This window comes from Mustela erminea, chromosome 6 (genome assembly GCF_009829155.1).
Source record: "Mustela erminea isolate mMusErm1 chromosome 6, mMusErm1.Pri, whole genome shotgun sequence".
Lineage (NCBI taxonomy): Eukaryota > Metazoa > Chordata > Mammalia > Carnivora > Mustelidae > Mustela > Mustela erminea.
Genome location: NC_045619.1, coordinates 3,338,729 through 3,472,006, shown reverse-complemented (window position 1 = coordinate 3,472,006; position 133,278 = coordinate 3,338,729). Strand labels below are relative to the sequence as shown.

At 52.6% G+C, this 133,278-nt stretch overlaps 4 protein-coding genes, 2 long non-coding RNA genes and 1 pseudogene across 11 annotated transcripts; 3 read left to right on the top strand and 4 right to left on the bottom strand.

Moving 5' to 3' along the window:
- Positions 1–30,244: 30,244 nt before the first annotated feature.
- On the top strand, positions 30,245–33,973 carry LOC116592631. Its single transcript, XR_004286545.1, has 3 exons — positions 30,245–30,557; positions 33,025–33,094; positions 33,510–33,973. It is a non-coding gene; the product is annotated as an uncharacterized LOC116592631 (long non-coding RNA).
- Positions 33,974–35,133: 1,160 nt separating this feature from the next.
- On the top strand, positions 35,134–96,487 carry PPARA (peroxisome proliferator activated receptor alpha). 6 transcript variants are annotated; one of them, XM_032345919.1, is made up of 8 exons: positions 35,134–35,283; positions 36,299–36,376; positions 72,441–72,686; positions 81,700–81,860; positions 83,011–83,149; positions 83,934–84,136; positions 89,765–90,212; positions 92,397–96,487. In XM_032345919.1, the coding sequence occupies exons 3-8, from the start codon at positions 72,479–72,481 to the stop codon at positions 92,642–92,644; spliced, it is 1,407 nt and encodes a 468-aa protein (XP_032201810.1). In that variant the 5' UTR covers positions 35,134–35,283; positions 36,299–36,376; positions 72,441–72,478; the 3' UTR covers positions 92,645–96,487. The 6 variants fall into 6 exon arrangements, with proteins under 6 accessions (XP_032201810.1, XP_032201805.1, XP_032201809.1 ...); XM_032345914.1 differs by having other exon boundaries at positions 35,197–35,283; positions 36,228–36,376; XM_032345918.1 differs by lacking the exon at positions 35,134–35,283 and adding an exon at positions 35,307–35,510.
- LOC116592630 lies at positions 81,308–89,767 on the bottom strand. The gene is made up of 3 exons (XR_004286544.1): positions 89,559–89,767; positions 83,995–84,333; positions 81,308–83,066 (listed from the first exon to the last, which is right to left on the bottom strand). It is a non-coding gene; the product is annotated as an uncharacterized LOC116592630 (long non-coding RNA).
- Positions 87,615–87,765, top strand: LOC116594543 (annotated as a pseudogene).
- A 3,107-nt stretch (positions 96,488–99,594) lies between the features above and the next one.
- CDPF1 (cysteine rich DPF motif domain containing 1) lies at positions 99,595–104,174 on the bottom strand. The gene is made up of 4 exons (XM_032345921.1): positions 104,090–104,174; positions 103,927–104,055; positions 102,857–102,968; positions 99,595–101,059 (listed from the first exon to the last, which is right to left on the bottom strand). The coding sequence occupies exons 2-4, from the start codon at positions 104,037–104,039 to the stop codon at positions 100,913–100,915; spliced, it is 372 nt and encodes a 123-aa protein (XP_032201812.1). The 5' UTR covers positions 104,040–104,055; positions 104,090–104,174; the 3' UTR covers positions 99,595–100,912.
- Positions 104,175–107,570: 3,396 nt separating this feature from the next.
- LOC116592545 (polycystic kidney disease and receptor for egg jelly-related protein-like) lies at positions 107,571–114,678 on the bottom strand. Its single transcript, XM_032345710.1, has one exon. The coding sequence runs from the start codon at positions 114,676–114,678 to the stop codon at positions 107,602–107,604; it is 7,077 nt and encodes a 2,358-aa protein (XP_032201601.1). The 3' UTR covers positions 107,571–107,601.
- A 10,695-nt stretch (positions 114,679–125,373) lies between these two features.
- Positions 125,374–132,277, bottom strand: LOC116592544 (polycystic kidney disease and receptor for egg jelly-related protein-like). Its single transcript, XM_032345709.1, has 2 exons — positions 131,947–132,277; positions 125,374–131,894 (listed from the first exon to the last, which is right to left on the bottom strand). The coding sequence occupies exons 1-2, from the start codon at positions 132,275–132,277 to the stop codon at positions 125,422–125,424; spliced, it is 6,804 nt and encodes a 2,267-aa protein (XP_032201600.1). The 3' UTR covers positions 125,374–125,421.
- Between the last annotated feature and the right edge of the window lie 1,001 nt (positions 132,278–133,278).

Genomic DNA, 133,278 nt, shown 5'->3' with positions numbered 1-133,278 from the left:
GCCAAGAACATTGTAGATAAACGCGTACCTTTGAGGTTAACGCTGTTGGCTCCTAAAGAGCACCGCACAGACACACCCGCAGGAGCAGAGAGCCCTGCATCTGGCTTCTCCCTTTGGAGTCCAAGCAGACGCTGCAGGGGTGAAGCACCGCTCTCCCCACTGACATCCTCTCCCTGGGCACAGAGCCCGCTGACCTTGCTCCTGACCACCCAGCATCCTTGCCGCGAGGCCAGGGGTGCTCACTTGCCCGAGGCTCATCTCTGCTTGGAGCCAGAGCAGGGTCAGAACCGGGACCAGGGGGACTTCAGAGCCAGCTGTCTCCCCTTCCCCATGCCCGTGCCCCCATGGCTGCAGCCCGCTAGTCACCGCAGCCAGCCTCTGCCCCCTGGCTTCCCAAGGGCGGCCAGGGGTCACTTTCGTGGGCCTCGCAGCTCCCCATCTGTGGCATTACCATTCCAGCCTCTGCTGTGGCCGTGCCGCCCACACCGTGCCGGCATGGAGGTCTCTGGGCACAGGAGGGCAGGGAGCTGGAGCAGGACACAGGCCCTCAAGTGCCCATCATGGGTGCGGGGGCAGCAGCTGGTCAGGGAGGGGGCGGACAAGGGGATCACTGGAGCCCGGAGACAGGGGGAGGGCTGGGGTCTGTCCAGACCCACGGGCTGGAGCGGGGGCCCCTGGCTGGGAGTGGCTTGTACCGCCCAGAGGGACGTGGGGCTGTGGGAAGAGCCGAGCATCACGGAACTTGGGATTCCAGATCCAGTTTTGCTGTTCTGTCCCCAGGGCATGCTGTTGGGGGTGGTGAGGCCCCTGGTCCATGTCCTCCCTGGGCCGCTGGAGCCCGAGGCAGAAGAAGTCAGTAACCCTGTCCGTTCTGTCTGTAGGAGGAATATTTTTATGTCATGGACATTTTTACATTCGTTTTTAAGAATTTTACTTTAAAATATTTGTCTGGATTGCTGAGTGTTGGTGCTCCAGAAATGGTCTGGCTGGCCTCCCTGCTTCCCGGCCATGCCAGGCCCCTGGTGGGCACACGGCCCCCTGCCCCTGGCCCAGGTCAATCAGACTGCCATGTCCTTAACTCGATGGGCCGTGTTTGTAAGGAGACCCACCCCCCGCCAGGGCCCCCGGATGCCACCCCCACGTCTTTTTCCCAGACTCCATTGTTGGCACGGCTTGCCGAGCAGAAACACTGGTCGCTTTATGGGGAGAAACCTAATCGGGGCAGCAGTGCGGGGGTGGGGGCGGCCGTGGGGGGGGCTCCTGGCTCTCTGTGGCCCCGAGCCAAGCCTGAGGTGACTGCGGGGTGACACCGTCTGTCTGCCTCACTCGCTCCAGACATCCGCCCAGCCCTGAAAGGGCCACCTGCCCACGAAGGCCGCCCACACACCTGTCCCTGGCTGGCCTGGCCCCTCCCACCCGGCACTGCCCAGCACCCTGCCCACAGGCAGACACCGTGGGACCGGGTGGGCCAGTGCCGGCAGCTGGTGGCTGGTGGGGTGACCCCTGATTGCTCAGTGCCCCTGGCAGCCCAGCTCAGGGAGCCCCTTTCAGGTGCATCACCTGTGCCCTGCTGCCAGGCCTCACCTGGGCTGAGTGGGAAGGGTCCCTCTGGTCTGTCTCAGGAATCCTGCCGTACCCCCGCGCCGAGGCCCATGGTGACCCCCAGAACTGTGGGGCAGGGAGGCCCGGCAAGTCTTCCCTTCCACCTCAGACACACCAACCTGGGGCCTCTGCCCCATCAGCTCAGAAGTGTCTCCACAAATGGGTCACAGACCCAGAAATGTACATCCCGACCCCCACCCAAAAACCTGGGTTCTTGGCTTAAAGAAAAAAAGGCGTTTTGTTTGAGCCCCCTGTTGGTATGGGCAAAGCCAGAGTGGGGACCTCACTGGGGGTCACGATCCTTGCTTCCCGGTCACCTAGAAACACTGGAAGCAGCCTTCATGTCTGCAGTGAACCCGCCCGGGCCCTCGGGAGGGAGGAATGCTGCCAGGGCCGCTGGGCACCACTCCCCACCGCCACGCCGCCTGCCGCGGGGCAGGCTCTTCCCTACAGGAGGCCTTGGGGCCCCTGAGAGGACGGCGGGCCCCAGAGCTGGGGCAGAGCTGGGATTCCCCGGGGGGGGCCCCCAGAGAGGCTCACACAGACAGCAGAGGGCCCTCGTGGGCACGCAGCTAGAACAACCGGGGCAGGCGCCCTGGCAGAGGACAAAGACAGATGGGCCAGGGACAGTCCGCGGCCTGCCCTGGCTATTTTTCTGCTCCAGGAGGCCGGCGTAGGGGAGCCGGGGCTGGGCAGGGACTCGGTGGGAAGAAGCAGGGGTGCGGGCTGGGGGCGGGTCTGGCTCCCGGCGCAACACCTCGGGCTCAGCTTCTGGCCCTCCGGGAGGTCAGCGGTCCGGCCGTGGGCTTGCCTCCTATCTGTGTCCCTTCCTTGGTGGACAGGTGCGGCTGGCTGTCCTTCTGCCAGTCCTAGGTGCTCATCCAGCCACAATGGGCCACAGCCAGGTGGGGTGGCCGGCCTCCAGCAAGCCCTGGCAAAGGCCTCGGCGCGGGTCTTGGGAGCCCTTTCCTCCGGATTTCTGCTCTCCGGAGAACCCCAGGCCTCGCCATGGGACAGGAGCCTCAGCCTGGCTGGAGCCTCCTCTGTAAAGCGGGGACCTCAGCTCCTCTCTCTTGGGTCCCACCAACTCCAGGCCCCAGGGTGTCCTCGTGACCTTGGCGTAGTGCTCCCTGCCCAGCCTGGAGACATCAGTAACCATGACCATTCAGAGACGAGGCCCGGGCCTCTGTCGTCTTTGACGCAGAACTGTCCAGCTCCGGGCCGTCACAGAGGTCCCTCTCCTGGCCCTGGGAGGGAGTGCCTCCCTGGCCAGAGGCTGTTCAGGAATGGGGGAGGTGTGGGCTGGCAGGTGCGTCCCTGAGGGGCGGAGGCCCACAGCAGCTGGCCGAAGTCTGGCTTGGCTGCGTCTCCCCCAAACCTGACGCTTATTACTTTCTCCCTAAATCCCTCACAGGTCAAGAAACGGTGCTGATCTGGGGGCTTCTGACTGTGGCCGGCCTTTCTCGCAGTGAGTGCATGTTAGGACAGGCCTCTGGGTCTGGGCGGGCTGTACCTTGCAGGGCCCCCCTCTGGCTGGCCCTGCGCTGGCCGGCCCAGCCCCCATGTGGCTGCCTCACAGGTGACCTCTGGCACCCCCACACCACTCTCCTGCTGTCCCCACTCCAGGAGGGACATGGTCAGAGCTGGGTCCCTCCTGTTCACCTCCAGGTCCTGTCATCAGGCACAGGGGTCCTTAGAGGGGGATCTGGTGGTCCTACCGCCAAACCTTTGCCCAAGGAGCACCCTCCACCCACAGCCACGCCTCTCCGCCCCTGCCTCTCTCCTGGGACCTTGTCACCTTTGATGGTTCTCTGTGGCCTCCCCCCACCATGACTGGACACGGCCTGAAGGAGCCGTGGTCTATTACAGAGAGTTTGGACGGAAGAGGACTATTCAGCCCCGTCCCCGCTCGGCACCGTGAGGACTCGTCTGTCTCTGGGGTGCACCACCCGGTGCATCTGCTCCCCTCGGCCTCACCTTGTCTTGAGGGCCCTGATCCTGGAGGTAGCCCCTTCTCTCTGCTGACCGTGAACCAGCCCTCGTGTGCAGTCCTAACGCACCCAGGCCACCTGTCACCCCCCCAAGATGCTGTGCCGTGAGTCTAGCAGGAACAGGAACAAAGGGCAAAAGAAGGAAACCCCGTCTCGTGCGCAGGCCGGGCTGGAGGCGGTGGGCAGGGGTGCTTGTGGCGACGGCCAGGGTCGATCAGGATGTGTGTCTCTTCTTGTCTCCCTCGCTCGCCCCAGCCCGGGGGGCCCAGCGCATGGGCTGGCCCGGCGTGCAGTCCGTGTCTTCCGGCCGGGGCTCTCCTGGTTCTCGCTGCGAGCCCTGGACCTTAAGCCCGGGCCTGGGGGAGGGCAGGCGGGTGCGGACCGCGGGACAGGAGGTGTCGGAGTCTGTGTCGTGGCACACTTGGATTCCGGCTCTGGCTAAGGGTGGCCCGGTGCTACCCAGACACCCCGAGGGGCAGCTCCTGTACCGGCCCCGCATCCCAGCGGGGAAATCGAAGCCCACGAGGTTGTAAGATGTGCCCAGAGATGCACGGGGAGGAGGCCAGCCTGGTCTTGCCGCTGGCTCCACCCGCCGGGCTCCCCCACCTCGTGCCGCCCTCAGCCTGCGGGGGCAGCGGTCAGAACTGGGGGGTCTCTGCTGCCTGCAGGCATCAGGGTCTCAGCGGCTGAGTCTGAAGCCCAGAGTCCTCTGGGACACCCAGCAGGGAGCCCTGGGCTGGGGGCCAGGTCCTCGGCCTCTTTTGTCCCCAGGAATGTGAGGCTCATGGCAGCCAGTCACCCCACAGGGCACTTGGCGGGGGGCTTTAGGACGCCCAGAGTTCGTTCAGGACTGGCAGCTGCCCCTGCTTTGGGGGCTGGGCCTGAGACCTCCCTCTGCGGGACCAGGCGAGGCCAAACCCAGCAGAGCCCAAGAGAAACCCTCTGCCCTGACAAGGGGCCAGGGACCCCACAGCCCACCCATCTCCGCCTCTCCTCGCTGCAAAGTGGGATTGCCAGCTTCAGCGGGCCTGTGAGGACTGCATGGCGCAGCCCAGCCTGGGGCCTGCCGAGAGGAGGCAGCCTGCTTGGGGGTGGGTACAAGGCGGTCTGGCGGCCAGAGAGCTCAGGGCGCTCGGACCATTTCACCAGGCAGAACGCAGAATGTTCTAACCTTCCTGCCACCTGCCCGCTGTGCGACCCTGCGAGAGCAAGGTCACCTCTCTGGGCCGCTGTGCTCACCCCTAAGGCGGGTTGACAGTAGCACTCGCCTCACCAGCTTTCCCTCAGGGGCCCCTAGGAAGGTGGTGGCCCTGCTGGCCATGGTGACGCTAACCCAGGCTGACTGTGCTCTTGGGCACCGAGTGCAGAGCCCTGCGGGGTCTCCAGCCCTGCCCCAGCCGCCTTCCCCAGGGAGCCAGCTTCCTGGTCTGAAGGAAAGAACAGCATCCTGGGGGGGGTCTCCCGACGTGGGGACAGCTCCGGCCGCCCTGTATGGCAGGATGGCCTTCCTCCCAGTGTCACCAGTGCAGGAGATGGTCCTCGGGAACATTATAGCCACTCCTGTCCAGATGGGGGTGATCCGTCACCGTAACAGCCCCGAAAGCACACCGCGACACCTGTCCCTGTCCCCTCGTCCCTCCGTCTCTCTCCTCACACTCTCTTTCCCGTGGGTTGGTGGCTTCTTGTGTGTGGCCCCCCCTGCATAGCTGGTGTGGGGAGTCCACCGGCTGGGACCCCCGAGCCCTGAGCACCCAGCCGGCCTGACCCCCAGCCCCGGTCCCCCCAGTGCTCCAGCCCCACTCCAAGAGGTGCCTCTGGAAACCAGGGAGTCTGTCCCTGCGCCACGACTGACGGCCCTTTGGGGTGAGGTAGTAGGTTGTATAGTTTGGGGCCCTGCCCTACTATGCGTAACTATACGATCTACTGTCTTTCCTGAAGTGGTTGTAATATCGCCGATGGACAGCGCCCAGGACCCTGGCCACGGAGGGGACAGGTGCAGGCGGGGCGTGGGCAGCGGGACCCTGTCCAGGGAGGGGACAGGAGAAGGTGGAGTATGGGCAGCGGGACCCTGGCCGGGGAGGGGACAGGTGCAGGCGGGGCGTGGGCAGCAGCCTTGAGGGGGAGGGGACAGGCTGCCGTGCAGTAGGTCTGACAGATCCATCCTCCACTTGCTCTGTGACCATGGGCGGGTCTTTTGATCTCTCTGGGCTTCATTTTTCTTATCTGTGAAATGGGGACAAGTGAGGATTGAAGACGAAACCGTGAAGTGTCCAGAGCAGGGGGAGCAGGGGAGGGCTCAAAGTTGACCCTTCCGTCGCTCTCCTGAGAGCGGGGGGCCCGTGGGGTAGTTTTTGCCGCCTGCCTCTCTTCCCCGCCCTCCCACCCCCCCACATCTGGACTCTGTCCGCGGCTCCTTCCCTGTGGCCGGCAGTGGGCACCTGGGGGAGCAGCTGTGGACCCAGAGGACGAGACTGGGGTTGCAGGGCAGGCCCTCAGGGAGCCCCCCAGGGAACCCCAGCACACCCCCCGGCGCCCTCAGCAGCCTGCCCAGCTCAGCGTCCAGCCTCTGGTCAGTGACGGCCCCTCCACTGGCGAGGGGCGCTGAGGCCACCCCATCGCTCACCACTCACCATTCCAGGCAGGAAGTGGGGGGTTTCTGTGAGCTCCATGTGGCCCCTCGGGGACACCAGCTCCCTCTACCCCACCCGCGACGACCTGCAGGTGGACGGTGTGGGCTGCACCGTCTGTGCCTTCTGGATTGTCCCTCCTGCCCCGCGCCTGCCCAGCCCTCCAGCTCGGCTCTGGTGGCCACCGACCACCAGGCAGGGGCCAGGGCTGGGGGTGGGGCAGTGGTGGGCCCGCGGGCCCTCCCGCTCTCCCAGGGCGCCGGCGGGGTGAGGTAGTAGGTTGTGTGGTTTCAGGGCAGTGATGTTGCCCCCTCAGAAGATAACTATACAACCTACTGCCTTCCCTGAGGAGCCCAGCAGCACGTATGCGCGGGAGGGCCTGCCGCCAGCCCCAGCAGGTGACTCGGGGACCGTGAGCCCGGGGCCAAGGGGTGGGAGCCTGTGGCATGCAGTCCTTGACATCAATAAAAGCCGTTCTGACATGTGTCTAGAGTCCTGCCCGTTCCTTCCGAAAGCCCTGGGACGGGGGGGGGGGGGGGGGGGAGGTGCGCACGTGGGTGGGGGCAGGGAGCATCTGTTGGGGGGGACCGTGGGGGGCTGTGTCTGGGCGCAGAGGCCCGTGGGTCCTTCCAGCAGGTTCGGTCCTGGACCCCAGGCCCCAGACGTGCCCCTCCACCCCCATCCTGTGGAGAGACCCCCCCCCAAACTCCTTGCAGGTGGCGTGGACCCCCGTCAGCAGCTCCAGGCCCAGGCCGGGGCCCGGTCTCCACAGCCACGTCCGCCCGGGGCGCTCATCTCCTGTGCCTGCCTCCTCCCCTCCAAGGGTGCCCTCGTCTTTCTCCCAGAGGTCTTGAGCTTCACTTGACAGCCGCTGCCTCCCCGTCCCCACGATTCCAGAGTCTGGGAAGGAGAAGGGGCCCGTCCGTGCCTGAGGGAGCTCCGAGCACCCCGCTTGGGGAGGCACTGGCCCAGCTGAGCCCACGCCCGGCCCCTGTGCCACGGTGCCTAGCGCAAACCCAAGATTGCACCCCCTTCCTTGCTGGGGCCAGTCCCCCCAGTCTGCCCACGGCCTCCTGTGAGAGGCAGCTGCAGGCTGGCTCCTGCCGACAGCACAGGGCACACCGAGCTGGACACCAACACAGACCCCAGTCGCCAGCCTGACCAGGGAACAGACGAGGTATGGACGGTCCTCAGTGACCCAGAATGAGGACTCTGGGTCAAGGATGAGAGGGAGCTCCTGACCAAGCCAGGGGCCCAGAAGGGCCGGCTAAGACGGACACTTCTTGGGCACCTGCACAGCAGCCTGAGGCCCTGGCAAGCCCCTCCTCCTGGTGCCCCAGCTCCTCCCACCATGACTGTGCTCAAGCCCCCATCTTGGCCCCAGCCGCCCTCCTGAGCATCCTGGCCTCCGCCTGCTGCCTTCTCCAGCTCAACTCCGGCCCACAGCCTGCTGGCTCCGAGCCGGTTCTGCGGCACCCTGGGTCGGGGCCGGTGGGAGCTCAGAACAGAAGTCTTCCAACCCCAGGGGCCATCTGAGCTGGATCTTGACGGCTGTGTAGGAGTTGTCAATTAGAGACAAAGAGGCGGCTGTCCCAGTGGCGTGCCCCATCATCCCTTCTCCCGTCGTCCTCCAGCAGCAGGGTGAGGGACGAACTTGGGCACTGACCTTCTCCTCACCCACGGCCAGTTAGTGGCCGAGCCTGGCCACTTGTGTCCCCCGAACATCTTTTCTATCCTTGCCTTCTCGGCACCCCAGCTCCCTCTGCCATCGAATTTTCTTGGGAGTTCTAATCCCTTTCTCCAGACCCTTGGCCTCCTGTGCCCAGCCCCCTCCTCATGCCTGCACAGGCTCCCACCTGGACCCCTCCTGCTCTGTCTTGCTCCGTGGGGCTCCGAACACAGCCCCCTCCTCCTCAGGTCCGCAACTCAGGCTCCGCCTCTGACCACGAAGCCCATGTCCTGAGTTCAGCCTTTCCACCAGGCACCTCGCTCTGCCCAGCCCTGCAGTGGGAGCTCTCAGCCCGGTGGGGAGAAGACAGGGGCACACAGCAGCCGCTTCTTGTGGTCAGCCCTATGGCTGGAGAGGCTCGGGGGCTGGGAGAGCCCCCAAGGAGCCCTGGACCCAGCCCCGTAGTCAGGGACAGCTTCTTGGAGGACGTGGCTTACCTGGATCACCTCGTGTGCCTCCTCACATTCCAGCCAACCAACTTCCGGCCTCCTCTGCCACCAGGCTGTCCCTAGAGATGAGGGTATCAGAACCCACCAGAATGGGAACCTGAGTGCCGCGGGGAGAGACGGGGGCAGGGGACAGGGGCAGGGTACCCCATCGTGTGGCCCTCAGTGGTATATGGAAGCAGTTCAGTCCTGAACACACCAGATGGTGTTGTCAGCCTGGTCAAATCAGCTTTTATTCTTGTCCCCTCGTCCAGCGCTAGAAGGCCCTGCGGGGTGGCGGAAAGGGCCCCACCCTCGGGACCACGGGCCCAAGATGGCAGCTCTACTCATCCAGCCTCGGTTTCCCCATCCCACCTAGCATGGTGGCGTGATGATGTCAGAGACAGCCGTTCAGAGAGCTCAGCAGGGGCAGGAGGGCTCGCAGGGCCGGCGCAGGAGAAGGGCTGGGCCAGCAGGAGGACCCGAGTTCCCGGCTGTGGCTGGACATCTGGCGCCACCTGCTGCCTGATCCGGGCTATGGCTCTGGGCGTCGCTCTGGCCTGGGGCAGACCAGCCCGTGGGCTCTGCAGGCCAGGATAGTGCTAAGGGCAGGGCCAGGGCCACACAGCACCCAAGGCCAAGGCGACGGGTCGGGGCAGAGGCCCAGCATCACATGGGGCCTCACTTTCGGGGTGATGTGGTGGGGCTGGCCTGTCCTTTAGCCCGGCGGGCACAGAGCTGCAGCCCACATGCTGCTAGGAGCCACAGAGAGGTTTCATTTCAGTTTCCTTTAAAATCCGACAGAAAGGGGCGCCTGGGTGGCTCAGTCTGGTTAAGCATCTGCCTTCAGCTCCAGTCATGGTCCCGGGGTCCTAGGACTGAGCCCCGCATCGGGTTCTCTGCTCGGCGGGAAGCCTGCTTCTCCCTCTCTTACTCCCCCGCTTGTGCTCTCTCTCTCTCTCTGTGTCAAATAAATAAATAAAATCTTTTTTTAAAAAAATTAAAAGATAAAATCTGAAGGAAAAAATGAACACAGGTTTCCGCTGCTATCTGAAAGCACAACATACCCTAAGAAAACATCCCTAAACCAAAATGGCATAAAGCAAAGAAACGGTTACCATTACTTTATATGAAAAGAAAAGGAGTGCTCCCAGACCTAACAAACCACCTCTCTGGGACTTTTCAGCCGCTCTTAGGACACATCCCGCTAACGGATGCACAACATAACTCAAGATCGAGCACAGATGCTCGCAGACACGGTCAGAGTCGCGGTGGCGGGGCACTGAGGGGTCCCGGGGAAGGGGCTGGGGGCTGCTCGCTGCCCCGTGTCTCGGGGCGCGCCCTGCCTCTACATCAGCTCGTGGTGAAATCAATGGTGAATGAGATTTTCCCTCCCCTCTTCTTTTTATTTTCATAAAAACAGAAGTCTTCTGTGGATTTTTTGCAGTTAGCAAAAACAGGTACTAATATAGGTCTTTTGTAAAACCACACGGCTGGCCACGAACTTCTGAGAACGTTGTATGTGCACAATATGTGTAGTGAATCCTTCCATCACACACAGAATACAACACGTGACCTCCACCATTACGAGCCTGTCCTGGCTTACACTCGCTTGGCGCCCCAGTCATACGGTGCATCTGTAAACTGAGGAAGGAAGGACCCAGGAAGGGCCCGGCCCGGCCCACGGCGCAGGCCCAGCCCGCCCAGACCCAGACGGTGAGCGCCTCCTTCTGTCCCACCCACAGTGGCCGGGGCAGCTCCCAAGTCCCCTCGGGGCAGCAGGACTGTGCCTTTCCTGACAGCGACACCGTGTGGCAGTGCGAGGCAGTGGTGGCCCTGGGTGGGAGCCCAGGCTCCCCAAAGGAAAGGAGAGGTCCCCCAAGCCTGAAAGAATGGGGGCACTGGCTTGTTTGGAGACATGGAGGTGTGGGTGGCCCCCAGCAAGAGGAGCCTGATGGGGAAGCTGGGGCTTCGGTGGCCCAGGTGAGGAGGACGGGTTCTTGGGCATGAGCGCCAGGTCTGGATCTCTGCCTCTAGCAGAGAATTCATGCCCCCCCCCCTCCGCCGGGTCCCTTAGCAAAGATGGGTCTCCCCGATGTTGTTGCTCCCTGGAACAGTCAGGGTCTGAAAGGCCAGAGTGGGGGTCGGGGGGTGCCGTCTGGGGAGTATCCATGGCCACGGCCTGAAGGGGCCGCATTCAGTCCCTCTCTCTAGGACAGGAGGGGACGGGAACAGTCAGGTTGTCCGTGTCAGATCCTGGACAGCTGGCGGGACCGAGACGGGCCAGGAGGGGATAGGGCCATTCTGCGGCCCGATGGATATTCACGCTGTCACCTGTGTTCAGTGATTTCCAGGGGTCTCGCTTTTGTCCTGACCCAGCAGGGTCCCAGAGCGGCCTTGTCCAGTGTTGGTGTCCTGGGAAGCTGTCTGGGTTCCTGGGAGGACAGCCAGGCTCAGATGATGTTCCAGGCAGCTCCCAGCCGCCAGGCTCTTCCTGCTTTCTCAGCACCGTCACCCCACCCCCACGAGGCTGGGGTTCCCGTGTATCTTACTCCTGCAATATCCCTAGCACCTAGCTCCGCCTGGCACACTCCTGGTGCTCAGTAAACACCCAGTGACTGAGGAAACGAGTTAGAGCGAGCACGCTCTCTGCTGGGGTGGAACCTGGCGCTGGGAGGGAAGCTAGTGGGAGAGGAAGTCAGGCAGGTGGGTGGCAGGAAGCAGCACCTGGGGACCTTGGGGACCTAAGCTGAGGCAGGAACTGACTGTCCCTTAAAATGGCCTTGAGATGCTCTTGGACTCAGAGGGTCCCTGGATAAATACATCCAGAGCAGCTGCCTACAGTGTCTCCTCTTGGAACTGGGGAGCCTATTGAAGGCTCTGACAAGGCCTGCACAGAGGACGCAGGCCTCTTAGACGTGGTTTAACCCATAGTTTCTCAGACAGGCCTGACCACACACACCACGCTGGTCAAGTCACAGCAGTGGCTGCCCCCCAGAACAGGAGTCGCCTCAGTGAGTTGTAGCCCAGCCTGGCCTGACAACTCTGCATTTCTTCTGGCCACCAAGAGGAAAGGGGGCCCCAAGAGGCGGCGACCACCAGGCTCAGGCCAACGCAGATATGCCTGGACCATTGTGGTGACCAAGGGGCCCCTTGAAGTGTGTGGGTTTGAGACTCACCAGGAGGTGACACCATGGGACTGGGGGCTGACTGGGTGGCCCAGGCCTACCCAGGGGGCAGGTGGGCAGTTACTGAGGCAGAGGAGCTGGACTGCGGACAGCTCCCAAGTGGCTGAGGTTTAGGACACATGTGAGGATCTCTGGGGACTGACCTTGGGGACCCCACATGGGCTGGAGGCCAGCCTTTGTCCCAGAGGAGCCACGTGGGCCCACCCCGCAGGAAGCCAGACACCAGCCCTGTGAGGCTTGCTCCCTCTCCGTCCTGCCTGAAGGGCATCCAAGAGACACCCTCAGGCTTCCTCGAACCTTCATCCTGGGCCGGAAGGGTCAGAAAGATCTCCTCACACTCTGCTGTCGGGACTCAGGCCTGTGAACAGCACCAGGGTCCCCAGAATGCGGGCTTAGCTAGGGCCTAGGGTGGGGCTTAGAGCTGCACAGTGAACCACAGTGTCCTGAGGAGCCCTGAAGCAGGCTCAGGGCCAGGACCCCCAAGGACGGGAACAGAGACACAGTTCCTGGTGCTTCCGATCTCAGGCAAGGCCTTGGTCCCGGTGGACGCAAAGCCGTCACTTTTCTCTTGCAGAGATGGACTGTTAGGTCTGAGGCCGGCAGATGTGCAAGGTGGGCCTGGGTGCTGGGCAGAGACTCTCTCCGGTGGGCCGCGCGGACCCATGTCCGCTTATCCGGGGTCGCTCAGCGTGGTCACTCGGAGAGGCACCCGGGGACAACCGGGAGGGCTCGGACTTGGCCAGAGCACACAGACCAGAGCCACCGGCAGGTGCCTGCACGAGCCCAGCTGTGTCTTGAATCCCTGCAGGGCGGGGCCGGGGTCCCCATGCGCGTTACACCACCACGACCCTTATGCCCCCCAGCCAGGGGTCCCTGAGCAATACCCAGAAAGAACGCGGACTCTGGCCTGACCTCAGCAGTCCCGGCCACTCTCTCTCCCTGTGGCACCAGAAGAGCTCCTGACCACTTCCTTGAGCCCTCCAGTTTCCCCATTTACAACAACGAGGGGGACCTGAGCTTAAGGGTCAGGGACCGCGGTGAGCTTGCGTGGGTCCACACGGCGGGGACTGCGGTCCGCGCTCAGCCGTGTGGTCTGGGGTGGCCACCAGGGGGGCGCCCGGCGCTCGGTGGAAAAGGCGGTGTGGGCCGGGGAGGGCGAGGTTTGGCCCCCTGCGGCTCCGGCCTGGAGCGCCACGTTCCCCACCGCAATCCCAAGGTCCGCTAGGCGGTGGCATCACCAGCACCAGGCAGGGGAATGACGGGGGCAGGATGCAGCATCGGCCAGCACCCCCACCCCCGTGGGGGCAGGGCCCCTTCTCCCCTCACCACACCCCTGGGTGGGTCCAGTGCTCTAGTGGTTGGCAGGGGAGGGGAGGGGGAGACATGAGACAGCCCAAGGTCCAGCCACCAGAAGGACCGCCACCTGTTGTGGGTCCGCACTGGGGGGGCCGAGGTCTGACTCCCGGGCTGAGGACCAACCCCGCTGGCTGTCTGGACACTTCCCCACCCCCACCGCATGGCTTTGGGCCACATGACCTGTATCTCTCTGAGCTCCAGTTTCCCCCTCTGGAGACCAGAAGCTAAGCCCAGGAGGGTGAGGCTGGCCGTCCCTTCCACGCAGACGGCTGTGCGGCCTGAGGTCACAATCAGCAGCCTTGAGATGGCAGGAGAAGGTCCAGGACAAAAGTGCCCGTTATCCACCACGTGCCAGGTGGCCAGAGGCCTGGGTCTCATCATGGAGGGTCTGGTCGGATCCCACAACAGTGGCTGAATCAGATTTCCCATCTGCATGCCTGGGTTCGGGAACACTGACACCCAGAGAGGTCAGAGTCATGCCCAGGGTCACACAGCAGTGTCTCCTGGGGACAGGGGTCTCCCTCTCCCCTCTGCACACCTTGCGCCCAGCACGGACATGGTAAGCAGTAAACACTGCTTGTCGTCACCAGCACGGTCACTGCTCAGTGCCCCTGGGCGGTCAGCACCCTCCTAGAGCCTTGGGGAAGCCAGTTCCAAGGAAATCCTGGAGGTATCCCTCAGCACCCCCGAGACCCGCCCCCCAAAGTTCTAGACTCCCAAAGACAGGCTGGTGGCAGAGGGGGCAGGGAACGTGGGAAGGGCCGCGGGCGGTCAGCAAGTGCCACCCGTGGTCACTGATGGGAGCTGGGTACCCGTGGGAAGGAGAGATGGAGGCCCTTCCAGCCCGGCTAACCCATGTCCCAGTGAGGAAGAGGCGGCTTGACAGGTGAGATTGCCTCATTGGCAGGGGCGGGGGTGGCGGCTGCGCTGGCCTTGAGGCAGCCTGGTGGGTGTGGGGGTTAGCAGAATCGGAGTCGGGCGGAGCCTCATGGACTCTGCTGTTCTAGGAGACCCTGGCAGCCAAGGTGGTGCTTAGACAGGCGGCCCGTCTGGGAGGCCACCAGCTGTGCGGCCTCACAGGGCCTGGGCAAGGAGGTCCTGGGGTGGCCAAGGCCAAGGCCAGACCGCTCTCCTGCCCAGCACAGGGCCCACCTCCCAGAGGGAGCTGCTGTAGGGCCTGGAGGGGCCAGACGTCTCCTAGTAATCCCCTACCTGGTTCGCAGCCTTGGTTGGATCCCTGGCTCCGGGAGCTCAGCAGGGCTGACTGTCCCTCCAGCCACAGGAGGCCTCTGCTTCTTGGCCGGCGTGGCACCCAGCCTCTGTTGGCGCCTCCGCTGAGGATGCCTCTCCAGCCGCCTCCTTTCCCCATCAACTTCGCGGGAGCCCTTCCATTGCCTCCACCACCCCCACCCCAGCTGCTGTTCATACATGCCCGACACTGCCCACGTGATCTGACCCTCTTGTGGGTGTTCCTCCCCTGCCCCCCGATCTTAACAATAAGAAACCTGCCCGAGGTCCCACAGCCTGGCAGACGCACATCTTGCCAGGGCCCCAGACGTGCTTGCACAAACATGGGCAGGCCTGGCTTTGCCTCCACCAGCTGCCCCGGAGACCAGGGTCCAGCCTCTCCACCTCTGGGGAGCCTTCCTGGAAGTAATCTTTCCTTTCGGCCCCGCGCTTGTACCCAGACATTTCTAACTGCTGGCACGGGGCTCCATGGACGGCTGGGAGTAGAGGCCATCCATTCATGGCCCAGGGCAGCCTTGACTGCAGACTTGCCAGAACAGGATGTTCATCACCGTGAGGTATCACCTTGGGGGTCCTGCCTTGCAAAAGATCCTTCAGCCGGGAGATGGACCAGGAATGGGCAATGGCTACACAGTAGGGTTAGGGGAGGGGCTGCCTGAGGCTTTGGAGGCACAAGCAAAACAGCAGGGGTGGGGTGGAGGAGAGTTCACAGATTGCTTCCTGGGATGGGTAAGCCCTGAGTTGGGTTTTGTAGCATGAGTAGGAGTCTGTTAGCTACAGATCAAGAAAAGGAATGAGAAGCCCCGCCCTCACAGAGTGTGATTATATGTGCCGTTTGTGGGGGCTGCTGGGGGGTCACTATGTGGTACGCCGATGTGGTGGAAGAGTGAGGGACTCTCTTTGGGCACTGGGGACCACTCATGCTCCAAAGTGCTGGTCATTCCTAGAGTCAGTCTCAGAATTCATCAGGAAGATATTGTTGCAGGTGACAGAAACCCAAGCCAAACCAGCTCAGGCCCGGGGGTTTTATAGCCTTAGACCACCAAAACTCCAGGAGCTATAGAGCATCAGGCATGGCTGGATCAAGGGGACCCTGCCTCCACCATTTCTGCCGCCCATTTTCTCCCCTGTGCCTGCCCTTACAGGCAGACTCCCATTGACAAGGTGGAGAAGTCCGCACCTCCATCCCACTCCCAACCCTACCCTGTGCAAAACTCTCTCTTTTCTCTTTGATGGGCTGGCTGGAGGCAAATTCTCAGCCAGCTCCACTGGCTGGGTGTGCTCAGCTGTGCGTGCTCCCTGAGGGGACTGTGGGAGGGAGGGGAGCCCCAGAAGACTCGGTCTCCTGGTAGGCAGCTTCAGCTGCGGCTCCTGGGACCAGAAATGGGCTCCCTGTGGGGAGGCCCCCTGTGGCCACCTTGCGTTGCTGGTCAGTTCTCTGGGGTACCTGAAGGCTGGGCCTGGCTGGATGTTTGGAAGGCGAGCTGCACCCCTCAGGGCTGGGCTAGTGTGGGACGGGCAGTGTCCTCCGGAAGGGCAGAGAGAAGGCATGAGCGCTGGCCATCCTCCTGCCCTCCTGCCACCCGCAGGTCCACGGGGACCCTGGGAGAGCCCCCAGCAGCCACGGGGGAGGCTTCTCCCCTGTCCTTAACATCGGTCTCATTTTGCGGACCAGAAGTAAATGCACGGGCAGTCCTAGGACTCGGCCAAAGGGGACTGAGCTGGGACTGCAGGCGGCCGGCCCAGGCCTCCTGCATATGACTGGGGTCCCTGCCCCACCGCCCAGATCCCTCCTGCACCGGGCAAGAAGCCTATCATGGATGGACACGTTTCCTAAGTTCCCACTCCCAGGCACCCAGGGGCATCATGGCACAGCCACTTAACATTCCATATGGAGTGCCCCTGGAGTGAGGGGAGGCCAGGGTGGGCCGCAAGCGGGCCGAGCCCCAGAGGAGCCAGCAAACGTTCACCACTGGCTCTCAGATGGGGTCAAGGCAGAGGCACAGGGGCAGCAGCCCGCATTCCTCCCAGCCAAGGGGCTAACGGCTGCCCTGGCCTTCATCTGCCGCAGGGCCCCGTTCTCTGTGTGAGCTCGGAACGTGATGTCCTCCAAGCTGTCTACTCTGAGCCCCTGACCCTGGCAAGGATCACATGGCAGGGGCCCAAGTCAAGTGTGACTAGCCAGCCCCCCGGGGAAGGAGCAGGAGGCCTGTGTCTCATAGATTCGGAATGCCTGGGGCTGCTGCCTCGGGGGATGAGGCCACAGGCTGCCCAGAGCCTGGCCCAGGGCTCCTCTCCCTGCTCTGAAGCTTCCTCCATGCCCCCTGGCTCCCCACCTTCAAACCCAACATCTCAGTGTCACCATACTAAGAGCCACACCAGTGAGACACAGAAAAGCCCTTTCCAGCTCATGAGACCCACAAGTATGGACGATAATCACCATGGCAACAATGTGAGACCCAGGCAGGAAAGGGGGAGCTCCTGGGCTGGGCCCCGGGTCCAGCACCAAGCTGGTACTCAGAGCATCTATCAGATGGGCAGACACATGAGGTGCCATTTTTGTTGGGCTTTGAAGGATGAATAGGAGTTCATCGTGGGGAGGAAGAGAGGCCCAGCCTGGAGGAGGCCACAGTGTGCACAGAGGCCCAGATGTGGGCAGGAGCTCTGGGTTCTGCTGCTGCTAAAGAGGTTGGGGCCCCCCCATCGTGAGCAAGAAGTGAGGTGCTCCAGACGCCAGTCCTCCCTGCCCCTGGCCTTGCTGGCTCCCCTAGTCCTCTGGCCTGCTTCCCCTTCATTCCCCAGCCCCAGCTGCCTCTGCCAGGAGGCCTCCCTGGCACTGGCTGGTGGGACTTTCTGCCCCTCCTCCCCCTCCTGCCCCTTATACTGGGCCCTGGGCACCCTGCGTGACCCCTGCCCCACAGGCTGGACGGCACCCACTGGGCAAATGAGGACACGGAGGCCAAGGACGGTGCCAGGGTGACCAAAAGTGACATCCCCAGCCAGGGTGGACCATGTGGGGTCCCAGGCCCCAGACTTGAGGCCCACTCTAGGAGTACGACACAGCTCCTTCAGGCTGGACGCCTGCTCGGGGAACAGCGCTGCTCTGACCCTGGAAGACCCCAGGGAGTGACACAGCCGGTGGCCCCCAGTGCTGCCCCTGCCTCCCCCACTCTGGCCCCCAGGCCCCTTGAAGAGCACCCCCACGTGAGTGGCCCAGCAGCCCTCCCCCTTCTCCTGGGCCCCGGCCCCTCCCCTGGCTGGGGCTGCAGGAGACTTTCCAAGGAGAAAGCTGGGTCATTCTCCCCCATGGCCCCCATGGCCCTCAGCTTGGCTAGCCAGTCACTGCTTCCCTGGGACAGGTCCCCTGCCTGTGTCCCCATTCCATTGTGTGCCCTCTGGTGACACCAGACCCCTTCAGGCTTCCTGCCTTTGGCCCACATTCCCTGCCAGGAGAGCCGTGGCCAGCTGGCCCACCAGTCCCTCGTGTCCCCATGTAGCCCTCCCCCTCAGGCCGGGCTAGTGGTCACTGTGCCCTGCCCCCACCCGCCCAAGCCTTTACTTCCAGCTGTGGCACAGCTGTCTCTGGGCAGTTCCCCAAGCCCAGGCCTGGGGCAGGCCCAAAGCAGGGCTTGGGAAGCTGGGCACTTGGAAGAGGACCCGCCTGTGCCCACCCACGGCTCTCCATGCTGCCACGGGCCCAGAGGGCTGTGAGCTGGCGGCAGTGACCCTCCCAGTGCCTTCCAGTTTCCTCAGTGGCAGCCCCAGGGTGAGCGAGAGCTGCTCCTCCACCTCATGGGCAAGGGAGAGACCGGGATCCCGGCCAGGCCCCCGTCCCCTGGGCTCGCAGGGAGGCCTGCTGGGGGTGACGGGAGCCGGCAGGATGCCTCGGCCAGAGCGGGCTCCATCACCTCGCCTGACTCTCCCCAGAGGCTGGCTGTCCTCAGGCAAGTTGCTCGCCCTTTCTGGGCCTCGGTGGTACTGAGAAGCCACAGCTAACAACGTAAGAGCGGGGCTGTTAGGCTCAGACCCAGACCTGGGAACAGATGTGAGACCTAGCCCCACAGTAGGGCCTCCAAGGGGCGGTCAACTCAGGGGACCGGCTTCCCGGGGCAGCCAGTCAGGCAAGGGCCAGAGGCCTGTCCGCTGGCTCCTGACCCGTCCCGACTCGCCCCTCCCCACCAAGTCCCAGGCTCTGGGTGTCTTCAGGCCCAGGAGACAGAGGCCAGCCAGCAAGGTCAACCCAAGGCCACACTCCGGTTAACAGGAGGGCTGTGGGTGAAGCATCTGTTGGCCCCAGCCGGGGAGACGGCGCCCCATTTCACGGCCAAGGAGCCCAAAGCACAGGGAGATGCCGTCTCCAAGCCCATGCTGACCAGGAGACCCTGGGTCAGGGACTGGAAGCCAGCACTTCCTGCCCACGTGCCCCACCTTCGGATGCGGGTCCCCACATGGCACCCCAACCCCCAGAGCTCCCGGGTTTGCCTGTCTGGCCTGAACCGGGAGACACGACATCCTGGGGTGATGGCAGCTGCACAGAGCACGCAAAGGCTGTGGGGGATGGGCCCTCACCAGGTTGGGGGGGCGAGCGGGAAGGCTTCCTGGAGGAAGTGATGTGACCGCTCACCCAGCTGGAGACAGGAGCTGAGACATGACGGGGGGCAGGGATGGCAGTGCGTGGTGTCCACGGTGAGGGAGGCCCCGGCAGGCACAGGGTCTGGAGGTGGGAGGTGAGTGGGTGGCCCTGAAGGCCCCTGGGTCCTGGAGGGCCGGGGGAGCGATCAGGTTTTAGCAGCTTCGTGACAAGGTCAGGTGTGCGTGTTGGAAGTTCGTGCTGGCGGCCTTGTGGGTTCTGCATTGGATGGGAGGGTGGGCCAGCTGTGGCCAGCAGGGGTGGGGGTCCGGGTGAGGGCTTCACCAGGCAGGTCCTGGCCCCTAGAGGGAGCTACACCTCGAGGCCCTGGCCAGAATGCAACAGCCGCCCCCACACTCCCCAATCCCGGCCCCAGGGCTGGTGCTGTGGGGCCCTCTGGCCTTGTTCTCTTTCCCACTGCTCTCGGGGGTCCAGTTTCCTAGGGCATGAATGCTGGGGGTAGACTTGGCTCTGACGGAGCTGCTCTCCCAACCCACACCCTGAGCAAGCAGCCTGGAGAGCAGCCGCCTGCAGCATCCTGTCCCTGGCGGGGCTGGTGGGCTACGGGGACGAAAGCTTTACCAGGAGGGTGCAGGGCAGGGGTCCAGAGAAGCATCTTGGAGGATGAGAGCCTCTGGTATTGCGTTCCCCAGGCAGAGGGATCAGTAGGGGGAAAGATGCAAAGGTCCTGGGGCAGTCACATTGGAAGCTTAGGTGGAGGAGGCGGCTGGCTGAGGCGGGGAGCCCGGGGGAGTTTGGCTTCAGTGAGAGCTTTGCGACCAGTGTAGATCATGGAGGCAGGGAAAGGACTCCAGGCAAGGAGGGAGGAGGCAGTTCGAGGCTCCCTCATGGAGGGATACCTCATGAAGCCCGGATAGACACCTGCCAGGCACAGAAGTTGTGCTGGGTCAAATGCGGAAACCTATTCCAGAACCATACCTGTCATCACAGGACATCTCCTGAGCTCTGCCTGCAGCCCCCAGGCCTGTTTTGGGGACTGTGGTGCTGAGTGACCCCAGTGAGCCTTGCAAAGAAGTCCCTACATTCAGGGAAAAGCCAATGAAGAGGGCATACATGGTTTGGGGGCATTGAGGTTTCTAGATGGGGATGTCCAGCATGAGTGTGGTTTTGGGGGTCAGGGCTGGGGCCGGGTCCCAAATTCAGGAGGTAGTGTGAGTGGCCCCAGTGGCCAGAGTAGCCAGGTTAGGGCTCCTGCGAGAAGCATCTTCGTCCGGCTTCTGGATCCTGCTTTCACAGCCACACTCAGCCTGATGCAGGCCGGAACGTAAGTCCAGGTGCCTGAGTCGGGAGGCACGGGGTGTTGGCATCTGGGCTGTGTGTGTCCAGCGTCTGAGCCCTCAGGTCCAGCAGCAGGGCCCAGAAACCCCTGGGCTGCCTCGGGGTCCGGAGACCCCACCACCACAGGACAGTGAGATTTGCATACCCTCAGCTCTGGCATCCGGGTTCAGATCACCTGTGAGGCTGCGTGCCAACAGGGACCCAGTGTTCCCCACCCCTTAGTCTGTTGACGTCCAACCAGACCCAACTTGGGATGTCCTCTCATAGTTGTCTCTGTCCGTGTGCCTGGTCCGTGCCGGCTGGGGCTGTGAGCGGCAGACGCCTCTCTGACCACAGCTGGTGGGGTCCTGGGCACCTGGGGAGGTGGGAGGTCCAGGAGGTTGTCCGATAGAGCTGAGCCTCACACAGCCCTAGGGGCACACCGCACTGACCGGGCCTCATGGTGGAGCCGTTTTCCCTGGGAGCTGGCTACCGGCCAGGGCCCGGCTGGCAGGGGGGGGACTGGAGACACTCAGGGTCAGGGAAGCAGCTGGGAAGGGAGGTGATTTGGACAGACTGTTACAGGAACAGCCCTCCTTGGAACCACTGGGCCGAGAGCCCCACTCAGTGTCCGTGTGACATGGCCACAGGAGTCCAAAGGCCAGGTCAAGGTCAGGGCCGGCCAGGGCTGGAAGCCAGGGCTCTTCTCCCTTGCTGAGCCCTCTCCCCGGCAGGAGGCCACAGCATTCAGGTCTGGGCCAGCGAGAGGTTGTGGTATTTGACTGTTCTGGGGAAGCCAGCCCCAGGCCGTGTTAGCTAGGGGCCTGGGGGCCGGGCTGCGGAACCGCTAGGAGGTGACGTGAGCCTAAGGACACCCTAGGCTCTCCAGGGTGGGCGGGAGGTGGAGGGGCGGGTGGCCAGCATGCCGAGGTCCCCTGGACCACCATGTAGCAGAGAGGAAGCGGCGGGTCCAGCTCGGCCTCCTCTGGCGGGCAGTTGCACGGCAGGACCGCCGGAGCACCCCCGGGGGTCTGAGAGCCTGGCCTCTGGGTCCCAGGTCTCACGGGGCTTTGAGGGCCGGGGGGCGGGCTCCAGCCCATCCCTGGGGTCCCACCGCTCAACTGCCTGCTTGGTTTGTATGCTTGTTTTTGTTTTTGTTGTTTTGTTTTGTAGGTGACAGGTCTTAAAAAGCAAAGGAACTTAATTGCAAGCCTTGTCTGGGGCAGCCGTGAGGTAGGTCCATCTGGGTACCTGCTTGCCAAAGCCGGTGTCGTTTATGTGGAAGCTTTAGCTCGGCGCAGTCGTGTACACAGCCCAGAAGTTCTCAACAACAACTTATTCTCTCAAGGTTATGTCTCTTTTTTCTTCAAGATTTTATTTATTTGCCAGGGAGAGTGAGCCCAGGCAGGGGAGGGAAGGAGCAGAGGCAGAGGGAGAAGCAGACTCTCTGCCGAGCAATGAGCCCCAGGCAGGACTTGATCCCAGGATCCCGGGACCGTGACCCGAGCAGAAGGCAGACACTTAACCGACTGAGCCACCCAGGCGTCCCTCAAGGCTGTGTTTACAAACAGCTCCGACGGTGGGAGCAGCAGGCAGAGTGTACATTCTAAGGGCACGGGAGGGGTAGGCTCCCACCGCCCACATCCTCCCGGAGAGTCAAACGGTAGACACGTCGTTTGGGAGAATTCCCAAATTCTTGCAATCTGGGAACGAGCCTGCATCTCCTCCAAGGTGGAGAAGACGGCCACATTCATCTGGACGCAATGGGGCCAGTGTCGCAGGCCAGAACGGAGGCCCCAGGACCCAGCGAGGAGCCTGGAAAAGGGAGTCTGAAGAGGCCGGGGTGTGGAGTGAGGAAAGAGAAGCCAAGGGTGTCCCAGACGCGCATGTGTCGGCATCACAGGACAGAGGCACAGTGGGGACAGCAGAGAGCTGTGACCAGGCTGGCCAGCAGGCCACCCACACCACCTGCCCCAGTCTTCTCCCAGAAGGAGCTTCCAAATTCCCAGCAGCCATGGCCCTGGTGATAGGGCTCAGATCAGGGAAGGAAAAAATAAATTCTTTGTGCTACGCAAACTGCTGCCCTTTCCCACAAGCACAGACAATTCTGGCTTTGTTTCCAGCGAAGCAAACGATCAAGAAACTCATGGTTGTTCTGGTTGCATTACAGGGGAGCCTTAAAAAGGAGCCCCCCCACCCTGGAGCCAGGGGGTAGGGGAAGGATGCTGCGCTGAGCTCCTTGGCCGTGGGGGTGCAGAGGCGGGTCACCAGGGGAGGGCGTCCCCCAGAGGCTGGCCCGGAGCAGGCACCCTCGCTGGGTTGGGGACACTTGCCTGTGCAGCGGGAAGACGGAGCTCCCCCAAGGACAGCGTGGCAGCAGGCTCTCAGAATGGGCTAGAAACCAAGAAACACAGGCAAGATGCCCTCAAGTGGGAAAAGTTGGGAAATAAGCAACAGAGAGATGGCCAAAGGTGCCGGAAGCCCTGTCCTGGGAAGCATTCTGCCTCACTGACCTTGGCCTGGCACCCAAGGTCTTCTGATCCGAGCCGACTGCGGCTGAGCTGAGGGCAGGACCAGGCCAAGCCGGCAGCTCTCCCCAGGCCTGAACTTGCCTCCCCCTCCCCCACTACCTCAGCTTTGCACACCGTTGCCCAAGGGAGGGCATGAAAAACTCATATGTGTCACACACAGAGTTACGTGAGCAAGCACGGTCACACCCACGCAGACATGAATGCACACCAGGCACGAGCATGGGCAGAGGCACACACACATGCGTACACATGTGTTTATGCTCACACGCACGGGCTTGCGTGCACACTGATGCACAGGTACACTCCCATACATGCACGTGTGACGCAGACCTGCCCCATACATGGTCACCTGGCTGGCCCACACATGCACACGTATGTGCACGGTCACAAGCACACACACGCACGTGTACACACAGGCCCCCATGGCAGGCAGAGCCCCGAGCCTCTGCTCCCTGCTCCCCCAGCGGCCTGGCCCTGCCGAGCCCCATAGCTCTCCCAGAGAGCCAGAGTGCTGGGGAGCTCCCAGCAGGCCAAGATCATTCAGGTGCAGGGCCTGGCTTCCTGCAGCGGGGGGGGGGGGGGGCCTCACGGTGCCCAGCCCAGCAGCCAGGGAGGGAAATACATACCTCGGGGGCGCATGGGGGGCTCAGTCACCTGGGTGTCTGCCTTTGGCTCAGGTCATGATCCTGGGGTCCTGGGATCGAGTCCCATGTTGGGCTCCCTGCTCTGCAGGAAGTTGGCTTTTCCTCTCATTCTCCTTCTGTGCACACTCCCTCTCAAATAAACAAAGAAAATCTTTTAAAAAAATTAAAAAGAAAGAAATACCCCTTCCATTCTATGTTAGCAGAGACAAATGGAGGCTTTGAGGCAGCGGTGGGGGGAAGTTGCGACTCTGTCTCTAGTCCTCCGGCCGACCAGTGGAGGACTCAGGATCCAGCAAGGGCACCTTCAGTGCCTCTGACTTCCCGGGATGTAGGAGGACATGCCACTGAAGGAAACTCAAGTCTCTTTCCTGTAAACCGGTGAAATCTAAGGCAAAGGCCTGGGATAGCATGGTGGGTGTGCGCCACCTGCCCGCCCTCCCATCCCCCACCGCCAGGGCACCCCCGGGCACCCTCTGCGTGTGCAACAGAGGGAAGGGGCTGATGGACGGGTGGAGGGTGTCCTGCCTGCTGGCACCCTCCTCGGCCACACGGGAGGCTCCAGAGACACTGTCATGGCCCACATCACCTGGCACTGGCCAGAAGGTATCATGGAAACAGCCGTGAGCCAGAAGACAGGGGCCTGGCAGCAGCGAGGCCTCCCAGCTGGCAGGTCCCCCTCTGGGCCTCCGTGTCCTCACCTACATAATGGGGTGGTGGACCCTGGGGCCTGGGACTGTGGTGTCTTCCACAGGAGCCTGGGTAGGTCCCGGGAGGTCCCTCTGGGAGGTGGGGCGCATGGGCTCTGGGGTACAGACTGGCCCCCTCCCCCCACCAGGGCGGCATAGTGACCGTAAGGCATCACAGCAGAGCAGCCCCAGGCAGGGTGGTGTGTGGCCACCTGGTGACTTGCAGGATGGGGTTGCTGCACCTGTGAAGGGCCTGTCCCCAGCCCCGTGGCCAGGACTGCCTGACCTCTGGGAATCGTGTGGACCTCACAGAGGCAGACCTCCCCCAGCCCTTCTCAAATGCCCGGCCCCACCCCGAGGAACTGATAGAAATCACCTTCCTGATCCTTCCAACAGCCTGATGAGGCAGCCCTGTCATTATGCCCTCTTTACAGATGGGGAGACTGAGGCATGGAGAGGCGTCATGATTGGCCCATGGCCCCACAAATAGCAGAGGCCATCTGCTCGCATGGCCATGACCTTGACCACTGTGATGACACGAAACAAGCCCTCCACCCAAGAAGTCCATGTCCTGATACCCAGAACGTGAAGAAGTCGCCTTGTGTGGCAAAAGGAACGCAGCGGATGAGATTTAAGTTAAAAATCTTGAGACGGGGAGAGGATGCGGATTTCCTCACGGCATCCAAGGTTGTCGCAAGGGTCGTCGTGGGGCGGGGGCAGAGTCAGAGACCAGGTCGTGCCACGCTGCTGGCTTGGAAGGTGGCAGAAGGAGTCCCAAGCCCAGGAATGCAGGCGGCTTCTAGAAGCTGGAGAAGACCAGGACGCAGATTCTCCCCTGGAGCCTCCAGAGGGGGCTCAGCCCTGCCAACCCACATCAGACCTGACCTCAGATCCGAGACAGAAGGTCTGGGCTGTGTTTAGCCACTAAGGGTGGTCATTTGTTCCAGCGGCCACGGGACACTCCTACAATTACTGTGTTCTTGACCTCCAACATCTCCTGTGTTTCTCCAGGGGCTTTGTCCCCCCATCTCTGTGGATGCAAAATGAGCACAGCCGTGCTGGGCAGTCAAGGGGAGTGAGCTTTTTCTCCCAAGGCCATCACTGATGCCGCCGGAGGTCCTCCTCCCCGTGCTCTCAGGGGAGGGGGAGGGGCCTCGCAGCATCCACCTGTCTGCAGGGCTGGAGGAGTCTCCTAACGGGACCTCCACCTGTCTGGCACCTTCCCTTCAGTGGGGTCTTCCTATCAGGACCTGGTTTTACCCCCATCTGAGTGCACTCCCTTCAAACGCTCCCACCTCTGTCCCCAGGGATGAATAGAGGTGATGGAGGCTGAACTCTGTGTACACTCTCGAAGGCTAGAATTTAAGAGCATGAATTTTATGGCATGGGAATATACTGCCCTAAAACAGTTATATGAAAGAAAGAAAGAGAGAGAGAGAGAGAGAGAGAGAAAGGGAAAGAAAAGAAAAGTAACACTCATTGGCTGAATTCTGGTGCCATGTCAAAGATCACCCGTGCTTACCTGAACCCACCAGGAAACGCGCTCTCTCCCCGCCACCCTGCGGGAGCCAGCCACCTGCTGTTAAACCAGACGTTAGAGAGCCTGGCAAGAATGTTTTAAGACACTGGAAGGGGCTTTGAAAAATATAATCAAAATGTTGTATACATTCCCATAGGCAGGGCTTCTTATTTTTATATGAATTCATAAATATTTAAAGTTTTTTTTTTTCAATTTTAATTCTAATACTGGTAATACCGACAAGTATAGCCACAGGAGCAAAAGGCGTTGGGGTTGTCAGTAGCTTTTAAGAGTAGAAAGGAGGGGGTGCCTGGGGGGCTCAGTGGGTTCAGCCTCTGCCTTCAGCTCAGGTCATGATCTCAGGGTCCTGGGATCGAGCCCCGCATCGGGATCTCTGCTCAGCAGGGAGCCTGCTTCCCTTCCTCTCTCTCTGCCTGCCTCTCCGTCTACTTGTGATCTCTGCCTGTCAAATAAATAAATAAAATCTTAAAAAAAAAAAAAAGAGTAGAAAGGAGTCCCAAAGCCAACATCTTTGAGAATGGCCATTCCACACAATCCCTCTCAAGGATCCACACCAGGAAGCTAACGCCGATTGGACCCTAAGCTACAGAGCTCATTCTGATTCAACAAAAAGTTCCCAAATCTCTTTTATAGCAACTGAAAATCCTGAAGCGGAGGTGGGGGTGAGTGTCAGGGGGGTGCAGAGTTTCAGCTGGGAGAAGACGAGGAAGACAGATCATGGTAATGGTCTCACAGCGAACCGAACCTTAGAAACGGGATATGTTACGTGTATTTTACCGCAACAAAAAAATTACAATGTAAAAACTAAGTTAAAAGTGTATTCAAACACAGTAAGTAACATAGGCGTCTTAATAAAAACAAGCAAAATTGTAAAGCACTTGGGTGATTATTGCATTATAATACGGCAGGATGAATAATGCAATCACTAGAGAGCTTTACGCACAGAATAGCCCAGCGTCGTTAAATCCCAACACAGAGGAGGTAATGTACCAATAAAAGGGTGATTTTTTTTATACTATCGTTTCTGTTGTTATTTGTGTTAATAACGTCAGATAAGATCCTAATTCCCAGGAAGCTTCCAGTCTGGCGGAGATGGACTAGTGTGAACAGACCTGTATGACCCGGGAAGATCAGCAGAGGCTCTGGGGCTGATAAGGGTCCAGAAGACAGGAACAGTGCCCGGATGGAGGCGATCAGGGAGGACTTCCCGGAAGAGGTGGTACCCCATGCAAGGGAAAGCTAGTGTGACACATCAGATTGCAAGTGGAGAGGCCAGAGAGAGAGGTGGGGGTGTGACCGTGGCCGACCCCAGGGGGCTGGCGAGAGGGCGGGACAGGCCTGGCGCTGGTGGATGTGGGAAGTAAGACTGGAGGGCCCGTGTGAAAGGACTGTGCCGGCGGGTGGGGGAGCAGTCAGCGGGCCGTGGAGATCTTCATGACCTCTTGCAGTGACCCTCTGGGGCAGCTTCAGTGCCTCCCACAAGGATACCAAGGAGCTGGAGGCTGAGGGGGCCAGCTGGATTCCACCCCCGCCCCCAGAGCTGGGGCCGGAGCTCTGACTTTCAGCACAACTTTGCTGCCCTGAACAAAAAGGAGATGGCGACAAGGAGCCTCTCACGGTGAGCACTGTGTCACCCACATGGCTGTCTGAGTCTTCCTTTCGGGCCTGTGCCTGTGGCCTAGTGAAGATCCCATGGGGTCCTGCCTTTTCCCCCAATCCAGAAAGTTCCAGCTGGACCTCAGGTCCTGCCAAGAGCCATCCCTCCCTGCCCTGCCACCAGCTGACCTCTCAGGTTCCCTTCCAAAGGGGTCAGAAGCAACTAGGCAAGGAGGCCCAGGTCTGGTTCCCTAACAGCAAGGGGCCTGGTTCCCTAACATTGCAGTGCGTGAGCAGGGACACGTGAGGCAGGCAGCCCCCGGGGGCCTGCTGTTCTGTCTGTCTGCCAAAGCACGCCCCTTCCAGTCACCTCTTAACTGAAGCAGGGTCTGTCACCTCTGCTGATCCCAGCAAGAAGTCAGAGCCCACTTTTAGACCAAAGCAGCAAGAAACTGTGAGAGCCACTGGAAGCAAGCTGGGGGGTGGGAGGCCACGCTGAGGGTCCCCTCCACAGATGTAGTGCGGACAGGACGGGGAGCCGCCCTTCTACTCCCTGTCTGCAGAAGGCAGAGGTGGGTGGCTTTCTGCCTTGGCCCGGGACATTCCAGCAGAGAAAGGGAGCTGGATCTCCCCCCCCGACCCCCCCACCCCCCCAGGCCGTGAGCTCCACTGATAACAGGCCTGGAGATCAGTCCTAAACACATTTGCAAAGCACAGAGCGCAAGCCCCGCTGATCATAATTCACCACGGGTGCTCAGCCCAGAGAGTCATGTGTCTGCTTTCCCCCAGCGAGGCAGGAAAAAATGCCTCCCTCGTGGGCACTGGCAGCTGGCTCCTGGGGCATGGCCCAGTCACACCCCCCAAGCACAACTCTGAGTCCCCGGCTGGCAGGGAACATTTGAGTTCAGCCAGCCCAGCCTCTCAGTTTACAGTCTGGAGCGGATGCAGGGCGGTCGTGGCTGTCCAAGGTCACAGCGCCCGGGAGGGGAGTGGGGGGCACGGTGGAAAAGCAAGGACACATGAGCGGGGCCTCTGGATGCCACGGCAGGGCCAGAGCTCCCCGGCTTGCGTCTCAGGGCCAAGGGTCAGCCCCTCAAACCCCAGTTTCCACAGCCGGAAGCAGGGCGAGGAGCCGCTGCCGGCAGGCCTCCTTGCGGCTGAGTGGTGCGGAGGGCAGAGTGTCCTGCGCACAGTGGGCGTGTCATCCTCTCCCGGCGGCCAAGCAGGGAGGCAGCTCAGATGCCTGACCCTCTGCCCGGGGAGAGAGGCAGCGAGCCGCTTTGCTCTGGACTCACACCGCTCTTAAGGGACGTGCTCAAAAACCCCTGATTAGCAAGGGGCCACTGCCCCCATGCCAGGCAAGGTGGGGACACACAGCATCAGGGACAGCCAAGTCCCCGTGCTTAACATCTGAACCAGAAAACAGATCCGTATGACCGCTGGCGAAGTAACGGTGTAAGCTTCTGTGTCCGCGGAAGGTGGGCTAGCTCCTTAGGGTCAGCTCTCCCTAGAGATAAGTAAAACTTTTTGTATTTAAAAAATCCCTGGCATCTAGGTGGCTCAGTGGGTTAAAACTCTGCCTTCAGCTCAGGTCATGATCCCAGGGTCCTGGGATCGAGCCCCGCATCAGGCTCTCCGCTCAGCAGACATCCTGCTTCCTTCTCTCTCTGCCTGCCTCTCTGCCTACTTGGGATCTCTGTCTGTCAAATAAATAAAATCTTTAAAAAAAAAAATCCCTTACCAAAATAAATAAATAAATAAAGTAAATAAAAAATCACTTACAAAATAATACATTATATGTTCATAAAAATTTTTAAAAATGAAGTGCTAGAAGACAAAAAAGAGAGAGAGAGAAATCCCTTACAAATGCTGATAAAAACCTCTACAAGTAGCTGAGAGTCCAGAACGTTCAGGCCAAGCTTGGGGCGGGAGGGGCAGCAGGAACAGGGTGTGGGGGGGGGTAGCAGCCGCTTCTGAGCTGAGGCCCTTTGCCACTTCGGAGACTTTGGGCCTTGACCTTGACGGGAGGGGCGTGTGAGGACAGAAGTCAAGGTACCAGCTTTCTAATGGGAGATTGTCCCTCATGTGAGGCTGGAGGCCCGAAGGCCACGTGCCAGGGACCCAGGAGCAAGGAGGCGTGGGGAAACTTGCTGGCGGCTTTGCAGGAGCGCGGAGCCTGCCTCGCTGTCCCGAGGGCATCAGCGCCAGGGTTGCTAGCTGGTGAGACAGGAGTCCTGTTTCGAAGGTGCCTGCTCAGTCTTTGGCACTTACCTACCCAGCCATCCCTAGAGAATTTTTTCCGGGTTTTAAAATTACACTCAGCACTAACCCTTGCTTCCACACGGAGACATGAGGTGGTGGGTTTCTAGTCCCCAGCCCCGGCTTCTGTCTTTCTCACCAGCCATCTGAGAAGGTCTCCCGCCGGCTGCCGGTCTGGGGTCCCGTCCCCGGCCACCGTCCCCTTCTAGAGATGGTTCCAGCCACCACCCTCGCACATGCGTGATATTCAGCTTCCTCTCGGCCTCCAGCCCATTCCTTCCTCTGCGCGCCCGGGCTCCCAGGCAGAGGGAACCTCTCCCCTACCAGGCTGGGCTCCCCCACCCCTGGGATGCCTGATGGCATGTGAGCTGGGCCCCCACGTGGGTGTGACTTGGGCAGGCTCCCCAGGCGGCCGCCCACACCCCGCTCTGCCGATTTGTCCAAGATCAAAATCGGGCGCTCGTGGAGGACTGTGTATTTCACGCTGCAAGTCTCAACAGAAACCAGAATGTTGACTTGCAAATAAATACCACAAGTAAATCTGGAGGAGAAGCTAGCCGGGTACAACAAACCCGGAAACATGTCGGGAGGCCTTTGCAACGTGCTGTGTGTTTATCAGTAAACAGAGCTCGTGGGGGCCAGGAGGTCCTGGACTTTGGGCTTTCCAAACCAACAACACGTTGAACAGCTTTGGGGACGGACCTGGGGGCCGGTGAGCCAAAACACACCAATCCCTAACAACCATTATCAGCACTTCATCTAAGACGTTTTTATTAAGAAAAGGCATTTTCAGTAATAACCCAAGAATGTCAAGGACATCCTCTCGGGGAGAAAAGGGGTGTTTCTTCAAACTGACTAGTTGAAGCTTGACAGGAAACACTAGGTCCCTGCTTCTCTTCCCCATCTTGCTACAGCCCAGGGACACTTGGCACACATGGCCTGTCCCTGCAGGGGACTGGGGACCACAGTCCTTGACCTCATTTCGGTGAAAGCCAGGGCCAAGAGGTGCCAATAGAATGTCCCGGCCATTCCCTGGCTCATTTATGGAGCCTTGTGGGTTCCAGGCCCTGGGCTGGGCACCTGGGAATGAAGGGCTGGGGGAGGCCAGCCCTGCTCCAAGGAGCTCTCGCTAGGGCTGGGCTCAAATTCGTGCTGCCTCGATGCGCTGGAAGGAATCATCTGTAGAAGGCAGAAGCCCGGGCAGACCCGAGCATGAGTGAGCAACAAGTAAGCACTCTGCCTGGGGTCGGGGTGGTGTGAGGCCTCCGTCGAGGCCAGCTCGCCTGAGTGGTGAGGCAGGTGGGGCAGAGGCACCTATTAAGACGGTGCTCAACTACGTGGGAGATGGTGGCAACCCAGGGAGGAGGGCGGCTCTGCCGGTGGGATGGACGCCAAGCAGGCTTCCTGGAGGAGGTGACCCTTGGCAGAGCCTTCAGGAAGTTGGTCACCAAATCGCAACCACGACCCACCTATGAGGTCCTGTCTGTGCACGTCCTACAGGGGCCCTGCTCATTCTTTCCCCAGGGCCTGCGCAGATAAGCACCGCTGCCCCATTCGTTAGATGAGGAAGTTCAGTCAAGAGGTCAAGTCATTTGTCCAAGGTTATATAGATCAAGTCGAAGGTAGAGCCAGGTTTTGACTCTAGGTCAGTTTGATTCCTAATCCCTGGTTCTGTCTATTTGTTTCATGAGGGAAATTGGGGGTGTCCCAGGCACAGGCAGTGATGTGCCCATATACCCATCTTTACTACACATTTGTGGGTGAACAACAGTGTCTTCTCTGCATTACCCCCGACCTTGCCCCCCAACAACAGTACAGCTCACAGCCGGGACCCCTACCTGGGTCAGAGCATCGCGAACCCCGTCTGAGCAGAGCGGAACGTCCGTTATTGACCAAATGCTTCTCCGCACCACGATTCACCGCCAGGCTCTCCCCTACTGGGTCACATGAGTCCTGAAGCTTCAAGCCAGCGCCCTAAACGGGACAAAAGACCATCCACAAGGCAGCCCCCATCCGGAGAACCTTAAGCCCCGCCCCCTCCCAGGGGGTTGGAATGGCACAGACCCGGAGGGGAGGACCGCTCACTGTCAGGAAGGGAGGGAGGGGGCAGCCTTGCTGCAAGTGGCTGTCATGGACTTCTCAAGCACGGTGGCCCGTCTGTCCACCTAGGCTGGGGACAGGTTAATTATCGAAGAGGTGAAATGCCTGAGGCAGCAGCCGTTGCGGGCCTGCAGAAGATTCCAGAGCCCGCAGGCCTCATGTGAGTGCCTGCCTTCACCCACCACCGTGGCCTCTGCTTCGGTAATAACAATCGGTTAGCATGCGTCGTTTCTTATTTTTTACTGATTTGATGGAATCCAGCCAACACCCCACTAGGCCGCCGCTGCCCGCCCTGCACCATTTCTACTCTCTCTCCCTTGGCCCCTCGCTCCTGCCGTAGGCTTCTGCACGTGCTACCGCCCCTCCGCAGTGCTGGGGCCGAGACTGATCCTCGACACGGTGTTCCTGTGCCTGCCAGAGACCACTGGGGTAGCAGGCCAGGAGAGCACCGGCTTCTGGACCAGACCTCTGGGGGGCCCCCTGGGGCCGGGGCGGGTGGTGGAACGGATCTGGACTCCGACAGCCTGGTTCTTGCTCCCTCTTGGAGATCTCAGCCGAACGATGGCATTTCTGGCCCTCGGTTTCTTCATCTGTACAATGGGGATGAACCCCGCTACCCTGCGGGACTGCTGTGAGCTCGTTGCCCTAATGTGACAAGACTTTGTTATCTGGACCCACGAGGCTCTGCAGTCATTACTGGGATGGCGGCCACACACAGGCCCTTCGTCGGTCCCAAGGGCCAGCCGTAGGCCACGGGGCAGCTCTGTCCTTGCCAATAGCCAACGCTCTGTTTCTCAGCCTGTGCTCCCTGTCCCCATTGATTTCTACCACCTGACCCAAGGGCAGGCTTCCACGAGCCCAGAGGTCACTGCCCTGGCTGATGACCCCCGGGAGCACAAAATCCATCTCATCAGAGGCTTTGCAGATCAGCAAAGGGCAAATAAGTGACCTGTAGAGGTGTTGGTTCCTGGAAAAGGGCTTACCTAAGCTGTAGGACAAACAGACTCTGGCCTGGCCCCCCAGACCCGTGGGACCTGCTGCTCCCCCCACCAGGACTCAGGAAGGCGGTCAGGTCTCACCTTCTCTCTGGACACAGAGGGCTGACATCACCTTCTTACAAGTTCACTGTGTACCCCGCAGTCTGGTATTTAGCGGCAGGAGCCGCCTTCGGCTCCCTGCCTCCTCTCTGAAAGTCCCAATTCTCTCCCAGAGGCCAAGGGCACAGCATCAGCAGCCCCAGGGAGATTGGGTGGGTGGGTGCATCCAGGACCTGCTCAGAGTGTGGGCGCCACAGACCCGCCTCCTAGCCCGGGTTCTGCAACTGGCCTCCGTGATCTGGTCTGGGAAGCAACCTCTCTGTGCCTCGGTCTCCCGATCGTAATGGGAGCACCATAATAATGATGTCTCCAAACATCTTTTCTAACAGATTAGAAAATGTGATTAGAAATGCCAAAACACCATCAGCCCCAACAGGTGGAAGCTATGAACCGAGACACACGTACCCCCAAAGTCTCCCAGCATTTATTAAGGCTCCAGGGGGACCCAGGGTGTCAGACACAGTGTCAAGAGCATGAATTTGTCCCCGATCTTACAGATCCCTTTCAGCCGTGCACAGGAGGCTGTCTCTGCTCTTTGGCACTGCCCATGTTCCATCCACGCTGCAGGTAAGGAGAGACGGAGGGAGAGACTTCCAGGACATGGGGGAGGGGGTGGAATGTTCTTTGTGTGACAGTTTCTCCTGTGCTGGGTGTGTGTCAGGTTCTTCACAGCAAATAGGGACCCATACCCCCCACCCCGAGGGCAGCATGCTTGGAGCTGTCTCATGGATGCTTCCAGGAGATCTGATCATTCTTCCCTCTCTACCTGGATGGGGGAGGGAGGGTATGGGTGGCCGAAAGCATTTGCTCAAAAGGGACAACTTTGGACACCTGCATGAAAAACAAATTTTCTCTCCCTAAAAAACCTTGAGAGCCCCAAGAATCCAAGAATATAATTGCTCTAATGTCTGCTAGGTGACTACACCACTCTGTTGAACCCTAACAGCTTCCTTTGTCCTCATTCGAAACAATTTTTTACCAGGTCTTTCCAACCGCCTGGCTGACCTGAGTTTATGGCAGACCGTCACAGCGCAACTGGGAAAAGAAGCCAACATCCCTTGCATTTGGACTCTGGGTCCTTCACAGCCCGGGATCTGGAGTACATCAGATGACATCTTTGAACCTGAATGTCCTCATGAGGACGTCAGCTCTGTAGTTCCTTCTTTGCTATATCCACGACACCCAGCACGGTCCGTGGCTCCTAGCAGCATGAGTAAGACACACGTTCAGCCTGCCCAGCCTGTGCCATAGTCAGGATTTAGTGTACGGGGATAACCTTGAACACTGGAACATAATACAAACACTGGTTATTGCTAGGACGTGTAATAAAAGTTGGGCTTGCCGGTGTGCGAGCAGAAAGGTGATGTGGGTGTCTCTGCAGGGAAGGGCGAAGTTCACCACAGGAAGGAGCTAACCCCAAGGGTGAGATCCAGGCGCCTGCGACTTAAGGGCCAGGTACGACCTGGGCTCCAGTCTCGGCATAATACAGGGATTCGCTCGCAGCTGGGTATCCGCCCCCAGCAGGTTCCCCGGGCCGCTCCGCTCGCCGCTACAAATAGAACGGTGGCGGGAGCAGCGGGAGGGCAGGGAGGAAGGCTGGCATAGCACACATTTCGTTCCCAAGGGAGGGGTGTCCCGATGCGCTGGCACCGGGGGCTTTGTGCATTCCGCGCGCCGCCGCGCAAACAGAGCAGCTCCGCAGCTCTCTCCCCTGCTTCTTGTCATTGGCTGCCGGGCCGCGACCTCCCCCTGCGCTGGCAAAGGACCAGCGCCTTGGCGGGGCACAAAGTCAGCCCCTAGTCCGTGACGCCGGACGGGAGGGGTCACGGCTGTCTGGCAGCCGGGGTGGGGGTGTGGGTGTGGCTGTGGAGCTGGTGGTCGGAGTTGGTGGCCCGCGCCCACGCTGTCCCCGCTGCCCTTCACCCTGGGTCCCTGCCCGCGGCGCCCGCCCGGGCGCCTCCACCACCTGTTGACGCGCCCCTCAGCTCGCGTTCTCTTTCGCCTTCTTTCGTGTGCTGCGGTCCTTGCGACCGGTTCTGCCCCGACCGCCCCCCACCCTGCGCACCCCGCGACTCTACGGCGCTCGCACCTCGGCCGGGGTCCAGACCCGCTCGCCAGAGGCCAGCGGAGCAGGGCTCCCGAGAGAGGAGGGGCCTCGCCAGCTGGGCCTGGGCGCCAGGCGGGAACCTCCAGGGTCCGGCGGCCTCGCGCCCACCCCCGCCGCGACAGCAGCCCCTCCCGGGGCGCGGGCCTGGACCCCCGCCGACGCCCAGCTGCACGCGCTGTCCCACCGTGGCTCTCTGCCCGCTCGCCCGGAGACCTCTGCAGCCCCTCCGCCTCTCCGGCCTCAGTTTCCCCACGGGCGCAGCCGCAGCGGGCACGAGGTGGGAGCCCCAGAGGCCGCGGCCCCGCCTCCGACCCCGCGGGCAGCCAATCGGCTGCCGCCGCCAGGGGGGTGTGTCCCGCCCGGGGCCCGGCCTGGGGACCCGGGGCGGGGCGGGGCTTCCGGCGGCCACCCGCGCGAGCAGCCCGCGCAGCCCGGCCGGGGCGGGGGGCAGAGGGGCGGCGCGTGCCGCGGGGGGCGCGGCTGGCACGGGCGCGGGGAGGCGGCGCCGGGCATGGGCAGGGGACGCGGCAGCCCCACGGCTGGGGCAGCGGGCGGCGGGGGCGGAGGCGGCGGCAGCTAGCGCCCTGCCCCGCGCCGCCTCCCTCGGCGCGCTCGCCCGGCGGACTCGCAGGCGGCGGACTGGCCCCAGGTGCCCAGGGGCGGGCGGGCGCTCGCGGGGGTCGGAGAACCGGGTCTCCCCTTCTCGGGACGCCGGGAGGCGGCCGCCAGAGGAGGGGCCGGGCGGCGCATGCGCGGGACCCGGGGGCGCGGGCCGAGAGCGCCGGGTCTGGTGCTGGGGATCCCCGGGCCCAGGGGGCCGCCCCCTGCTCGGCCTCGCTCCGAGCGACCGGGGCCTCGGAGACGCTGGGTCGGCAGGTTGTCCCGCGGGTGGGAGGGCGCAGCGGGCGGGGGCCTCGGCGCGCCCTTCGCTCCGCCCGGTCGTTTGGGGGGGTGTCACCGGCCGGGGGCGTTCCCGGGACCCCGGGATCCCCGAGGCTGGGTAGCGGGCGGCGGGGACAGACGGACCGCTGGCTGCTGCGCTCGGTCGGACGGGAGAAACTCGCCCGCGGAGCCGCTTTAGGGACGGCCGCACTTTGCGCCCGAGCGCGGTCTGCCCCCCGGCCGAGCCCAGGGCAGCGGCGCCCGCTCCTCCCCGGCCCGGCCCTGCGGGTCCCGCGCGCGGCGTCCGCGCCCAGGTCTGTCCGGGTCCCGGCCGCGCGGGCCCGGGGGGGCGCAGGGCGGTGTCCGCCGCGCTCCGGAAGCCGGCCCTGCCCGCACGCGCGCCCCGAACCCACGGCGGCCGACCCGCTGCGTGCCCGCGCGCTCCTCAGCTAGTTTTCAAGTTTAAAGGAGGGCGGCGTGCCCCAGTGTCAGTGTCAAACGTCCTCCTAAGAAGAGACTGTGGGACGTGCCGGCGTTTGCAGGGCGCTCTGGGCCCTTAGGGGCTGCGCGGCCACCCCCACCCCAGCTAAGCAGGGAGCGCCCTGCTCTCCAGGGCCGCTCGGGAGGGGGGCCGGGGGTGCCGGCAGGGCGGGGGGCCCCGGGTTTTCCATTCCTGCTGAAGTAGGGTCACGGTGACTTTCCCCTTCCAAGGTGGTGGAGAGTTGGGGAGGATCCAGAGGACGTACCGTAATCATTTCCTCCCTCACCTACTCGCTGCCAAGGCTGCAGGGAAGGGCCCGGCCTCCGCGAGGAACCCCTGGTGCCGAGACCAGCTCGGAAGTCAGACGTTGCCGGCACAGGTAAACACCAGGTTTATTCGCTCCTGTTTGCAGACCGAAATATTTAAGTGTTTCCTTCTCTTGCTCAACAAACTAGCCGTCTGGGGTGAGTTACATTACTTTGTGGTGCAAAGTTAGCTCTGTGTTCAGTGCCTGGAAAGGCAGACGAATGTGGACTGGAAGTCGGTGCTGCTAAGTGGCAGATTCTTGTCTCAGTTTCCGGGAGAGGTTCATTCCTTGATAGCAATGCGGTTCCATGTAGCCGACAGCTGAGCTGCCAGAAGAGGTACTCTTTGACAGACGCTGAAGTCACAGGTGCCGGCTCTTCTCGCTGTTTCCATGCTGATTTGAGTATCCCGCGGGTAGCTTGCCGGGGTAGTGGGTCAGGTCTGGAGCTGTCCTCATACAGCACAGGGGCAGCCCTGTCTCACTTCGGGACAACTCTGAGGCAAAAGCAAGTTTCGCGACTGTAGAGAAAATGTGGGTTTTTTCCCTCTTTTCTCAGATCTTAGATATATAATGAGAGACATCCCATAATCACGAAATGGTGTGTCCTCGCTCGTGTCTGTTGGACTCGCAAACAGAGTTTTAAGCATTGTGTGCGAGAGAGAGAGAATGAGAGAGAGTGGAGAAAAGGCATGTTTCTTGCACAGAAGCCACTTGGTAATCTGCTTCTGCTTTGTGGACTCTTGGGTAATGAAAAATCGTGCCGTGTGAAACAAATGTGTTTCTGCTTCATCATTTTAAATGTCTGTGTAATAGTCCATCGTGTTTAGGTAAAGTCATTATTTAGCCAATCCCTTAATATGTGTGTGTGTATAATTGTGTATTTTATATATAAACATGTATGCCCCCCATATATATGGGGGCACCTGGGTGGCTCAGTGGGTTAAGCCTCTGCCTTCAGCCAGCTCAGGTCACGATCTCAGGGTCCTGGGATCGAGTCCCACATCACGCTCTCTGCTGGGCGGGGAACCTGGTTCCTCCTCTCTCTCTCTACCCGCTCTCTGCCTGCTTGTGATCTCTGTCAAATATATATATATATATATTTATATATATATTTATAATCCATCATTCTACAGCCGTCCGCCGAGCACCTCCTAGGGTGCTCAGTGGGGAGCAAGAGAACCCACGGTCTGCTCTTGAAGCTCCTGAAGCTGCTTGTTGTACCAGGATACAAAAAAGAGAGTTGGAGATTGTCCTCATCCCAAAAAGCGAAACTGGACTGTAGAGAGGGGAACTGTTTTTGCCAAAACATCTTGCCATTTCCTGATTGATAGCCAACGCTCTTTCTCTTGCGTGCTGTGAGCATCTGTGTTTGTACGACAAATATTCTTTAAGTAATCGTAAAAAAAAGTCAATTGTTTCTCAGCTTAGTGTGCACAGATTTTAAACACCCCACTTCTCTTTTCTCCTTTTCCTCTCCCGCATCTCTGTGCGTATCCCCAAAGGAAAAGAGCGCGAGGGCCCCGCCTTCCAAGTGGCCCGTGTCCCTTTTGAGCATCTGTGCTGGTTTTGTTGCGTTTCTCCGAGAGAGGATGGGACCAGTATCATTTCTGCTGTTTTTGAATTTGAGGACCTTTGTTTTTTATTTTTGGTTTTCATGGCTTGATATTGAGTCAGTTTTCCCTACGTTCCACAGACATTCCGAAGGAAGGCGTAGTTTCTGGGTGCGGGGTAGACGTGTGCTGTATCTGTTACTTCAGCCTTACCAGGGACATGGAACACAAGAGCTCAACGCTGAGGCCAGGTCATGTGGTTAGGGAGAGTGAGGCAGTGAACTTGAATTTCCAACTTGGTGTGAAGATAGTTTTTTTTTTTTTTTTTTTTTTTGTTGTTGTTTTTTAAGATTTTACTTATTTATTTGAGAGACAGAGAGAGAGAGAGAGAAGTTAGGGGAGCAGAAGCAGGAGAAGCAGACTCCCTGCTGAACAGGGAGCCTAACCCGTGACTCGATCCCAGGACCCTAAGATCATGACCTGAGCCAAAGGCAGACACTTTACCGACCGAGCCACCCAGACGCCCAAAGATAGTTTTAAAGTAAGAACGGGGCTCCTGGTGGCTCAGTGGGTTAAAGCCTCTGCCTTCAGCTCAGGTCATGATCCCAGGGTCCTGGGATCGAGCCCTGCATCGGGCTCCCTGCTCTGTGGGGGGCCTGCTTCTCCCTCTGCCTTTCGTTCCCCATGCTTCTCTCTCTCTCTTTTTCTCAGTCTGACAAATAAATAAATAAAATCTTTAAAATTAAAAAAAAAACAATAAATAAACATAAAGTAAGAACCAAGCATCCCCCGGCGGCTGATGTGAACGCCTTTGTTTCTTCGTCCGAGCATTCGCCACGCTGACAAGCCGTGAGCTTCTTGTGGAAAGGAGCACACGCATGTGAGCTTCTAGCTGGTTCTGCGGATGGTGAGACGCGGCCTAGCCCGATGCGCGGCTCGGGCGGGAGGTGTGTTTGTTCCTTCTTCTGGAGTTTTGAATCGCATAGCATCTCACCGTCGTGACAGCGCGGTGTCTGGAAGAGTTTTTGCACTCTGAAAAGTGAAGAATTTGGTCCCCCCGGGCCAGCCTTGTTAGAATTATTTTTGTGGTTGAGCCACCTTTGTTTTCAGGTCAGCTCGTGCTGGGAGAGAAAGCTCGGACGTGTTGGTTTGCATCGCAGGCGGCTCCCTACGGTGGAAATGCACTGGGTTCTGAAGCTTGGGACTTGGTTTCTTGCTCCTTAGCAGCTGCCTGCCGGGCCCGGGGCCTTTGCCCGCCTCTCTAGACCGCTCTACTGCTCTCTCCTCATCAGAAAATCCCACTTCCCTTCTCTGAGGGGTTGGGAAGCTCAGCAGTAGAGGCTTACCTGCAGTCCCCTGTATGGCATGAAAACCCACGTGTAGCCCAGAAGGTGTCCTGGGAGGAAGCTGACCCTTCCTGCCCTAGGCTTCTCGGTGAGCCACAGCCGGTCCCTGCGCTATTTTTGCTCTGGCCAGGATTTTCACAGGCTCTCAGAAAGCGGCACGGACGTTCCTCGCGGGGCTGGGACTCGCTGAGCGCAGTGTGTGTCCTGTTCGTGTCTGCCCCGCTGGTCTTACGTCCCGAGTAGGTCCTTGCGAATGGTCACTGAGCCAAGCCACCAGCAGAACCCAGTTGGACAAGGATTGGTTGCCAGACCTCCGTTTCCTACCGGCCGCCAACGTGGGTGGGAGCTGGCTTCGAAGGGCGGACAGCAGGCCTGCCCACCAGGCCCCCGTGGCACGTGGCAGCTTCCCTCCCACCGGGACGGGGAGACCGCAGTCTCGGTCACACCGCAGCAGGGGAGCGGCTGCAGTCCTGTGGCCCCAGGGTGCAGGGTGCGGGGCATCCGCATCATGAAGGCGGTGGTGGCCAAGATGACTCCGACCCGTGATCATGACTCTGATTCGGGCACGTCGTGTATCGGAGGGACTTTTCATGAGCGGGCCCGAGCAGCTAGTTAAGTAGAATGCGATAGCTTTCTGCGAGATCGTGGGTTCAGATTCCAAACTACGGGCTCATCAGGGAAGGGGTGTCTTTACCCCGCTGGGAGTTCGGGGGCGCTTCTGTCTGGGAGGGCAGGGGTCCCTCGGCCACTCCGGGTGTGGGGACCAGATTGGCACGGGGGCAGCTCGAGACAGTGCTGGCTCCATGTTGCGGGGAACCACGCTCGCCTGGCTGCTTCAGTTTTGCGCTCTTTTAAGACATTTGTGAGTAAAGACGAGTGACAGTTCCCAGTCTGAAGTACTCGCTTCACGCCGTTAGCTCAGAGGCCGCAAGCAGACCTTGAGGAAGGCATCACTTCAACTAGTCAGAGCTAGCAAGGCAGATACAGAATGAGGCACCGCTTCCAAGACCATGAAGCTTTGTATGCGTGGGTCGAAATTATAATACAGTTAAATGAACAGTATATTGTAGTTCCTTTTCCACCCCGTTTTTACGAGTGAGTGAGGCCCCACGCTTTCCTGCAGCCCTTCATAACCGAACAAGCCTGTGGTTCGTGATCACCGCACGAAGGTGACAAGTTGCTAAGCTCCAGTAAAAGGGACCTAGTCATGCGGAGTTGACCCGTGGCCGCGTCCTTTCTGAAACATTCTAAGAAGTGAGTCTCGTCAGCCCGACGAGACTGCCCGATGAGACTGCGTCAGTGTGGATTTCTAGTGAAGCAACACGGCTTGTAGGGGACAGGCTCGCTCTGCTGTCAGATCGTGTCTGCTGACTGTCCGCAGGCCGGGTTTCTCCTATCTCCTGTGTTCAGTGGGATAATTTTTGACCAGAAGAACTTTTAAAAGCCTCTCCAGCAGGTTTATTATCAGACAGGTGGACTAGGCTGCCAACACGCAGAGCCCGTTCCCCCTTTCTAGGGATCATGAGGAAATTTGATAAATTCTACAGTCTCCTTTTGGTTCATTTTATGGGAGGGCTTGATAACTAGGCCAGAATCTTATCTGTTCACTGTGCACTCGCATCGGGGGTGGGATTAAGGGGAATGATGTTTAAAAGGAAAATTGTTCAGAGAAATGTGAAATCTGGTTGAAACCAGAGCATCTGAATGACTTGTGCCGTCCTCTGATGTCCTGACCTTCGGGGGAGGGCTCTGCTGGCCCGCGGTGATTGCCCCCTTTCTCCACTTGGAACATGTCCCCGTCTCTGACACTGTCTCAAGTCAGGGCAGGGGCCTCCCTCCTGCGTCTCCTGGGCTCCCCTGAAGCTGCATGGCGTCCAGTCCCAAGCACACACAGGCTCAGAAAAGCACCTCCTCCCCTTCTCTCCTTAGAAGCAGCCACATGTGGAGAGAGTTTTCCGGAAAGGAAGACATTCTGTTGTTGCAGTTGTCAAATCAGAAAGGGAAACCTTCTCTGTTCTGCTCAGCCAGGACTCCTGAGAGCTGAGGAACAAGTCCAGCCGAGCAGGGATGCTGCCAGCCCAGGCTTTCTGGGGGGCAACAGCCCGAGAAGAAGGCTTTGAACAATGAGGGGCATGAGGAGGAAGGTACCGGGGCTTTAGAAGCCTCTGAAGCTGATGTTCCTTGAGAGGACAAGACCAGCATACACAGGGTTCAAGGAACTCTTGTGCGGGGCCGGTGGAAAGGCTGGCGCCCAGAGCATCCGTCAGGTGCAGAAAAGGAGGCTTGAGATGCAGGGGAGAGTGAGGAGAAGGGGCAGGGGCCTGTGGGAAGGTCGCAGCTCCCGGCTGAGGCCACAGCAGGCAGGTTCCAGCAGGCGCTTTCTGCGAAGGGCAGCTGTCATTCTCTCGAAGCTCCTGGCTCTGTGTGGGAAGACGGGGACAGAGTGCGGAGCAGCTGTAAGAAAAGGAAAGGGGGTCTTTTGTTTTCAACCCAGAGACCGAGAATGACCGACCTTCTTCTGCCCCGTCCTCTTGACTTAGATGAATCTAACGAAGTTGGCTTTTGGAGTCGAGGTCAGAAGGCTAGTGGAGGTGAATATTTAACCACAGCCAAGGACAGCTGCTGATCTTTAGTACTTGCAGGGCACAGGCCAGTAAAGAAGCAGGAGTCCGGAGGAACAATAGCCAGGCAGGTGGGCACGGCCGCGGCTCATCCGCACCCAGCCACGGTAGACAGACACACGGAGGCCCGAACTGACCGCGCATTCGCAGGGGGGCCTTCCGAGCCACACGAATCCTCCTCTAGGAGGTGTTTCCGAAGGATGCATGGCAGTGCGTTGCGACATCGGGACTGGCACGGCCTCTGAGAACGAGCGCTCCGAGGGACGAGGGCAAGGATCGGAACGCAGGGCTCTGGAAAGGAGCTGCTTTTCAGAGATGAAAGTGACATCCTAGCCGGAGGTGTTGGCACGTCCTCTGCCTGTCGTCAGAAGATGGCTTCAGCCATCACCTGTGCACGCCCGGAGCTGCGCTGCCAAGGGACCAGGGACACAGACGCTCACTTTCCAGTCTGGAGCCCTCGGCGCCCATCTCCCGATGCCAGCCGCTGGTCTCCGCCGTTTCCTGGGTCCAGCTGGCCTCGCCTCCTCCCCAGGGGCCTGTGCACTTGGTCCTTGTGGCCGTGACCTCAGGCCCCACGTCCGCTGGCCTCCTGACCTCACCCTGACCTGCCCAGGGACTCCCGCGGAGCGTGGCCAGCCCTCCCTCCTGGCCCAGGATGTGGCCTTAGGCTGAGGCTCTAAACGCAGGACCAGCGTGGGGTCCTCGGTGCGGCTCTCAGCCACACGTGGGCCCTTCTGGCCTGCGCCTCAGTTTTCTCGTTGACACGTGGGCGGATACCAGCGCTTTCCAAGGGTGGTTATACCTGCCACATAGGAAGAACTCTGTAGCTGTTTCTTGGCTTCTTTTGGCCGTGGGGCTTCTTGCTGACTCACCCGGTCTTACTCCTCAGCTTCCCTGTGAGCAAGAAGGCACAGCCCTCCTCTCCCGGCCTGACTTTCTTCCTGCGCCGCCAGTTCCTCTCGCGCACCCAGGTCCCTCCCTCCTGCCCGGGACTCTCCATTACTGACCCCGCCCCCACCTTGCCCCCAGAGCCTCTGCCCTGCAGCACTGAACTTGAAGCTACCCTCTCGGGGGAACCTCTCTGAATTCCCTGCCCCACTTGGACCTCCCCGACACATGCACTTAGGATGCCCGGGGGCTTTTCCTGATGAAGGTTGGTCTCCCCATGCGACGGGGACCCCAGACCCCCGAGCCGGAGTGGCCTTGCTCACCACCGGCTCAGCCTCGGGCCATGCGACTGGGTAGCTCCTGTGCAGCCACCGTCCAGCGGAGATTCCCTCAAGGCTCAGCCCAGGGCCCCCTCCTCCATCACGCCTCCCAGGACCCTCCTCCAGACTGGATGTAGGACTTTGTCCTGCAGACATTCAAACCCGACGGCAGGTGCAATGCTCTCTGACTCGATACATTCTGGCCTCCCCGCGGCCACTGTTCACTGAGCGCTCTCGCAGTGCATGTCCGAGCTCGTGCATTCACTCAACACACACTTACTGAGGGCCCACCTTGTGCTAGGCAGCGTCTGAGGCGCTGAGGAGGCCGTGGAACAGCGACAGGAATGGTCACCGTCCTTACAAATCACTGCGTCGCAGGACGCGTGGAGCTCCCAGGCAGAGGGGACGCGGGTCCCCAAGCAGGGAACGCCAGGGTTTTAACAGCGATCTGAATGAGTGGCTCCACAAATACTTGTCTTTAAAATTCAGAACTTCCTTTCACTAGAGGAGGTAAGTCAGGAAGGAGGCAAGAGTGAACAAAAATTATCCAAGAGATTCCAGAACCCATTTTAGTTGCTCTGATTATTACCTCGAAGGCATTAAGTGCTCACACGAAATCCTTCTGACCCACTTAGTGCAGCAGAATTTAAACCTTAGGTGAATATTAACTCTAATTGTGCATCTAATGACCCAGATGCAGGAAGCAGCATTCGCGTAGTTCCGGGGTCTGCCTTCTCTCTGTCGCCGACACTTCCAGCATTAAAAGCAGACAAGCCTCCGAGCAGCGGAGCAGCGAGTCGGCTTAGTCACATGAGCATGATAATTGCTCCCCGAGAGGTGAGCCAGGTGGGACGAGAGCCGGGTGGTGAGCCGTTAGCGTGACACCGTTTGGCCTGACAGCAGTGACCGAGGCATATTATTCCGTAGACAAATTCCTCTCCTGGATTATGGACGATGGGGGACGTCGAGGCCCTCGAGGACCGGGAGGCTTCTGGCTCTGTGGCTGTGGCGGTGGGACCGAGGCAGCCGACTCCTGCCCGGGGCCGTCACGAGCCCTGTTAACGGCAGGTGGGAGCAGGGCCGGCTCCCGGAGGAGCCTGGGAGAGGAGCCTGGCTGCCTTCCATGGGCGGGACCGGTGCTGGGCTTGCTTCTGGGACCCATTTTACCAGACGTCCCTCCTGCTGGGCTCCCTGCACATCAGGCCACTGAGATGGGTTTGAGGTTGGGTTTTCCCCGCAAGTCGGGATCACTGAGGTGATATATGTACCGCTCAGCCCGTTCAGATTCTCTGTTCCCTCGGGGGCGGCCAGCCGGGGGTGGGCGGTCAGCCGGGTGGGGGGGTGGCCCGCAGCCCTTCGCTTGTGACCCCTTCGTGGTGAAAATCAGCACCGTGGGTTGAGTCGTCCTCACACTCTGACTGTCCCAGACGCCCCCTTTCCGCCTCCCTGTAGCTCGCAGCGCCCAGGAGACGCGCTCAGCCCCAGCCAGATGGCCCAGGCGAGTCTCCTCAGCCGGGGCCCGGGCCCGTGTCCGTCTCCTCGAGCAGTCGTAACGAAGCAGCACGATCAACAGCCGCGTGTTCCCCCGGCAGTTCTGGGGGCCAGAAGTCTGACCTCGAAGTGTGGGCAGGGCTATGACCCCCCAACCCCGAGGCTCTGGGCAGACCCTCCCTTGCCTTCACTTACCGTGCGGCGCTCGCTGTCGAGCCTGACGCTCTGGCTTGTAGACGCATCAGTCCCGTCTCTGCCTCTGTCATCACACAGTGTGTGTGTGTGTGTGTGTGTGTGTGTGTATCCAGATGTCCCCCCTTTTCTATAAGAACACCATTTGTCATGGATTAAGGGCCTGCCCTGCTCCCGTATGACGTCATCATAACTACATCTGCCCAGACCCCTTTTCCACTAAGGTCACATTCTGAAGTACCGGAGGAAGGACCTGGATGTATCCTTTGGCAGCAGGGACACAAGTCAGCCCATCGCGGTGCCCTCAGTCCCGTCTGCCACGCAAGGTCACCTAGGCTCCAAGATTGGAGCGTGGACATCTTTGGGTGCCGTGCTCGTGGGATTCACCATCTCTCCTATTCATACCCGAATGTGAGTGACCTGCTTAGTGTCCGGCTCCGACAACGGAAGACAAATCTAGGACATCCGAGATAAAAAGCTGGGGCCAGAGTTGCTGGTACATGAGGCAGCCAGGGTAGGGGAGGTCGTGCGGACACGTGCCGGGACAGCTGTAGAGGGACACGTGTGACAGCACAGTGAGTGGCAGAGTGTGGTGGTTTCCTCCCTTCCCTCCGTCGGGCTGAGGCCCCGGGCAGAGCTCCCACTGCCGCTGCCGCAGTGGAGGGGGCTGGAGTGTCGGGAGGTCCTGGCCCCACGGGACTCTCCCAGCTCTGTGTCCCTGCTTACAGGAAGGAAGGACATCCTAACTGTGCTACTTCCCCACATGTGGAGGTCTTCTCTGACCCCCCTATTTGTGACTGTAGCCCCTTCTGCCTGCCTGGTCACCGTCCATCAAAGGACATGCTCCGTTGGCCTCCCGTCTGCCTCCCCTCCCTGGAATGGCTGCTCCACCGGGGAAGGGATGTCTGTCTGTCTTCTTCACTCCTGTACTGGCGGCTAGACCGTGGCCTCGTATAGAAGGCTCCTAACAAAGGCTGTTGAATAACAAAACCTCCCTCTCTACTTAATAATCTGTGCCCTTGTGGTTGTTGAAAAGATGAGTTTTTCTGTTCGAAAATTTTATTGGCATTTTATTAGGAAGCTGTTATAACCAGATTGCCTGAATATGAGGAAAACCTTAAGGAAATGCAGTCATATGCCAGTCTACAGAGTTTATTTAAGGGTACAGAAATACTCTAGGGCTCTGGAAATATAAAATGAAGAGAGAAACAGGTCTGAAAATATTGACATGGGGGCTCCGTTTTTGATAATGGCTTGAAAGTCAACTCGAAAATGTGGACGAAATCTTTAAATGTATGCCATGGCGCTGGAGAACTCACCCGGTGAGTTGTCAGGCTGAGGTCTGGAGAACATGGGAATTTGACCTTTGGGGTCATTTTGTCCCTGGGGTATTGGCCAGTTTATGGATGAAGCGATGAAGAAGCTAAGTAGCATTTCTCTGTGGCTAAGAGTAGACTCGGGCTATCAACCCTCTAAGAAGGGAAGATCCTGGAAACAGCCCAAGTTTTCTGTTGGGACCCAAAAAGCTGCCCTCTAGGAAAATAGGTGACTGGAAATTGATAAGCTTGCTCATGAACTGACCCCGGTTCTAACTAGTCTCAGTCCCGGAGGCTGGACGAAGGTGGTCCCAGATTGCCAGGACCCTGGCAGATGCCTGCAGGAACAAAGCATCATCCTAGGTCTCTATTTCTAGGAACAAATTCTGAAATATAGGCAGCTCCCAGTGTGCAGTTCCATTTGTAGGAATCCCAATGACCACAGTTAGTCAAATGCCACCAGGCTCCCCACAACACGGCTTAGGTGTCCACGACTAGGTACCAGAACTAAGTGGGTGTGGGTTCAAGCTACTCTGGGTAAGTTTTTTACAAAGAAATGAGACACTTGGATTTCAGTGTTTCTAATGTTTTAAATTACAAAGTACTAAGTCTGTATTAGTTTTACAATATGTTTTTGTTCCCTGTTCATTTACAAGGGACAATAAGAGAGTTTTTAATGTTTTGCCAAAAACTTTGAAAGGGCATGGTAATTTTCACCATCGATTAGTACAATCGCTTTGCACAATTTCTGCCCATGTGATCCTTTTCATGGTGAGGCATGACTGTTTGCACAGAGTGGCACACAACAAAACCAACCAAGAGTGCAAGAAGACCTCATGAGCCATGGAAATGACAGACCATAGAAAGAGATCCATGAGATGCTAGATATTAGGCTTATAAGATATAAACCTTAAAATAACCTGCTTACTCTATTTAAGAAGATAAACAATGAGGTTGGGAACTTTGGTAGACACCAGAAATTATATATTTAGAAAGTACATTGATATGAAAAATACCCAAGTAGAAATTACAAAAGTAAAATATACAAAGGCTGAAATTATGTACCTTGTAGATAGATAGAAAAGCAGAGTAGACATGACTATTGGGAGAATTATGGAATCACAATTCAGTGGATAGGTCAGAAGATAATATCTAAAATGAAGCACAAAAACAAAAGGACAGAATACAAATGTATTGAGAATTCTGTTGTACATATCATTGGGATCCTAGGAGGACAAGAAAGAGAGAATGGAGCAGAAGCAGTATTGGCAGTGATAGAGACTGAAGCTTCTCTGCCACTGATGAAAAACATCAAGTCACAAATTCGAGAATCTACAGAACTATCGGCAGAATTAAAGATAAAAAACAAAAAAATCCATATCTGGACACACTATAGTGCAACGGCTGAAAAACAAAGACAAAGAGGTCATCCTGAAAGATGCTAGAGGTGAAAAACAACGAAAAAAGACATTACTTTCAGAGGAGCAACAAGTCAGAGATCACTTCTCAACCAAATTCTCAGACTTCTCAACCAAAAACAGAGATAATTTTCTCAACCAGAAGACAAAGAAAAGACATCTGCAGTGTGCTGAAAGTTGGTCCCCACCTCCCAGGAATACAAGGTTAGTTTAACTTTTAAAAAGTAATCAAGCATCAGAAAACTATGAGATGCCGCCTTGGGCTAAAATGCATGAGATGTGTGCAATGAAACTGACAAAACATTGCCGAGAGAAATTTTAAAAGACCTAGATCTAAATAAATGGCAGGTTACACCATGCTCTTAATCAGAAGACTCAGCTTTGTTAAGATGGCAGTTCTTCCTGCAGTGACCTACACATTCAACATGATCAAAATCAAATCTTAGCATGTCTTTTTGTTGAATCTGACAACTTGATTCTAAAATTATATGGAAACGTAAAGGACCTAGAGGTGCTAAAGTGTCTTTGAAAGGGAACACAGAAGACTTAGACTACATGATTTCAAGAATTACTGTAGACTTACAGTAATCCAAACAGTGTGGTACTGATGTGAAAATAGACAAACAGATGTGTGGAACAGAATAGCAAGTCTAGAACTAGACCTTCACATATATGGTCTATGGGTTTGCAACAAAGTGCCAAGTCAATTCAATGGGGGAAAAAATAATGTTTTTAACAGATAGTGCTGGCACAATTGGATAGAAATATGCAAAAGAATAGGGGTGCCTGGGTGGCTCAGTTGGTTGGGTGTCTGCCTATAGCTTGGGACATGATCACAGTCCTGGGATCAGGCCTCACATCGGTCTCCCTCTTCAACTGGGAGTCTGCTTCTCCCCTCTCACTCCCCCTCTATGCTTTCCCTGTATCTCCCACTCTCTCGCAAATAAGTAAATAATTTTTAAAAAGTACACAAAAGAACAAATCTTGACTCTCATCAAACACCATATTAAAGAAGAAGAGGAGGAGGTGGAGGGTGAGAGGAACTTGAAATGGGTCATAGATCCAATTTTAAGAGTGAAAACTACACAACTCCAAAAAGAAAATACAGAAGGTGTCTTAGTGATTTGGAGTTTGGCTAAGATTTCTTATATTGATTCAAAAAGCATGAACTATGAAAAAAAATTAGTAAGTTGGATTTCACCAAAATTGTAAACTTTTGCTCATCAAAAGACACAAGAGGGGTGCCTGGGTGGCTCAGTGGGTTAAGCCTCTGCCTTCAGCTCAGGTCATGATCTCAGGGTCCTGGGATTGAGCCCCACATCGAACTCTGTTCAGCAGGGAGCCTGCTTCCTCCTCTCTGTCTCTGCCTGCCTCTCTGCCTACTTGTGATCTCTATCTGTCAAATAAATAAATAAAATCTTAAAAAAAAAGACATAAGAGGGGCGCCTGGGTGGCTCAGTGGATTAAGCCGCTGCCTTCGGCTCAGGTCATGATCTCAGTGTCCTGGGATCGAGCCCCACATCGGGCTCTTTGCTCAGCGAGAGCCTGCTTCTCTCTCTCTCTCTGCCTGACTCTCCTCCTACTTGTGATTTCTCTCTCTGTCAAATAAATAAATAAATAAATAAATAAATAAATAAAAGACATAAGAAAATGAAAAGGCATGCCACATATTGGAGAAAATATTTACAAAACGTACATCAAAGGACTTACATCTGGAATATATAGAGAGTTCTTATAATTCAGTAAGAAAATAACCCAATCAAGAATTAAAGCAAAAATGGGCCAAAGGTTTGAACAGACTCTTCAACAAAGGGCATTGGATGGCAAGTAAGCACATGAAAAGATGTTCAGCATTGTTATCATTAGGAAAATGGAGATTGATAGCAGTAGCTATCACTGTCAGAAGTAGAGAGCTATCGCTATACACCAACGTCAATGACTGAAATTAAAATTTAGAAGACTGGCCAAGTGTGGCTGAAGATATGGAACAATAAGGACTCTCCTACACTGAATACAAGAATGTAAAATGGTGCAGCCACTTTGGAAAACATTTTGGCAACTGATATCACTGATGTTATTATCAAAAATGTCATATATCTGAGGAGAGTCTGGGTGGCCCAGTTGGTTGAGCATCCAACTCTTGATTTTTGGGTCAGGTTGTGAGCCTGGGCATGGAGTCTATTTAAGATTCTCTCTTTCTCCCTCTCCCCAACACCTCACTCCCCCCCTTTATTTATTTATTTGACAGAGATCACAAGTAGGCAGAGAGGCAGGCTGGTGGGGGGGTAGACTCCCCGCTGAGCAGAGAGCCCAATGCGGGGCTTGATCCCAAGACCCTGAGATCATGATCGGAGTCAAAGGCCGAGGCTTTAACCCACTGAGCCACCCAGGCGCCCCAGCCTCACTCCCTCTATTAAAAAAAAAAAAATCATACACCTGAAAGAATTACTGTCAAAAGACTCCATACTGTACAATTCCAACCATAGGACATTCCTTAAAAGGCAACACTAGAGAGGGGTGAAAGGGCAAAGGATAGAGAATTTTTAGGCAGCAAAACTACTCAGTGTGATACTATAATAGTGATACATGTCACCGCACATTTGTCAAAGTGCACAGAATGTGCAATAACAAAAGTGAACTCTAATGTCAACCATGGACGTCAGTTAATAATAATATATGGATATTGGCTCATCAGTGGTAACAGAAGTACCAGGAGTTACTAACAGGAAAACTGTTTAGGGTGTGTATGTGTTGGCAGGTACTATGGAAACTCTTTGTACTTCCCACTCAATTTTAATGTCAACCCAAAACCATTCTAAATAATAAAGTCTATTAACTGAAAGTTAAATTTAAAATGCATATATCACATACCTAAGAATAAGTCTAAAGAAGGTATGCAAGACCTCTCAGAAAACCGATGAAATTACTGACAAAAATTCGACATAGCCCAAACGAATAAGGGGTTATACCATGTTCATGGAGGAGACATGCAGTATTGGAAAGGTGCTGGTTCTCTGGAGAGGTTTCGTGTGACGAGCAAGGGTACCGCTATCTGCAACCAAGCGCCTGCATCTTGCAGGTGTCAGCTGAACAGTGTGGACTCTCAGAACTGGTCACAGACAGTTTAAATGGCCCTGAGGCCCCCGAAGGCAACCTGTCCCAGGATGTCTTAGGGTGCAGTTCAGGAACTTGATAGCTGAAATTTCCATTATTTTCTTAAACAGATCACTCTTGTTTCCTTAGCATTCTTGTCACCAGAAGTTGCATTCTCCTCGTTTCTTTAGAAAAGCTCCACACTGAGCCCTTGCCTTGTAGGCACTGGCAGTGTTCCTTTCAGAGACTTGTTACTTAAAATGATTTGAGGGTGTTTTTTTTTTTATTATTATTAAGCAAGGGAACAATGTTCATAATTTAGTGCCAGTGTTCGATTCATTCAGTCAATATTTATTGAACTCTTGTTTGTATAGCCGAGGGAGGTGACATATGTGAACTCCGCCTTAACTTATAGATCTTCGGGGCAGGAGGGCACTGGCCAACCCCTGGGCTGTGAGCTGTGAGCTGTCAGGGGGGAGTGGTGTGGAGGGTGGATCTAGGAGGGCTTTGGGGAAAGGACTGGTATTGGAGCGTCCCTTAAAATGTGTAGGGATGGGAGGCATTCCAGGCAAAGAAATAGGAAAAATTGTAGGAAAAGCTGGTAAACATGAGTTGGGTCTGGCAAATGCTGAGCTGTTTATTTTGGCCAGAATGTGAGGTTTGCAAAGGGAAGTGATGACAAGATTGATTCCTTCAAGATCAAATGTTTACTCAGCTCCTTCTTTGTGTCAGGCATGGGTCTAAGCACTGGGGAATAGATGAGCCAGCAAACACCCACAAAATCCCCTTGTTCCTAGGGTGGCGCTCTGGCAGGGACAGACAGGTGACAAGCATAGTTATCAGGTACATGGCTTGGGGGGCTAGAGGATGCTAAGCGTAGGGGAAGGACGTGTGGAGCAGGTGAATGGGCCAGGAGCACCAGGGAGGGTGGCCAGGGTGGCCTGGCTGAGAAGGTAGTGCTTGAGGAAGGACTGGACGGTGAGGGTGGCAGGGCAGATACCAGAACGGGAAGCATGCTGGCTGAGCGGGAGGCAGAGCACGAGGAGGTGTGACTGGGGAGCAATGTCATGTTGAAGAGGAAGAGGACACGAGGTCCCAGACCAGAGATGGCAGCAGGTCACTGTGGAGACCTTGGGTGGCAGGGGATGGGGGATCTGGCAAAGTTATGTACTGTATGTGAAAGCAGCCACCTCTGCTGCTCTGAGTGGGGAAGGGGACCTCTGAGTGGGTCTGTGGTACACGTTGATTTGGCTGTTAGAGGCTCCCTCTTGCTGTCACCAGGGACCACGGACAGAAGCTGCAGGGTCCTGAGGCTGACAGGGCTTCTGGAGGGCCTGAGGACATGTGGCTGGGGCCAGCAAGGTGGCGTAGGGGGAGAGCCCTGCACCTCTTCCACCGGCAGGGAAAACCTGACTTTAGGTCCAGCTAGGCCTCTGAGTGCCCTTGGACAATGCTTATCCTTGGGCTGTTCCCTATTGCTACAAAAGCAGGTGTTTGGAACTGGGTGGGGGTGGGGGTTGCTCTGATCAGGGCTGTCCTCGAGGACACGCCTGGCAGTGAGAGCCTGTAAGAGGGAGACAGGCGGCCAGGGGGCCAGTGGGGAGGCTGCTACAGGTGTCCTGGCGGAGGGAGAGGTGCCTTGCGCTGGGCTGGAGGTGGGATGGGGGCAGGTGACTTAAGAGGAGGACAGTCTTTCAGAACAAGCAAGCGAAGGGGACTGCCCAAAGGACCCTAAGCTGTGACTTGGTGCAGGCGTAAAAGACCGAGGTTACATCAGGGCGTGCTGGGCGCCAGGCACGGTGACAGCTGTCCCTGGCTGGCAGGGTGGCCGCGCCGAGCCTTCTGCATGGCAAGCACCGTTGCTCTGGCGGGTTCCTCCGCCGGCGACAGCGCGCATATCAGCTACCCCAGAAACGGGGCGCCCCGCGCTTCAAGTCCCCAGCGCCCGGTCTTAGGAGCCAACCCTTGAGTTCCCCCTGCTCCAGTTTTCACGCAGAGCCTTGCTTCGGGGCAGGAAGTTCCGTGTTCCCCCTCGCCCAGGTCGCTCCTGCCCCTCAGCAGCCTCGTCTGGGCTGCCTGCTCCCGTGTGCCCGAGGACTGCGGCCGCTCTGCCCCCGGGCGGCCCTCCGCTCACGGCTGCCGAGGCCCCCGCGCGTCCGGCGGCGCTGGCTGCTTCCCGGCGGGGCGAGGAGGCCGGCTCCGCGCTCCTGCCTGGCCGGCTCACTCGGGAGTACGCGGCACAGCCGTGTGCGGCTCTCGGGGTTCCGCGGCGACGGGCCGAAGCCCAGGGCTCTGGGGCCCTCGCGGGCCTCTGGGGCGGCGCCCGGACCACGCGGCCGGGTCCCTGCCCCCGGGCCTGCCGGGAGGCCGGCCGGGGGTGTCCGCGCCGCTCCCGCCCCCCGCCGGAACCCAGGGCGGGACGGGGAAGTGCCCACGTGCGCGCCGCGACCGGAGGCTGCGGAGGCGGCTTCGGACGCACAGGAATGACCGCGACGCGCGGGATCCCACCCCGCACCGGATCCGGCGCCGGCCGGGAGGACGCTCTCCCGCGGGTTTCCGGGCCAAGTGACACAATCGGACCGGGGGTCCCGGAGGAAAGTCTCGCGTCTCCGCTGGGTCGGCCGCGGGCGGTCCGCGTCCTGTCCGCGTCCTGCGGGCCAAGGGACTGTCCTCGTTCTTCCACCCGCGGCCCCCGCTAGGCGTCAAGGGGGACCCGCCGCGCCCCACGCGCCTGCGCACACACTCCTTGTGGCTCCCCGCGCCGTGCCCCACGCGCCTGTGCACGCGCTTGCGCAACCTGCTCCATGGCGCCCCACGCGGTGCCCCACGCGCTTGCGCCTGTGCATGCGCACACCCGCGCCATAGCTCCCACCTCACGCCGCGCCTGCGCCGTGCACGCGCACACCCATACAGCGGTTTCCCACGCCGTGTTTCACGAGCCTTCGCCTGTGCACGCACCTGCGCAACCCGCTCCATAGACCCGCCGCGCCCCACGTGCCTGCGCGCGTGCATGCCCCACGCCGTTCCCCACGTGGCTGTGCCTGTGCATGCGCACACCCGCGCCGTAGCTCCCCCCCCACGCCCCGTGCGCCCCCGCACAAGCCTGCGCAACCCGCACCACAGCTCCACGCGCCTGCACGCGCGTATGCACGCACACATTCCGTGGCTCCAACGCTGCGCCCCACGCGCCTGCGCACACTCCGTGGGTCCCTACGCCGTGTTCCACGCACATGCGCACACCCCGGTCTGTGTCTCCCCCCCACCCCACCACGGCCTTCACGCGCCAGTGCACGCACCTGCGCAATCCGCCCCGCATCTCCACCGCGCCCCATGCGCCTGTGCGCGCGCATGCGCACACCCACTCCGTGGCTCCCCGCGTGGAGACAGGCGCAGGGCAGAGCAGGGGATAGAGCGGTCTTCGCGAGGCCGTGCGGGTGGAAGGTGTCCAGAGCTCTTGGTGCTGAGTGTGTGCGCGCGCGTGCAGCTTTTCTGCCATTTCTGCATGTTCTTTGGAGAAATGTCTTTTCAGATCCTTTGCCCGTCTTTCAGTTGGGACAGTTGTCTTTTCATTGCTGAGCTGCAAGTGTTCTTTCGGTGTTCTGGACACAAGTGTCTTATCGCATAGATGATCTACAAATACCCCATTTACGCAAATTTCCCGTTTGGTGAGTTGCCTTCATGTTCTTGCTGGTGGTGTTTACAGCACAAAAATGCCAAGTCTTGATGTCAAACTGATTTTTTTTTTCTTTCGCTACTTGTACTGTTGGTTTTTGTGTGACATAAGTTTTCGTTTCACTGGGGTGGGTGCCCAGGAGTGCAATTGCTGGGTCATCTGGTAATTGTATGTTTAGTTTAATAAGCAATTGGCCAAATGTTTTCCAAAGTGTCTGTACGGTTATACGTTCCTATCAGCAGTGTCTGAGTGATCCTGTCTGCATCCTTACCAGCATTTGGTGTTGGTGCCATTTTTGTAGATGATCTTTATCAAGTTGAAATCGGTCTTCTCTATTATGAACTTGCTGAGAATTTTTTATGAATGGAGGTGAGATTTTATAAAATACATTTTCTGCATTAGTTAATATGATCATTTGGTTTTTCTTCTTTAGTTTGTCGATATGATGGATAATGAGTGATTTTCAAATGTTAAACCAGCCTTGCATACCTGGAATAAATCTCACTTGGTTGTTGTGTATAATTCTTTTTCTGTTTTTTTTTTAATTTGATTTGCTAATATTTTATGGATAATTTTTATGCCCAAGATCACAAACAATACTAGTCTATAGGTTCTTTTTTTTTTTTTCTTCTGTTGCTGTTGTACTGATTTTGCTGGTTTTGGTATCAAAGTAATACCAGCTTCATGAAAATGAATTTTCTCCTCTATTTTTTGGAAGAGATTGTAGGAAGTTGTTGTGGTGTTAATTGTTTTTTAAATGTTTGACAGAGGGGTGCCTGACTTGCTTAGCTGGTAGAGCATGCAACTCTTGATCTTGGGGTTGTAAGTTTGAGCCCCACACTGGGTGTGAAGGTAACTTTAAATCTTTTTTTTTTTTTTTTTAAAGATTTATTTATTTGAGAGAGAGAGAATGATCCAGGGGAAGGGCAGAGGGAGAGAGAGCGAGAATCCTCAAGCAAACTGCACTGAGCACAGAGCCGGACTCAGGGCCTAAGTCAGGACCCTGAAATCATGACCTGAGCTGAAACCAAGAGTTAGACACTTAACCAACTGAGCTACCCAAGCACCCCAAAATTAAATCTTAAAAAAAAAAAAAGTTTGACAGAATTTTCTAATAAAACCAGCTGGGCCTGGAAATTTGTTTCTCAGGGGTTTGGTTTTGTTTTGTTTAAAATCACAAGTTCAACTTTTAAATGGTTATAAAGCTATCAAGATTGCTTATTCATTTTGGTTAAGTTTTGGTAGTTTGTAGTTTTCAAGGAAGTAATCCATTTCTTCCAAGTTGTTGATTTTATGAGCCTAAAAATATTTATAGTAGTTTCTTTTTAACTTTTTACTTGTTGCAGGGTCTATAATGATATCCTGTTTCTTTTCTGATATCAGTAATTTGTATCTGGTCTTTTGATTTTTGTCATTCTTTCTAGGGGTTTATCAATTTTATTGATTTTTTTTTCAAGGAATCAGCCTTTAGTTTCATTGCTTTTTCTCTGTAGTTTCCCTGATTTCAATCTCTTTGACCATTGCTCTTACCTTTATTAAGTTCTTCCTTCTGTTTGCTTTGCTCTCATTTTTCTAGTTTCTTGAGGTACAAACTTAGATTTTTGATTGTAGGTCTTTCAGATTCTCTGTTATAAACATTTAATGCTATAAATTGCCCTCACAGCACTGCTTTCACTTTATCTTACATATTTTGATACTTTTTCATTCATTTCTATGTATTTTTAAGTTTCCTTTGTGACTTTCTCTTGATCCATGGATTACTCAGAAGTGTATTGATTAATTTTCAAATATTCAGAGATTTTCATAGTCTTTGTTATTAACTTCTACTTTGACTCCATTATGAATAGAAAATCCACAACATAAGCTTTCTGTTCTTTTGAATTTGTTGAATAGTCCAGAATATGTTTTATATGTTTAATAGTCCAGGATATGATCTGTCTTGGTGAGTGTCCTATGGGTCTTAAAAAAACAAACTGTATTCTGCTGTTGTTGGATGGAGTGTTCTATTTATGTCAGTTAGAGCCTATTGGTCAGTTGTGTTTTTCAGATCTATAACCTTGCTAGCAGTCCTATTAGTTGCTAAGAGGGAGGTCGGAGTCCGCACTATAATGGTGGAGGCATCAGTTTCTCCTGCCAGTCCTACAAGTTTTTGCTTCATGTATTTTAAGATTTGCCAGTTTGGTACATACGTATTTATGATTGTCATATCTTCCTAGCGGATAAATCCTTTTATTGTTTTGTGATCCCTTTAGTACGTTTTTTAAAAATCTGTTTAATCGCTGCTAGTGTTCTGCCTTCCCTATTTATTCAGCATTTGTTAATCTTTACATTACGTCAGAAGTGACAATATTGTATGTGAAATTTTGAAAATACTATGCTTGGCAAGTTTCAAAATGAATTCTGAACAAACTTAAGTATTCATGATAAGTAGGGATTTTTAGGTAGATGTCAGTGCTGAGTCAAAGCAGGGATTAGAATATATGTGAGGAGAAGGCGATGTTCCAGAACCTTGGGAGCTATATCAGGACCTTGAGTATATCCAGAAGATATGTCAGAATCATGGGTACTTAAAGGAGGTACCGCAGAATCTCAGGTCTAGACCCAAAGAGGCTTAGCAGGATCTCTGAGGAGGGGTGATTGTAAAAGTATAGTCTAATAATTAATTTACTTAAAAACTTAAAATAATATTAAAAGAAGATCTGAGATATTTCTATATATGAGAAGAGGACATGGATTTTTTAAAATGGAGAAATACTGGCTGTGGCCTTATAACCAACTCATTCTATGGGTGTAAAAATTATTGGCTCCATTGTTCAAAGTGGAATAACAGAGACTGGTTTACCCTCCTACCCGAGACAACCACAAATCCAGACAAATCACATGAAGCAATGTTTTTCAAGACACGGAATCAGGCAATGAATGGCATTTGTGTGAGTGGGAAACAGCCAAGGTGGGAGGTATGACTCAAGAGTTGATAGGCAATGACGAGAGAGGAGGAACATCCCTTAGGTGAGGAAGGGGAGCTGAGAGTCTAGAGAGACTGAAATGTCTAGAGTTCCCAGGGCAAAGTAGCAGAGGAGAAAGCTGTATGTTAAGAGAACTCCATACATCTAGTGAGGTGCTGATTGGTGTGTGCATGTGAGCAGAACTCCTGGAGGCCAGAGAAAGAACCATCTGAGAGAATGAGAGGGAACAGTGCCCAGCATTCACACTGGGCCAGGAATTGTGCCTGGTGCTCAAATGGGGCCGGGAACAGAGCCTGTTTCACCTGCCAGTCTGGAAAACCTCATACTTCAAAGGGAATTGGATAGGATACTCAGAAGACTCTTGCCTCAGTAGGGGGGGAATAATTACACTAGAGTCCATACTGCTGTGGCCCTGCCTAACAAACCTGAAAAATAAGATACAAAAGAATCAGTCTTTTTCCAAGTAACCTAACGGCACCCTAGAATAAAGCTCAAGAATATTTATAGGAATACAAAACTATGCAGCACTGAACAAACTAAAATCAAAAGACCTGACATCTAATCAAAGATTACAAGATGTCCAAAGAAATTGGAAAGGAGGACCCATCATCAGGGAGAAAATATCAATGAATTGAAATCTATCCAGAACTGAAAAAGATATTAGATTTGCCAGACAAGTATATTAAAATAGTTCTGACTCTATTTTAGATATTCAAAAAGTTAGGTAGATATAACAAAAGATATAGGGGCGCCTGGGTGGCTCAGTAGGTTAAAGCCTCTGCCTTCAGCTCAGGTCGTGATCCCAGAGTCCTGGGATCGACCCTTGCATCAGGCTCTCTGCTCCACAGGGAGCCTGCTTCCCCTTCTCTCTCTGCCTGCCTCTCTGCCTACTTGTGATCTCTGTCTGTCAAATAAATAAATAAAATCTTAAAAAAAAATAACAAAAGATATAAATTGAACTTCTACACTGAAAACTACAGTATTTGAGATTAAAAATACACCAGATGGGATGAATAGCAGAGTAGACATTGCAAAAGAAAAGATTCACAAACTTGAAGGCATAGCCATGGAAAAGAAAATGACAGGAAAAAAAAAGAATTTAAAAAAATGAAAATAGCATCAGTGAACAGTAGAACAGCAGCTTAATATATGTATAATTGGAGACCCTGGGAGGGGGGGAGTGGAGGACAGAAAAAAACTTTGAAAAAATTGATGGGGTCAATTCACTGCAATGATTTAACAATCCTAAAAGTTTATGCATCTAATAACAGGGCCTTAAAACACATGAAGCAAAAACTGACAGAACTGCAAGGAGAGGGGCGCCTGGGTGACTCAGAGAGTTAAGCCTCTGCCTTTGGCTTGGGTCATGGTCACAGGGCCCTGGGGTCGAGCCCTGCATCAGGCTCTCTGGTTAGCAGGGAGCCTGCTTCCCCCTCTCCCTCAGCCTGCCTCTCTGCCTACTTGTGATCTCTCTCTCTCTGTGTCAAATAAATAAATAAATAAAATTTTTTTTAAAAAGAGCTGCAAGGAGAAATAGACAAATACACAGTTGTAGTCAGAGATCATTCAAAGAACAAATAGAGGATATCAGCAAAGATGTAGGAGATTTGAACAACACCAGCTATTTCTAACTGACATTTATCTACAAAACATTCCACCCAAGAACAGCAGAATAGACACTGTTTTCAAACACGTGTAGAACATTTACCAAGATACATCCTATTCTGGGGCATAAAACAAATTTCAATAAATTTAAATAAATTCAAGTCATGCAAAGTAGATTCTCTGACTGTAACAGAAATAAGTTAGAAATCAATAACATAAACATGATTGGAAAATCAAGAAATATTTGGGAACTGACACATTTCCCAATAATCCATGGGCTGATAAATCAAAAAAGAAATTAGGAAGTACTTAGGACTGAATGAAAATAAAAGCAACATATGGAAATTTGTGGGATCCTGCTATAGAAATACTTAAGTGGAAATTTATAACACTAAACACCTATATCAGAAAAGAAGAAAGGACTCAAACAATGACCTTAAGAAACTAGGAAAAGAAAAGCAATTAAATCCAATGTAAGCAGAAAATGGGAATAATAAAAATCAGAGTGAAATCGGTGAATAGAAAACCAAAACACAACAGAGAAAATCAGTAAAACACAAAGCTTGTTCTTTGAGAAGATAAATAAAATTGACAAACCTCTAGCCTGGCTAATCCAAAAAAGGAAGAAAAGACACAGAGAACCAACATCTGTAACAAGGGAGACAACAACACCACAGATTCTACAGGTATCAAAAGGATAATAGGAGAATATTATAAATGACTTTATGCCAGTATATTTGACAACTCAGATGAAAAGGGCAAATTACTTCCAAAACTGAACTCAAGGAGTAGATCATCTGACAAGCCCTACATCTATTAAATAAATATAATTTGTACTTAAAAACCCTCCTCCCAAGAAACTCTGGGCTCAGATGGCTTCACTGGTAGATTCGACTAAATACCTAAGGAATAAATAATACCAATTCTACACAAAAGTCTTTCAGAAAATCAAAGAGGTGGGAGTACTTTGCAGTTCATTCTATAAGGCTAGCATTATCTGATAACAAAACCAGACAAAGGATTACAAGTAAAGAAAACTAAAGCCTAATATCCCTTGTGAACATAGATGCCAAAATTCCAAACAAAATTTTAGGACATTGAATTCAACAACATATGAAAAGAATATTATATGATAGCCAAGTGGGGTTCAGCCCAGGAATGCAAGGATGGTTTGACAGTAAAAAGCTCATGTAATTCACCATTTAACAGAATGGGAAAAAAAATCTGTATGATTATTTAATAGATACAGAAAAAGTATTTGGTAAAATTCCACAATTATTACTAATAAAACAACTGATTTTTAAAAATAGAAGTCCAAAGGTACTGTCAAGAAATCTTTTGTTGAGACCATCTTTTCAACAGATTGTGCCAGCACGACTGACTAAACTTTGATCCATACCTCACACCATACACAAAAATTAATGCAAAGTAGATTATGGATCTAAATGTAAAATCTAAAACTTATAAAACAAGCACAGGAGAAAATCTTTATGACCTTGGGCTGGGCAACAGCTTTGTAAATAAGACACCAATAGCACAATCTGTAAAAGAAAAAGTTGATAAATTGGACTTCATTGGAATGAACCTTTAGATCTTCAAAGGACAGTTTTATGAGAATAAAAACACAAATTATAGACTGAGGAAATAAGTCTTTGTAAAGTATAAACCTGATAAACGACTTACATCCAGAAAACGGGGAGAAAAAAGTCTGAAAATTCACCTATAAGAAAATAACCCAGGTTTTTTTTTTTTAAAAGATTTTATCCATTTATTTGACAGAGATTACAAGTGGAGGGGGGAGGGGGAAGCAGGCTCACTGCTGAGCAGAGAGCCCGATGTGGGGTTCAATCCCAGGACCCTGAGATCATGACCCGAGCCGTAGGCAGAGACTTTAACCCACTGAGCCACCCAGGCGCCCCAACAACCCAGGTTTTTAAATGAGGAAGAGATCTGGATCTTCACCAAAGGTGTGTGGATAGCAGCGTGAAAATGTTCTGCATCATTCATTCCCGCCTTTCACAGGAGTGGTGTAGTACTACCACCTACCCATTCGAATGGCTTAGATGAAAAAAACCGTGCACACCAACTCTTGACCATGTGTGCAAGGACCGAAGCTCTCATACATCACTAGTGGGAATGTCCTTTGGAAAACAGGTTGGCAGTTTCTCAAAAAGTGAAACAAACACCTGTTGTGTGATGTAGCAGGTCCATGAGTGGATAGGCAGCCAATGGAAAGAAAGCATATGTCCATCCAGAGAGTGTGCGTGAGTGTTCATAGCTGCTTTATGTATAACAGCCCAAACTTGGAAACGATTCAAACATCCGTCACTGGCGAATGGTCACTCAAACTGTGGCTCGCCATATACTAGAATATTATTTTGCAATAAAGAAAAATGAATAATTTATATACATGACAATATCAATGAATCTCAAAATAATTGGGTGGAGTGAAAGAAGCTGGGCAAAATGGGCATATACTGTATGATTCTATTTATATAAAACTCCAGAAGACGCAGCGACAGAAAGCAGGTCAGTGGGGATGGGAGTGTGGAGGACGAGAGGGAGGCATGACAAAAGGGCACAAGGAAGTGTTTGGGGCTGATGGGTATGTTCATTATGTGGATGATGATGGTGGATTCACAGGTGTATACGTATGTCAGAACTTATCAAATTGTATACATTAAATATGCACGAGTTGTCGTATGCCCCTTACACCTCATTCATAAAGCCGATTTTAGAAACAGAACAAAGCGACTGGCTCCTAGTGAGCACCAGCACTGAAGGCTGGGTCTTCCTCTGAGCCTCAAGTGACCCCATGTAAAGATGCTGACAGACAACACTCTACTGGCTGACTGACGGTTCCCCACTAGCTATGCACACATTTAGCAGCTGGGGGCTCCAGTAAGCTTCACATTTCATTTCACTGTTAGTTGAAACCTCAACTCTTTATTTCATGTTTTATTAAGATCTGTTTATTGTAGAGAGAACAGGGGGATGGGCAGAGGGAGAAGGAGAGAGAATCCCAGGCAGACTCCATGCCGAGTGCAAAGCCCATCGAGGGACTCAATTCTGGGACCCTGCGATCATGACCTGAGCCAAAATCAAGAGTCAGACAGACGCTTTAACTGACTGTGTCACCCGGGGCTCCTCCAGTCTTAATTTTAAAAACACATTAGAGCAATGCTGGGTTGTTTCTTTCTTACCTCTAAATTTGACGGGGACTCTAGCAAAGGATCACACTGACGCAGAGGAGCGCGCTCAGCATAGGTGAACTGGGGAGGGAAGCCCTTGCAGGTAACCAGGAACCAGATCACATCTTGAAATTGCTGGTAGCGGGATTGGAAGCCACCAACATTAGCTCTGGGACCCATGCCGCTGAAGAATGTCGCGTGGTGCTTAGGAGCAGGAACCAAGGCTGCCCATCTTGGGTTCCAACCACAGTTCCACCAGTTGGTGAGACTGGGTGTGTTAATGTCCCCATTGTGTCCTGTAGTATTCTTATCAATAGAGTAAGCATATTAGGAGTGACCGCCTTCTGGGCCTGTTTAAAGACTGAAGTGCGTTCGTATAGTCTCGGCAGGCGATGAGGATTCCAGAAGCATTCCTGCCATTGTCAGCGTCATCGAAATCTCCTCTTGATAGTGGTGTTATATATCTGGATAATGACCAGTGATGACCAGGTCCTAAGCTGGCCCACAGGGTCTGTAAGCAACATCTGCTGCTCTACAAGTTAGATGGTTGGGGAAGGTGCCATTCCAGAGGTAACTCCAGTCCTGTCCAAAAACCACGTCCACCAGGAACCACCCCACCCCTGCCACCAGAAGGAGGCAAGTACCAAGCATTATGGAGGATGAGTCCAGAGTCCCAGATACATGGCCGGCACATGAAAAGAATATACAGGATCTTCTTTACCCGCCCACCTGAAGGATGGCTTATCTGAAGCTGTGGTAATGAGTTGGAAGTAATTTTCTTTCGGCATTCTAGGAGGGCTTGGCCTGTTCTTTTGCCTCTAGCACTCTCTTGAGAAACCCAAAAGCATCTGGTATTTGATCTTTTGCACAAGACGTGTCTTTCCTCTTTGGAAAGCCTGTGGGATCTTGTAGGAGCTTCTCTTTGTCCCCAGTGTGTGCTGGAGCCCCTGGCAATGAGTGTTGCTTTGGGTCTGTGTTCACTCGGGCTCCGGCAGGCCTGGTTTGGACTGTCCCTCCGCCTTCATGAGGAACATTCTTGACCTCATCTGCGGGGACTTTTCCTGCTGTCCGCCTGGCCTGCTGACTGCCCCCCGCTTTCTCCACCATCTCAGAGGCCTCCATCCGAGCACTCTTGATCAAGTTTGTGACGGTGGTTCTTTAATTCCCAAGGGAGCTTTCTGTTCTCTGACTTCTCCTTTTTACGGCATAGTCTTCTCTTCCCATGAGGGCAATATCTTCTCTTTCCTGGGATAGTAATACCAGTTCCCCTGGTTTTGTTCTTTTCTTCCTCCTGTATTCTATTTTTCCAAGTTGATCTTTCCAGATTTGTTGGTTGATTGGCTCTCTTTTTTTCTTGCCAGAGGCCTATCTCGGAAGAAGGCTGGTATTTTGGGCTCGTCTGTTTCTATATGAAAGTGAGGAGCTTAAATGCTGGCCGGGGTCCTGGGCAGAGGATGGGGAGGGTCGTGGTCAGCTTGCTGCAGAGGTCAGCCTGGGAGGGGACAGGCCCCACGGTGCCCATGGCTGGTGTCTGCAGGCATTCCCTCTTAGCAGAAGACCTTTCCAGATGAGACATTTCAGGCCCCTGCAGTTGGGGAAGGTGGAGGGCAGGAGGCCCCCAGCCAACTGGGGGCAACTGCCCCTTCTGTCCCCCCGCCAAGTTATGAGGAACCCCTCAAGTGTAAGTGTGACGTCCTCATCAGTTGTGTCCTAAATGCCCATTGTAGGCCACGCACAGACCGATAAGCAGCAAGACACAACACCTAGGTGACAGAAGAAATACGACCGTAATACCACGTGTCCATTATGTAAATAGAACCAGCGCAGGAAGGGTCTCCTTTCCCTGTACCCTTACAGAGAAAGGTGAAACCTAGCAAAAACATTATATTAACTATCCCATGTTGGGCCTTTGTTCTTACTTTGGTCTACTTTGCCATAGGGCAGAATGCAGAACGAGAAGGAGCAGACACCTATCATTCAGTTTAGGCAGAAAACTCTGAAGACGATGTTTACCGACTTTGTTCTGTAGAGTTATTTACGAAGTTGTCATAAAAGCAGTTCTCACCTGGCAGGAAATTGACCCATATTGGAAAAGTCATTTTTCTAAGTATAGAAGGAGCTAATGACGAATTCCCCAGCGGTTCCTCGGGCGCGTGGGTGCTGGGCACAGCAGAGGCTGTGCCCTCCTCGGAAACGCCTGGCATTGACCATTTCCTATAACTTTATAAATAGAGCAAGAAGCATTTCTCCTTGGAGTTCACGTAGTGCAGAACGCTCCTGTTGACCCCATTCTCCTCTTCCCAGGCTGCTTTTTGCCAGACTTGGAAGAAGTGGAAACGTACCCAGAACTTGTATGCTCTGGCAAAACACAACAGTGTAGCCTTAATCTGAAAACCGAAGAAGGAAATCCAAGCAGAAAGGGTTAAAAATGGCCATGTCTTTTTTTTTTTTTTTTAATCAACTTCCTGAAATCATAAAACTAGAGTTAACCCTGGGACATAGCACTTCCCAGGAAGTCATTGTCTTTCTACTTGGTTACTCTTGACCTTGAGCAAATTTGGACTTCCACCGAGTTGTCCCCTGGGAGTTAAGAGAAGAGGACCTTTTTTCGTTAATGCTAGTCTTGCGTGTCTGGCTGAGAATCTAGAAGCTACAGGGTTGGCAGGGCAGAAATACGTCCGTCGGCCGGGTGTCGCTGATCACTCTGGCTGATCATGCTCCAGTCCATGTCATTGGCTTAAGTGACAGCTGTGAAATCCTTCGTGTGTCTCAGACGTCTGTTCTTGGTAGCTGGTAGGGTTTTCCCTTCCCTTTGTGTTCTGCTCAGTGTATTCAAGGGCGGGTTTCGTGCCTACACTTGAATGAGGCCTGGTCTTGACTCGGGATGGTATGATTTGGGGGAGGGCCGCATGCCTGTCATTCTGCAGACACTCAGAACAAACTGTCACACAGATCGAATTGACCCTGACCACAGGCATTGAAAATCAAGGCTCCGAGAGATGTGGTCCCGTATCCACCGTCATGTGCAGCACTGCCCTGTCCCCTGAGGGTGGGACTTGCTGCCACCAAGAACTGTCAAGGAGAACACTGCTGGCTGCACGGTGGCTTCCCAGAGGAGGCGGGGAGGCTGGAGGGGCCGAGCCTGGGTGTCCCTCAGAAACCCTGTGGCTGCTTTCCCACGGCCCTCTCTTTCCACTGGTCCCAGCTCTCTCCACCTGGGAGACCTGCCCTCCTCCTTTGCGGTCCTGGATTCCATGGACGTGATCTCACCTTCCCATTTGCCTGAGCCAGAGCGTAGGTTTGTCCTCGAGTCTGCCCCGTGTCCAGCTGCAGTGACCGGCTGGTGTCGGCCCCTCGTGTTCTGCCGCCCTCCCTCCCGACACCCCTTCTGGGTGGTCTCCATGGTCTCGCAAGGACTCTGGCCGCTTCTCCTCCCGTCTCCCTTATGAGCAGGTCCCACCCTGCGGCCAGGACACCCCGGGGCTGCTCAGCACCCCTCTCTGACTCCCCGGGCTCAGAAGAGGCCGAGGACCACACCCCTGCCCGAGTGGATCTGTGATGTCCGTGAGGCCCCGGCCCAACCCCCTCTCCCGCTTCTGCCATTCATCTCTTGCAACTTCTCCCCTGTGCTGCACAAAAATCTTTGTGCCCCAACCCCCCACCCCCATCAGAGGTGGGATAGATTCTCTCATCCCTGGGATCTGAGCTTGCCCCGTGACTTGTCTTGAGCCGGGGCTTGTGGCAGAAGAAACATTGTGCAGCTTACACACGTGGTCTTGCCGTCCCGTACTCACCGTAGGACACGGCCCATCCAAAGACCCTGAAGATGGGGCCCAGAGTGCTGGCCCGCAGACTCGGGAAGCACGATGCTGGTTGTGTTTCAAGCCACTACGTTGTACGGCTGTTTGTCCCACAGTCGAGCAGAGCAGACAAGTCTTGGAGCAGCTGGAGCGGCCCTTCTCCGCCGTCTCCTGGTGATGCTTAGGTCACCGTGCACATGGCTGCTCCCTTAGCCTCGTTCCTGTCTTTGCTTTCTGCACTGCTTTCTGATCACCTTTTAGGATTCAGCTCGGGCGTCCCCTCCTTCGGGAGCCTCTCTGGATGCCCCCTTCCCCTGCCCCCCAGGATTCCCCAGGTTCCAGCCTCTGCAGTCACATGTGCTCACGTCTCCTCCCCTGCTAGCTGGACCAGTCCTTTAGCTCCCTGAACGGCTGGGTTTCTCCTCTGGAAATGGGGCGGATACCAGCTACCCTGCCCGGGTACTGGCGAACTTAACCCAGCACGTCTGGCTGTTCCTAGGACCCTGCCCAAGACAATGCTCAGCTGGTGCTCCCCGCTCACTCGCTGCCCTGGGGCTGTGGGTCCCCCTGGGGCTGAGATTGCCTCCTCCAGGGTTTTGTCCAGGGTTAAGGCAGTCGCCAGCGGAGGTGGCCCCTCACGTGTTTCCGGACGTTCATAAACCGTGGTCTCCACACCCAAAGGTGACCAACATTGGTTTAGCGCAGAGAATGAAGGCTCAGCCTTGTAGAGTTGGGTTTTCGGTGTCTGATGTCATGCTGCCATCACCAGGCAGGGCCTCCCTTGTTCCGGAACGTCGTCATTCAGGGTCATCCCTGGCGAGGCCCGGGTCCTCACACTGCGGTGCTAGGTTTCCGTTTTCATCAGAGCAACGCTTTTGTGTGGCAAACAGGGATCGCATCTCCGGCGACTGCTGGTTCTTAGGATGAGCTTCTCAGCTCAGTGCGCCATTCGTCCGACTTAGGGCCCTCCTGTAACTCTTTTAATTTCATCACCAGCAGAGATAAGACTAGATTTAAAAATAAGAGCCCCGGTTTCAGGAAAATGGGAAGCTTGCCGGGTTCACAGCGAAGAGAGATTCCATCACACGGTGTGAACTTTGTGTGGCACTGGCAGGAGTTTTCTTGGAAGTGTTTGGGAACATTCTTCTTTGTGTGTTTTTCTTTGTTTAAAGATCTATTTATTTTAGAGAGCGAGAGCTTGAGTGGGAGGAACAGAGGGAGAGGGGATCTCAGGCAGACTCCGTGCTGAGTGGGGAGCCTGAGCTCGATCCCACGACCCTGAGATGATGGCCTGAGCCGACACCAAGAGCTGCAGGCTCAACCGACTGTCCGCCCCACGCCCTCCTCTTGTACCTTTAGAGGGAAGGGTGCAGAGCCTCACGGCTTCCCTGCCACATTGGACTCCTCAGCCATTTTCTTTCCTTTTTTTTTTTTTTTTTTTAAGATTTTATTTATTTATTTATTTGACAGAGAGAAAGACACACAGCAAGAGAGGAACATTAGCAGGGGGAGCGGGAGAGGAAGAAGCAGTGCCCCCGCCAAGCAGGGAGCCTGATGTGGGGCTCGATCCCAGGACTGTGGATCATTACCCGAGCAAAAGGCAGACACCCAGCGACCAACCGAGCCACCCAGGCGCCCCTCCTCAGCCATTTTCACACACCAAATTCTTTTGATTACAAAATGCTGATGCCTTAGGCATCCTTGGGGGAAGGTCTTAGATGTCCCCGGATAACTGTGTGGCTTGCAAACTACTCCTAATTACCCCGCCTTTGGCTTAATTCATACAAGCCCCCAGGCGCGGGCTCCCTTCGCACTGCCGCACTCTGGTGCTGTCCTCGCTGCTTCCGAGCCTGTCTGTCGGAGGCACTTTCTGTCCTGACGTCGGGAGCACGTTAATCATTAGGCAGGCGGGAATGGTTCATCAGTTCTATGAACTTCAGGTGCCACGTGAAGGTACAGAGGGCTTGTAGCGTTTCTCTGTTTATTTTGAAATGTTATTTTAACTGCTAGTCCAACAAATTCAGCTGAAGCCTCTAAATATTAGAGATCTAAAAGGTATACAGGAAAGGGGAAAGCCTCTGAGAAGGCCGTGGAGTGGCAGTTGGTGCAACACGGAGAAGTTCCTCGTCTGAGCGTTCCCTTCCCTGCCATGCGAGTGGTTCTCCGACGAAAATTCCATCCTTCTGCCTTTCCACAACGCAGCGAAGTCTTATCGGACTTAATTTTGCAACAGAAAATGTAAATTGCTTCTATGGGGTGGCATCAATAAGCACATTAAGTATAATTTGAGGGGGTTTTACAGTGTGATAACTCAGGGTTGCTGACAGAAAGATAAAGAGCAGCGAAGTCAAAGTTCCATGTTTGTCACTATGTGTCCGGACCCTTCTGGGTCAAATACAAGGGCTGAGTAGGGGGGACTTCAAGCCCAGCGCCCACTGTTCTTTCTCTTGAGTATCTGATCCCATAAAATATAAAACCGTTGGGACAATAGGGACAATCTTAATAGTTGGGACAATATCCAGCTGTTATTTAATGTTTAATTTCAGAAAATATTGACGAAGGGCCGTGCCGGTCCGAGAAGCTCCATTAGCAATGTAGGGGCGCAGAGATGGGTCTGATGCAGTCACGGCCCCAGGACGTGAGTCCTCCTTGGTCCTTGATTCCAAGCATGTGACGAAATGAAAGTCCTTCACTTTTTCCTCAAAGCACCCACTTTATGTTAGCCCAGAACAGAACTTCTCCCATGTCCTCTGTCGTTTCTAAGGTGGAGAGTTAAGCTGCTCGGGCATTCCTACCTTCACCCCAAGGCCTCTCCCTCGGGGTAAAGGGGCCGGCGGCTGCCAGCCTCGCTCACTCCTTCCCCGTTTGACACAAGCTCGTTCCTGCCGACTCGGAGCCTTGTTATTCACTAGACTTATTTTCCCTCTTGCACACTTTGTTTTTAAGTCTTGGTGATTCTGCTTCACCGGGCAAATTTTGGATCACTTTCCCAACGCAGAACCAAAACACTGAACGCAGAACAGTCACACTGACTTCTGATCTAGATACCCTTACGTTCTGTTGTCTTTGGACACGCTGGGTCTGCCTGTGCCATCTGGGCGACGGCAGGCCCCACTTGTTAGAGCCGGGGGAGTCCTCGCAGACTCTCACCGAATTACTGCCGGGGTAAACCGCGGGGCACATGCTGTACCCATCGTAGCTAAGCGCCGGAAACAGAAACCGGATCCCCTCTGCAGCAGAAGGACTGTGCGAGAACTATGGATACGGGGATTAACAAAACACATTCTCTGCCCTTAAGACAGACATGAAACGTTCTCACACTGCATGTAATTAGGGCTCTGTCAGAATCGGGCTGAGGAGCTGCGGGGGAACCCGGAGGAGGGTATGCTGAGCCCCACTTGGCTTCACAGAGTAAGAGCTCATCGTGCCATTAGCAGCTCATTTTAGCCTAATCTTTTTAAAAAGTCACGCCACCTAAGAGTTGGTGATTTGGAAAACACAATACGGTAAAGGTTGTGGGTCCCTGTTAAAATCCATCCAGCGCTCTCCTGCCCTCAGTGACACAGCATGGTCATAGTATCTACGTCTCCTTCCTTCTGCCCCTTTCTCTTCCTTCCTTCCTTATTTCTTGTCATTTCTTTCTTTCTTCTTCCTTTTTTTAACCTTCTTTAGATTTTGCATATTCTGATGGGTAAATGCTCGACTGAGACCCAAAAGGAGAATTCAGAGTTTCAGAAATAACAAGACGCAGCTCTAACATTTAAACTGGGCCGGAAGGGAAAGAAGTGTTGACAGAGAACCCAGCAGGCCTCGGGTTCGGGAAGGAACTCCAAGATTGCACAGAACACACGTCTTAATGGGAGCTGGGTGGGGAGCTCCGCAGCCCTTTTCCCGGGCTCTCGGCCCCCGCGGAAGCCCCCCTGCACGAGGAATCTGAAGCCCCAGTGGCGCTCTGCTGGCGCGCTCTGCTTCTCCTCCGGCGGTTTGTCTCACCTCCGTGGCCAGACTGGGCGCGGCTGAGAAAAGAGATCAGACTGTTGTGCCCGTCTGTCCCTCCAGAGCACCGGGGGCGGAGGACACAGTAACTGGCGCCTGGTTTGTTCTCCTCGAGGAACTGGGCAGTGGCCATGCCATGTGGACTTTAGAGCCAGACTTCCTGTGATAATTCTGCTGCTGGAGCAGAAGCCACAGCAATGGGGGAGGGCCGGGAGCCAAGGCACACCAGGAGCCACAGGGCAGGTGGGCTGGGGTGTGTGCCCGGCCGCCTTGGCTCTCTACGTGGGGACACCTTCACAGGGAGCCCTGCCTTATCTGCTCCAGCCGGAAGCAAGAAAGGGCCGGTGTATTCAGTGATCTGTGCAAACGCAAGCCTCTGGCAGGAGTTCAGGACAGTGTGTCTCCCTCTGCGGATGGATTTTATCTTGTCAGCTCCTCATGAACAGCAGGACCGACGTTCCCCTAAATAAATCTCAGGTGTGCTTTAAAAGCAACTGAGAGATAAAGCGGTGAGAGCACTCTAAGTCCCTGAACGTAATGACAAGGAAACGAACGCCATTTTGTAGGTCAAAGGTCAGTTCTTCCGGCTGTGACGCTCCTGGTTGGAAGAGAGAATAAAAAAAAAGAATTTAAAAAAAGCTGCCGTCCGCGCGCATTTTCCCTTGTAGCACTTGGGAGCCCGAAAAGAAAGTGGTCCCAGCCCCACTGACCTCACAGCCTCTGCCCAGCTCTCCGGTACTAGGCTGAACTTCACAGTTAATATTTTACTTTAGTGACTGCAGTTGTTAACCTTTTGTTTGTGGTGAAAAGTAGTTTAAATAATGCTGACCCTACTGTCTTGCTTGCCGTTTGAAGAAAGCTGCCTTCAGATATAATGCAGACTAAAACGTGATAGAAGAAAATGCACAGAGCCGTGGCCGGCTTATGGAAACAGATTACACAGAAAGTCTTTTAAATCCTATGAAAGGCTAACGGTTCCCTTTTATTTTTCCGGTGTGTTATCATCGACCACGAGAACTTACTGTCTGAATTCTAAGCAGGAGATGTGACTTCCACAAAAATGTGTGACTTGTCCCCATTTTGCATTTCTAAAGGAAGTCAAAACATCCCTTCATCTTCCCACTTAAAGATGTTTCCTTGAAGCAGGGCTGAACTGTGAACCTGTTTTAGAAGAGCCCGTCCCGCGGATTTGTTCTGGAATAGTGTTCTCACTCAGCTGAGCGAGCCTGGCGTCCTGCGGTCACCATGTGATGGCAGCGCCTCGAGGTCAGCCCTGGCTGTGGTCGGCTTGTACCTCCTTGGGTCCTCTCGGTGCTGCAAGCCTGTGGGCTTCCCTGGAACCGCTTCAGATGGGAAAGCGGTCCCGGAAGCGAAATGTCACTGGGCCATGCATGACTGCCAGGCCAGGGATGGACCTGGCGAGGGACCTCAGGAGGACAGAGATGGGAGGCCCGTTCAGGCAGCGGGACCTGCCGCACACCTGTGCACCTGGGCACGCATGCCCCTCGTGTCTCTTTTTGTGTCTCCCACGCTGCTCTTCGTAGGACACCAATCACATCGCTCGGAGCTGGCTTTAAAGACCCTCGTCTTGGGGCGCCTGGGTGGCTCAGTGGGTTAAGCCGCTGCCTTCGGCTCAGGTCATGATCTCAGGGTCCTGGGATGCTCTCTGCTCAGCAGGGAGCCTGCTTCCTCCTCTCTCTCTCTCTGCCTGCCTCTCTGCCTACTTGTGATCTCTCTCTGTCAAATATATAAATAAAATCTTTAAAAAAAAAAAAAGACCCTCGTCTTAAATTAGGGGCCTCTTCAAGACCCTCTCTCTGAATATAGCCATGTTCTGAGGTCCTGGGCAAGGATTCCAGCATAGGGTTTGGCGGGACACAGTGCAGCTCGTAACAGTACCCACCTGGAGAGCGTCTGTTGTTTGCCGGCTGAAACAGTCTAGCTTTGTTAGGCACTCACATAATTGGGTTTTCTAAACTCTCCCATGGACCGGTAAGTGTGCAGTCATTTATGAAAGAAAACCTGCGTGAGTCACCCCTGGGGTGCAGGAGAACACAGACTGTCACAGCAGGGTGTGTGCTGACGGCTTGTCCCTCCCGCTCTCTCTGCGCCCCTGCGCGGAACCACACTGGCCTGCGCGTTCCCAGAAGGCTTCCATTGTGGGGCTTTTGCGCACACTGTTTGCTGGAACATTCTCCCCCAAGACCTCTGTGCAGCACACCCTGTCATGTTCTACTGTCCTCAGCTCAGCCAGGCAGTGTCCCCCTGTAAGGCAGCATCTGTCCCCATGCGCTCTCACTGTGTTGTCGGGGCACCGGCAGACATTCGGTCCCCACGTGTATTCATTTACTTGCTGTCTGCATCCCCACCGAAATTGGTGCTCTAGGCAAGCAGGGACTTTGTGTCCGCAGCCACTTCTGTCCAGAGAGACACCGTGTGTCGGTAGCAAGTGACTGATTCTTGCAGGACCAGCTTTCTCTCCTAAACATGTCATGTTGGAAGATTTCCACTTTCCGAGCATGCTCACCAAGAAGCATGCGAGAAAGGGTGGTCAGCACTGTCCCTTCTTAGATTATGAATTTAGTGGGTCGTCATGGGTACCGGAGGTTTTCAAGGAAGGAAAAGTGTTCCTCTGCGTTTGACTCACTGGCTACTTCTCTCTCCTCCCAGGCTGGGCCTCAGCTACATTTCCAGAACCTCTCGTCAAGATGGTAGACACAGAAACCCTGATTTGCCCCCTCTCCCCACTCGAGGCTGACGATCTGGAAAGCCCATTATCTGAAGAATTTCTACAAGAAATGGGAAACATCCAAGAGATTTCTCAGTCCATCGGCGAGGACAGTTCTGGAAGCTTCAGTTTCGCGGAATACCAGTATTTAGGAAGTGGCCCGGGATCAGACGGGTCTGTTATTACGGGTAAGTGTGCTGTATCCCATAGCGCTTTATTTAGGTAAGTTTTTGTTGTCTGTTTTGTTTTGCTTTCCTGCAGAGAAAAGAGTTCGCTTTAGCTGGCAAAGTAGTCCCATCTCTGTGCCGTGAACTGTTTAGACATGATAGAGCGTGACACCGAATTCACTGACCTGGGGGCCTTTCAGGAGACAGTGTGAGACACGCAGCATGCCCGCTTTTAAAAGCCATATGCAAATCAAATAACGCTTAAAATTCAGTTAAGGCAGTCAGCTACATTTCTAAACAAGTCTGAGTTTCTATTTCTTCAAAGCAGAGGCTCCTGTTATGATAAAAAGAACGATTTTTAAAAAAAATCTGGAAATGTATATGAACCACCTCCCTGTTTTCTTCACTGCATCAGGAACTGCAGGAAAGGGGTGCCTGGGGGGTTCCGTCGGTGAAGCGTCCGACTCTTGGTTTCCGCCCAGGACATGATCTCAGGGTCCTGAGACCGAGTCCCATGCTGGGCTTCAACGTGCTCCGCGGAGTCTGCTGGAGATTCTCTCTCTCCCCCTGCTCCTCCCTCTGCTTGCACGCTCTTGCTCTCAAATAAATAAATCGAATCTTAAAAAAAAAAAAAAAAAACCTGCAACTAGTATCAGTGGGACAGATGCAAAGAAATAAAACCCGGGGTCCATCCACGTAGCCTCTGGTGTCACAGAGAAGAAATGGCGGGGCCCGCCATCCTTCCAGGCAGCAGTGAAGCCGGCCCTGGGTGCTGCGGTGTGAACCACGCCCTCATCGGACAAGCCTCCCATGCGTCAGGTCCTTAACCCAGAGTACCTGTCCGCCAACCGTCTTCTCGCCAATTCCCACGCCAGGAAGATGGCTTTCATGATCGTGTGCTGACTTTGGTGACGGCGGGAGCAGTGCGCGCTGATGAAACCTCTGTAGAGAAAGTAGTCGGAGGTGCGTGCGCTCTCAACCCAGTGGGCCCACTGGGGACAGACATCGTTAAAAAGGAGACACGCAGACGGGTGCACGTGGCAGCCGTGTTCGGGATAGCACCTGCGGCATGGGGACAAATAGGAGGTGGGGGGAGCAGGTCGTGAAAGCTTCCCGCTGCGGAGTTCTTCCTCGTCACTTACAAGAGTTAGCTCCACCTGTCTCCACTCGAATCCACGTAAAAAGCGTGAAGATAAACAATGAAAATAAGCTTGACGATATATTCTGTACAGTTCGCTGCATGTGAGGTCTCCAGTACCAAACAGTGCTGAATGTGGTCGGTAGGCCCATGTCACATCTGGGAAAGCTCGTGCCAGCTTTACGAGGTCGGTGCCCTGCCGAGAGGCAGGTGGGACTGGGGAGAGGGTCCTGCTGGGACTTCAGACAGAAGGCATGAAGCAGTGTGATGAAACATTACCATTTGTAGATCTGGGCAGCAGGTGTCCTTCTGTATATTTCTCTATATGTGTGAGGTGCTTTAACGAAAAATAAAAGCAGCAGGAAAGAGCATTCCTGGCAGAAGGAGAAAGCACCTTGCGCACAGCCTCACACAATCCTCGTAAAATCTCAGTGAGAAGACCATTGTCGTTTTACAAGTGGAAATAACACAGCTATGAGGTAACATGGCCTGGTCACATAGCTAGAAAGAGACCGTGCCAGGACCTGAACCTGGGCCCCTCAGCTGGCTCTGAAGCCGAGTTCTTCGTAAGAACATCCCTTCTGGCAGCAGTGTCCTCGACCCAGAAAGTCAGGGACTGCACGATCCATGTGAGACCCCGGGGAGATGACGAGTTATCCGACTCTGTTGCCTTCCTAGGCGAACAGCCTTGGTAGTGACCCCAGCAGACCTTTATAAATTATTCACTTTTTTTTTTTTTTTAAGATTTATGTCTTTACTTATTTGAGAGAAAGAGACACAGAGAGAGCACAAGAAGGGGGAGTGGCAGAGGAGAGGGGGAAGCAGACTCCCCAGCTGAGTTGAGAGCCCAACGCGGGGCTCGATTCCAGGACCTGTAGATCATGAACTGAGCTGAAGGCAGAGGCTTAACCATCTGAGCCACCCAGGCGCCCCAATGGTTTTGCATTTTGACTGTCTTTTTCATGACTTGTTATTGAGGGAGTGAGCTTTGAGGAAAAGGAGCAAGCATCCAGGGTGATGGGAGCTTCCAGAAACAGCAAGGGAGGCAAGCAAGGAAACGCCTCTGGGGTGCGGGATCACCTTCAGTGCCTCAGTAGGTCGCCGCATGGCTGACCTGTGCTAGTGCCTGGGACAGTGACAGCCTAGGCTACTGGGCACCATGGTAGCCAGTGCATGTGCCTTGTCTACCTGAATCCTAAGAACAATGTTTGAGCTCATTGTTCTGTTTATTTGAGGAAAGAGGAAGAGAGACAGACCCCAGGACACTGGGACATGCTGAAGATGAGAAGCCCAGGGTCAAACCCAGCTCTCAACCCCTCCAAATGCATCTTTGGGTCACCACACTGTAGGCACGGAGCCTGCTGGCCAGTTGTTTTCACATACTGTTTGTGGTTATACTGACGATCAGAAATTTTTCTTCTTCAGGATTTGAGAAGATTTATTTGTGTCCATGTTTCCTTTTTTTATTATTAAAAGAAGGCAGATTCCCCCCTTTGGAAAACAAGTGGTTCATTTTATAACGAAAGATTTGGGGATAGGCTTTCCTTTAGGTCACACATGCTCTTGAGCTTGTTCTCAAATAAGGAACTTGTGCGAGCAGGGTGGGTGTGTAGTTGTAAAACCCCTGGAAAGCTCTGTTCCAGCCATGGACGGAAAGAGTGTGCAGACACCCACCTTCTCCGGGAAGATAGAGTCCCCAGCGGCCACTCTGCCTGGATTTTCTCTCTCCCAAGTCCTCACGCTCAAACAGGAGGGACCGGAATTACATTCTTCTATTTGTTTCAAGGTTGTGTTTTAGGTCGTTGTCAAGAACGATAATCTAAAATATATTCCTAAGCCACCTGAAAGCTCTGACATATAAGACCTGGAAATGTCGTATAAACTGGCCTCGTGGTCCATGTGCTCCCATCAAAAGCCACACCGGACCCAAGTCCTTGGGCAGACATACGCTTTTCATCTAGATAAAGTAAGAGCAAGGGTTTGGGGGGAGAGAGTTCCATCCTGGTCTTCAACCAATTCCAAGGAACTTTGTGGCAAAAACAGAAGAGGGGAAACTTTACAAAAAGTGATCATATTGAAACGTATGCCACAGACACCCCTGACCCGTGGCCCTTGGCCCTCCAGGCCCTGGGGTGTGTGTCAGCTTCCCCGAACTGTTGTGGTTGATCCTTTTCATCATTTGGCATCATCTGTTGCTTCTTAAAATCTTGCTCTGCTTCCTTCCCAGGTTCTCCAGGGCTGGTGGGACTAGCTAATTTGAGATAAGATTACCGCTTCTTTGTAAATTAGATTTTTCCATCCCTCGGTGGTATTTCTGCATTATGCAAATTGCTCTGGAAGGGCCGTCTATAAAGTGTATTCACTTTAAACTTTACACCCAGGAGAACAGATGGGTGAGGCTGCTTGCGAGGCCCATCTATCTTTCTCCGATTTTCCTTTGCAACTTTACGGCATACAGTGAACTGCACATAGTTAACGTGCACAATTTGATGTGTACACACACATTTTGAGTGTGAAACCATCACCACAATGAAAACAGTGACCAAAGCCATCACCTCCAAATTTATTTGTGCTCTTGTATAAACCCTCGTCCCCACCCCTTGCTCTCCCTCCCTCCCCTGAGCAACACCAGTCTTTCTCTCCTTATAGATCTGTCTGTAGCTCCTAGAGTTTCATATAAAAAGAATAATGCCGTAGGTGTTCTTTTCAGCTGGCTTCTTCCACTCTTCAAAAATCTTTTGAGATTCATTTGCATCAAAGCACATACCAGAAGCTCAGGATTTTTATGTGTTGTGTGGATACGCACTGTTTCTTTACCCACACACCTGTCGGTGAACATTTCAGTTGCTTCTGTGTATCAGCTGTTGCTGACGATGCTGCTGAGAACATTCACGTCCAAGTCTCTCTGTGGACGTGTGCTTTCACTTCTCTCCGCTAAATACCTAGGAGCGAATGGCTGGGACGTAAGGTAGACGTATATGTGACTTTTAAGAAACTGCCAAAGTCTTTTCCAGAACAGTATATCGTATATCACTTTTTTTTTAAGATTTTAATTATTTATTTGACAGAGAGAGAGCGCGCGCGCACAAGCAGAGAGAGAAGCAGGACGGGGAGAGGGAGAAGCCGACTTCCCACCAAGCAGGGAGCATGATGTAGGGCTCGATCCCAGGACTCCAGGATCATGACATGAGCCAAAGGCAGACGCTTAACTGGCTGAGCCACCCAGGTGCCCCTGTAAACATTTTCAGTGAAGCATAGTTGACACACAGTGTTACATCAGCTTCTGGTATACAACACGGTGATTTCACAGTTGCGTGCGTGACACGGTGCTCTCTGCCACGCGCCATCACCGTCTGTCACCGTACAATGTCATCACGAGAGTTCAGACCGTACTTGCAATGCTGTACGTCTCTACCCCGTGACTTGTTTATGTGATAACTCCAAGCTTGTGCCTCATGCGTACACATCTTCTTGGGTGACAAACCTTTTGCCCATTTTTAAATTGAGTGGTTTCCTTGCTTTTGACTGTTGAGAGGTGCTCATATATTCTGGATACGAGTATTTTATCAGATGTGTGATTTCTGGATAGCTTCTCCTCGTCTGTGTCTTGTCTTTTCCTTCCCTTAGCAGTGGTTTTCAAGACACAGAAGTCCTTAATTTTGAAGAAGTGAATTGGTCAGTGGTTTTTTTCCCCCATGGATCCTGCTTTCTGTGTCATAGTTAAGAAATATTTGCCTCACCCAAAGTCACTTTATTCTGTAAGTTTGACATTTTTTAGGTTTTACATTTTTGCCCTAGCTCTACGGAATTTGTCTAGATCTATTGAATTAATTTTCATATATGCCTCAAAACTCATTTCTTTTCTCTCTCTTTTGCATTTGTAATTGTTCTCACAGACTTTATTAAAAAGACTCTTATCTCAAAAAAAAAAAGACTCTTATCTCCACTATACAGCCTTTATATCTTCGTCAAAAATCAATAGGCTTTACCTGCCTGGGTCTATTTCAGTTCCATTGGTTTGTCTCATTTGATACCAGTGCCACTAATTTCTGCTTACTGTAACTGTATAATAAGGCCTGAAGGCAAGTTTCACTAAATTCTCCAACTTTATTCTTCTTTCCTGAAGATGTTTTGGGTGTGCTGGTAGTTTTAGAATCAGTTTTTTAATTTCTACCAAAAAAGTCTGCTGAGTCTGCTTGGGATTGCGTTAAGTCAAAAGATCAATGTGAGGAGAATTGACATCTTACCAACACGAAGCCTTCTGAGCCATGAACTTATTTCCCCTCTTAGATAGCTCTTCATTAATTTCTCTCTGAGGGGGCGCCTGGGTGGCTCAGTCAGTTAAGCGTCTGCCTTCAGCTCAGGTCATGATCCCAGAGTCCTAGGATCCTGCTTGGCAGGGAGTCTGCTTCTGCCTCTGTCTCTCCCCACCACTGGCTTGTATGTGCTCTCTCTGTCAAATAAATAAAATCTTCAAAAACATTTTATCTCTGCAATGTTTTCTAGTTTTTAGTGTACACATCTTTCATATTTTTCGGGTCAGATTTATTGCCAAGTGTTTCATATTTTATAGATTTTTTAGAATTTTCTGCATAGGTAATTATGTCATCTGTACATAAAGACAGTTTTACTTCTTCCTTTTTAAGCTGGATGCCTTTATTTCTTTTTCTTGCCTTATTACACTGGTTGGAAATCTCCAGTATAATGTTGAATAAGGAGACACCCTTGCCTTATTCCTGATCTCAGTCTTTCATCCCTAAGTATGACAATAACCGTTTTTCATAGATACTCTTTCCTAGATTGAAGAAGTTCTCCTTCCCAGTTTTCTGTGAGTTTTTATCAGAAATTAATGTTGGATTTTGTCAAATACAATTCCTTCATCTAGTAGGATGATCATGTGACTTCTCTTTTTTTATGTGGTTGATACAACAAATTATACTATTTGATTTTCAAAGATTAGGTCAACTTTGTATTCCCAGAATAAATCCTATTTGGTCATAATGGATTGTCCTTTCTGTACATGGTGGACTTGTTAAAATTTTGTTAAGAATTTTGTGTCTTTGTTCATGAAGGATATTGGTTCTAGTTTTCCTCTAAAATCTTTATCTGGTTTTGGTATCAGATTAATGCTGGTCTCGTGGCATGAATTAGGAAACAGCCCCTCCTCTATAGTTTTCTGTATTTCTGTGGAATTGATACTAGTTCTTCCTTAAATGGTTGGTAAATTTCACTTATGAAGCTTTTTTTTTTTTTTTTTTCATCTCATTTCTCTCAGTGTTCCATTTTGGATAGTGGATTTTTTGTTTGTTTTTTTTTGTGTGTTTGTTTTCTGCGTCTTCACATTTACTAATCTTTTCTTCCGCAGTGTCTGAGCCGGCTCTGATCCCATCCAGTTTATTTCTCACACTAGGTGGTGTAGTCTTACTCACGAGAAGTGCAATGTGGTGCTTTTCCACCCAGTCTCTAGTCTTTCATCCTGCTCCTGGAGCGCATGAGGATACAGTCATAACGTTAGTCATCTGTGTTTGTTCCGGTGTAGCCTAACCCTGAAATCATGACCTGAGCGGAAATCAAGAGTTGGGCGCTTAGCCAACTAAGTCACCCGGGTGCCCCTGTAATTTTTTTAATCGGATGCCATGCATTGTGAACTTTGTTCATGGTGGATATTTTTGTATTCCCATAAATACTTCTGAGTTCTGTTCTGGGACACAGTTAAGTTACTTGGAAAATGTCTGACCTTTTGGGTTCTGTGTTAGATGGAACGATAACACTGTTAAGTCTGCCCCAATACTGAGGCAAAATCCTTCCGAGTCCCTTACCTGATGGCCTGTGGATTCTGAGGCTTTCACCGTGAGAGGTGGCCACAGAACTACATCCAGCCTTGTCAGAGTCCCGGCTGCCGCTCCCTGTCCTTTCAGGTTGCTGCTGGAGTGTCTTTTCTTTCAGGCTCTCTTAGCTGATGGAGCAAAGAGATATGGGTATGTTCTAACCCATGTATACCCATAGGTCCACAAACATTTCCGTAGGTCACCATTTGTATCTCTTTTTGTTGCGCTGGTGCCTGCGGCACTAACCCGCCATCCCATGGGTCATTCTCACCCCTCCCAGCCAATCTGCTAGCTCCTGCTCCCACAGTGAGAGGCCTGGCTCCCACACCACCATTCCTTCCATTCATGGTCTGTCTCCAGTCTACACGGTGGTTGCATCAGGGTGGCTAACCTGTACCCTGTGGGAGCTGCTTTCTCCACGGACACCTCAAGCGGACACGTAGCTCCTTTGCCTTTGGTCTCATAGATGCCACTCATTTCCAAGTTGCCTTGGGTGGGGTCTTCTCCACACCTCCTTCAGGGAAGCCATTCTGTGCATGTGTGACACAGTGTGCTCACTTTGTCACTCATTCCCCCAGCATAGTTCCCCAACCTCCTAAATTTTTATTTGAGCACATGAAGCCTCACTCTGTACTGTAAAGTTCTGTGGGTTTTGACAAAGGCATCACATGTTGTGTCTTCACCATGATGTTTTCATATGAATCGTTTCACCATCTCCAAAAATCTGTTTTACCTGTTCATCTGCCTCCCACCCTCCCCCAGCAACTCACCTTTGTGCCAGACCTATGATTCCGCTTCCCCAAAGCATCAGATGTTCGGGTCGCACAGTTTCTGACCTTTCAGACCGGCTTTGCCCTCTTATCCTCTCACCTACCGAAGGGCATCTTGGTTGCTTCCGATTTGGGGAGATTAACACTAAAGCTGATAGAGACATTCGTGTGTAAGTGTTTGTGTGAACTTAGTCCTCAGATCACGAATGGCTAAATACCTCAGAGTGTGATTCCTTTAAGACTGTTCTGCCAAACTGTCTTCCAGCGTGGCTGTACCATTCTGCATTCCCACAAGCCATGGGCGAGCCTTCCTGTCGCCATGTGTCCTCACCAACAGGCGGTGTTGTCAGAGCTTTGTCTGTTTGTTTAATTTAATTTTTTAAAAAGGTTTACTTATTTATTTAAGAGAGCAAGAGCATGCACGTGCACAAGCAGGGGGAGAGGTAGAGGGAGAAGGAGAAGCAGGCTCCCTGCTGAGCAGAGAGCCCAACACAGGACTCGATCCTGGGACCCTGAGATCATGACCTGAGCTGAAGGCGGCCGCTCAGCCCGCTGAGTCCCCCAGGCGCCCCAGTGCTTGTCTATTTGTTTTCACCAGTCTAATAGGTGCATAGGGACGTCTAATTTTAATTCACAGTTTCCCAATGGCAAGTGATACTGATTTGCTACCATTCTTCAGTGAGGCGTCAGTTCAGATCTTCTGCCCACTTTTTTAATTGAGCGGTTTGTTTTATTGTTGAGTTTTAAGACTTTTCTGTGTATTTTGGATACAAGTCTTTTATGAGATGTGTGTGTTGCGAACATTGTCTCCCTGCCCGTGGCTTGTCTTTTTTATTCTCTTGGCAGTGTCTTCTGCAGAGCAGAAAGAAGTTTTTAATTTTAAGGAAGTCAGCTTAATTTTTTTTTAATCTTTCATGGATTGTTGCTTCCGATGTTGCCCACATGGATTTTCATCCTGTATTCTGGTGTGATTTATGGAGTTAACATTTGCAGAAGAGTGGAGGGCAGCAAAGTAAAAATTGTGTGTAAGCCGCGCCAAGGTCAGGGGTGAGGGGGAGACAGCTGGGGTTGTGGGTCCAGAACCCAGGGGCCTCCCAGCCGCTTTGCGGATGTAACCGCAGTAACTGGAGGCACACAGGGTGGGGGTGGGACAGCCCAGGACAGGGGCCAACCCAGGCCGGGAGCTCTGCCTACTAGCCGGCGCCTCCTCACATGCAGTCGTGTCCTCTTGAACCTGGCATAGACATCGACGGCAACGTTGTCTGGAGCGCTCATCGGTCTTTCTCCTCTGTTCTCAGACACCCTCTCACCAGCTTCAAGCCCCTCATCGGTCACGTACCCAGTGGCGGCCGGTAGTGCTGATGAACCTTCCAGCATAGCCTTGAACATTGAATGTAGGATATGTGGGGACAAAGCTTCAGGCTACCATTACGGAGTTCACGCGTGTGAAGGCTGTAAGGTACGGTGGACCCCAGCAGGGGAGAGTGTCCCTGCTTGGGACAATGGCTGCTTCTTTTTAAGCACAGATTTTGATCATCACTAAAAGGATCTGTCAGTCAGCGGTGTCAGGCCCCCACATCGTGCTTTTAGGACTGTGTGTGCACTCTCAGCTTCGGTATTTCATGTACCTGATACGCGCAGGGTCTCGTCATCTCGTGTTCAGTTAAAGTTGGAACTCTTCCCTGTGCATGCTGAGACGGTTTGCTGACTTTGGAAGACACCACAGCCCTTTCTGGTGTGGGCACAACCCACGTCCTTGAGAGCAGCGCCGCACCGGAGCCCGGGCTGGCCTTGGAGGCCTGGGCTGTGGGGAGAAAGGGCCACGCTGCCTTCTGACAGGCAGAATTCTCTCTTCAGCCTCCTCATGCTCCTGGCCTGCTCTGGCCCTCCCCACTTTACAGACTTAGAGATCCAGCTGAGGGAAGGCGCCAACCTCCCTCCTGTCCCCCAAGAAATTGCTGTCCCTGCTCCCGCAGGCATTCCAGACCTGCCCGGTGTGAAACAGGCAGTGGGAAGTGGGAAGCTAACAGAGAAAGCACCAAAGCAAATACAGACGCTTCACAAGCCTTCTGACCATGAACTTGTGAGAGAAGTTACTTGCAGAGTAACTTTTACCCCAGGGCTGTGCCTGAGTTCCTGTTGTTACATTTTGTTTCTCATGGACTAAATACTAAAGGTTCTTACTGGGTAGAGTTTAAGATAAGCTTTTGTAAAGTGTGACTTCTTTACCACCAGGTGGCTGCCTTTTATGAGTTCATTGTAATTTTTGTCTTGAAGGGGCTAGTATTCTCTTACACAGAGATCCGTGCAGTCACAGATCGGGATGTGAGTTGGGGAGGGAAAGCGACACTTGGACAAATTAAGACTAAGTGACTCTGGGAGACGATAACCACTGTCTTCCCAAGCCAGACAAGGACGTCTTGGAACGACTTTGAATTTTGCCTCACTTTGTTGGTTTTTCGTCTTACGTGTAATGAAATTTAAATTTTTCAGTTTGTCCCAATTAAGTCAGACTTCTTAGAACAATTTTACTAATTTCAGTTCATTTGAAAATTACAGTAAATGAATGGCCAGAAACACCCCTCCCCAACCTTGCGCCCATCCCACAGGGTTTCTTCCGGCGAACCATTCGGCTGAAGCTGGCCTATGACAGATGTGACCGCAGCTGCAAGATTCAGAAAAAGAACCGGAATAAGTGCCAATACTGTCGTTTCCACAAGTGCCTTTCAGTCGGGATGTCCCATAACGGTAGGTAAGGTTGTCTAGTGCGCTTCTGCAGCCCGTGCCTCAGCCCACCTCCCTTGTCTGGTCGCCACGGACTGTGTTTTGAATGAATGCACATAGTGCCCAGATCGTTTTGCAACCCAGATAGCCTAAGAAGGGGGAAGTGTCACGTAGCTGAGACGCAGCAGAGCTCCCGGAATTCCTCTTAGACACTTCGCACGGTAAGCCTTTGACTGAAGGTTTTCAGACCGAATGGAAATCCCTCTGGGATGCCAGCGTGGAAGCAGCATCCCCACAAAGCACGTGTGCGGCGAATATCATTATTCTGAACCCTGCTGTCATTTTAGAACGTGCCAGTAGATCTAAAATGACTAGTTCCCAGTGGTCGCAGGTCTGCCTTCTGGACAAAGAAAAAGGTGTCACATGAAGTCACCCTAGGGGTCACTGCCATCTCCTCAAACTCGGTTCAAGTTTGGACCTCATGATAATTAGGTCAATTAGGACAATTGTCCTAAAGGACAATTTTGAACCTTCGGCTGATCCTACTGACGAAACAAGTGAGGGTGTCGCCTTGTCTTTTAGCCTCTTGAAGAAGTCCAGAGTTTATGGAGGGTTGTGTTTCATTTTCCTCTCTCCAGAATAGAGAGAGCAGTACAATGTTGACTAGTCCTGACCGGGCGGCTTTGGTTCGCGGTTGAATTCTCGGCACACGTTCTCTGCCCAGAGGCCCGTCCCCCTATCGTGCACCCTGATGCTCACCTCTGCTCGCTTCCCGTTCTCTCCCGTGGCCCCCCTCTCTGCCCCCCAGCAATTCGCTTTGGACGAATGCCAAGATCTGAAAAAGCAAAACTGAAAGCGGAAATTCTCACCTGCGAACATGACCCAGAAGATGCAGAAACAGCAGATCTGAAGTCCCTCGCCAAGAGAATTTATGAGGCCTACCTCAAGAACTTCAACATGAACAAGGTCAAGGCCCGGGTCATCCTGGCAGGGAAGGCCAGCAACAACCCGGTAGGTGGCCTGGCTGCTGCTTGCTCTCCCGCCTGAGGCGGCCCCTGGCCGCAGGGAGGGGCTGAGGGGACCAAGGTTGGGTGTTGGGAAGACGGTGTCAGTCCCAGAGACAGCGGATGGAGGCAGCGTGTCGGCAACTCCTATCTTCTGGGCTCGCTCTACCTCAGAGCTCCTAGCAACCAGGCATCATAATGACTCTGTAATTAATACATGAAAAAAAAAAAAAAGAAAGAAAAAAAGAAAAGCCAAAGTCTGATCAATACCTTAGGGTCATTTCTTAAGTGCATTTTTTTAAAAATCCTCTATTTTTTTCCTTAAGTCTCTATTTTATTTTATTGTTAAGATTTTATTTATTTATTTGACAGGCAGAGATCACAAGTAGACAGAGAGGCAGGCAGAGAGAGAGAGGAGGAAGCAGGCTCCCCGCTGAGCAGAGAGCCCGATGCGGGGCTCGATCCCAGGACCCTGAGATCATGACCTGAGCCGAAGGCAGAGGCTTCAACCCACTGAGCCCCCCAGGTGCCCCTAAATCTCTATTTTAATGCCAGAAAATGAAAGCATTTTCTTTCACGCAACACATGTTCTGGCGCCTCCCCTAATCCCCTCCCTCCTCTCCCATCCCCCACCCTGCAGTCCCCCCCCCCCCCACTCCTGTTTTTTCAGTGAAAAGGCAAGGACATCTCTGGGTTTAGAGAGGGCTGTTCGTTTACAGAAACTTTGTCTTCTCTGGATAGTTCTGGGCCTTTTCCGAAGTGCACTGCTACCTGCCCCCGACCCCGTGGTCTGCTCAGTCTCTGTGTCCATTGCTGAACTGATCTCACAGCTAATTCAAAGAAGGGCCAGCCCAGGGTTGGCTAATGAAATAGTTTGCTTTTTTCCTATGACATGGCAAAACAGGTTTAATTCGTACTAATGAGTAGCTTAAAGCAATCCTGATTGGGAATTACAAGCTGGAATTTTTAGTCACAGGAAAATGAAGTATTTCACAAGCTACTTACTCTCATGAACAAACCAAACCTCTCTTTTACTGAGTCTTTAATTCTTCAGTAAAATTCTCCAATTAAATGGGCGGGGACGTTTCGGAATGGCTCAGGCGAACCCTAGGACATTGGTAAAGCCGTACCCATGCTGCAAGGCCCCAGGGGCTTATATAAATTAGACCCTTTCTGGACCATGAGGCTGACAGCAAAGTAACCTTTTAATTTGGAATTTCTCTCCTGGAAATGGTTAGGAGAGCCTCATATTAGAGAAACCAAAGCTTCTGATCTCTTTGAGATCTTCTGTTTCTCTCTTGGGTTTTTAAAGGGGAACTTAAAAGTTAACTTGACTCTGAACCAAACACTCTTAACATTAGTTTCATTCCCACAGAGTATCTTTCTGCATATACCACTGAGATCCTCACGCTTTTGGAGGGAGCCCTGTCCTCGTCGGCCAGAGCTTGGAGCTCCCCATGCAGGACACAGGGTCTGCTTTTCTATTTCCCGTGGCCTGTAGATCACATAACACGAAGACCTACAGCTTGGCTAGAACCGATTAGGGGCTGGGTGGGCCAGGAGAGGGGTGCTGTGGGAGGCTGGTGGGAAAACGGTGGAGGGAGGGTCTTGGGAGGAGGAAGGAATCTGCAGGAAGCGTGTTAATCCCATTGTTTTGGGAAGGGTGGCTGTTAGCTGAGGGCAGGGGCTGATGGGAGGGATAGTGTTTGTTTCTGTCTGGACATGCGGTTGGTTTGAGCCACTCAGATTTCAGAACCGGAGGCCAGAAAACCGCCAGGGCCCTGAGTGAGCTAGCTGGCCAGGGCTTATCAGGACCCTGGCTGCCCTGTGATTCGAGGGCGTCAGGAACGGAAGCAGAGCCGAGGCACAGAGGACACATCGGTCCCATCTGAACTCGGCTTCCAAAAGACATACTTTTCAACGTCTTAAAAAGTTGGTGTGTTGACGTGTGAGGTGTTAATATCACAAGACTCTGGAAGGCCACATGCAGTGAGACGGTGAGGAGCGTTCAAGTCTGTGCCCCTCCTGTGAGGTTTGCAACCAGGGGCTCGGGCCTGCCCCATGAATGCGCACGGCCTACCCACACTGCCCCAGCCTCTGCTGGCGCTAGAAGCTCGTTGCACCTCTGGAAACTAGGGGAGGGTGTTCGGTTCAAACGGACAAACAGTTTTTCAGCACTGACTGTGCCAGGCGATGGTCATGCAGTAGCACTGGTCTCATGTCACAGACCATCGTGACTTTCTTCATTCAAATGAAGGACACCGCATATGTTTATCTCAAAGGTTCCTATATAGCTCGGAATTGTTGGGAATAGTCTTTAGAGTGTTTGAATGTTTTCAGTTATGGACAGTCTGTGTCCCCTGAGAAGATTAAGGAATTTTAGACAAAATCATGGGTCCTTTGTAGCCAGTCGTAACAAAGTCAGGTGTCTTGTCAGAGAAGAATGAACCAAGCAAGGGGATAAATTTTGGGCACGTGACTGAGAATAGATTCTAATGTGCGTTTTGTAAAGGGCTTCCAACATTATTCTTAGCGCTTTGAGATCTTTGAGACGAGGGACCCCCCCCCAGGCGCCAGCCTGAAATGGCTTTGGGGGATGATAAACCCCGTGGTGGGGTTTTGCCCGTGGTGTTACATTGAAAGATTACACCGGCAACTTAAGGTGTCTTAAGATTTAAAAAACATACTTAATATTTTATACCATTTCTTGAAATGTGTAGTAAAACCTAACCAAAAGCTTATTAAATGGTTTCATCCAAAACAATTCTACCAAGAAATCACAATTTTTCCCTAAAAGATGGTGCTGCCTGCACTTTATGTAGAAAATGCTATTTAGATGTATGTAAAGATGAGCTTTTGTCAGGAGTATCATTAACACACACAGAACACCGTCAGGCGTGTGCACAAGTGGTAGATGTCAGTTAGGAGAACCTTCTGGTCTTGGTGGGAAGTGATGGGTGGGGGTGCTGGGCAGCTTTCTGCCTCCTGCTATTTAAACTTGTGACAACATCCTTTATTTATCTGAAATGACCACCTGTGATGTCAGATACATTCATATTCAAACTTAAGTATAAAAGGCGCATTCCATAATTAAATATAAGCAGCATGGATTTTTTTTTAAATAGTCCTATCAACAGTGTTTATCAAGTGTGTTAGTATATGCATTCTCTCTTAAGCTTCCATAAACATTGGTTTCTAAATGTTAGCACTGGTTTTGAATTCAGATGGTTTCTAATTTTGTCTGTTAATGAGGCCCTGCCTTCTTAAAATCTAAGTGAAAATTTTATAAAAATGAAATGAAGTATTTGTACCAGTTACTTCCCCATTTACGAGAGTATGTTTTACATAAAACTTGTCCCAGGAGGGTTTCATGGGCCTGTGTCCTGTTTCACAAGGAGCTTTGCCTGGAAGGGCCCGGGGTTGGGATTTCATGCCCCGCTGTCACTGTCCTGAAATTCTTCATCATTTTTGAAAGAGGGGCCCCCAGCTTTGCGTAGTGGCAGTATCGTAGCCAATGAGGTTTATCTGAGGCGCGATTATTGCTAATTGAAAGAGGGGCCCCACATTTTCATCTCGCCTGGAGTCCTGCAAATTCCGTGGCCAGTACCGTGCCAGTCATGTGAGATGCTCCAGCAAAGGATGCAGGTGCTCTGGGATCACACACTTGGGGAACTGCTGCCCAGCCTATCTCTGTTCCTGAAGCTTCCCACCACACACCCCCACAGTAGAGACTCTGGAAGGACCGAACTTTATTTAACTCAGCGTTTCCCAAATTTGTTTGGGCCACACAACTTTTGTTTTTATTTCTGCTGAAGATTACAAAGCCAGTGATACAGCCAAGGTGGCCTACTAGTGTATTTTCTGGAAATTGAAGGGATAGTGCTGTGTATCCTTCAAAAGCATCCCTCCAGCTCACCCGAAAATGTTAATTCCTTTACTCTGAGCAACTTCCCAAGACACAGAACTGCCCCCAAACTTGCCCTAAACAACAGTAATCAGGCCTGCTTTTACAGTCTTTGAAGGGACTTTGAAGGGACTGGTTTAAGTATTCCTTAACCAGACTTGAGATAGTCGGGACTTTGGCTTTGAATTTTGTATTCAGAATATTTTCACTAACACACAGGTAATTTTTTGAGTATTCCCTTTCTTCAGATGTAGAATCAAATTACTGTTGTGGGTTGTTTTTTTTGGGGGGGGGGGGTCCAATGCTGTACTGCAAATTCTAATTTTATTTAAACACTTCTAAGACAATGCCTTGTATTGTTCCACTGTGCCTGCCTTGTTTCTGAGACAAGGACACTCTCCAGGTGCACTGAAGATGGTTTCATGCTGTGGTTCCTCCAGATGCTCTTGGGGGCCCAGGAATAGGGGCCACATCGTGCTCTGGGGCCAGATAGAGTATCAGTGACACGCTTTGCGCACGGGCAGAGTGAGTCTTAAAATCATGAGCTGCTTATGCCATTCTACATTTATGTATTCTGGTAGGAACTGAAAATAATGCTTCAGCCCACCTCATTACTGATCTGTAGAACACATTATAAATCAGAGATCCCCTAGAGACTGTCATTTCTTCTGCTCCGCACACAGACCTGGTGTACATTTTGGCCAGCAGCACAAAATATTTACATCCATTCCCCTGTGCCCCACCAGATATATAATGCCTTCTGGGCATGCTGGCCTCGAATAATAGGGCCAGCCACCTCCGCTCCTCCACTAGATACTTGGAAAATGGCAGGACCCATGGTCTTAGAAGCAAATGATATATATCAAAGTGTGGACTGCTGGCCTAAGGGTTTGTGCTTGTTCCAGAACACAGAGCACTGAAGTGAGGAAGTGAGGGTTCTTTAAGATTTTCCCAGGTGGCCCCCAGAGAGCAAGGGCTTAACAGTGCTCTCTTGCTTATTGCTATGCAAACACCAGCTTTCAGAGTTCTATGTATTTATGTACCAAATTCACTCATGCTGTAGTCAGGGTCAGGTAACGACGGTTATCTCTGAAGTTCATAAAATGGTAAAATTAAGAATTACTGTAGTGTGAGCGAAAGAGGTGAAGGCACACACTTTTAGTTATAAAATTAATAGGCCTGGGGATGAAAAGGACAGCATGAGGACTGTGGTCAGTAATACTGTAGTTACGTTTCCTGGTGACCCCACTCAAGGGGTGGGCACTGCCTAAGGTATAGATGTGTTGAATCGCTACACTGTGCACCTCAAACTCATATACCATTGTATGTCAGCTGTTCTTCGGTGATAAAAATGTTTAAATTACTGTAGTTAGGGCCACTGCAATAGTAGTCAGGAGTTCAGAAAATCTTATAAAGTATTAAAAGTGCTTTGCAAATACACTCTTGTTAGCTTTATTGCCAAAATCAGGACTTCCCTTTCATAGGAATAAAATCCCCACCTGGTGTCAGGCAGTGATGATCTTACCTTACAGATTTATATTGCTAGTTCTCCATAAATGTCTTTGTGTCCCCAGCCAACTTTGAGGTTATTTAAGGACGAAGACAGCATTTTGTTCATATCGCGCTTCTCCGCAGGTGATCTGCAGACACTGGCTGCTCATCAGTTCTTTGATAATTAAGAGGACAGCCTGTCCCCGGCGACCTGGCTCATTTCCGTGTCTTTCGTTGCAGCCCTTTGTCATACACGACATGGAGACATTGTGTATGGCCGAGAAGACTCTGGTGGCCAAGTTGGTGGCCAACGGCATCCAGAACAAGGAGGCGGAAGTCCGCATCTTCCACTGCTGCCAGTGCACGTCTGTGGAGACCGTCACCGAGCTCACCGAGTTTGCCAAGTCCATCCCAGGCTTTGCCAACTTGGACTTAAACGATCAGGTCACTTTGCTGAAATATGGAGTTTATGAGGCCATATTTGCCATGCTGTCTTCTGTGATGAATAAAGATGGGATGCTGGTAGCATATGGAAATGGTTTTATAACACGTGAATTCCTGAAGAGCCTAAGGAAACCGTTTTGTGATATCATGGAACCTAAGTTTGATTTTGCAATGAAGTTCAACGCACTGGAGCTGGATGACAGTGATATCTCCCTTTTTGTGGCTGCTATAATTTGCTGTGGAGGTAAGTCACTGACCAAATCTGGTGTCCCCTGCAGCCTCCTCTCCCAAAGGATGGCAGTACATCTGTCTGTGCCTGAGTGGCGCACGGTGAGGCACGCACCAGCAGGCGGGAGGGCATCTGAGAGCCCCTGCGTCACCACCAAGGAGAATTAAGTGAGAATTATATCATACCGTATCATATTCTAGCATACGTTACTATAGTTAAATACATATTTGTACATTATATAAATGCATTCCATTCATAACTATGTTATATACATAATATTCTATTTCTGATTATAATATAATCATAAAATATAATTTACTAGGTATAATGGTGACACAATTTTTATCTAATATATATCTAATATCTATTAGATAAGATCATAATATATGGTGTATATTATTATTGTTATGTAATTCTACTATTATAGTATTCTATCCATATTACAGACAGTATTATGTGACGTGCCAGACAGATGTTAGTACAGTTTATCTCACTATTGGTATATTCTGTTTCATAATGAAAAATGTCAGTCGCTAACTGGCAGTGTTTGCAGTTTGCTTTGCCAAAGGAAATGGATCCCAGTGAAGGAGAATCTGGGCCTCTCTGCAGGGAAGCTGGCTCTGCAGCTCCCAGAATTTTGGCTCAATGTCCTGTTCCTTTAAATAACCCTGTCCTGATATAAGAAGGTCATCCCTGTACTGTAAACTCAGCTGACCTTACCCAGTCTGGGGGAGACTGATGGGGCGACCACCACCCACTGCGAGAAACCGTGCTGTGCCCCGCAGGTGGCTGAAGTGCAGAGCTGAGGCCAGCCACAGCTGCCCGGACTGCGGAAGCTCCACAATGCCTGTCCCTGCTACTATCCAGCTGCACGTGGTCAGCTGGCACCCTTGTGCCCTGGCAAGCAATGGAAACTGTAGGGCAGTTTGATGTCAGCTACTCTTGTCCTCTGTATGCTCAAGATGTAGTGCTGTGGGTAAAAAGCAACGGCACGAACCTTTATAGGAGTAGGGCACAGTTCTCTAGAAGAAATTATAATCCTGTATCAGTCCTGGGGTGCCTGGGTGGCTCAGCGTCCAACTCTTGATTTCGGCTCAGATCATGAACTCAGAGTAGTGGGTCGAGCCCTGCATCAGGCCCTGCGCTGAGGTGGGAGCCTGCTTCAGATTCTCTCTCTCCCTCAGCCCCTTCCTGCCACGTGCGCTCTTTCTCTCACTCAAAAAAAAATCATGGATCAATCCTATTTATAGAAAAGGATCAAGTGTGATACACATTAAACCTTACGAGGGGGATTCACTTTCTGTTTCTTTTAATCCGTTTAAAAAGTGAATAATTAGATTCATTTCACAACCAAAAAATGCAACGAAAAAAATCCACGTCCTTTGCAACACTTTTAATGATCCTAGTAAGGACTGAGGCTTTAAAGAGAGCATTGCCTCTTGGACAGAGGGATAGGGATGGGGACAGGGACAGGGACAAGGTGGGTTCTGGACCCAAGGCAGGACACGTGTTCTCAGGCTGTCCCGAGAGGTCCAGTGCCTGCGGTTGAGTGTCCCCAGGGAGGGCATGTGGTGTGCTCACTGACCTGCTGGCCCCAGATCTCAGGCCTCCCTGGGGCTCAGCAGCATCTGGTACAGCTGGCATCTGCCACTCACATGTTACTCCTCCGTCTATGCAGCTGACTCATATCAGAAGACTCATAGCATGCCTGCCCCTTACAGTGCACTGCACCACAAAACCCAGTCCAACACAATCACACTCCTTCACACGGTTATGGAAAACTTGAAACCGAATATTTAGTTTTCACTAAAGAAGAAGTATTTCACTTCATATTGTGCAAAAACTGGTTGTTTTAATCATCATTGTAAAATATGGTTACTCCCAATGTTTTAGGGTTTTTCCCCAGACCAGTGGTAATGAGATAAACCCAAAATGAAAGGGCCATACTGTAGAGTAGTTGGTCGATTTAAGGCAGTATACAAATATTTAGGACCAAGTATTTTGTCCCATCTACCCAACAGTCCCAGTGACTTTTATAGAATCAAGTTCTGTCTTCCAGCCGAGTCGACATTATCGAAAGGTTGGAATAACAATGAAAGGCCACATAAACAGGAACGTTTGGTTTCCGCGACCGATAAACAGTTATGAGTCATCATTGGGGTGACTGTCACGATCATCTCTTCTTTCTTTTGGGAATAGATCGTCCCGGCCTTCTAAACGTGGGGCACATTGAAAAAATGCAGGAGGGCATTGTGCACGTGCTCAAACTTCACTTGCAGACCAACCACCCGGACAACATCTTTCTCTTCCCAAAACTCCTTCAGAAAATGGCAGACCTCCGGCAACTCGTCACTGAGCACGCGCAGCTCGTGCAGGTCATCAAAAAGACCGAGTCTGACGCCGCCCTGCACCCACTGCTGCAAGAAATCTACAGGGACATGTACTGATGGATTGAAGGTAAAACACCCAGGCCACGTGCCAAGGACTTCTAAAGTCAACAGCACTACAGATGGGAAACGGGAGCAACATCCGATTTGCACAAATTCCACCATTTTCACCTTAGAGAATGGGACGGATGAGCCTTAGGTAACCGGAACCCTAGACCACATTTCTTTCTTTTTCACACCAGTACTTCTGAAAGTGTGCAAAGTATTAAAATGGTGGGGACAGGTAGCTATAAGCAGTTCTTAGAAAATTAAGGGGAATAATGCCCAGTGGTTTGATTTTAACTCACCTGATGTTAATCAATGCAGATTTCTTGATATCACGTGAATGACGTAGCGCTGAATTAACTGGTGATCTCGAAATATGTGGTCTGTCTTCTCCTTTTGCCACCTTTGGCTGTTGTGCTCCCTTATCATTTTTAAACTAATCAGCACTTTTTAACTTTTATAATCCTATAAATCTAGATGAATCCAAAGGTTAAGTATTTTTTTTTTAAAAAGCAGCAAAATATTTATTGGAAAGGCCTTAATTCTGCTTCCTGAATTTGAAGACAGACAACATGCTGTTTCTTAATCATAGGATTTAAAATTTCAAAGGATCATTTGATAAGCTATCCAAACACTGCAGTCAGTTGGTTTTCACTGTGTTCATGGTTGTGACTTAGGTGGAAGGGCCTGTTTGCAGGTGTATGTAGACGATCCCAGAAAGCCGCATCTCGAGACTCCCCCTGGAATCGATTCTCTGCCTGCTTTGAGCTGGCGTCGGGGCAGCAGGAGCAAGACAAGGAAGTGTGTCAGCTCTCCGTCCCTCTGACCTGTTCCCTATCAAATGGGAACCAACCGAGTCAGGTTGTTTGGGGGCCATGATAGCATTTTGGGGGGCAAACTGACAACTTGCTTGTCAGTGTTCCTCTGGGCCCCGTGTGTCAAGGCAGCTCCTTGGTCTTTTCACGTGTTGCTTTCTAAAGTACGCAGCTTTATTTTTTTTAACTCTTGGTGGCGGTAGCTGCACCCAAGCGTAGAAGGTGAGGCAAACAGGACTTTAGAGCATGGGCCCTGGGGGAACCATGTGGAGAATGAGGGGGGCAAACACAGCGTCCTTCATGGGGCAGTTTTCCGATTACATATGGAAGGCAGCTTTCCTAACATCTGAAATACTTGTTTCAGCCTAAACCCCGGTATGGTTATGAAAGCAATGTTCTTCGTGGTTCTCGTCCAGAGCATATGGATCTAGAAAGACTCTCTCTTTTTGTCCACCATAGTACATAAATGTTCTGTGAGGGGATCTGCAGCTGCCCTGCCCTCCAGGCCAGCCAGGCCTGAGTCTGCCAGAGCTTGAAGTGGAAGCCGGAGAGGAGGGGTGCGGGGGACCCCCCTGGCCACCTGCCTCTGACCCCCTGCCTCCTGGCAGCTCTTAGGACCTGGTTGTGCCCTTGGCGCCCCTCCCCCTCCATCTCTAGAAAACTTATCTCTGTAAGGTCACTCTACTACTTGCTGTCGAGGAATGATTAGGATTGAGATTGATCAAGATCCCGAGGTCAGCATCCTGGAAATGCGAGAGGAGCGAGAATGTAAAACTGTGAGGTTTCAACTAGAAAAGGCAAATGTGACAACAGGCACATCCTTCTCAAAATTAAACCTTAGTGGTAGTTTTCATCTTTATTTTGCTGAGAGGCCCACTCAGAGGATCCGTTGGAAGCAAATAGAAGTATTTCCACGTATACATGACACCCGTCAAGAGGTCACCCAAAGTCAGAGGGCAGGGCTGTGCGGGCGTTCCTCCTTAAGACAAGGCCCCCTGGGCCGTTGCCGCATCTGTGTCGCCTCCTTTGTCCACTGGCCTTTCTTCTCACATGCCCCACGTGGAGGCCATTCATAGACATGGCCTCAGAAAGGGGCCCTCGAGATTCAGGCTTTCACGAAAGTCACTCACTCGTGGTTCTGTTTTCATAAAACTTACTTTTAAAAAAGCTGCTTATTTCGTGCATTCTGCCACCGAAGGCATGGGTTCTGCGTTCCTAGTGTCAGCATTTGGCTCTCTTGGGGCCCAGCTAGACACCCAGAGACACTCCCGGTGAGGCCACAAAGGAGGCTGCAGAGACTGCGGCTCGAAAGTCACTTAAATTTGTTCACTGGTACAGATAGGAAGAAAATCACAGATTCCTCTTCATTTTAAGTAACAGTCACAGATTGCCATGCAGAATGTTCAGGCCACCTAATCAAAGATGTCTCAGACCAGACTTGTCAGATATGGACAGATTATTCACCAATTCAAAATACTGTCGCATTTCCAGTAGGGGCTCGTTAAAGCACATTTATTGCCTGCTGGGTTTCATCAGACGTCAGCATGAAGTGGGATAGATCTGACAGAACAGGTTTGAGAAGCCTCAGACCAGGGCACGGAGCCCCTCCTCTGCTGGGGAACTCGGCACACGATGCAGCTCCCCATGCCACCACCTTGACACCCTTAGACAAGTCACTGTCTGTAGCCACAAGTGCCAAATGCCTCAGAAACCACAAAATTACCAACACCCTTTGTCTGTAGGCCTGACAAGGACAATTCCTGAACCCAGCAGCCAGCTCCAGCTTGGGAGCCGGCCTGGCCCTCTCTCCCTAGTCCCACAGTGTCCCTCCCCTTCGTCCTCCTGGGCACTCCCAGCTGGGTGTCCCACACACAGAATCCTGCCCCTGCCATGCTGAGGGCTGTGCACGCCAGTGGCCGTTTGGGGGAAGCCCAGCATCTTCCAAAATCAGGATGCAAGCGAATGTACCAGCACGAGCAGGAGGCAGGGACAGTTTGGGAATCTTCAGAGTACCAGTGAGCTGCTGCTTTCTTCCCACATTGCTCTCGAGTTTCCCTGTGGCCTTGTAACTCTCAGATGAGATGCACTCCAGGCATCTCCCTGAACAGCAGGTGTACGTATATCAAAAAGAATGTGAAGTCCAAGAGAAGAAACTTGGTGCACAGTGCATTCAGGAATGCCTGCAAGAGCTATTTTAAAGAGACTCTTCATTTTAAGAACAAGAATATATCTTTCTGCATTTTGGATGCGTTTCTTATACCAGGCCAGCTGAAACTCTAAGGAAACAAACAGCCTCAAGGATCGTGTGGGGCTACCAGAGACAGGGCAGCATCCTAAGATCTGGGCAGAAGCTCAAGCAAGGCACAAGTAGAATCCTTTGTTTAATGTGTGATGATAAGTAAACTATTAATTTAGCAACTACTGTTTCCCCAAATCTATAGCATAACAGCTACCTCAATATAGTATATCTAAAGGCACAGTTAAAATTAAGGTACATGAAACACTCGGGGTCCTTCTGCAGCACCTATAGTCAGATCATTTATGAGTAAGATTCCGAAGTTACTCACCTTTGCTTGATTGCACTGAGAGGTGGAAGGTCATGTGACTCCTTAAAGGCACTTTGATGGTTTAAAGAGTGCCTCTAAGATACACACGTGCAGAAGCTGCTGCCCCAGTTTGGTGGCCCTGAGGTGGAGCATGACCTGGGTCAAGAAGTGGGAACAGTCACTGGCCACAGTGACCCGCCCTGCTCCTCAGTTGTAGGTGCTGGCCGCGGCAGCCGGCTCAGGGAAAGACCCTGCCGGATGAGGCTGGAAGCAGATGCCTCTGGGCCGACTTAACTGGGAGTGACTGTCCAAGGTGCACCTGGGCCTCTGTGCTGCTCTGGGCACTTCCTGCCTCCTCCTCGCTTCTTCAAACCACCAAACACCTTAGATACCTTAGATACCTAGCCGCTGCATACTGATGGTTGTGGGGTTTTTTTTTTGTTTTTTTGTTTTTTTTTTGTCTCTACCCAGTGGCCACACCCGTCTCCGGAATGTCTGACAAAAGCCAGAGAGGGGTGCGCTGTTTCAACCAACCTGCACTGCAGGTGTTCCTGGAGGGGTCACTTGAAGCCTTTAAGTTCACAGCTGTGGTTCCATTCAGGAGGGCAAGGACATCCCACTGTGGAAGTCACCAGCTACGATCAGTGCGACCCACTGAGAGCTTACTGATTATTAACAAGTGTCCGTGGAAGCTTTTTCCCATGTACCGAGTCTTCACAGCGTTGGCACAGCCCGGCACCGGGTGGCTCCAGAGCCAGGCCCCTTGTGCTTGTTCTCCCCTTAAATGTGGCCCTGCTTCTTGGAACTCTTGGTCCAAGCTGATTTATAGGGTTCCCCTGGGATTAAGGATTCTTGCCAGGCTCCAAAGGTTGCAGCCTATGTTTTTTTGCTGGGATGTCAATATATATACATATATTATATATATTTAGGTGCCATTTTAATAGAATTCAGGAAGATGGTCATTGACCTCCAGCCTGTGACACGCACCGGAGTAAGAACAAAGGCAGGGAACTTTCGTCTGACTCAGGAGATGAGATCTATTAATTTCTCTGGAAACCACAATGCAAATTAGAGGTGATTTTGAAAGTTTTAGAAGAAGAAAAAAAAAGACAATGAATCTTCATGTGTCAGTTTAAGGAATTAGAGAGTTCTCTCCGTTATGCTGTTTTTGTGCAGTGCAGCTCGGTGTCTTAATACTTCCATGGAGTGGGCTGAGGCTTGTAAAGGCTTTGGGGGTGGCCCACGTATCAGGACAGCAAGGGAGAGGCTGGCGGCCAGGGTGCGGTCTGAGCTGCCCTTGCAGCATGAGGCCTGGGACGCCTTCTCAGGTCTAGCGTGGGGCTCTCAGAGGACCATTTGCTTCTTGACATTTCAGTCTGAGATAAGGACAAGTGTCACCATGTACTACCCTACCTCAGGAAAGTGGGGGGGACCATGTAATGTGGCCCAGCTGAAATACATACAGCCACATCCTTCTGGAATTCCTTGCCAAACAGAACAGACTAACCTGCACCCACGTTCAAAGTCACATCTTGATTGAAGCAATCAGGAACATCAAGGACTCCAGTGGCCCACTAGCTGTTCAGTGCATTATCTGCCAAAATAAAAGAAAAAAAAACTTTTTTTTTTTTTTTTAAATGTCAGAGATAGGGTTAAGACCTGGATCAGGTTTTTAAATTTGTTTTCTAGTTCGGGTCAGGTGTGAAGAACTTCCCCAAGTGCTTCTCCAGAGAAGGGAATATACTAGCCTCCTCCTCCCGTACCCTTCTCCCCACACCCAACATCCAAACTTCCTTAATTCGTTAATTCAACAGACTGCAGCATTGTGCAGACCAGCACAGGGATCCGCCCCCCTCCCGTGAGCCACCCACCCAGGTGAGCCCCGAGGGGAGGGCTCTGGGCCTGGAGGGGTCCTCCAGCCTCAGCATGGCCTTCTCAGGGCAGGGAGGTCAAGCTTCAGGCCTTGAAGATAAGCGAGTGACCAATCTTTCCAAAGTAAAATCATTCACTTTTGGAAACTATCTTCTCTTAAAAAGCACAGTCTGCCTTTTTTCAGGCCTAAAGACAAACTAACAAAAAATTAAAAAATTACCTCACAATAGATGAATGCCACTCAGTACCCTTTCCAGTAAGGTCACAGTATTTGCGTTTGAGCACTATTTTTCCTACACTGTATGGTACATAGTACTATTTGTAGCTTTATCTTAAATACTAGGATTCAAGTTTAAGTAAAAGTTTAGTATAAATATTTTACTTATAATCATGCATCTAGTAACCAAGATTTGGATTCTTTTGAAATCAGTATTAGTTGACATATACTCTTAGTAGCCTGGCTCTTGGAACCTACCGGAAACACAAAGGACGCTGGAATATAACTGACATACGAGCGCGCACGCACACACACACATACACACACACACATGCACACACAGCTTTTTGTCTCTCCCAAGCTGTGCAGTTTATTTCCCTGTATAAATCTGTTCCCCTCATCATGCCCACATGCAAGCACAAGCGAGTCTGTCCTCACTGTCTCTCCCGGCAAGGGGGCCAGAGACCCAGGTCCAGAGTCACTTACTGCCCCCAGCAGTATCCTGATGAAGACCTGAACTATTATTCCTGGGCGTGGGTTGCAGTCTGCTCTTCAGGGAATTACCTGTGGGTTATTACCAAAGTACTCGGGCAATCCAAAATCTTCGAATGGGATATTTGCACCACTGGTTCTCTGGCAACACCCGGATGGCCCAGCCTAAAGCATATAATAGAAACCACGGACCCCGTGAGTCCCCCTGGGTCATTCTCAGTATCTCAGCAGAACTTCTTGATGTCCACAGGGCCATGGTGCTGAGAGCAACTGACTGACACGTCGGAACATTAGATGGGTACAGATTTCCAAAGCAAGACTGAGCTTGGTTTCTTGGTGTGTTTATTGTTACCACTCTTTGGTACTTTATACTCTCCAAGTCTTCAGGGGCTGGTAGACCCCTTGTCTTCGTATTAAACAAGAGCAGTTCCAAAGGAGATCTTTTAGAGCAGGTTCTGGGGGTCTGGGCGGAGAGGGCATCCAGGGCCTCAGGGAGCAGGGGTGTGCACAGAAGAGCAAATGGAATCTTCCGAGTCACATTAACCAATAGCGGTTCCAAGCAATTAGAAAATGACTGTAACTTTTTAATTTTTAAAAAAAATCTTGTCTTATTCTGTTTCCTGCTAGGAGATTGGACTGATCACGTATGCTGATTTATATACTGAATTTATGGGAATGTACAGGTTTGGAATGTCCTACTGTAAGACTGATGAATGTAAGGATTTAATTTCAGGGTACAGCGTTGCCTTAATGGTTTTAAAAAATAAAACTATTTTTTAAAATTAGTTGGTGAGTTCTGAGTGATGTCACGAGATGAACGTTTAGTTTGAAAGTCCCCGGCTGTAGCATCTGCCCTCAGCCCAGAGCAGCCCGCACCCCACTCCCCCGTGGGTCTTCACTCTAGTCCTTTTGTCCTCTGGCGCACAGAACAGACCTAGGACAGTGTGGCCCCAGGATGACAGCCATTCGTCTCAAGTAATGTGACGCAGGGGAAGCATCTGAAAACAAAACCCAGTGCACCCATCAGCCAATAAAAGCTCTTTATTCATTCTCTCCTCAAACCCACGTCTGGCATCCCCCAGGACAGTGTCAGCGGGCCTTCAGGTAGTTACGGGCGAAGACAGAACAGCTCCGGCCCTCTGAGAACCAGCAGAGCCAAACGCACCCTTTGGTGTGTTCCCCATGGCGAAGGTGGGGGCCACGGGGCAGGGGTGCCCGTGGAGGGACGAGTGCCCTGGGGCCGCCTACAGAGCTGTGCGGAGTTCCCTGTGAAGGGCAAGCCAGCACCTCAAGCTGTGAGCCTCTGTGTGAGTGAAGGGAAGGCAGGGGAGGCACTGCTCTGCCTTGGAATGGGACCGGGCCTGGGGCCGGAGCCAGAGCCTGCGGGACAGACAGGACAGAAGAGGCTTCATGTGGCAACACCCCAGCCCCCGACCCACGCCAGATCCGGAGTGCCAAGGAGAACATCTGCCTCGCAAATCTATCTGGGGAAAGATTACTTTTCAAAACATTAACTGGCTCTCTGGGTTTTTAATTACGGATCTAACGCATGGTCAAGATTTAAAACGTCTTCCAAGCACCACGAGGATGTGAAGTAAAACTCCGCTGCCCCCGGACCCCCGGCTGCATCTGCAGCTCCCCCACACACCTCACTCAGGCACCTTCCCACAGGTCACTTCCCTGTGAACCATCCCACTGAGTGAGGCCTTCCCTGCATGACCACTCACTTCCTCGGATGGAGAAAGCAAGAGTCCCCATCCAGCTGTTCTGCCTCTGCGTGAGCACGGACAGCACAACCCCCCAGCGTGACCAGAGGGCCTCCCCATACTGGACCAGGGCAGTGGGCTTTGTCCCTTCACTCCTGTGTCCTCAGGGCCAGGCAGAGCAGCATGTTACTAGGGGGCAACTCCTGGATCTGACGAAATCATGCGAAGGGCATAAAGGCCCCTCCAGGTCTGTCGCCTGTAAGCAGGAGCCAGGGGATGACCCTGCGGGAAGGCCTAGCGCCCTCAGGTCTCGGAGGAGAGCCAAAGGGCCAGCAGGCCTAGCCCTGGCCTCCCTTTGTGCCAGTTCTGAACCATTCCTCAGTTCCTGCCCTGCAGTCTCAGCTTGGAGAGGGCTCTGTATGGGGTTGGGTCTGCGGGATGTCTGGTCCAAGGTCTGCCTTTTGAGTGCCTTCTCTGCGTCTCCCAGTCACCTTCCTGGGGCAGGCTGGGCCCCAGCTCACTCCAGTTGCACACACTGCTCCTGCCTGTCCCAGAACAAGGCTGGGCACGGCGGCTCCCAGCTCAGCCCCAGAGCTCTGTGCAAGGTGCTCTTGCCAACCCGGCATCCGGCGCACTCATGTCCGAGAGCCAGGCTGGCTGACCGGCCTCTTTGATGGAGCTTTCCTTTTCTCCAAGTCTTGCCGGATTTCCTGAGGGAAGGCGTCCATGTTCTCCTGGACACAGGGGAGGCAAAACCTCTTGGAGTAGAATAAACTGCATTCCTGAAAGAGGACAGGGGAAGGACAGCGACTAAGTACCACAGAGCAGGGGGGTGTGCAACTTCTCCCAGAGGCCAGTCCTTCACCACGTATTGGGGGCAGGGGCGCAGGGCAGGGGCAGCTGTATCAGGGAGGTGGCGGCCAAGGCCAGAACAGCAGGAGGGAGAGCAGGGCCCGGGACTAGCCAGCCACCTCCAAGAATGCAGTCATCACCTAAGACTGAAAGAGACAATGGAGGGCCTCCAGGGAGGAGGAAGCAGGTAAGGCACCCCCACCAGCCCCTGCAAGCAGTGGGGGACGGGGGGGGTCCTGAGCATGTGGGAATCACCCAGTGAGACTGGTGAAGATGTGGGGAAGAGCAAGGCAAGCAGGCCTGGGTCAGCCCAGGTGGGAGGGCCTGGATGGCGCAGACACACTCTGGGGACTACGGTGCTCCACCACAGGTGACGCGGAAACAATGAGAAGATGGAACCGGGGCCACACCTAACCTGTCAGAGATCCTAGATCCTTCCCTCTCCTGGTTATCCCAGCAGTGCCACAGGTGCTTGGTGACCACCGGTGCTGGGCGCAGCTCCACAGACCAAAACGGCCACCAGCGAGCGGCTGGTCTGGGCAGGAGGTTGGATCTGTCCAACCGCGGCCACGGTCCCCTGCACCCCTCCTCTGCCACGCAACCCCTAGGATTCACCGCCCAGGGCCCCGTCCAAAGACTGCCTTCCCGGCCCCTTCTGCAACTGGCTGTGCTGTGTCCTGAGAACGGCAGGGGCACCTGCTCTGGACGCTTACACATACGAAAAGTAAGTGAAGACTGCCATAACCAAGCCACGTACTTTGGGGGTCTCTGCGGCAGCAGCTCAGGGTGTGCCTCAGCTAAGACAAGGCTGTTCTCCCTGTAGTACTCAGAGGGAAGCTGTTCCCACGCGAGAGAGGGGACTTCGCCACCAACCAAGCACTTCTTCCAAGGACACAGGGGACCTCGGATACCACACAGGGCACCCTCTGCTCTGCTCACCAAGTGCAGCCCAAACCTGTAAGTGTGGCGTTCAAGGCTTCGCCCACACCGGCCCAACTCCCCTTTCCAGCCTTCATTTCCCAGCTGCTTCTCTCCGGCGGAGTCCTCGAACACGCAGGCCTCTGCCTTGCCAAGGCTTCGTCTCACCCCATCAAATCTCATCCCCCCGACCCTTCAGGGACAGAGGCTGGTGTTTCAGCCTGGTCTGTGAGGCAGCAGCCTTGTCCACACTCTGCCCCCCAGCGGAACGCCCAGGGACCACCGTCGCCCTGTCACCCGGGTTACAGGAGCCACACCCCCCGCCACAGGGCTCCGCCTCCACCCGCCCCTGGGTTGTCCAATGACAGGCTCACTACCCTGGTGTCCTGGGCCTACTTGGCCAATCGAACCTCCGCGTCCCCACCTATGAGATGGGAGCAATGCTGCCTTGCACAGAAGGGTCTGGGGCAGGACCGAAGGAATCTGCCCTGGGAAAACGGGCCCCAAGCACAGGCCCTGACCCACAACAACTGCTCAGTAAGCAGTGACCTCTGCCTGTCTGCTCACCTCGGCTGGCTGCGGGACTCCTCCATCATGAGCCGGGCCAGCTGGCCTCCAAGAACCCGGGGCCTCCCACCACGACGGGGCAGGGCTCCCAGGATCACGGCCACAAGGAGAGGCCGACGCTCACACTGTCCTCGGGGAAGGCTCACACGTCACCTTTCGCACGATCAAGTGCGGGGTCCCAGCCACGGGGAGAGGGAGGCAGGGAGGGGGAGGCAGCGCCGCAGCCCACACCGCGTACCCACCGGGCCCACGCACACCAGCCGGCGGCACACACTGCACTTGGAGCCGAGGACCAGGAACCTGTCCTTGTCTGAGGCGAACGGGTCCTTCATGACGTAACTCTCCTCCAGGAGGCTGCAGGACAGTGCGGGCGCCGAGGTCAGACCCGCCGCACCTCTGCCGAGCGAAGCCTGGCAGCGGCACGCAATGGACCTCCCCAGAGCGCGCACCCCTGGGGGGGGTCATGAGCGGAGGGGCCAGTCCCCCCGTGCCCCCGAGAGCGAGCAGAAAGGCAAGCCGCGGGGGGCGGGCTGGAGCCCGTGCAAGAGCCGTGGCGTGCGGAGCCGCTCCTGGCCGCGGGCAGGCCGGCTGCGGCAGCGCAGGGCCCCAGACCCCTCTCCACGCGCTGGGACGGGCGCAGCCTCCGTCTCCGCTCTCGGGGCCCTGCCGCACCACGCAGGGAGAACCGGGCGCCTTACGCCCTGCCCAGGGCGCTGGCCGCACCCGCACGGCGGAGACGCACAGCTTCTGCGAGGACACCCGGGCTCCGGGTCGGCAGAGGAAGCCAGCCTCGGCGCCTGCCACCAGGCCCACGCAGCGGCGCGCCGGGTGGGCAGCGTGCCGGGTGGGCAGCGTGCTGGCCGGCCGCCCAGAGCGCGGCCTCCGAGGAGGGCACGTCCGAGGTCAAGACCAAGCCCCAGGACCCAGCGGCTGGCGCCAGGCTGACTCCGGGCAGATCCACTGGCAGCCGGACCTGAGGACTCCGGCGCCTCGAGCGAGAGGGCAGGAAGGCTCCCCACTGACAAGGTCCGCGAGGAAGCGGGACGAGCGGCGACCCCGGCCGACCCCGCCCGGGCCGGAAGCACGACGCTCCCCGCCGGCCGCCGCAGCACGTGCTGCTCCCCGCGCGGGGCGCGGACCACGGGTCCCGGAGCTTCTGGAGGAGCCTTGCCCCGCGCCTCGGCAGGTCACGCCTGCAGCGTCCAGAGCCCAGGCGCGGTGGGGCGACCACGCGACTCCGCAGCCACCGCCACACCGGGGCGCCCCGCCCCCCCCAAGGCCGGCCCAGCGCGCGGGAAGCCGCAGGACTCACACGACGGCGCGGGCGTCGGGGGGCGTCGGCCCCACGTAGCTGTAGGGAGCGGTCAGCGCGCAGAGCCCGCACGAGAACACGCCCGGGGCGCGGCGCCCCGCCTCCGCCGCCATCTGCAGGCTCCGGAGAGCGGCAGGTCCCCTTCAGGACCCCGAGCCGCCCACGGCAAGCTCCGACCCGCGGGCCGACGGCGCCCCGTGCACACCAGGCCCGTCAAGGTCACGGCGGGCGCCGCCAACTCCCACAGCAGCGGCGCCGAGGCCGGGCCGGCCGGGGCCTCGAGCCAGCGGGCCCTTCCCGGCCCCCCGCGCCCGACCGCGGCCGCCACCGCTCGCTCGCCGCGACAGCCCGGGCGGCTCCTCTCGCTCCTCCGCGCTGCCCGACGGGCCACCGCCTCGCTTTCGCTCCCGCTGCGGCGCCGCCCACGGCCCCGCGTCCGGAAGCGCCCTGCGGCGGCGTCGCTGACGGGGACGCTCTGAGGAGGCCGAGGGTCTGTCCGCAGCGCTCCCCCGGCCGCCCGCCGGGCCGCCGTCCGCGAAGCGCCTCACCGCGCCGGGCGCTCTCACGACGTTCCGGGCAAGGCCTGACGGCCCGCACGTCACGCCGCGCTCCGGCTCCACCCCGGCGGCAGCGGGGCTTCCGGCCGCGAGCGCGCACGCGCAGGCCGTCCCTCTGGGCCCGCTCCGGGCTCCGCCGCTCTCCCTCGCCCTCTCCCGGGGCTTCGGGCCGGCAGCGGCCCTCTTCCACCGCGGTGTCACCCGCGACCTCCACCGGAGCCTCAGGTCGCTGGACGGCCGCGCTCCTCCCGGGCTGCCCCAGGACCTTGGCCACCTGGGCTCCTCGGCATCTACCGCCCAACCGCGGGCAACACCGCCCCGCGACGCCACCTGGAAGCGCCGCCGGGAACGACACGGCGTACGACCCGCGGCGCCTGCGCGACTCCGCCTCCCGGCGGCTACGTACAGCGCAGGCGCGAGCCCGCCCCCAACCCGCCCTGGGGCTTTCTGGAGAACTTCCGCCTCTACAAAATAGACTTCCGCCTCTGAGACTCTGGGTCGGAAAGGGAAGGTCTCGCCCCGCTCCTGACGGAGCAGTGCCCCTGGACCGGCTCTGATGACTGTTCTGAGGCTCTCCGATGCTTCTTGGGTTTTCCACCCGCCTTCGAAGAATCCAGGCGGCCGGAGCGCGTCCAGCATCATCTCGCTGTACACTTGCCTGGACTGGAGCGCCCTGAACCTAGATCCCTAACTCCCTGTCCCCACACCCCCTTTAAAATGTGAGTCCCGGTCCCCCAGCCCTGGGCGAGCGCCACAGTCAAGACTGTCAGTGTCCACCCCAGGCAGCAGACAAGAGAGGATCAAAGGGAGCCCTGTTCTTCCCCGTGGACACGGTAAAGCAGTGCGCACTTCGGGCATGTCCATGAGCTCCCCCAAGTGTGGCCAGTGATGCCGGTGGTGATCTGAGCCCCAACGACCCGGCCCTCCGGAGCCTGCCCAGCTTCAGCTTCCATAGGGCCCTCGGGCCCACGGGGCCCCATACCCCAGTCTCAGACCCGCTCTTCCCTCGTGCCTCCCCAACGTGCCCGTCTCCAGGCCCCTCTGCTGCTAGGTATGCCAAGCACTGTGCGACCCCTGAAGCCACCAGGCCTGGGGCTGGGCCTTCTTCCTTTGGGCAATTGAGAATTAAGGAAGATACAAGGCATTTCTGGGAATAACACCAATTCCGGGACGTGAACCACGGGGAGCGCTGAGGAAACACTCTGATTTTCTTACTAGCAGATAGGACCTCTGGGTGCTTCCAGCAAGAACATTCCTTGGATCACAGCCACGATTATATGCTGCGGACTTTATTTTCTGTGTCTGCCCACAGATGGACCATCTGGATGAAGCTTTTCATGTACGACCGGTAACCACTCAGATACATGACCTTGTCTCTAGAATACTGTTCAAGCCCTAAGACAGGCTACACAAGTTAGAAGATGGACTATGAGAGCTACGGGAAATACTAAAAGAGCAAATCACTCTCTTTGGTAGAAAATAAAGTTAATTTTGAATTTGAGTTCTCTACCATTCGTAATATAAGAAGAAAACCAATCCAAAAGATTGGCGGTATCTCAAAATATTTTTTAATCCACTGAGCCACCCAGGTGCCCCCTCAAAATATTTTTTAAATGGTTTCCCAAGAAACCACATATTTACAGATAAAAAGAGAAGGACATGTGGGTGGCTCAGTCAGTTAATCTCTGTCTTCCACTCAGGTCATGATCCATCCTGGGATCTAGGCCTGCTTCCTGCTCCGTGCTCAACGGGGATTCTGCTTCTCCCTCTGTCCCTTCTCTCTTTCTCTCTCTCTGTCAACTCAATAATATCCTAAAAAAGAAAAGAAAATCCAAATCTGACCTTCAGGCACTCTTGTGTGAGTGGCATGGAAAGCACATGTGTGTGTCTGTGACCATTCCAGCACAGCTCAGGACCACACGGCCACTGAGTGAGTAACAAGGGCTTGGGACAAAGTTGTTCCCAGCTGCTTGGGTTGACCCCTTCACTGGCACTCCTTGGGGAAGGCAGGATCCACTTTTACATACACCCCTCACACAGAAATCACGGCAAGTCTCACAGGAGAAATCTCACATTTTGGGACAAAGTTGTTCCCAGCTGCTTGAGTTGTCCGCCTTCACTGGCTCTCCATGGGGAAGGCAGGATCCACCTGTACATACACCCCTCACGCAAAAATCACAGCAAGACTCACAGGAGTAATCTCACATTTAATTCCGATAAAGCTTAAAGTGGCATCTACATAAGTGAACATGCTTCTGAGCAGAACTGTAAGACTTGCGAGCCATATTGCTCTTATACAATGAACCACATTTTCTTTATTATTTTGAAGTAATCCACCATGCTGTAAATTGCCCAATGCCCAACACCTGGATGCACAAATTCTTACAGTCAATATACAGAACACTTACTATCTTTCGGTGTGAACCCACTCCTACACACACACACACACACCCTTTTTGTTGTTGAACAAAATTCATGTCTACTGGCCAGAAAAAGCTATTACATTTCACAGCATTAACTAGCAGTAGCCCTCAGGAGTAGATGGGAAGCTCAGTCTTCTGACCCTCAGATCCCAGCCCTAGAATCAAAAGCAAAAAGACGGATCCTGATCTCGGCACAAAGTCCCTCCAGCCCTGGCCCAGCAGGATGGGTGGGGGGTGGGCTGGGGGTGTGGAGAAGGCAGCGGGCTGAGAGGCGTTTCCATGCTCTGCTCTGCAAGGGGATCCCCCAGAGCAACTGAGGGACCCACAAACTCCTGACACCTAGCCCTGAGGGACACAGTTGCAGAATGAAAATGCTCTACCCTAGGGAAGTAGAGTGGGGAACCTTTAGAGCTCCCTACCCAACACCAGGTCTCTACTACTCTAAACATCTATGGGCTCCACGGACAATGAGTATCACTCTAGAGGGAAATCGGCCCTGGGCTCCCATGTTGCAGACATGCCCTGAATCCCAACACTCAGGAGTAGAGGCCAAAGATGGAGACACTTCAGAATGTAGGGGTGTGCATTGTGCAGGACATGGAAAGAGAGCACTGCTGAGCCATTGAACATTCCTAACATTCAGAGAACCAGCACCTAGGGGGACTCTTGCCTGTGAGTCTTGACCCTGTCACTCATCACACAACAAGGTAAACCATTTTCTTCCCCTTGATGTTTCTGGTCTTCAGCCCCAGATACCGCTGGCTCTTCTTCTCTGGCTGCCCATACAGCATGTTGACAAAGAACTCTGGTTCATCTTTGTCCCTAGTTTGGAAGGTCAGAAACCTAAACATTGCTCTTAGCTTCCAACACAGATAGGTCATTGCTTCTGCTTCGTCTGATGGTTCCTCATACACGGGCTGCTTCATTTTCTTATAGGTAGACAAAATCACTGCCCGAAATAAGTTGATCAATATGCAGATCATAACCAGCACGAAAGAAGAGAGGAATAGGACCCCCAGAACCCTGTTGTTGGAGAACTCGGTGTTCTGAAAGGCTGAAACGCAATAGGAGAATATCGTCTGCGTAGCATGAATCAGGTTACTGTAGTTCCACTCGTGTTGACCAAACACCAGGTAGCCAAATGCCATGTACACAAAAAAGTACACGGACACCACCAGGGCCATGTGGCAGATGCCGGGAAGGGCCGCTTGAATGGCCCTCTGAGCCAGGCGCACGTCATAGAAGATTCTGGAATACCTGAGGGTCTTCAAAATGGTCAGAAATAACAGGAAACCCAAAATGATCCTCATGGCGTGATCTACTTGAGAAACCGCATGAAACGGAATGAAATCCTCAGGGTGCGACAAGTAAAAGCGAATTATGCCAGTGGCCAAGAAGTGCTTCCTAAAGAAGAGCACAATCAGCACAGTAAATATGCATTTTAGAGCAAAGTTGAGCAGATTGTACACACTTCTCACGTACGAGGCCCTTTCTTGCATGATGATATAACCCTCATCGACCACATAGGCTACAAAGAAAATGAGAATGGCCACATACAAGTAGATTTCTGCCGAAGTCTCCCTGTCGAAATCAGCAAGCGAGAAGGAGTGCACGGATAGGCTCGTGTTCACAACTCCTAACTGAGACGCCTCAAAAACGACAGAAATGCTACAGAACAGACTGACGTCTGGGTTGAAGGTGGTCAGCTCCAGAATCACGGCCCACGTGTTCTCATCAAGCCACTCGCTGCTCTGGAGTTCCCTGAGCCTCACGGTGGAATTAAAAGGCTGCTGCTCTGGGAAAAAATAGAACGCATAGCCTCCCGACCCATAGGTGTGTAAGAGTCCGTGGGAGACATACCCCCAGATCTTCTCTGGAGGCTTGTAAGTAAACCCATTGGTATTCTTATCCTCAGGCCTCTTGAGAACTTTGTTCCAAAGGCCAGAGTAGCTTCTGATGTCTTCCGGGTCAGTGCCATAGCTGGGATGACAATGGATTTCTCTTCCCATGCTGGTTTGGGCAAAGTTGGCAGGCAGGCAGAGTTTATCGCCAGGTCTTGCCCTCACCTGCCTCAGCAGTGGAAGCCCCAGGATTTTAGAGGAGCTGTCGGGCAGAAAGGCTGGATTCGGGTCGTTGTGGACCAGGGGCACCAGCACGCTGTTCAGCCACCTGTAGATGTCCTCCAGCTTGGTCACCGAGCCGAGATCCACAGAGAACCGATCGCGAACAAACTGGTTATAGTAAAAGCTGTCCGTGTGACGCAGGAGGGTGATGAGGCTCAACAGGAGGGCTAGAAAGATGAAGTGAGTCAGAACGTAACACAGGAACAGGAAAGCCCTTCTCTTAATTGCCCTCTTCCTCTTGAATATTAGGATTTCGTCTTCGGTGAGGGGCTGGTACATCCTTGATCTTCGGAGCTCCAAGATCTGCTGGTGTCGCCTTCCCATTTCTTCTTGGCTCAGTTTGCTGCGCAGAGAGATCTCAGTGAGGCCGAACCTGCCCGCCCAAGAAAGATTTTTACAATACTTGGCCCTACTTGCTCTGAAGCCTGACAAGAGTATAATTTTACATGGCTGCACCAGAAAAATCGACAGACAGAATGAACAAAATGACGCAAAGAGCCAGTCCATTGACTTTTCATAGCCATAGGTCAGCCCATAAAATACAATGAAGAACGAAGATATACTAGATGCGGCAAAAACCAAGAACCAAGCTATATAAATGCAAAACCAGGGCAGAACGATCCTGCTCTTCCTTTTGAGTTCTACAGGACCTGCATGGTCTTTTCCACCAGCAACATCTTGATTGTTATTTATGTTTGTGTTACTAGCATTTATATTTTTTTCCTTGGCACCTGTGGCCTTGCTTGCTCCTTTCGTATGCATGTGCCATGCAATGGAAGGCTCTTTGGCTAAATATTTGTGATCTCTCCGTCTTTTCTGAGGTGGAGACCTGGAAGCTTCCATGATGGGTGCATGCACAGTCTCCTGAGCATGCCACTTTTCCAGATATTCCTCCCAGTATCCACTTTCGGGTACCACATAATGCTTCCTGGGAGATACCCTTTCTAGAGTCACAAGAGGTTCCCTCTGGGAGTAGGTGAAGACAAAAATTATTAGTATTTGCAGAGGGATCATAATTAAGACACTTTCCAGTCCTATCATCAATGACCTGACATAGCGCCCCTCCTCTGAAACCATTTCTTCTGCTCTGTCAAGATTAAAGAACATAATATTACACAGAAGGGAGGCCATCAGCATTGCCAAACAGCAGGACAGTCTCTGTAGCCTGCTGAATGGTTTAGCAATGATGCCAGAGAAAATAGAGAACCACATGTGATCTCTCCCCAGCTTGTAAGTTGAATCAATCAATAAATAGTCCTTTCTGTTGATAGGCTGGTCTGGGTCGGTAACACGAAATGTTCTGTCCAAGGAGGTGTCAATACAAAGCCATTCCCGGCATAAAAACAGCCAGATGTGTCGGCTGAACAGATTTTCTACCTTGACTCTGCTTAGATACCAGCTGGGGGATTTGCCCTCATTGTTGTGCCACACACGAATGGAATGGATGTCCCCCAAGTCCCTTTTCGTGGTTAGGAGAAAAGTGTTGATGCCTCCCCGGTAGAAGGTTGTAAAATGCGGATGGCTCAGACAATGCACATCGCTGCCACCTTCCGTTCCCATAAGTTGCATGAAGACATCAGCCCTTGTCCGGGCCCGATAACGGCTTCCAGTAAAAATCGTCACGAGGTAACACACCTTATCATATGGATCATTATCAAGTAGAATTATCACATGTTGCCGAAGATACTTATCCATGTCATCCCTGTGTAAGGCCCAGAAAGCTAGGATTATGTACATCAGCATAATGCAAAGCACAGTAAAGAGCGTCACAGGGTTATGGGTAACGTTCTTGATGACCTCCAAACGTAGGTCCACAGCATTGGGGATCACAATCACAGTGGCCGTCAAAAAGTGGGTTTGCAAGTGCCTGCTGGCTTGTTTTATTAGATCCAGCTGCCGCCGGACCCTCGTTGCCCTTTGGCAGATGCAGTGCACTCTTCGCCACGTGGTCCTCTCTCCGAGAACACAGGTATCTTCTCTCCAATCGCTCTGGATCCCATACATGTCTAGGCAGTGAGCGCTGAAAAGAGCGATTCTCACGAGCTTATCATTGGCTGCCAGGACAAAACGAGGTGCCTGCAGAGCTATGACCAAGGTGCACTCAGGCGAGCCGCCTCGCTGAGCTATGACTTGCAGCAGGGACGCTGGAAGGCAAACCACGCGGGCCTCCCTAACGGCACAGGCTGAGTCAAACAGGTCACTCTGGTTGGTCATGGGAGGGAAGTCATGGGGCACAAGGAAGGTGGCGACCAGAGCAGTGGGGGTAATTTCACTGCCAGCGTACACCAACACTGTGAACAACACGGTCACTTCGGTCACAATGTGGACCAGCAACTCCTTCACTACACTGCTGTCCACCTCAACCCTAAACTCGCCTGTCGTCCTTTTCAAGGACTCATCAGCTCCCTCGGTCTCACTCTCGGGTCCCACTGTGAGGTTAAAAGCTGCAAAGCTCAAGTTTTTTCTGGCGATGTACACTTCTGCTACATCAGGCATGATCTCGACCACGTCGCCGTCAGGTGTGGTTCCTGTCATCCTGAATCCGACCACCTCTGCCGAACAGCTTTCCTGATCATTCATCCAAGGAAAGGGATCATCAGCAAACTCACAAAACATGGTGGAAATAAGGGAATTTGCCGGGAAGCTAGGAATAATACTCACATTTAGCGTCAGACGAAAATAATATTGACTGCTTTTCTCATTCCTAAAGATATTGGTAACATCCCACTTTTCAGTTTTCCTGAGGTACACCTTAAAGCTAGAGGCTGTCATTGCAGTGGTCTCGTTCCCTGGCACTTTACCCACCAATACTGTGTCTGCTAGTGATTCCAACACGTAGAAAGGCTCATCGACCACTTCATAGCTAACAGTGAGTTTCAAAATATTAGACAAAGTTGTTAATATCCCAGTGCTCACAGTTTCTATTTGTTCAGAGTAAACGTGTGAATCCTTCTGTCGAGACTGTTGTAGGGCTCGATTTGCTAGCCAAATCCTCACTGTGGCCAGTTTCTGAGCCATTCGAGTGAATCCAGTGGTCGTCTGGGTTAACTCAGTAACACTCATGACTACCTGGCTAATTTCCACCAAAGTGCTATTGGGAAGAATGAAAGTCTGGTTGACAAGGTATTCCCGGAGTCTGGCTTTGTCAGCTTCCAAACTTAATTCAGGTTTCATGTTATTCAAAACAGAAGCTGCTATATATATTAAATAGCCTGCAGGTAGAAATTCCTGGCTGTCAAGCAAAGTAGATAGCGATGAATTTGGTCCCATGGTGAAATTGAATAAGCGATCGAGCACGCCCTTCACTGAGATTTTATCTGTAGGGGCATGTACGGTTGCATACAAAGTCGCCTGAGAAAAAGCTCCTAGAGAGTCATACACCTGAACAGATATCTTCATCGCATAACGATTAGCCAACACACCCATGGGGAGAAATGAAGGGGGCGATGTGGACTCATTCCCCAAATACAGGATGGCCCCCAAGGTGTTCTCTTTTACAGAACTGATCTGACCAAAACCATACAAATCAGAGACTATCATTTTGTACGTAAGTGGGATGTTCTTATCCTTAAAATTAGAGCACCGGATGACAAACCTGGTAACAAAGGCAACTCCTGTAGATGGATTAATGCTGCACTCTCCGGTTTCAGGGACATAGTTAATAACAAACGGGTGCTTCAAGTCCACGTTATGCCCACTCCAACTTCCTAGATGCACAGAAGCCCAAAACTTAGCTTCAGGAAAATCCTTCAAAGCAAAAGCTTTTATAGACAAATGAGCCCCATTCCTCCCTGTTGTGGTGTGTTTCACCCAATCAAAGTTTACCTCATCCCCTAGAGATGACAGAATCGACCATTTATATGCATCGTGGCTTGTTGAACCATTTGTGCAATGGAGAAACAAAGAAAATCTGGCTGAAATACCCAAAACGGCATCACAATTTTCAATACACGAGATGTATGCTGCGGGGGCTGGTCCTTTGAGCACGTGTACCTTTTTATCAACATGGGCTCTCCTATCACCCTTGCGGATCACCATTCTGATGAAATACACACCTCCACCTTTCAGTGTTCCTGGCTGAAGTGTGAGGACAGGACCAGAGGCCTCCTTCCAGTTCAGATTAGTCTGCTGTGGGGCGCAGACGCTGTTGCTCATCACTGTGATTTTATGTCCCTGGTAGTTTTTTGGATCCGTGGTACAGTACCAAGAAAAATGGAGTCCCTGCGAAGGGTTGTCCGAATCTGGATCAGAGGACCCCGTTCCATCCAGAACCAGCTGATCTGTGAATTTGATTGTTCTGTTGGGACCCCCAGGAATAACTGCTTCTAGGTCACTTCTAACGATGCTGACATACATGAAATCTGAGGCCGAGGCCTGAGGCCTATTTGGATTCATGTAGATATCAACTACGAATCTCATCACATACACCCCCCAAGTTAAAGATTTTGGAGGGATATGTAGAAATGTTGGCACCCTCCCTGATTTCGCGATTGGAATATCCAATGGTCTGTACCACTGGGGCAGTTCATTTACCGAGTTGACGGAAAACACCTGCCAGTACGAAACAACTAAGGTGGAGTATGCACAGTTGTACTTGTAGGTGGCATTGAGGGTAGCCTCCATCTTCCTGGTCAGCACCAAGGGTTCACCATCTTTGTTCCTGTTGATCTTCACCATGGTGATCTCACACGGCGCCTCTGGGGATACCTGGCAGGACACGGAAGACCGGATGGCTTGAGGCCCATCCGAGGTGAGAGCTTCCAGGACAACAGGCGTGGGCCCATCCGTGGGACACTGCGTTTGGGCCACGAAGCCCGCGGAGGGGCGAGGCCCGGCGGCCGGCAGGTCGGAGGTGGAACGGCGGGGGCGCCGAGGGCCGGCGGGCCGCAGCGGCACCAGCCAGAAGGTCCACTCCGGGCGCCCGAGCGCGCGGGGCAGCGCGGTGCGCCACAGCAGGGACAGCCGGCCGCGGCGCGCAGACAGCCGCAGGTGCACGAGCGCGGGCGCGGCGGCCAGGCGCGCGCGCAGCAGGACACGCAGCAGGACACAGAGCGGGCGCGCGGGGCCGCGGGGCAGGCAGAGGCGGCCGCCACCGGCCAGGATCACGCCGCCGCCAGGGGCCGCGCGGGGCCGCAGGTGGACGCGGGCGCTGCCGGCCGGCTCCCCGAGGCCCGGGGCGGCCCTCCAAGCGCGCAGCGCGGCCGCGTCTCCGAGGGCTGGGCCGCATGTCCTGGCGGCTGGCGGGGGGCGGCGGGCCGAGGCTGCATCCGGGCGGCAGGGTCCGGACTCTGGTGTGGCGGTCGCCCGGGAGTCGGGGTTGGCAGCCAGGGCCCTGTGGGGAGTGGTGGGCCGCGGGAGGCGCCCGCGACCTAGGCCCAGGCCCAGGCCCAAGAGGAGGAGGAGAAGCTGGGCTCTGCGCCCCATAGCGCCACCTGCCTGGGAACCTGGGAGCCGCTGCCGCAACCGCAGGATCTGGCAAACCGCCGCGGGGGGCGCGGGCCTGGAAGGGGGCGAGGGGGAGGGGAGGCCGGCCTCAGGGTCCAGACTACCTCCGTGTCTGGCGGAGGGCTGATTCGTGGGCTGCGGGTCAGAACTCAGTGGGTAATAATGGGTGGGCCCCGTGGTACCCTGACCCCTGCCTGGCCGCATGACTGCTCATCTAATTAAGGCCGCACAAGGCTCCCAAAAGCCTGCAAATACCCCTTACCTATTCCTGGCCAAAACCACAGGGATGTGAACTCGCTGAGAGCCCAGGGAGGTCTGACTCTGGGTTTCTTGATTTGCTTTCCCTACTTTCTTAGGATGAAACCCCTAATCCTTGGCTTTAGATCTTCATTTCTCTAGAAGCATTTAATGCTGTAAATGTCCCACCAAACACTGCTAAACTGCCTCCTGCATGCTTGCCTAGTTTTGTTATCATTCAATTTAAACTATTTCTACTTGCCCCTGATAGGGTTTTGAACCATCAGTTCAAATGGGTTGTTTAATTTCCCAGTATTTGGAGCTTGTGCGAAATCTAAGGTATGCTGGTTTCTAACTTAAGTCTGTCGTGAATACAGTAGTGTGGTCTACCTTGCTGTATGGTCCTGGTGCCCTTAAAAACAAGGTGTGTCTCCCGCCATTGAGTAGGTTGTCCTACAGACATCAACTAGATCAAGAGAGTGGGTACCCGAGTGTTTCATCTTCTACGTCTCCCCTGGGTTTTCTCTAGTTTTTCTATCACTCGTTGAGAGAGGCTGTTACTCTCTCCTGTGCTGACTGGGAAACTGTGTCCTTGACCCTTTCTTTCTGTCCATCTTTGCTTCATGTCTTTTCAGGCTCTATTAGATGGATACACATTGTTGTTACGTCCATGTGAATTGGTCCTTATCTCATGATGAGATGTTTCTGTTTATCTCAGTAATCATCTCTGTTTGGAAGTCCGTTTCACGTGATGTTCAATGCCAGATGATATGTTGATTGTATCTGAATAAACCTGGAAAATGAAATGAAATAGCCACACTAGCCTTCTTCTGCTTACTGTGTCCATGCCATATCTTTTTTTCATTCGTTTCTTTTTCAGCTTATGTATGTCTTTATATGTAAAGTGGTCTTCTGAACGCAACATGTAATAGGGTTTTCTTATCCTCTCTCTCTCTGAGTGCACCACCCCGAAGGACAGGCCATTGTCCCCCACTGCCCCCACTCCGCTCCCCCCCCCCGAGGTATTTTGTTTTATCAGTCTGAGCTAAGACAACCGGAAAGGTCAGGGCTGAAAACTCATACTGGGTCATCAGAGGCATGTAGGGTAGAGGCCCAGATGGAGAAGGAGACAGACTCTGGTTGTCTCTGGTACTTAGAGGAGAGGCAGACAGAGACAGGCAGTGGGTCAAGATGGAGAGTAGGAGGGTGTGGTGTCCTGGAAGCCAAGGAAAGAGGGGATTCAGGAAAGACACAGTGAGGCCTGATGGGTCAGAGAAGCTGAAGATGAGGAAGAGGAACTCGGAGATCATGCTCCTAGCCTGCTGACTCCCTGTCCCCTCTCAGCACCCCCCCACCCCACAACACAAACTTTGGGACAGGAGTCCCCAGGACTGGGCCAGCGCCACAGGCAGCAGGGTCTGTGTGCACCCCAGGAACAGACGAGATAGGTACAAAAGGAGCCCTATCCTTCCCCATGGACACTTTAGAGCAATGGTGTTGTGATCCATGGCGCCCTTGGTGATCTGAGCCCCATGACCCGGCCCTCTGGAGCCTGCCCTACTCCAGCATGGGACCCCCGCAGGGTCCCATGCCCCATTCTCAGACCCGCTCTTCTCTCGTGCTTCCCCAACATGCCCCTCTCGAGGTCCCTCTGCCCCTACGTATGCCAAGCACTATGCTGCTCCTGAAGCCGAAAGGCCCGGGGCTGGACCTTCTTCCTTTGGGCAATTGAGAATTAAGGAAGATACAAGGCATTTTTGTAATCCTGGGAATAACACCGGTTCCGGGACGTGCACAGAGGGGAGCTGAGGAAACACTCTGATTTTCTTACTAGCAGATAGGACCTCTGGGTGCTTCCAGCAAGAGCATTCCTTGGATCACAGCCACGATTATATGCTGCGGACTTTATTTTCTGTGTCTGCCCACAGATGGACCATCTGGATGAAGCTTTTCATGTACGACCGGTAACCACTCAGATACATGACCTTGTCTCTAGAATACTGTTCAAGCCCTAAGACAGGCTACACAAGTTAGAAGATGGACTACGAGAGCAACGGGAAATGTTGAAAGAGGGGGGAGGAGTCAAGATGGCAGAAGTGGCAGGCGTGGAGGACATCAGGTGCAGGCGATCAGCCAGATAGCTTATCAAACCATTGAGAACAACTACAAATCAACAGGAGATCGAAGAGAAGAAGAGCAACAGTTCTAGAAACAGAAAATGGACAACTTTCTGAAAGGTAGGACCAGCGGAGAAGTGAATCCAAAGCCACGGGAAGATAGACAATGGGGGCTGGGGCCGGCTCCTGGCAAGCAGCAGAACACGGAGCACAAAATCAGGACTTTTAAAAGTCTGCTCCAGTGAGGGACATCACTCCAGAGGCTAAACCGGGGTAACGCCCACACGAGGATAGTGTGGTCTCAGGTCCCACGGGTCACAAAAGGATCAGGGGTGTCTGAGTGTGGCAGAGCTCGTAGGTATTAGAGCAGTAAAGCCTGCTGCAGAGATGGAGCCGAGGAGCGAGTTCTCAACTTGGGGTTACCTTGAACCATGGTCTGTGGCACAGGCCACTGCTCTGTGAGCGGGGTCCCCACAAGATCCAGGGAGACACCTCCAGAAGAGCTCAGGGATCTGCGGGGATCAGAGACTCCAGGCAGGGCTATGTGCCAGAGACAAAGAAGCTTGATCACAGGCTGGGTGAGCTTGGAGCGTGGCTGGAGGCCAGGGAGACGGGAGTGATGAGCGCTTTTCTCCAAGGGCGCACGGAGGAGTGTGGCCTCGAGCTCTCGGCTCCTCCGGACCGGACCGGAGACTGGGAGGCCGCCATTCTCATTCCCGTCCTCCAGAACTCGACAGAAAGCATTCAGGGAACAAAAGCTCCTGAAAGTGAACCCAAAGGATTACTTAGCCCGGCCCCTGGTAAAGGCGGTGCAATTCTGCCTGGGGCAAAGACACTTGAGAATCACTACAACAGGCTACTCCCCCAGAAGGTCAGCAAGAAACCCAGCCAAGACCAAGTTCACTTACCAAGGAGAACAATGGAATTCCAGAAAAGGAAAAAGCAAGGCATGGAATTCATGGCTTTCTCCCCATGATTCTTTAGTCTTGCAGTTAATTAATTTTTTTAAATTTTATAGTTTTCCTTCTGCTAATTTTTTTAACTTTTACCCTTTCCTTGTTTAACGTTTTTTAACTAGTTTATATTAACAATACCTTTCATTAAAAAAAATCTTTTTTGAACCTTTATTATTATAGTCATATTCTATCCTTCATTGTATCTAACTTTATTTTTTGTATACACATAGGGTTTTTTCTTCTAAAAATTTTGGTGTACAACTTCTTCAAAAAGATCAAAATATACCCTAAATCTAGCTCTGGGCTTGTTCTGGTCTCCAGCCCAAGCAAATTCTCTCCACTTTCTTTTTCTTTATTCTCCTAGCCAACTTACTTTATCAACTCCTTTTTTAGAAATTAAAAAAAAAATTTTTTTGTCTTTATAGGCGTATTCCATCCCTTCATTGTGTTTACCCTTATATATATTTTTCATTCTTTAAAATTTGGGGAAGTAGTTTCTTCTAAGAGACCAAAATACTCCCAAAATTAAGTAGATGACCCTGTTCGAGTCACCAGTCTATATATATATTTTTTTCCTTTTTTATATTTTTTCTTTATTTGTTTTCTTTTTAAAAAAATTTTTTTTCTGAACTTCTTTTTATTCCTCTTCCCCCCCCCAACAATTTAGGGTTTCTTCTGATTTGGTTAAAGCACATTTTCCTGGGGTCTTTGCCACCCTTTTAGAATTTTATTTGCTCCTTTGTATATTTTTTTTAAAGATTTTATTTATTCATTTGACACAGAGAGATCACAAGTAGGCAGAGAGGTAGGCAGAGAGAGAGAGAGGAGGAAGCAGGCTCCCCGCGGAGCAGAGAATCCGATGCGGGACTCGATCCCAGGACCCTGATATCATGACCTGAGCCGAAGACAGCGGCTTAACCCACTGAGCCACCCAGGCACCCTCCTTTGTATATTTTTATCTGAACAAAATGACAAGGCGGAAAAACTCACCCCCCAAAAAAGAACAAGAGGCAGTACCAAATGGTAGGGGCGTTATCAATATGGATATACGTAATATGTCAGATCTAGAGTTCATAATGATGATTCTCAAGGTTGTAGCTGGGCTTGAAAAGGGCATAGAAGATATTAGAGAAACCCTCTCCAGAGAAATAAAAGCACTTTCTGGAGAAATAAAAGAACTAAAATCTAACCAAGTTGAAATCAAAAAAGCTATTAATGAGGTGCAATAAAAAATGGAGGCTCTTATTGCTAGGATAAATGAGGCAGAAGAGACAATTAGTGATATAGAAGATCAAATGACAGAGAATAAAGAAGCTGAGTAAAAGAGAGACAAACAAATACTGGATCACGAGGGGAGAATTCAAGAGATAAGTGACACCATAAGATGAAACAATTAGAATAATTGGGATTTCAGAAGAAGAAGAAAGAAAGAGGGGAGCAGAAGGTATATTGGAGAGAATTATTGTAGAGAACTTCCCTAATATGGCAAAGGGAACAAGCATCAAAATCCAGGAGGTGCAGAGAACCCCCCACTCAAAATCAATAAGAATAGGCCCACACCCCGTCACCTAATAGTAAAATTTACAAGTCTTAGCAACAAAAGGAAAATCCAGAAAGCAGCCCGGGAAAAGTAGTCTGTAGCATACCATGGTAAAAATATTAGATTGGCAGCTGACTTATCCACAGAGACCAGGCAGACCAGAAAGAACTGGCATGATATATTCAGAGAACTAAGTGAGAAAAACAAGCAGCCAAGAATACTATATCCAGCTAAGCTATCATTGAAAATAGGAGAGATAAAAAGCTTCCAGGACAAACAAAAACTGAAAGAATTTGCAAACACCAAACCATCTCTACAGGAAATATTGAAAGGGATCCTTTAAGTAAAGAGAGACCCTAAAAGTAATAGATCAGAAAGGAACAGAGACAATATATAGTAACAGTCACCATACAGGCAATACAATGACACTAAATTCATATCTGTCAACAGTTACCCTGAATGTAAATGGGCTAAATGCCCCAATCAAAAGACACAGGGTATCAGAATGGATAAAAAAACAAAACCCATCAATATGTTGCCTACAAGAAATTCATTTTAGACCCAAAGACACCTCCAGATTTAAAGTGAGGGAGTGGAAAACAATTTACCATTCTAATGGACATCTGAAGAAAGCTGGGGTGGCAATCCTTATATCAGATCAATTAGATTCTAAGCCAAAGACTATAATAAGAGATGAGGAAGAACACTACATCATACTCAAAAGGTCTGTCCAACAGGAAGATCTAACAATTTTAAATATCTATGCCCCTAACATGGGAGCAGCCAAATATATAAACCAATTAATAATAAAATCAAAGAAACACATCAACAATAATACAAAAATAGTAGGGGACTTTAACACTCCCCTCGCTGAAATGGACAGATCATCCAAACAAAAGATCAACAAGGAAATAAAGACCTTAAATGTCACACTGGACCAGATGGACATCACAGATCTGTTCAGAACATTCCATCCCAAAGCAATAGAATACACATTCTTCTCTAGTGCACATGGAACATTCTCCAGAATAGATCACATCCTGGGTCATAAATCAGGTCTCAACTGGTATCAAAGATTGGGATCATTCCCTGCATATTTTCAGACCACAATGCTCTGAAGCTAGAATTCAATCACAAAAAGAAATTTGGAAAGAACCCAATCACATGGAGACTAAACAGCATCCTTCTAAAGAATGAATGGGTCAACCAGGAAATTAAAGAAGAATTGAAAAAATTCATGGAAACAAATGATAATGAAAACACAACAGTTCAAAATCTGTGGGACAAAGCAAAGGCAGTCCTGAGAGGAAAATATATAGCGGTACAAGCCTTTCTCAAGAAACAAGAAAGGTCCCAAATACACAACCTAACCCTATACCTAAAGGAGCTGGAGAAAGAACAACAAAGAAAGCCTAAACCCAGCAGGAGAAGAGAAATAATAAAGATCAGAGCAGAAATCAATGAAATAGAATCCAAAAAAAAAAAAAAAAAAAAAAACCAAAAAACAAATCAAGGAAACTAGGAGCTTATTCTTTGAAAGAATCAATAAGATTGATAAACCCCTGGCCAGACTTATCAAAAAGAAAAGAGAAATAACCCAAATAAATAAAATCATGAATGAAAGAGGAAAGATCACAACCAACACCAAAGAAATACAAACAATTATAAGAACATACTATGAGCAAATCTATGCTAACAAATTTGACGATCTGGAAGAAATAGATGCATTCTTGGAGACATATAAATGACCACAACTGAACCAGGAAGAAATAGAAAACCTGAACAAATCCATAACCAGTAAGGAGATTGAAACAGTCATCAGAAATCTCCAAACAAACAAAAGCCCAGGGCTAGACGGCTTCCCAGGGGAATCCTACCAAACATTTAAAGAAGAATTCATTCCTATTCTCCTGAAACTGTTCCAAAAAATAGAAATGGAAGGAAAACTTCCAAACTCATTTTATGAGACCAGCATCACCTTGATCCCAAAACCAGACAAGGATCCCATCAAAAAAGAGAATTACAGACCAATATACTTGATGAACACAGATGCAAAAATTCTCACCAAAATACTAGCCAAGAGGATCCAACAGTACATTAAAAGGATTATTCACCATGACCAAGTGGGATTTATTCCAGGGCTGCAAGGTTGGTTCAATATCTGCAAATCAATCAGTGTGATACAATACATTAATAAAAAAAAGAACAAGATCCATATGATACTCTCAATAGATGCTGAAAAAGTATTTGACAAAGAACAGCATCCCTTCCTGATCAAAACTCTTCGAAGTATAGGGATAGAGGGCACATACCTCAATATTATCAAAGCCATTTATATAAAACCCACCACAGATACATTCTCAATGGAGAAAAACTGAAAGCTTTTCTGTTAAGATCAGGAACATGGCAGGGATGTCCATTATCACCACTGCTATTCAACATAGTACTAGAAGTCCTACCCTCAGCAATCAGACAACAAAAGGAAACTAAAGGCATCCAAATCATCAAAGATGAAGTCAAACTATCACTCTTTGCAGATGATATGACACTATATGTGGAAAACCCAAAAGACTCCACTCCAAAACTGCTAGAACTTGTATAGGAATTCAGTAAAGTGTCAGGATATAAAATCAATGCACAAAAATCAGTTGCATTTCTTTACACAAACAACAAGACAAAAGAAAGAGAAATTAAGGGGTCAATCCCATTTATAATTGCACCCAAAACCATAAGATACATACAGATAAACCTAACCAAAGAGGCACAGAATCTATACTCAGAAAACTATAAAGTACTCATGAAAGAAATTGAGGAAGACACAAAGAAATGGAAAAATGTTCCATGTTCCTGGATTGGAAGAAAAAATATTGTGAAAATGTCTCTGCTACCCAAAGCACATTTAATGCTATTCCTATCAAAATCCTATCCTTTTTTTTTCAAAGAAATGGAACAAACAATCCTAAAATTTATATGGAACCAGAAAAGAGCTTGTATAGCCAACGGAATATTAAAAAAGAAATCCAAAGTTGGTGGCATCACAATTCCAGACTTCAAGCTCTATTACAAAGCTGTCATCATCAAGACAGTATGGTACTGGCACAAAAACAGACACACAGATCAATGGAACAGAATAGAGAGCCCAGAGATAGACCCTCAACTCTATGGTCAACTAATCTTTGACAAAGCAGGAAAGAATGTCCAATGGGAAAAGAGAGCCTCTTCAACAAATCGTGTTGGGAAAATTGGACAGCCACATGCAGAAAAATGAAACTGGACCATTTCCTTACACCACACACGAAAATAGACTCAAAATGGATGAAGGACCTCAATGTGAGAAAGGAATCTATCAAAATCCTTGAGGAGAACACAGGCAGCAACCTCTTCAACCTCAGCCACAGCAACTTCTTCCTAGGAACATTGCCAAAGGCAAGGGAAGCAAGGGCAAACATGGACTATTGGGATTTCCTCAAAATCAAAAGCTTTTTCTCAGTAAAGGAAACAGTTAACAAAACCAAAAGACAACCGACAGAATGGGAGAAGATATTTTCAAATGACATGTCAGATAAAGGGCTAGTATCCAAAATCTATAAAGAGCTTAGCAAACTCAACACCCAAAGAACAAATAACCAATCAAGAAATGGGCAGAGGACATGAACAGACATTTCTGCAAAGAAGACATCCAGATGGCCAACAGACACATGAAAAAATGCTCCACATCACTCTGCATCAGGGAAATACAAATCTAAACTGCAATACAAATCTAAACACACCAGTCAGAATGGCTAAAATTAACAATTCAGGAAATGACAGATGCTGACGACGATGCAGAGAAAGGGGAACCCTGCTGCATTGTTAGTAGGAATGCAAACTGGTGCAACGACTCTGGAAAACAGCATGGAGGTTCCTAAAAGTTGGAAAATAGAGCTACCCTATGACCCAGCAATTGCACTACTGGTTATTTACCCTAAAGATACAAATGTAGTGCTCCGAAGGGACACATGCTCCCGAATGTTTATAGCAACAATGTCCACAATAGCCAAACTATGGAAAGAACTTATATGTCCATCAACAGATGAATGGATAAAGAAGATGTGGTATATATATATATATATATATATATATCAGAATACTATGCAGCCATCAAAAATGAAATCTTGCCATTCGTAATGTAACTAGAGCGTGTTATGCTTAGCATAATAAGTCAATCGGAGAAAAACAACTATCATATGACCTCCCTGATATGAGGAAGTGGACATGCAATGTGCAGGAGGGTTGGGGGTAGGAAAAGAATAAATGAAACAAGATGATATCGGGAGGGAAACAAACCATGAGAGACTCTTAATCTCACAAAACAAACTGAGGGTTGCTGGGGGTAAGGGGGTCAGGAGACTGTGATGGGGTTATGGACAATAGGGAGGCTATGTGCTATGGTGAGTGCTGTGAAGTGTGTAAACCTGGCAATTCACAGACCTGTAACCCTGGAGCCAATAATACATTATATGTTTATTTTTAAAAAATAAGAAAAAGGAAATACTAAAAGAGCAAATCGAGTCCTTTGGCAGAAAATAAAGTTAATTTTGAATTTGAGCTCCCTACCATTTGTAACATAAGAAGAAAACCAATCCAAAGGATTAGCAATATCTCAAAGTATTTTTTAAGTGGATTCCCAAGAAACCACATATTTACAGATAAAAAGAGAAGGACATGTGGGTGGCTCAGTCAGTTAGCCTGTGTCTTCCACTCAGGTCATGATCCATCCTGGGATCTAGGCCTGCTTCCTGCTCCGTGCTCAACGGGGATTCTGATTCTCCCTCTGTCCCTTTCTCTCTCTCTCTCTCTCTCTCTTTCAACTCAATAATATCCTAAAAAAGAAAAGAAAATCCAAATCTGACCTTCAGGCACTCTTGTGTGAGTGGCATGGAAAGCATATGTGCGTGTCTGTGAGCCATTCCAGCACAGCTCAGGACCACAGGGGCACCCAGTGAATATCAAAGCCTTGGGACAAAGTTGTCTCCCAGCTGCTTGGGTTGTCCCCCTTCACTGGCTCTCCATGGGGAAGGCAGGATCCACCTGTACATACACCCCTCACGCTGAAATCACGGCAAGTCTCACAGGCGCAATCTCACATTTAATTCCGATAAAGCTTAAAGTGGCATCTACATAAATGAACATGCTTCTGAGCAGAACTCTAAGAGTTGCAAGCCATATTGCTCTTAAACAATAAACCACATTTTCTTTATTATTCTGCAGTAAACCACCATGCTGTAAATTACCCAAAGCCCAAGACCTAGATGGACAAATTCTTACAGTCAATATAGAGAACACTTACTATCTTTCAGTGTGAGCCCACAGCCCCAGACAGACAAACAAACACACAGACACACACACAGACACATACACACACACACACATACAACCCTTTTTGTTGTTGAACAAAATTCATGTGTAATGGCCAGAAAATATTATTACATTTCACAGCTTTAACTGGCAGTAGCCCTCAGGAGTAGATGGCAAGCTCAGACTCCTGAGCTTCAGGTCCAATCCCTAAATTCAAAAGCTGGAAAACAGATCGTGATCTCGGCACAAGGTCCCTCTAGATCTGGCCAAGCTAAATGGTCCGGGGTGGGGGGGGGGCGGTGTGATGGGGAGGATGGGGTGTTGGGTGGGGTATCCCAGGCCTGGTCTGCAAAGGGAACCCCCAGAGGGACTACGAGAGCCACAAACTCTTGGCTCCCCAGCCCCGGGGACACAGTCGCAGCAAGAGAATGCTCTACACTAGAGGGGTAGGGTGGGGACCCTATAGCTCTCTCTCCCCCAACTCCGGGACTCTACTACTCTAAACTGCTGTGGGCTCCAAGGACACCAAGTTCCCCTCTAGAGGGACATCGGCCCTGGCTCCCACGCTGGAGACCTGCCCTACACCCCAGCACTCAGGAGTAGAGGCCAAAGGTGGAGGGAGACACTTCTGAATGTAGGGGTGCGCATAGTGCAGGACACAAGAAGAGAGCACTGCTGAGCCAGTGAACATTCCGTACATCTGAGAACCAGCATGGGCAGGGGTGGGGGTCTTGCCTGTGGGTCTTGACCCTGTCACTCATCACACAACAAGGTAAACCATTTTCTTCCCCTTGATGTTTCTGGTCTTCAGCCCCAGATACCGCCGGCTCTTCTTCTCTGGCTGCCCATACAGCATGTTGACAAAGAACTCTGGTTCATCTTTGTCCCTGGGTTGGAAGGTCAGAAACCTAAACATTGCTCTTAGCTTGCGACACAGATAGGTCATTGCTTCCGCTTCGTCTGATGGTTCCTCATACACGGGCTGCTTCATTTCCTCATAGGCAGACAAAATCACGGCCTGAAACAAGTTGATCAATATGCAGATCATCACCAGCATGAAGGATGAGAGGAATAGGACCCCCAGAACCCTGTTGTTGGAGAACTCGGTGTTCTGAAAGGCTGAAACGCAATAGGAGAATATCGTCTGCGTAGCATGAATCAGGTTACTGTAGTTCCACTCGTGTTGACCAAACACCAGGTAGCCAAATGCCATGTACACAAAAAAGTACACGGACACCACCAGGGCCATGTGGCAGATGCCGGGAAGGGCCGCTTGAATGGCCCTCTGAGCCAGGCGCACGTCATAGAAGATTCTGGAATACCTGAGGGTCTTCAAAATGGTCAGAAATAACAGGAAACCCAAAATGATCCTCATGGCGTGATCTACTTGAGAAACCGCATGAAACGGAATGAAATCCTCAGGGTGCGACAAGTAAAAGCGAATTATGCCAGTGGCCAAGAAGTGCTTCCTAAAGAAGAGCACAATCAGCACAGTAAATATGCATTTTAGAGCAAAGTTGAGCAGATTGTACACACTTCTCACGTACGAGGCCCTTTCTTGCATGATGATATAACCCTCATCGACCACATAGGCTACAAAGAAAATGAGAATGGCCACATACAAGTAGATTTCTGCCGAAGTCTCCCTGTCGAAATCAGCAAGCGAGAAGGAGTGCACGGATAGGCTCGTGTTCACAACTCCTAACTGAGACGCCTCAAAAACGACAGAAATGCTACAGAACAGACTGACGTCTGGGTTGAAGGTGGTCAGCTCCAGAATCACGGCCCACGTGTTCTCATCAAGCCACTCGCTGCTCTGGAGTTCCCTGAGCCTCACGGTGGAATTAAAAGGCTGCTGCTCTGGGAAAAAATAGAACGCATAGCCTCCCGACCCATAGGTGTGTAAGAGTCCGTGGGAGACATACCCCCAGATCTTCTCTGGAGGCTTGTAAGTAAACCCATTGGTATTCTTATCCTCAGGCCTCTTGAGAACTTTGTTCCAAAGGCCAGAGTAGCTTCTGGTGTCTTCCGGGTCAGTGCCATAGCTGGGATGACAATGGATTTCTCTTCCCATGCTGGTTTGGGCAAAGTTGGCAGGCAGGCAGAGTTTATCGCCAGGTCTTGCCCTCACCTGCCTCAGCAGTGGAAGCCCCAGGATTTTAGAGGAGCTGTCGGGCAGAAAGGCTGGATTCGGGTCGTTGTGGACCAGGGGCACCAGCACGCTGTTCAGCCACCTGTAGATGTCCTCCAGCTTGGTCACCGAGCCGAGATCCACAGAGAACCGATCGCGAACAAACTGGTTATAGTAAAAGCTGTCCGTGTGACGCAGGAGGGCGACGAGCCTCAACAGGAGGGCTAGAAAGATGAAGTGAGTCAGAACGTAACACAGGAACAGGAAAGCCCTTCTCTTAATTGCCTTCTTCCTCTTGAATATTAGGATTTCGTCTTCGGTGAGGGGCTGGTACATCCTCGATCTTCGGAGCTCCAAGATCTGCTGGTGTCGCCTTTTCCTTTCTTTTCGGTTCATCGCGCCCTGAAACTCGATCTCAATATAGCGGTACTTGCTTGTCCATGAAAGGTTTTTACAATACTTGGGCCTACCAGCTCTGAAGCCTGACAAGAGTATAATTTTGCATGGCTGCACCAGCAAAACAGACAGACAGAATGAACAAAACGATGCGAAGAGCCAGTCCATTGACTTTTCGTAGCAATAATTCAGCCCATAAAATACAATGAAGAATGAAGATACACCGGACGTGGCGAAAACCAAGAACCACGCTACATAGAGGCAACATGGAGGCAGAACCACCCTGCTCTTCTCCTTGAGCTCGACAGGACCTGCTTGGGAAGAAGGCTCTGTAGAAGCAACAAACTGATTGTTATTTGTGTTTGCGTTACTGGCATTTTTATTTTGTCCCTGCGTGCGTGTGACCGTGCTCTGTCCTTTCTTTTGCTGGCGCCCTATCGTAGTGAGCGCCTTGGCAGCCTTCGGAGCTCTAGGTCTTTTCCCAGTTGGAGGCTCCGAAGCCTCCTTGGTGGGTGCATGAGCACTTTCCTCAACGTGCCACTTTTTCAGAAATTCCTCCCAGTGTGCATGTTCTTGCTCCAAGGAATCAGTCCGGGGAGATACCGTTTCTAGAGTCACACGAGGTTCCCTCTGGGAGTAGGTGAAGAGAAAAATGATCAACATTTGCAGAGGGAGTGTAATTAACACACTTTCCAGCCCTATCATCATTGACCTGACGTAGCTCCCCTCTCCTGACGCCATTTCATCTGCTCTGTCGAGATTAAAGAACATAATATTACACAGAAGGGAGGCCATCAGCATTGCCAAACAGCAGGACAGTCTCTGCAGCCGATTGAATGGGCTATCAATGATAGTGGAGAAAATGGAGAACCACAGGTGATCTCTCCCCATCCTGTAAGCTGATTCTATCAGGAAATAGTCCTTTCTGTTGATAGGCTGGTCTGGGTCGGTAACACGAAATGTTCTGTCCAAAGAGGTGTCAATACAAAGCCATTCCCGGCATAAAAACAGCCAGATGTGTCGGCTGAACAGATTTTCTACCTTGACTCTGCTTAGATACCAGCTGGGGGATTTGCCCTCATTGTTGTGCCACACACGAATGGAATGGATGTCCCCCAAGTCCCTTTTCGTGGTTAGGAGAAAAGTGTTGATGCCTCCCCGGTAGAAGGTTGTAAAATGCGGATGGCTCAGACAATGCACATCGCTGGCACCATCTGTTCCCATAAGTTGCATGAAGACATCGGCCCTTGTCCGAGCCCGATAACGACTTCCCGTAAAAATAGTCACCAGGTAACACACCTTATCATATGGATCATTATCAAGTAGCATTATCACATGTAGCCGAAGATACTGATCTGTTTCATCTCTCAGCAAAGCCCAGAAAGCTAGGATTATGTACATCAGCATAATGAAAAGTACAGTGACGAGCGTCACATAGTTGCGGGTAACACTGGTGATGACCTCCAACCGAAGATCTACAGGATTAGGGACCACAGTCACAATCGCCATCAAGAAGTGTGTTTGCACATGCATGGTAGGTAGTTTTATTAGATCCAACTGCCGCCGGACCCTCCTTGCCCTTTGGCAGATGCAGTGCACTCTTCGCCACGTGGTCCTCTCTCCGAGAACACAAGTATCTTCTCTCCAATCGCTCTGGATCCCATACATGTCTAGGCAGTGAGCGCTGAAAAGAGCGATTCTCACGAGCTTATCACTGGCTGCCAGGACAAAACGAGGTGCCTGCAGAGCTATGACCAAGGTGCACTCAGGCGAGCCGCCTCGCTGAGCTATGACTTGCAGCAGGGACGCTGGAAGGCAAACCACGCGGGCCTCCCTAACGGCACAGGCTGAGTCAAACAGGTCACTCTGGTTGGTCATGGGAGGGATGTCATGGGGCACAAGGAAGGTGGCGACCAGAGCAGTGGGGGTAATTTCACTGCCAGCGTACACCAACACCGTGAACAACACGGTCACTTCGGTCACAATGTGGACCAGCAACTCCTTCACTACACTGCTGTCCACCTCAACCCTAAACTCGCCTGTCGTCCTTTTCAAGGACTCATCAGCTCCCTCGGTCTCACTCTCGGGTCCCACTGTGAGGTTAAAAGCTGCAAAGCTCAAGTTTTTTCTGGCGATGTACACTTCTGCTACATCAGGCATGATCTCGACCACGTCGCCGTCAGGTGTGGTTCCTGTCATCCTGAATCCAACCACCTCTGCCGAACAGCTTTCCTGATCATTCATCCAAGGAAAGGGATCATCTGCAAACTCACAAAACATGGTGGAAATTGGAGCGTTTTCAGGTAAAGTAGGAATATTGCTCACATTTACCGTCGGATGAAAATAATTGCGACTGCTTTTCTCATTCATGAAGATATCGGTAACATCCCACCTTTCAGTTTTCCTGACATACACGTTAAGGCTGGAGGCCGTCATTGCGGTGGTCTCATTCCCTGGCACTTTACCCTCCAGTACTGTGTCTGCTAGTGATTCCAACACGTAGAAAGGCTCATCAACCACTTCATAGCTAACAGTCAGTTTCAAGATATTAGACAAAGTTGTTAATATCCCAGTGCTCACAGTTTCTACTTCTTCAGAGCGAACGTGTGCATCACTCTGTCGAGACTGCTGTAGGGCTCGATTTGCTAACCAAATCCTCACTGTAGCCAGTTTCTGAGCCAATCGAGTGAATCCGGCGGTCGTCTGGGTTAATTTAGTAACACTCATGACTACCTGGCTAATTTCCACCAAAGTGCTATTGGGAAGAATGAAAGTCTGGTTGACAAGGTATTCCCGGAGTCTGGCTTTGTCAGCTTCCAAACTTAATTCAGGTTTCATGTTATTCAAAACAGAAGCTGCTATATATATTAAATAGCCTGCAGGTAGAAATTCCTGGCTGTCAAGCAAAGTAGATAGCGATGAATTTGGTCCCATGGTGAAATTGAATAAGCGATCGAGCACGCCCTTCACTGAGATTTTATCCGTAGGGGCATGTACGGTCGCATACAAAGTCGCCTGAGAAAAAGCTCCTAGAGAGTCATACACCTGAACAAATATCTTCATCGCATAACGATTAGCCAACACACCCACGGGGAGAAATGAAGGGGGCGATGTGGACTCATTCCCCAAATACAGGATGGCCCCCAAGGTGTTCTCTCTTACAGAACTGATCTGACCAAAACCATACAAATCAGAGACTACCATTTTGTATGTAAGTGGGATGTTCTTATCCTTAAAATTAGAGCACCGGATGACAAACCTGGTAACAAAGGCAACTCCTGTAGATGGATTAATGCTGCACTCTCCGGTTTCAGGGACATAGTTAATAACAAACGGGTGCTTCAAGTCCACGTTATGCCCACTCCAACTTGCTAGATGTACAGAAGCCCAAAACTTAGCCTCAGGAAAATCCTTCAAAGCAAAAGCTTTTATAGACAAATGAGCCCCATTCCTCCCTGTTGTGGTGTGTTTCACCCAATCAAAGTTTACCTCATCCCCTAGAGATGACAGAATGGACCATTTATATGCATCGTGGCTTGTTGAACCATTTGTGCAATGGAGAAACAAAGAAAATCTGGCTGAAATACCCAAAACGGCATCACAATTTTCAATACACGAGATGTATGCTGCGGGGGCTGGTCCTTTGAGCACGTGTACCTTTTTATCAACATGGGCTCTCCTATCACCCTTGCGGATCACCATTCTGATGAAATACACACCTCCACCTTTCAGTGTTCCTGGCTGAAGTGTGAGGACAGGACCAGAGGCCTCCTTCCAGTTCAGATTAGTCTGCTGTGGGGCGCAGACGCTGTTGCTCATCACTGTGATTTTATGTCCCTGGTAGTTTTTTGGATCCGTGGTACAGTACCAAGAAAAATGGAGTCCCTGCGAAGGGTTGTCCGAATCTGGATCAGAGGACCCCGTTCCATCCAGAACCAGCTGATCTGTGAATTTGATTGTTCTGTTGGGACCCCCAGGAATAACTGCTTCTAGGTCACTTCTAACGATGCTGACATACATGAAATCTGAGGCCGAGGCCTGAGGCCTATTTGGATTCATGTAGATATCAACTACGAATCTCATCACATACACCCCCCAAGTTAAAGATTTTGGAGGGATATGTAGAAATGTTGGCACCCTCCCTGATTTCATGATTGGTATATCCAATGGTCTGTACCACAGAGGCAGATCCTTTACGGAGGGCACGGAATAGACCTGCCAGTAGGAAACAATTAACATGGACTTCGGACAGTTGTACTTGTAGGTGGCATTGAGGGTGGCCTCCATCTTCCTGGTCAGCACCAAGGGTTCACCATCTTTGTTCCTGTTGATCTTCACCATGGTGATCTCACACGGCGCCTCTGGGGATACCTGGCAGGACACGGAAGACTGGATGGCTTGAGGCCCATCCGAGGTGAGAGCTTCCAGGACAACAGGCGTGGGCCCATCCGTGGGACACTGCGTTTGGGCCACGAAGCCCGCGGAGGGGCGAGGCCCGGCGGCCGGCAGGTCGGAGGTGGAACGGCGGGGGCGCCGAGGGCCGGCGGGCCGCAGCGGCACCAGCCAGAAGGTCCACTCCGGGCGCCCGAGCGCGCGGGGCAGCGCGGTGCGCCACAGCAGGGACAGCCGGCCGCGGCGCGCAGACAGCCGCAGGTGCACGAGCGCGGGCGCGGCGGCCAGGCGCGCGCGCAGCAGGACGCGCAGCAGGACACAGAGCGGGCGCGCGGGGGCCGCGGGGCAGGCAGAGGCGGCCGCCACCGGCCAGGATCACGCCGCCGCCAGGGGCCGCGCGGGGCCGCAGGTGGACGCGGGCGCTGCCGGCCGGCTCCCCGAGGCCCGGGGCGGCCCTCCAAGCGCGCAGCGCGGCCGCGTCTCCGAGGGCTGGGCCGCGAGTCCCGGCGGCTGGCGGGGGGCAGTGGGCCGAGGCTGCATCCGGGCGGCAGGGTCCGGCCTCTGGTGAGGCGGTCTCCCGGGAGATGGGGATGGCAGCCAGGGCCGTGGGAGGAGAGGCGGGCCGCGGGAGGGGGCTGAGATCTAGGCCCATGTCCAAAGCCAGGAGGAGGAGGAGGAGCTCGGGCCTGGGCCTCATGGTGCCACCTACCTGGGCACCTCAGACTGGCAGCCCCAGGCGATGGGGTCTGGCTAACTGTCATGGGGGTCTCGGGCCAGAAGGAGTGTCCAGGTCATGGGTCACGACCCTGGAGCATGGAATGTGATGGACTTCTGGGGTCCCCCTCCCTCTCCTTGCTTCTGTAGGCTTCCAAGCAGCAGTGCTCATGGAATTAAGGTGCCCCAGGCTCCCAACAGCCTGGAAAGGCCCCGCCTTAGCTGGCATCCCCTTCCCCTGGCAAAAAACCACAGTGTTGTGACCTGCCTAAGAGCCCAGGGAAGTCTGAGTCTAGGGTTCTTCATTTGCTTTTCCTACTTAGGATGAAACCCCAAGTCCTTTTCTTTATATCTTTTTCATTTCTCTAGAATCATTTAATGCTGTAAATGCCCCACCAAACACTGCTTATATCTTTTTCATTTCTCTAGAAGCATTTAATGCTGCAAATGTCCCACCAAACACTGCTTAACTGCCTCCTGCATGTTGCCTAGTTTAGTTATCATTCAGTTTAAACTATTTCTACTTGCCCCTGATAGGGTTTTGAACCATCAGTTCAAATGGGTTGTTTAATTTCCCAGCATTTGGAGTTTGTGCGAAATCTTACAGTTATGCTGGTTTCTAACTGAAGTCTGTCGTGGTCAGACAATACATTCCATCTGATTTTGAGCCTTTGCATGGACTGAGACTTGCTTGAGAGCCCATACAGTAGAGTGATCTACCTTGCTGTGTGGTCATAGTACCCTTAAAAACAAGGTATGTCTCCCATCATTGGGTGGGTTGTCGTACAGACATCAACTAGATCAAGAGAGTTGGTACCCGAGTGTTTCATCTTCTATGTCTTCCCTGGGTTTTCTCTAGTTTTTCTATCACTCGCTGAGAGAGGCTGTTACTCTCTCCTGTGCTGACTGGGAAACTGTGTCTTTGACCCTTTCTTTCTGTCCATCTTTGCTTCATGTCTTTTCAGGCTCTATTAAATGTATACA

Excerpts from the sequence above, each read along its gene's own strand:
- PPARA (XM_032345919.1), top strand. The coding sequence starts at position 72,479 with ATGGTAGACACAGAAACCCTGATTTGCCCCCTCTCCCCACTCGAGGCT. Across the intron at positions 72,687-81,699 it reads AGACGGGTCTGTTATTACGG|ACACCCTCTCACCAGCTTCA; the intron begins GTAAGTGTGCTG and ends CTCTGTTCTCAG. Across the intron at positions 81,861-83,010 it reads ACGCGTGTGAAGGCTGTAAG|GGTTTCTTCCGGCGAACCAT; the intron begins GTACGGTGGACC and ends CCCATCCCACAG.
- CDPF1 (XM_032345921.1), bottom strand. The coding sequence starts at position 104,039 with ATGGCGGCGGAGGCGGGGCGCCGCGCCCCGGGCGTGTTCTCGTGCGGG. Across the intron at positions 102,969-103,926 it reads CCCGACGCCCGCGCCGTCGT|CCTCCTGGAGGAGAGTTACG; the intron begins GTGAGTCCTGCG and ends ACTGTCCTGCAG. Across the intron at positions 101,060-102,856 it reads GGCTGGTGTGCGTGGGCCCG|GAATGCAGTTTATTCTACTC; the intron begins GTGGGTACGCGG and ends GTCCTCTTTCAG.
- LOC116592545 (XM_032345710.1), bottom strand. The coding sequence starts at position 114,678 with ATGCGGCCAGGCAGGGGTCAGGGTACCACGGGGCCCACCCATTATTAC.
- LOC116592544 (XM_032345709.1), bottom strand. The coding sequence starts at position 132,277 with ATGAGGCCCAGGCCCGAGCTCCTCCTCCTCCTCCTGGCTTTGGACATG. Across the intron at positions 131,895-131,946 it reads CGGCGGCGTGATCCTGGCCG|TGCTGCGCGTCCTGCTGCGC; the intron begins GTGGCGGCCGCC and ends CGCTCTGTGTCC.